The 123312-nt window shown below is 40.1% G+C and overlaps 1 protein-coding gene and 4 long non-coding RNA genes across 7 annotated transcripts; all 5 read right to left on the minus strand.

Annotated features, from left to right (window-relative positions):
* Positions 1-48326: 48326 nt before the first annotated feature.
* Positions 48327-50658, minus strand: LOC146750895 (uncharacterized). Its single transcript, XR_014930077.1, has 2 exons — positions 49941-50658; positions 48327-49564 (listed from the first exon to the last, which is right to left on the minus strand). It is a non-coding gene; the product is annotated as an uncharacterized LOC146750895 (long non-coding RNA).
* Positions 50659-55933: 5275 nt separating this feature from the next.
* Positions 55934-56943, minus strand: LOC146750896 (uncharacterized). Its single transcript, XR_014928830.1, has 2 exons — positions 56797-56943; positions 55934-56514 (listed from the first exon to the last, which is right to left on the minus strand). It is a non-coding gene; the product is annotated as an uncharacterized LOC146750896 (long non-coding RNA).
* Positions 56944-58986: 2043 nt separating this feature from the next.
* Positions 58987-59729, minus strand: LOC146750897 (uncharacterized). Its single transcript, XR_014928831.1, has 2 exons — positions 59662-59729; positions 58987-59285 (listed from the first exon to the last, which is right to left on the minus strand). It is a non-coding gene; the product is annotated as an uncharacterized LOC146750897 (long non-coding RNA).
* Positions 59730-84201: 24472 nt separating this feature from the next.
* Positions 84202-88594, minus strand: LOC146750898 (uncharacterized). Of its 2 annotated transcripts, XR_014930079.1 has the most exons (3): positions 88251-88527; positions 87603-87757; positions 84202-85734 (listed from the first exon to the last, which is right to left on the minus strand). It is a non-coding gene; the product is annotated as an uncharacterized LOC146750898 (long non-coding RNA). The 2 variants fall into 2 exon arrangements; XR_014930078.1 differs by having other exon boundaries at positions 84202-87757; positions 88251-88594.
* Positions 88595-89281: 687 nt separating this feature from the next.
* Positions 89282-119727, minus strand: LOC144360964 (uncharacterized). 2 transcript variants are annotated; one of them, XM_085496438.1, is made up of 7 exons: positions 119619-119727; positions 100125-100194; positions 99935-99988; positions 98667-98723; positions 98314-98461; positions 91291-91457; positions 89282-90784 (listed from the first exon to the last, which is right to left on the minus strand). In XM_085496438.1, the coding sequence occupies exons 2-7, from the start codon at positions 100179-100181 to the stop codon at positions 90491-90493; spliced, it is 777 nt and encodes a 258-aa protein (XP_085352564.1). In that variant the 5' UTR covers positions 100182-100194; positions 119619-119727; the 3' UTR covers positions 89282-90490. The 2 variants fall into 2 exon arrangements, with proteins under 2 accessions (XP_085352564.1, XP_085352563.1); XM_085496437.1 differs by lacking the exon at positions 119619-119727 and having other exon boundaries at positions 100125-100544.
* Between the last annotated feature and the right edge of the window lie 3585 nt (positions 119728-123312).

A 123312-nucleotide genomic window follows, 5' to 3' on the forward strand; every position in this document is an offset into this window, starting at 1 on the left:
ACTGTATCATTGTCGTCATTGTGACTGTATCATTGCCGTTATTGTGAATGCATCATTGCCGTCATTGTGACTGCATCATTGCCGTCATTGTGACTGCATCATTGCCGTCACTGTGACTGTATCATTGCCGTCACTGTGAATGCGTCATTGCCGTCATTGTGACTGCATCATTGCTGTCATTGTGACTGCATCATTGCCGTCATTGTGACTGTATCATTGCCGTTATTGTGAATGCGTCATTGCCGTCATTGTGACTGCATCATTGCCGTCATTGTGACTGCATCATTGCCGTCATTGTGACTGCATCATTGCTGTCATTGTGACTGCATCATTGCCGTCATTGTGACTGCATCATTGCGACTGCATCATTGCCGTCATTGTGACTGCATCATTGCCGTCATTGTGAATGCATCATTGCCGTCATTGTGACTGCATCATTGCCGTCATTGTGAATGCATCATTGCCGTCATTGTGACTGCCTCATTGCCGTCATTGTGACTGCCTCATTGCCGTCATTGTGACTGCCTCATTGCCGTCATTGTGACTGCCTCATTGCCGTCATTGTGACTGCATCATTGCCGTCATTGTGACTGCATCATTGCCGTCATTGTGACAGCATCATTGCCGTCATTGTCACTGCATCATTGCCGTCATTGTCACTGCATCATTGCCGTCATTGTCACTGCATCATTGCCGTCATTGTCACTGTATCATTGCCGTTATTGTGAATGCACCATTGCCGTCATTGTGACTGCATCTTTGCCGTCATTGTGACTGCATCTTTGCCGTCACTGTGACTGCATCATTGCCGTCATTGTGAATGCGTCATTGTGACTGCATCATTGCCGTCATTGTGAATGCGTCATTGCTGTCATTGTGACTGCATCATTGCTGTCATTGTGACTGCATCATTGCCGTCATTGTGACTGTATCATTGCCGTCATTGTGACTGTATCATTGCCGTCATTGTGAATGCGTCATTGCTGTCATTGTGACTGCATCATTGCTGTCATTGTGACTGCATCATTGCTGTCATTGTGACTGCATCATTGCCGTCATTGTGACTGTATCATTGCCGTCATTGTGAATGCGCCATTGCTGTCATTGTGACTGCGCCATTGCTGTCATTGTGGCTGCGCCATTGCTGTCATTGTGACTGCATCATTGCTGTCATTGTGACTGCATCATTGCCGTCATTGTGACTGCATCATTGCCGTCATTGTCACTGCATCATTGCCGTCATTGTCACTGCATCATTGCCGTCATTGTCACTGCATCATTGCCGTCATTGTGACTGTATCATTGCCGTTATTGTGAATGCATCATTGCCGTCATTGTGACTGCATCTTTGCCGTCACTGTGACTGCATCTTTGCCGTCACTGTGACTGCATCTTTGCCGTCACTGTGACTGCATCATTGCCGTCATTTTGACTGCATCATTGCCGTCATTGTCACTGCATCATTGCCGTCATTGTCACTGCATCATTGCCGTCATTGTCACTGCATCATTGCCGTCATTGTGACTGCATCATTGCCGTCATTGTGACTGCATCATTGCCGTCATTGTGACTGCATCATTGCCGTCATTGTGACTGCATCATTGCCGTCATTGTGACTGCATCATTGCCGTCATTGTGACTGCATCATTGCCGTCATTGTGAATGCATCATTGCCGTCATTGTGACTGCATCATTGCCGTCATTGTGAATGCATCATTGCCGTCATTGTGACTGCCTCATTGCCGTCATTGTGACTGCCTCATTGCCGTCATTGTGACTGCCTCATTGCCGTCATTGTGACTGCATCATTGCCGTCATTGTGACAGCATCATTGCCGTCATTGTCACTGCATCATTGCCGTCATTGTCACTGCATCATTGCCGTCATTGTCACTGCATCATTGCCGTCATTGTCACTGTATCATTGCCGTTATTGTGAATGCACCATTGCCGTCATTGTGACTGCATCTTTGCCGTCATTGTGACTGCATCTTTGCCGTCACTGTGACTGCATCATTGCCGTCATTGTGAATGCGTCATTGTGACTGCATCATTGCCGTCATTGTGAATGCGTCATTGCTGTCATTGTGACTGCATCATTGCTGTCATTGTGACTGCATCATTGCCGTCATTGTGACTGTATCATTGCCGTCATTGTGACTGTATCATTGCCGTCATTGTGAATGCGTCATTGCTGTCATTGTGACTGCATCATTGCTGTCATTGTGACTGCATCATTGCTGTCATTGTGACTGCATCATTGCCGTCATTGTGACTGTATCATTGCCGTCATTGTGAATGCGCCATTGCTGTCATTGTGACTGCGCCATTGCTGTCATTGTGACTGCATCATTGCTGTCATTGTGACTGCATCATTGCTGTCATTGTGACTGCATCATTTCTGTCATTGTGACTGCATCATTGCCGTCATTGTGACTGTATCATTGCCGTCATTGTGAATGCGTCATTGCCGTCATTGTGACTGCATCATTGCTGTCATTGTGACTGCAGCATTGCTGTCATTGTGACTGCATCATTGCTGTCATTGTGACTGTATCATTGCCGTCATTGTGACTGCATCATTGCCGTCATTGTGACTGCATCATTGCCGTCATTGTGAATGCATCATTGCCGTCATTGTGACTGCATCATTGCCGTCATTGTGACTGCATCATTGCCGTCATTGTGACTGCATCATTGCCGTCATTGTGACTGCATCATTGCCGTCATTGTGACTGCATCATTGCCGTCATTGTGACTGCATCATTGCCGTCATTGTGACTGCATCTTTGCCGTCATTGTGACTGCATCTTTGCCGTCACTGTGACTGCATCATTGCCGTCATTGTGAATGCGTCATTGTGACTGCATCATTGCCGTCATTGTGAATGCGTCATTGCTGTCATTGTGACTGCATCATTGCTGTCATTGTGACTGCATCATTGCCGTCATTGTGACTGTATCATTGCCGTCATTGTGAATGCGTAATTGCTGTCATTGTGACTGCATCATTGCTGTCATTGTGACTGCATCATTGCTGTCATTGTGACTGCATCATTGCCGTCATTGTGACTGCATCATTGCCGTCATTGTGACTGTATCATTGCCGTCATTGTGAATGCGCCATTGCTGTCATTGTGACTGCATCATTGCTGTCATTGTGACTGCATCATTGCTGTCATTGTGACTGCATCATTGCCGTCATTGTGACTGTATCATTGCCGTCATTGTGACTGTATCATTGCCGTCATTGTGAATGCGTCATTGCCGTCATTGTGACTGCATCATTGCTGTCATTGTGACTGCAGCATTGCTGTCATTGTGACTGCGTCATTGCTGTCATTGTGAATGCGTCATTGCCGTCATTGTGACTGCATCATTGCCGTCATTGTGACTGCATCATTGCCGTCATTGTGAATGCGTCATTGCTGTCATTGTGACTGCATCATTGCTGTCATTGTGACTGTATCATTGCCGTCATTGTGACTGTGTCATTGCTGTCATTGTGACTGCATCATTGCTGTCATTGTGACTGCATCATTGCTGTCATTGTGACTGCATCATTGCCGTCATTGTGACTGTATCATTGCCGTCATTGTGAATGCGCCATTGCTGTCATTGTGACTGCATCATTGCTGTCATTGTGACTGCATCATTGCTGTCATTGTGACTACATCATTGCTGTCATTGTGACTACATCATTGCCGTCATTGTGACTGTATCATTGCCGTCATTGTGAATGCGTCATTGCCGTCATTGTGACTGCATCATTGCTGTCATTGTGACTGCAGCATTGCTGTCATTGTGACTGCATCATTGCCGTCATTGTGACTGTATCATTGCCGTCATTGTGAATGCATCTTTGCCGTCATTGTGACTGTATCATTGCCGTCATTGTGAATGCATCATTGCCGTCATTGTGACTGTATCATTGTCGTCATTGTGACTGCATCATTGCCGTCATTGTGAATGCATTATTGCCGTCATTGTGACTGCATCATTGCCGTCATTGTGAATGCATCATTGCCGTCACTGTGACTGTATCATTGCCGTCACTGTGAATGCGTCATTGCTGTCATTGTGACTGCATCATTGCCGTCATTGTGACTGTATCATTGCCGTCATTGTGAATGCATCTTTGCCGTCATTGTGACTGTATCATTGCCGTCATTGTGAATGCATCATTGCCGTCATTGTGACTGTATCATTGTCGTCATTGTGACTGTATCATTGCCGTTATTGTGAATGCATCATTGCCGTCATTGTGACTGCATCATTGCCGTCATTGTGAATGCATCATTGCCGTCACTGTGACTGTATCATTGCCGTCACTGTGAATGCGTCATTGCCGTCATTGTGACTGCATCATTGCTGTCATTGTGACTGCATCATTGCCGTCATTGTGACTGTATCATTGCCGTTATTGTGAATGCGTCATTGCCGTCATTGTGACTGCATCATTGCCGTCATTGTGACTGCATCATTGCCGTCATTGTGACTGCATCATTGCTGTCATTGTGACTGCATCATTGCCGTCATTGTGACTGCATCATTGCGACTGCATCATTGCCGTCATTGTGACTGCATCATTGCCGTCATTGTGAATGCATCATTGCCGTCATTGTGACTGCATCATTGCCGTCATTGTGAATGCATCATTGCCGTCATTGTGACTGCCTCATTGCCGTCATTGTGACTGCCTCATTGCCGTCATTGTGACTGCCTCATTGCCGTCATTGTGACTGCCTCATTGCCGTCATTGTGACTGCATCATTGCCGTCATTGTGACTGCATCATTGCCGTCATTGTGACAGCATCATTGCCGTCATTGTCACTGCATCATTGCCGTCATTGTCACTGCATCATTGCCGTCATTGTCACTGCATCATTGCCGTCATTGTCACTGTATCATTGCCGTTATTGTGAATGCACCATTGCCGTCATTGTGACTGCATCTTTGCCGTCATTGTGACTGCATCTTTGCCGTCACTGTGACTGCATCATTGCCGTCATTGTGAATGCGTCATTGTGACTGCATCATTGCCGTCATTGTGAATGCGTCATTGCTGTCATTGTGACTGCATCATTGCTGTCATTGTGACTGCATCATTGCCGTCATTGTGACTGTATCATTGCCGTCATTGTGACTGTATCATTGCCGTCATTGTGAATGCGTCATTGCTGTCATTGTGACTGCATCATTGCTGTCATTGTGACTGCATCATTGCTGTCATTGTGACTGCATCATTGCCGTCATTGTGACTGTATCATTGCCGTCATTGTGAATGCGCCATTGCTGTCATTGTGACTGCGCCATTGCTGTCATTGTGGCTGCGCCATTGCTGTCATTGTGACTGCATCATTGCTGTCATTGTGACTGCATCATTTCTGTCATTGTGACTGCATCATTGCCGTCATTGTGACTGTATCATTGCCGTCATTGTGAATGCGTCATTGCCGTCATTGTGACTGCATCATTGCTGTCATTGTGACTGCAGCATTGCTGTCATTGTGACTGCATCATTGCTGTCATTGTGACTGTATCATTGCCGTCATTGTGACTGTATCATTGTCGTAATTGTGACTGCATCATTGCCGTCATTGTGAATGCATCATTGCCGTCATTGTGACTGCATCATTGCCGTCATTGTGACTGCATCATTGCCGTCATTGTGACTGCATCATTGCCGTCATTGTGACTGCATCATTGCCGTCATTGTGACTGCATCATTGCCGTCATTGTGACTGCATCATTGCCGTCATTGTGACTGCATCTTTGCCGTCATTGTGACTGCATCTTTGCCGTCACTGTGACTGCATCATTGCCGTCATTGTGAATGCGTCATTGTGACTGCATCATTGCCGTCATTGTGAATGCGTCATTGCTGTCATTGTGACTGCATCATTGCTGTCATTGTGACTGCATCATTGCCGTCATTGTGACTGTATCATTGCCGTCATTGTGAATGCGTAATTGCTGTCATTGTGACTGCATCATTGCTGTCATTGTGACTGCATCATTGCTGTCATTGTGACTGCATCATTGCTGTCATTGTGACTGCATCATTGCCGTCATTGTGACTGTATCATTGCCGTCATTGTGAATGCGCCATTGCTGTCATTGTGACTGCATCATTGCTGTCATTGTGACTGCATCATTGCTGTCATTGTGACTGCATCATTGCCGTTATTGTGACTGTATCATTGCCGTCATTGTGACTGTATCATTGCCGTCATTGTGACTGTATCATTGCCGTCATTGTGAATGCGTCATTGCCGTCATTGTGACTGCATCATTGCTGTCATTGTGACTGCAGCATTGCTGTCATTGTAACTGCGTCATTGCTGTCATTGTGAATGCGTCATTGCCGTCATTGTGACTGCATCATTGCCGTCATTGTGACTGCATCATTGCCGTCATTGTGAATGCGTCATTGCTGTCATTGTGACTGCATCATTGCTGTCATTGTGACTGTATCATTGCCGTCATTGTGACTGTGTCATTGCTGTCATTGTGACTGCATCGTTGCTGTTATTGTGACTGCATCATTGCTGTCATTGTGACTGCATCATTGCCGTCATTGTGACTGTATCATTGCCGTCATTGTGAATGCGCCATTGCTGTCATTGTGACTGCATCATTGCTGTCATTGTGACTGCATCATTGCTGTCATTGTGACTACATCATTGCTGTCATTGTGACTACATCATTGCTGTCATTGTGACTACATCATTGCCGTCATTGTGACTGTATCATTGCCGTCATTGTGAATGCGTCATTGCCGTCATTGTGACTGCATCATTGCTGTCATTGTGACTGCAGCATTGCTGTCATTGTGACTGCATCATTGCCGTCATTGTGACTGTATCATTGCCGTCATTGTGAATGCATTTTTGCCGTCATTGTGACTGTATCATTGCCGTCATTGTGAATGCATCATTGCCGTCATTGTGACTGTATCATTGTCGTCATTGTGACTGCATCATTGCCGTCATTGTGAATGCATTATTGCCGTCATTGTGACTGCATCATTGCCGTCATTGTGAATGCATCATTGCCGTCATTGTGACTGCATCATTGCTGTCATTGTGACTGCAGCATTGCTGTCATTGTGACTGCATCATTGCCGTCATTGTGACTGTATCATTGCCGTCACTGTGAATGCGTCATTGCTGTCATTGTGACTGCATCATTGCTGTCATTGTGACTGTATCATTGCCGTCATTGTGAATGCATCTTTGCCGTCATTGTGACTGTATCATTGCCGTCATTGTGAATGCATCATTGCCGTCATTGTGACTGTATCATTGTCGTCATTGTGACTGTATCATTGCCGTTATTGTGAATGCATCATTGCCGTCATTGTGACTGCATCATTGCCGTCATTGTGACTGCATCATTGCCGTCATTGTGACTGTATCATTGCCGTCATTGTGACTGTATCATTGCCGGCATTGTGACTGTATCATTGTCGTCATTGTGACTGTATCATTGCCGTTATTGTGAATGCATCATTGCCGTCATTGTGACTGCATCATTGCCGTCATTGTGACTGCATCATTGCCGTCATTGTGACTGTATCATTGCCGTCATTGTGACTGTATCATTGCCGTCATTGTGACTGCATCATTGCCGTCATTGTGACTGTATCATTGCCGTCATTGTGACTGCATCATTGCCGTCATTGTGAATGCATCATTGCCGTCATTGTGACTGTATCATTGCCGTCATTGTGACTGCATCATTGCCGTCATTGTGACTGTATCATTGCCGTCATTGTGACTGTATCATTGCCGTCATTGTGACTGCATCATTGCCGTCATTGTGACTGTATCATTGCCGTCATTGTGAATGCATCATTGCCGTCATTGTGACTGCATCATTGCTGTCATTGTGACTGCAGCATTGCTGTCATTGTGACTGCATCATTGCCGTCATTGTGACTGCATCATTGCCGTCATTGTGACTGCATCATTGCCGTCATTGTGACTGTATCATTGCCGTCACTGTGAATGCGTCATTGCTGTCATTGTGACTGCATCATTGCTGTCATTGTGACTGTATCATTGCCGTCATTGTGAATGCATCTTTGCCGTCATTGTGACTGTATCATTGCCGTCATTGTGAATGCATCATTGCCGTCATTGTGACTGTATCATTGTCGTCATTGTGACTGTATCATTGCCGTTATTGTGAATGCATCATTGCCGTCATTGTGACTGCATCATTGCCGTCATTGTGACTGCATCATTGCCGTCATTGTGACTGTATCATTGCCGTCATTGTGACTGTATCATTGCCGTCATTGTGACTGTATCATTGTCGTCATTGTGACTGTATCATTGCCGTTATTGTGAATGCATCATTGCCGTCATTGTGACTGCATCATTGCCGTCATTGTGACTGCATCATTGCCGTCATTGTGACTGTATCATTGCCGTCATTGTGACTGTATCATTGCCGTCATTGTGACTGCATCATTGCCGTCATTGTGACTGTATCATTGCCGTCATTGTGACTGCATCATTGCCGTCATTGTGAATGCATCATTGCCGTCATTGTGACTGTATCATTGCCGTCATTGTGACTGCATCATTGCCGTCATTGTGACTGTATCATTGCCGTCATTGTGACTGTATCATTGCCGTCATTGTGACTGCATCATTGCCGTCATTGTGACTGTATCATTGCCGTCATTGTGACTGTATCATTGCCGTCATTGTGAATGCATCTTTGCCGTCATTGTGACTGTATCATTGCCGTCATTGTGAATGCATCATTGCCGTCATTGTGACTGTATCATTGTCGTCATTGTGACTGCATCATTGCCGTCATTGTGAATGCATTATTGCCGTCATTGTGACTGCATCATTGCCGTCATTGTGAATGCATCATTGCCGTCATTGTGAATGCATCATTGCCGTCATTGTGACTGCATCATTGCTGTCATTGTGACTGCAGCATTGCTGTCATTGTGACTGCATCATTGCCGTCATTGTGACTGTATCATTGCCGTCACTGTGAATGCGTCATTGCTGTCATTGTGACTGCATCATTGCTGTCATTGTGACTGTATCATTGCCGTCATTGTGAATGCATCTTTGCCGTCATTGTGACTGTATCATTGCCGTCATTGTGAATGCATCATTGCCGTCATTGTGACTGTATCATTGTCGTCATTGTGACTGTATCATTGCCGTTATTGTGAATGCATCATTGCCGTCATTGTGACTGCATCATTGCCGTCATTGTGACTGCATCATTGCCGTCATTGTGACTGTATCATTGCCGTCATTGTGACTGTATCATTGCCGTCATTGTGACTGTATCATTGTCGTCATTGTGACTGTATCATTGCCGTTATTGTGAATGCATCATTGCCGTCATTGTGACTGCATCATTGCCGTCATTGTGACTGCATCATTGCCGTCATTGTGACTGTATCATTGCCGTCATTGTGACTGTATCATTGCCGTCATTGTGAATGCATCTTTGCCGTCATTGTGACTGTATCATTGCCGTCATTGTGAATGCATCATTGCCGTCATTGTGACTGTATCATTGTCGTCATTGTGACTGTATCATTGCCGTTATTGTGAATGCATCATTGCCGTCATTGTGACTGCATCATTGCCGTCATTGTGAATGCATCATTGCCGTCACTGTGACTGTATCATTGCCGTCACTGTGAATGCGTCATTGCCGTCATTGTGACTGCATCATTGCTGTCATTGTGACTGCATCATTGCCGTCATTGTGACTGTATCATTGCCGTTATTGTGAATGCGTCATTGCCGTCATTGTGACTGCATCATTGCCGTCATTGTGACTGCATCATTGCCGTCATTGTGACTGCATCATTGCTGTCATTGTGACTGCATCATTGCCGTCATTGTGACTGCATCATTGCGACTGCATCATTGCCGTCATTGTGACTGCATCATTGCCGTCATTGTGAATGCATCATTGCCGTCATTGTGACTGCATCATTGCCGTCATTGTGAATGCATCATTGCCGTCATTGTGACTGCCTCATTGCCGTCATTGTGACTGCCTCATTGCCGTCATTGTGACTGCCTCATTGCCGTCATTGTGACTGCCTCATTGCCGTCATTGTGACTGCATCATTGCCGTCATTGTGACTGCATCATTGCCGTCATTGTGACAGCATCATTGCCGTCATTGTCACTGCATCATTGCCGTCATTGTCACTGCATCATTGCCGTCATTGTCACTGCATCATTGCCGTCATTGTCACTGTATCATTGCCGTTATTGTGAATGCACCATTGCCGTCATTGTGACTGCATCTTTGCCGTCATTGTGACTGCATCTTTGCCGTCACTGTGACTGCATCATTGCCGTCATTGTGAATGCGTCATTGTGACTGCATCATTGCCGTCATTGTGAATGCGTCATTGCTGTCATTGTGACTGCATCATTGCTGTCATTGTGACTGCATCATTGCCGTCATTGTGACTGTATCATTGCCGTCATTGTGACTGTATCATTGCCGTCATTGTGAATGCGTCATTGCTGTCATTGTGACTGCATCATTGCTGTCATTGTGACTGCATCATTGCTGTCATTGTGACTGCATCATTGCCGTCATTGTGACTGTATCATTGCCGTCATTGTGAATGCGCCATTGCTGTCATTGTGACTGCGCCATTGCTGTCATTGTGGCTGCGCCATTGCTGTCATTGTGACTGCATCATTGCTGTCATTGTGACTGCATCATTGCCGTCATTGTGACTGCATCATTGCCGTCATTGTCACTGCATCATTGCCGTCATTGTCACTGCATCATTGCCGTCATTGTCACTGCATCATTGCCGTCATTGTGACTGTATCATTGCCGTTATTGTGAATGCATCATTGCCGTCATTGTGACTGCATCTTTGCCGTCACTGTGACTGCATCTTTGCCGTCACTGTGACTGCATCTTTGCCGTCACTGTGACTGCATCATTGCCGTCATTTTGACTGCATCATTGCCGTCATTGTCACTGCATCATTGCCGTCATTGTCACTGCATCATTGCCGTCATTGTCACTGCATCATTGCCGTCATTGTGACTGCATCATTGCCGTCATTGTGACTGCATCATTGCCGTCATTGTGACTGCATCATTGCCGTCATTGTGACTGCATCATTGCCGTCATTGTGACTGCATCATTGCCGTCATTGTGACTGCATCATTGCCGTCATTGTGAATGCATCATTGCCGTCATTGTGACTGCATCATTGCCGTCATTGTGAATGCATCATTGCCGTCATTGTGACTGCCTCATTGCCGTCATTGTGACTGCCTCATTGCCGTCATTGTGACTGCCTCATTGCCGTCATTGTGACTGCATCATTGCCGTCATTGTGACAGCATCATTGCCGTCATTGTCACTGCATCATTGCCGTCATTGTCACTGCATCATTGCCGTCATTGTCACTGCATCATTGCCGTCATTGTCACTGTATCATTGCCGTTATTGTGAATGCACCATTGCCGTCATTGTGACTGCATCTTTGCCGTCATTGTGACTGCATCTTTGCCGTCACTGTGACTGCATCATTGCCGTCATTGTGAATGCGTCATTGTGACTGCATCATTGCCGTCATTGTGAATGCGTCATTGCTGTCATTGTGACTGCATCATTGCTGTCATTGTGACTGCATCATTGCCGTCATTGTGACTGTATCATTGCCGTCATTGTGACTGTATCATTGCCGTCATTGTGAATGCGTCATTGCTGTCATTGTGACTGCATCATTGCTGTCATTGTGACTGCATCATTGCTGTCATTGTGACTGCATCATTGCCGTCATTGTGACTGTATCATTGCCGTCATTGTGAATGCGCCATTGCTGTCATTGTGACTGCGCCATTGCTGTCATTGTGACTGCATCATTGCTGTCATTGTGACTGCATCATTGCTGTCATTGTGACTGCATCATTTCTGTCATTGTGACTGCATCATTGCCGTCATTGTGACTGTATCATTGCCGTCATTGTGAATGCGTCATTGCCGTCATTGTGACTGCATCATTGCTGTCATTGTGACTGCAGCATTGCTGTCATTGTGACTGCATCATTGCTGTCATTGTGACTGTATCATTGCCGTCATTGTGACTGCATCATTGCCGTCATTGTGACTGCATCATTGCCGTCATTGTGAATGCATCATTTGCCGTCATTGTGACTGCATCATTGCCGTCATTGTGACTGCATCATTGCCGTCATTGTGACTGCATCATTGCCGTCATTGTGACTGCATCATTGCCGTCATTGTGACTGCATCATTGCCGTCATTGTGACTGCATCATTGCCGTCATTGTGACTGCATCTTTGCCGTCATTGTGACTGCATCTTTGCCGTCACTGTGACTGCATCATTGCCGTCATTGTGAATGCGTCATTGTGACTGCATCATTGCCGTCATTGTGAATGCGTCATTGCTGTCATTGTGACTGCATCATTGCTGTCATTGTGACTGCATCATTGCCGTCATTGTGACTGTATCATTGCCGTCATTGTGAATGCGTAATTGCTGTCATTGTGACTGCATCATTGCTGTCATTGTGACTGCATCATTGCTGTCATTGTGACTGCATCATTGCCGTCATTGTGACTGCATCATTGCCGTCATTGTGACTGTATCATTGCCGTCATTGTGAATGCGCCATTGCTGTCATTGTGACTGCATCATTGCTGTCATTGTGACTGCATCATTGCTGTCATTGTGACTGCATCATTGCCGTCATTGTGACTGTATCATTGCCGTCATTGTGACTGTATCATTGCCGTCATTGTGAATGCGTCATTGCCGTCATTGTGACTGCATCATTGCTGTCATTGTGACTGCAGCATTGCTGTCATTGTGACTGCGTCATTGCTGTCATTGTGAATGCGTCATTGCCGTCATTGTGACTGCATCATTGCCGTCATTGTGACTGCATCATTGCCGTCATTGTGAATGCGTCATTGCTGTCATTGTGACTGCATCATTGCTGTCATTGTGACTGTATCATTGCCGTCATTGTGACTGTGTCATTGCTGTCATTGTGACTGCATCATTGCTGTCATTGTGACTGCATCATTGCTGTCATTGTGACTGCATCATTGCCGTCATTGTGACTGTATCATTGCCGTCATTGTGAATGCGCCATTGCTGTCATTGTGACTGCATCATTGCTGTCATTGTGACTGCATCATTGCTGTCATTGTGACTACATCATTGCTGTCATTGTGACTACATCATTGCCGTCATTGTGACTGTATCATTGCCGTCATTGTGAATGCGTCATTGCCGTCATTGTGACTGCATCATTGCTGTCATTGTGACTGCAGCATTGCTGTCATTGTGACTGCATCATTGCCGTCATTGTGACTGTATCATTGCCGTCATTGTGAATGCATCTTTGCCGTCATTGTGACTGTATCATTGCCGTCATTGTGAATGCATCATTGCCGTCATTGTGACTGTATCATTGTCGTCATTGTGACTGCATCATTGCCGTCATTGTGAATGCATTATTGCCGTCATTGTGACTGCATCATTGCCGTCATTGTGAATGCATCATTGCCGTCACTGTGACTGTATCATTGCCGTCACTGTGAATGCGTCATTGCTGTCATTGTGACTGCATCATTGCCGTCATTGTGACTGTATCATTGCCGTCATTGTGAATGCATCTTTGCCGTCATTGTGACTGTATCATTGCCGTCATTGTGAATGCATCATTGCCGTCATTGTGACTGTATCATTGTCGTCATTGTGACTGTATCATTGCCGTTATTGTGAATGCATCATTGCCGTCATTGTGACTGCATCATTGCCGTCATTGTGAATGCATCATTGCCGTCACTGTGACTGTATCATTGCCGTCACTGTGAATGCGTCATTGCCGTCATTGTGACTGCATCATTGCTGTCATTGTGACTGCATCATTGCCGTCATTGTGACTGTATCATTGCCGTTATTGTGAATGCGTCATTGCCGTCATTGTGACTGCATCATTGCCGTCATTGTGACTGCATCATTGCCGTCATTGTGACTGCATCATTGCTGTCATTGTGACTGCATCATTGCCGTCATTGTGACTGCATCATTGCGACTGCATCATTGCCGTCATTGTGACTGCATCATTGCCGTCATTGTGAATGCATCATTGCCGTCATTGTGACTGCATCATTGCCGTCATTGTGAATGCATCATTGCCGTCATTGTGACTGCCTCATTGCCGTCATTGTGACTGCCTCATTGCCGTCATTGTGACTGCCTCATTGCCGTCATTGTGACTGCCTCATTGCCGTCATTGTGACTGCATCATTGCCGTCATTGTGACTGCATCATTGCCGTCATTGTGACAGCATCATTGCCGTCATTGTCACTGCATCATTGCCGTCATTGTCACTGCATCATTGCCGTCATTGTCACTGCATCATTGCCGTCATTGTCACTGTATCATTGCCGTTATTGTGAATGCACCATTGCCGTCATTGTGACTGCATCTTTGCCGTCATTGTGACTGCATCTTTGCCGTCACTGTGACTGCATCATTGCCGTCATTGTGAATGCGTCATTGTGACTGCATCATTGCCGTCATTGTGAATGCGTCATTGCTGTCATTGTGACTGCATCATTGCTGTCATTGTGACTGCATCATTGCCGTCATTGTGACTGTATCATTGCCGTCATTGTGACTGTATCATTGCCGTCATTGTGAATGCGTCATTGCTGTCATTGTGACTGCATCATTGCTGTCATTGTGACTGCATCATTGCTGTCATTGTGACTGCATCATTGCCGTCATTGTGACTGTATCATTGCCGTCATTGTGAATGCGCCATTGCTGTCATTGTGACTGCGCCATTGCTGTCATTGTGGCTGCGCCATTGCTGTCATTGTGACTGCATCATTGCTGTCATTGTGACTGCATCATTTCTGTCATTGTGACTGCATCATTGCCGTCATTGTGACTGTATCATTGCCGTCATTGTGAATGCGTCATTGCCGTCATTGTGACTGCATCATTGCTGTCATTGTGACTGCAGCATTGCTGTCATTGTGACTGCATCATTGCTGTCATTGTGACTGTATCATTGCCGTCATTGTGACTGTATCATTGTCGTAATTGTGACTGCATCATTGCCGTCATTGTGAATGCATCATTGCCGTCATTGTGACTGCATCATTGCCGTCATTGTGACTGCATCATTGCCGTCATTGTGACTGCATCATTGCCGTCATTGTGACTGCATCATTGCCGTCATTGTGACTGCATCATTGCCGTCATTGTGACTGCATCATTGCCGTCATTGTGACTGCATCTTTGCCGTCATTGTGACTGCATCTTTGCCGTCACTGTGACTGCATCATTGCCGTCATTGTGAATGCGTCATTGTGACTGCATCATTGCCGTCATTGTGAATGCGTCATTGCTGTCATTGTGACTGCATCATTGCTGTCATTGTGACTGCATCATTGCCGTCATTGTGACTGTATCATTGCCGTCATTGTGAATGCGTAATTGCTGTCATTGTGACTGCATCATTGCTGTCATTGTGACTGCATCATTGCTGTCATTGTGACTGCATCATTGCTGTCATTGTGACTGCATCATTGCCGTCATTGTGACTGTATCATTGCCGTCATTGTGAATGCGCCATTGCTGTCATTGTGACTGCATCATTGCTGTCATTGTGACTGCATCATTGCTGTCATTGTGACTGCATCATTGCCGTTATTGTGACTGTATCATTGCCGTCATTGTGACTGTATCATTGCCGTCATTGTGACTGTATCATTGCCGTCATTGTGAATGCGTCATTGCCGTCATTGTGACTGCATCATTGCTGTCATTGTGACTGCAGCATTGCTGTCATTGTAACTGCGTCATTGCTGTCATTGTGAATGCGTCATTGCCGTCATTGTGACTGCATCATTGCCGTCATTGTGACTGCATCATTGCCGTCATTGTGAATGCGTCATTGCTGTCATTGTGACTGCATCATTGCTGTCATTGTGACTGTATCATTGCCGTCATTGTGACTGTGTCATTGCTGTCATTGTGACTGCATCGTTGCTGTTATTGTGACTGCATCATTGCTGTCATTGTGACTGCATCATTGCCGTCATTGTGACTGTATCATTGCCGTCATTGTGAATGCGCCATTGCTGTCATTGTGACTGCATCATTGCTGTCATTGTGACTGCATCATTGCTGTCATTGTGACTACATCATTGCTGTCATTGTGACTACATCATTGCTGTCATTGTGACTACATCATTGCCGTCATTGTGACTGTATCATTGCCGTCATTGTGAATGCGTCATTGCCGTCATTGTGACTGCATCATTGCTGTCATTGTGACTGCAGCATTGCTGTCATTGTGACTGCATCATTGCCGTCATTGTGACTGTATCATTGCCGTCATTGTGAATGCATTTTTGCCGTCATTGTGACTGTATCATTGCCGTCATTGTGAATGCATCATTGCCGTCATTGTGACTGTATCATTGTCGTCATTGTGACTGCATCATTGCCGTCATTGTGAATGCATTATTGCCGTCATTGTGACTGCATCATTGCCGTCATTGTGAATGCATCATTGCCGTCATTGTGACTGCATCATTGCTGTCATTGTGACTGCAGCATTGCTGTCATTGTGACTGCATCATTGCCGTCATTGTGACTGTATCATTGCCGTCACTGTGAATGCGTCATTGCTGTCATTGTGACTGCATCATTGCTGTCATTGTGACTGTATCATTGCCGTCATTGTGAATGCATCTTTGCCGTCATTGTGACTGTATCATTGCCGTCATTGTGAATGCATCATTGCCGTCATTGTGACTGTATCATTGTCGTCATTGTGACTGTATCATTGCCGTTATTGTGAATGCATCATTGCCGTCATTGTGACTGCATCATTGCCGTCATTGTGACTGCATCATTGCCGTCATTGTGACTGTATCATTGCCGTCATTGTGACTGTATCATTGCCGGCATTGTGACTGTATCATTGTCGTCATTGTGACTGTATCATTGCCGTTATTGTGAATGCATCATTGCCGTCATTGTGACTGCATCATTGCCGTCATTGTGACTGCATCATTGCCGTCATTGTGACTGTATCATTGCCGTCATTGTGACTGTATCATTGCCGTCATTGTGACTGCATCATTGCCGTCATTGTGACTGTATCATTGCCGTCATTGTGACTGCATCATTGCCGTCATTGTGAATGCATCATTGCCGTCATTGTGACTGTATCATTGCCGTCATTGTGACTGCATCATTGCCGTCATTGTGACTGTATCATTGCCGTCATTGTGACTGTATCATTGCCGTCATTGTGACTGCATCATTGCCGTCATTGTGACTGTATCATTGCCGTCATTGTGAATGCATCATTGCCGTCATTGTGACTGCATCATTGCTGTCATTGTGACTGCAGCATTGCTGTCATTGTGACTGCATCATTGCCGTCATTGTGACTGCATCATTGCCGTCATTGTGACTGCATCATTGCCGTCATTGTGACTGTATCATTGCCGTCACTGTGAATGCGTCATTGCTGTCATTGTGACTGCATCATTGCTGTCATTGTGACTGTATCATTGCCGTCATTGTGAATGCATCTTTGCCGTCATTGTGACTGTATCATTGCCGTCATTGTGAATGCATCATTGCCGTCATTGTGACTGTATCATTGTCGTCATTGTGACTGTATCATTGCCGTTATTGTGAATGCATCATTGCCGTCATTGTGACTGCATCATTGCCGTCATTGTGACTGCATCATTGCCGTCATTGTGACTGTATCATTGCCGTCATTGTGACTGTATCATTGCCGTCATTGTGACTGTATCATTGTCGTCATTGTGACTGTATCATTGCCGTTATTGTGAATGCATCATTGCCGTCATTGTGACTGCATCATTGCCGTCATTGTGACTGCATCATTGCCGTCATTGTGACTGTATCATTGCCGTCATTGTGACTGTATCATTGCCGTCATTGTGACTGCATCATTGCCGTCATTGTGACTGTATCATTGCCGTCATTGTGACTGCATCATTGCCGTCATTGTGAATGCATCATTGCCGTCATTGTGACTGTATCATTGCCGTCATTGTGACTGCATCATTGCCGTCATTGTGACTGTATCATTGCCGTCATTGTGACTGTATCATTGCCGTCATTGTGACTGCATCATTGCCGTCATTGTGACTGTATCATTGCCGTCATTGTGACTGTATCATTGCCGTCATTGTGAATGCATCTTTGCCGTCATTGTGACTGTATCATTGCCGTCATTGTGAATGCATCATTGCCGTCATTGTGACTGTATCATTGTCGTCATTGTGACTGCATCATTGCCGTCATTGTGAATGCATTATTGCCGTCATTGTGACTGCATCATTGCCGTCATTGTGAATGCATCATTGCCGTCATTGTGAATGCATCATTGCCGTCATTGTGACTGCATCATTGCTGTCATTGTGACTGCAGCATTGCTGTCATTGTGACTGCATCATTGCCGTCATTGTGACTGTATCATTGCCGTCACTGTGAATGCGTCATTGCTGTCATTGTGACTGCATCATTGCTGTCATTGTGACTGTATCATTGCCGTCATTGTGAATGCATCTTTGCCGTCATTGTGACTGTATCATTGCCGTCATTGTGAATGCATCATTGCCGTCATTGTGACTGTATCATTGTCGTCATTGTGACTGTATCATTGCCGTTATTGTGAATGCATCATTGCCGTCATTGTGACTGCATCATTGCCGTCATTGTGACTGCATCATTGCCGTCATTGTGACTGTATCATTGCCGTCATTGTGACTGTATCATTGCCGTCATTGTGACTGTATCATTGTCGTCATTGTGACTGTATCATTGCCGTTATTGTGAATGCATCATTGCCGTCATTGTGACTGCATCATTGCCGTCATTGTGACTGCATCATTGCCGTCATTGTGACTGTATCATTGCCGTCATTGTGACTGTATCATTGCCGTCATTGTGACTGCATCATTGCCGTCATTGTGACTGTATCATTGCCGTCATTGTGACTGCATCATTGCCGTCATTGTGAATGCATCATTGCCGTCATTGTGACTGTATCATTGCCGTCATTGTGACTGCATCATTGCCGTCATTGTGACTGTATCATTGCCGTCATTGTGACTGTATCATTGCCGTCATTGTGACTGCATCATTGCCGTCATTGTGACTGTATCATTGCCGTCATTGTGAATGCATCATTGCCGTCATTGTGACTGCATCATTGCTGTCATTGTGACTGCAGCATTGCTGTCATTGTGACTGCATCATTGCCGTCATTGTGACTGTATCATTGCCGTCACTGTGAATGCGTCATTGCTGTCATTGTGACTGCATCATTGCTGTCATTGTGACTGTATCATTGCCGTCATTGTGAATGCATCTTTGCCGTCATTGTGACTGTATCATTGCCGTCATTGTGAATGCATCATTGCCGTCATTGTGACTGTATCATTGTCGTCATTGTGACTGTATCATTGCCGTTATTGTGAATGCATCATTGCCGTCATTGTGACTGCATCATTGCCGTCATTGTGACTGCATCATTGCCGTCATTGTGACTGTATCATTGCCGTCATTGTGACTGTATCATTGCCGTCATTGTGACTGTATCATTGTCGTCATTGTGACTGTATCATTGCCGTTATTGTGAATGCATCATTGCCGTCATTGTGACTGCATCATTGCCGTCATTGTGACTGCATCATTGCCGTCATTGTGACTGTATCATTGCCGTCATTGTGACTGTATCATTGCCGTCATTGTGACTGCATCATTGCCGTCATTGTGACTGTATCATTGCCGTCATTGTGACTGCATCATTGCCGTCATTGTGAATGCATCATTGCCGTCATTGTGACTGTATCATTGCCGTCATTGTGACTGCATCATTGCCGTCATTGTGACTGTATCATTGCCGTCATTGTGACTGTATCATTGCCGTCATTGTGACTGCATCATTGCCGTCATTGTGACTGTATCATTGCCGTCATTGTGACTGCATCATTGCCGTCATTGTGACTGCATCATTGCCGTCATTGTGACTGTATCATTGCCGTCATTGTGACTGCATCATTGCCGTCATTGTGACTGCATCATTGCCGTCATTGTGACTGCATCATTGCCGTCACACCATCATTTGCAATAAATATGCGTTGTACAGTTTAATAAATTGTTATTTGGTATCAAGAAAGCTTGAGTCAGTTTACCTTAATATCTTTCTATACCTAACAATATTGTGAAATAATTTTTACTGCAAAATGTTTAATAATTTTCAGTTATCTATATTTTACTAAGTTTAGCAACTTTGTGTGAATTCTGCCATCTGTGATGTTTTCAAACTAAAAGTTTAGATCACCAAGGTCACACATCCAGTTGTAAGTTACAAAATGTAGAATTATACATAACATGTTTTATTGGGTAACAGTGACTAGCTGTCTTGTCATTTTTTTATTCCTTGTTAATACTGTTACTATTACAAAGTGATGTAAATCATGTCATGAATAAACATTGGATTATTTAATGTTATACACTTAAATATGAGTGATCGAATACAGAGATATAAATCATGTCATCTATAAACATTGGATTATTTAATGTTATACACTAAAATATGAGTGAGCGAATACAGAGATGTAAATCATGTCATGAATAAACATTGGATTATTTAATGTTATACACTAAAATATGAGTGAGCGAATACAGAGATATAAATCATGTCATCTATAAACATTGGATTATTTAATGTTATACTCTAAAATATGAGTGAGCGAATACAGAGATATAAATCATGTCATCTATAAACATTAGATTAATGTTATACACTAAAATATGACTGAGCGAATACAGAGATATAAATCATGTCATCTATAAACATTGGATTACTTAATGTTCTACACTAAAATATGAGTGAGCGAATACAGAGATATAAATCATGTCATCTATAAACATTGGATTATTTAATGTTATACTCTAAAATATGAGTGAGCGAATACAGAGATATACATCATGTCATCTATAAACATTGGATTATTTAATGTTATACACTAAAATATGAGTGAGCGAATACAGAGATATAAATCATGTCATCTATAAACATTGGATTACTTAATGTTCTACACTAAAATATGAGTGAGCGAATACAGAGATATAAATCATGTCATGAATAAACATTGGATTATTTAATGTCATACACTAAAATATGAGTGAGCGAATACAGAGATATAAACCAGGTCATCTCTAAACATTGGATTATTTAATGTTGTATATTAACTATAACTATGACAGAATTAGAGGTGTATTTGACCGTTTTCGAGTTCCTTAAATGTTGCATTCAACTATTTGGAGCATGCGTACATGTGGGATCAAAATCAATATGGCAGCTACATTGATGTATGCAAATTAATTGAATACATCACTGCTTAAAATCTCGCTCATCTAAAACATTTTGCACAAAGTAGTCTAAGCTAAACGTGTACAGTGGTCTTGCTATCACATTTTGTGAAATATTTGACATTGAAAAATATAGTGCAAATATGACGTGTTAACAGGCATTAACATTCATGTTAGTTAAAATTCCAAATTTCGCCGCTCTTCAAATGTGGATGATAAAGTCACTGTGTTTTGATTATTTGATTTGTAATAATAACCTTTACATTAAAAGAAAAATTGTTACTTGTTTACTAAATATTGTTCTCAGAGTATGTACAAGAATATATATGCAACGATGAGTAAACAGCCCAAAAAACAGCTAAAAAACAGCCCATTTAAATACATATTTTTGAGAGAAATAAAATAATTTACAGTACTGCGGCACTGAAATATGTTGATGCACCTCTCAGTTTGTAAACTATGAGAAATAAATCAAATTGATTTGACAGGTGAATGTAATACAAAAATAACAGAAGAAATTTGAAAATGAAAATGTAAATTATTGTATATTACTATTCAACAAAGTACCTTTCTCTACATCATAAGAATAGTGACCCCACCATGTGTGCCCACTTACAGTGGAAATTGAATAACTTTCTTCTTTACTAAGAACTCGGAAATCGTCATTTGGTTTGGTACTGGATATAAGACCTGCATGTCTGGAAAAAATTAGTATATATGGCAGAAGATAATGTGTTTAGTGGTGATTTATGTAATTGACAGGCCTGGTGAGTGGCAAAAATAGACACGCCAGTAATGTTTCATGTTCATATTCATATATATATATATGTATATATTCACAGCATTCTTAGCAATAATAATTCATATTAGTACTTGTTTTAATCAGTTGATCATTGGCCAAAATCACTATGAGCAGTGCTCATAGTCACAGGATCTAATACAGTTTATTCAATTTTTGGGCAGAATCACAGGTCTTCTAGTACCAGATACAAGACCTTGCTTTTGCCAATCAGATGGCTAGAGCTACAAATGTAGCAACCATCTTATATCACAGCAATATACATCACGCCATCATTGATTATTGGTTCATTATAATGTATACACTGAAGCATACTGACCAGTTCCACTGTAATATAAATTATGTTATTATACCATTGGTCATGACAGCCAATCAGATTTGCATACATATTCCTTTATCCATGATTTATCACTAATGACATGGAAATATAATGCAATGATTAGTTTCCTAAGTATACTGTAGGGAGCTGGGTTGACTTGAGCTTTGTCTCAATGACTAGATTTGAAGGTGCGAACTGTTCTTGCACACAGCAATCTCCCAAAGAGGGGCAAACAGATCAATGATTGGTTCTGGGCAATGGAATCTTCCTTTCTGTATCATTGAACCTGTGTTGGCAGTGGTTTTGAGATTCTTCCTTTCTGTATCATTGAACCTGTGTTGACAGTGGTGTTGAGAATCTTCCTTTCTGTATCATTGAATTTGTGTTGGCAGTGGTGCTGAGAATCTTCCTCTCTGTATCATTGAACCTGTGTTGACAGTGGTGTTGAGAATATTCCTTTCTGTATCATTGAACCTGTGTTGGCAGTGGTTTTGAGAATCTTCCTCTCTGTATCATTGAACCTGTGTTGACAGTGGTGTTGAGAATCTTCCTTTCTGTATCATTGAACCTGTGTTGGCAGTGGTGCTGAGAATCTTCCTCTCTGTATCATTGAACCTGTGTTGACAGTGGTGTTGAGAATCTTCCTTTCTGTATCATTGAACCTGTGTTGACAGTGGTGTTGAGAATCTTCCTTTCTGTATCATTGAACCTGTGTTGACAGTGGTGTTGAGAATCTTCCTCTCTGTATCATTGAACCTGTGTTGACAGTGGTGTTGTGAATCTTCCGCTCTGTATCACTGAACCTGTGTTGACAGTGGTGTTGAGAATCTTCCTCTCTGTATCATTGAACCTGTGTCGGCAGTGGTGTTGAGAATCTTCCTCTCTGTATCATTGAACCATTGTTGGCAGTGGTGTTGAGAATCTTCCTTTCTGTATCATTGAACCTGTGTTGGCAGTGGTTTTGAGAATCTTCCTCTCTCTATCATTGAACCTGTGTTGACAGTGGTGTTGAGAATCTTCCTCTCTGTATCATTGAACCTGTGTTGGCAGTTTGGTTGAGAATCTTCCTTTTTGTATCATTGAACCTGTGTTGACAGTGGTGTTGAGAATCTTCCTCTCTGTATCATTGAACCTGTGTTGGCAGTTTGGTTGAGAATATTCCTTTCTGTATCATTGAACCTGTGTTGCCAGTGGTGTTGAGAATCTTCCTCTCTGTATCATTGAACCTGTATTGGCAGTTTGGTTGAGAATCTTCTTCTCTGCATCATTGAACCTGTGTTGGCAGTGGTGTTGAGAAACTTTCTTTCTGTATCATTGAACCTGTGTTGGCAGTGGTGTTGAGAATCTTCCTCTCTGTATCATTGAACCTGTGTTGGCAGTTTGGTTGAGAATCTTCCTCTCTGTATCATTGAACCAGTGTTGGCAGTGGGGATGAGAATCTTTTTTTCTGTACCATTGAACCTGTGTTGCCAGTGGTGTTGAGAATCTTCCTTTCTGTATCATTGAACTTGTGTTGGCAGTGGTGTTGATAATCTTCCTCTCTGTATCATTGAACCTGTGTTTACAGTGGTGTTGAGAATCTCCCTTTCTGTATCATTGAACCTGTGTTGACAGTGGGGTTGAGAATCTTCCTTTCTGTATCATTGAACCTGTGTTGGCAGTGGTTTTGAGAATCTTTCTCTCTCTATCATTGAACCTGTGTTGACAGTGGTGTTGAGAATCTTCCTCTCTGTATCATTGAACCTGTGTTGGCAGTGGTTTTGAGAATCTTCCTCTCTCTATCATTGAACCTGTGTTGACAGTGGTGTTGAGAATCTTCCTCTCTGTATCATTGAACCTGTGTTGGCAGTTTGGTTGAGAATCTTCCTTTTCGTATCATTGAACCTGTGTTGACAGTGGTGTTGAGAATCTTCCTCTCTGTATCATTGAACCTGTATTGGCAGTTTGGTTGAGAATATTCTTCTCTGCATCATTGAACCTGTGTTGGCAGTGGTGTTGAGAAACTTCCTTTCTGTATCATTGAACCTGTGTTGGCAGTGGTGTTGAGAATCTTCCTCTCTGTATCATTGAACCTGTGTTGGCAGTTTGGTTGAGAATCTTCCTTTCTGTATCATTGAACCTGTGTTGACAGTGGTGTTGAGAATCTTCCTCTCTGTATCATTGAACCACTGTTGGCAGTGGGGATGAGAATCTTTTTTTCTGTATCATTGAACCTGTGTTGCCAGTGGTGTTGAGAATCTTCCTTTCTGTATCATTGAACTTGTGTTGGCAGTGGTGTTGATAATCTTCCTCTCTGTATCATTGAACCTGTGTTTACAGTGGTGTTGAGAATCTCCCTTTCTGTATCATTGAACCTGTGTTGACAGTGGGGTTGAGAATCTTCCTTTCTGTATCATTGAACCTGTGTTGGCAGTGGTTTTGAGAATCTTTCTCTCTCTATCATTGAACCTGTGTTGACAGTGGTGTTGAGAATCTTCCTCTCTGTATCATTGAACCTGTGCTGGCAGTTTGGTTGAGAATATTCCTTTCTGTATCATTGAACCCGTGTTGACAGTGGTGTTGAGAATCTTCCTTTCTGTATCATTGAACCTGTGTTGACAGTGGGGTTGAGAATCTTCCTCTATGTGTCATTGAACCTGTGTTGGCAGTGGTGTTGATAATCTTCCTCTCTGTATCATTGAATCTGTGTTGGCAGTTTGGTTGAGAATCTTCCTCTCTGTATCATTGAACCCGTGTTGACAGTGGTGTTGAGAATCTTCCTTTCTGTATCATTGAACCTTTGTTGACAGTGGGGTTGAGAATCTTCCTCTCTGTGTCATTGAACCTGTGTTGGCAGGGGTGTTGAGAAACTTCCTCTCAGTATCATTCAACTTGTGTTGACAGTGGTGTTGAGAATCTTCCTTTCTGTATCATTGAACCTGTGTTGACAGTGGTGTTGAGAATCTTTCTTTCTGTATCATTGAACCTGTGTTGACAGTGGTGTTGAGAATCTTCCTCACTGTATCGTTGAACCTGTGTTGACAGTGGTGTTGAGAATCTTCCTCTCTGTATCATGGAACCAGTGTTGGCAGTGGTGCTGAGAATCTTCCTCTTTGTATCATTCAACCTGTGTTGGCAGTGGTGTTGATAATCTTCCTCTCTGTATCATTGAACCTGTGTTGACAGTGGTGTTGAGAATCTTCCTTTCTGTATCATTGAACCTGTGTTGGCAGTGGTGTTGAGAATCTTCCTCTCTGTATCATTGAACCTATGTTGATAGTGGTGTTGTGAATCTTCCTCTCTGTATCATTGAACCTGTGTTGACAGTGGTGTTGAGAATCTTCCTCTCTGTATCATTGAACCTGTGTTGGCAGTGGTGTTGAGAATCTTCCTCTCTGTATCATTGAACCTGTGTTGACAGTGGTGTTGTGAATCTTCCGCTCTGTATCACTGAACCTGTGTTGACAGTGGTGTTGAGAATCTTCCTCTCTGTATCATTGAACCTGTGTCGTCAGTGGTGTTGAGAATCTTCCTCTCTGTATCATTGAACCATTGTTGGCAGTGGTGTTGAGAATCTTCCTTTCTGTATCATTGAACCTGTGTTGGCAGTGGTTTTGAGAATCTTCCTCTCTCTATCATTGAACCTGTGTTGACAGTGGTGTTGAGAATCTTCCTCTCTGTATCATTGAACCTGTGTTGGCAGTTTGTTTGAGAATCTTCCTTTTCGTATCATTGAACCTGTGTTGACAGTGGTGTTGAGAATCTTCCTCTCTGTATCATTGAACCTGTGTTGGCAGTTTGGTTGAGAATCTTCCTTTCTGTATCATTGAACTTGTGTTGCCAGTGGTGTTGAGAATCTTCCTCTCTGTATCATTGAACCTGTATTGGCAGTTTGGTTGAGAATCTTCCTTTCTGTATCATTGAACCTGTGTTGACAGTGGTGTTGAGAATCTCCCTTTCTGTATCATTGAACCTGTGCTGGCAGTTTGGTTGAGAATCTTCCTTTCTGTATCATTGAACCCGTGTTGACAGTGGTGTTGAGAATCTTCCTTTCTGTATCATTGAACCTGTGTTGACAGTGGGGTTGAGAATCTTCCTCTCTGTGTCATTGAACCTGTGTTGGCAGTGGTGTTGATAATCTCCCTCTCTGTATCATTGAACCTGTGTTGGCAGTTTGGTTGAGAATATTCCTTTCTGTATCATTGAACCTGTGTTGCCAGTGGTGTTGAGAATCTTCCTCTCTGTATCATTGAACCTGTATTGGCATTTTGGTTGAGAATCTTCTTCTCTGCATCATTGAACCTGTGTTGGCAGTGGTGTTGAGAAACTTCCTTTCTGTATCATTGAACCTGTGTTGTCAGTGGTGTTGAGAATCTTCCTCTCTGTATCATTGAACCTGTGTTGGCAGTTTGGTTGAGAATCTTCCTCTCTGTATCATTGAACCAGTGTTGGCAGTGGGGATGAGAATCTTTTTTTCTGTATCATTGAACCTGTGTTGCCAGTGGTGTTGAGAATCTTCCTTTCTGTATCATTGAACTTGTGTTGGCAGTGGTGTTGATAATCTTCCTCTCTGTATCATTGAACCTGTGTTTACAGTGGTGTTGAGAATCTCCCTTTCTGTATCATTGAACCTGTGTTGACAGTGGGGTTGAGAATCTTCCTTTCTGTATCATTGAACCTGTGTTGGCAGCGGTTTTGAGAATCTTTCTCTCTCTATCATTGAACCTGTGTTGACAGTGGTGTTGAGAATCGTCCTCTCTGTATCATTGAACCTGTGTTGGCAGTGGTTTTGAGAATCTTCCTCTCTCTATCATTGAACCTGTGTTGACAGTGGTGTTGAGAATCTTCCTCTCTGTATCATTGAACCTGTGTTGGCAGTTTGGTTGAGAATCTTCCTTTTCGTATCATTGAACCTGTGTTGACAGTGGTGTTGAGAATCTTCCTCTCTGTATCATTGAACCTGTATTGGCAGTTTGGTTGAGAATCTTCTTCTCTGCATCATTGAACCTGTGTTGGCAGTGGTGTTGAGAAACTTCCTTTCTGTATCATTGAACCTGTGTTGGCAGTGGTGTTGAGAATCTTCCTCTCTGTATCATTGAACCTGTGTTGGCAGTTTGGTTGAGAATCTTCCTTTCTGTATCATTGAACCTGTGTTGACAGTGGTGTTGAGAATCTTCCTCTCTGTATCATTGAACCACTGTTGGCAGTGGGGATGAGAATCTTTTTTTCTGTATCATTGAACCTGTGTTGACAGTGGGGTTGAGAATCTTCCTTTCTGTATCATTGAACCTGTGTTGGCAGTGGTTTTGAGAATCTTTCTCTCTCTATCATTGAACCTGTGTTGACAGTGGTGTTGAGAATCTTCCTCTCTGTATCATTGAACCTGTGCTGGCAGTTTGGTTGAGAATCTTCCTTTCTGTATCATTGAACCCGTGTTGACAGTGGTGTTGAGAATCTTCCTTTCTGTATCATTGAACCTGTGTTGACAGTGGGGTTGAGAATCTTCCTCTCTGTGTCATTGAACCTGTGTTGGCAGTGGTGTTGATAATCTCCCTCTCTGTATCATTGAACCTGTGTTGGCAGTTTGGTTGAGAATATTCCTTTCTGTATCATTGAACCTGTGTTGCCAGTGGTGTTGAGAATCTTCCTCTCTGTATCATTGAACCTGTATTGGCAGTTTGGTTGAGAATCTTCTTCTCTGCATCATTGAACCTGTGTTGGCAGTGGTGTTGAGAAACTTCCTTTCTGTATCATTGAACCTGTGTTGGCAGTGGTGTTGAGAATCTTCCTCTCTGTATCATTGAACCTGTGTTGGCAGTTTGGTTGAGAATCTTCCTCTCTGTATCATTGAACCAGTGTTGGCAGTGGGGATGAGAATCTTTTTTTCTGTATCATTGAACCTGTGTTGCCAGTGGTGTTGAGAATCTTCCTTTCTGTATCATTGAACTTGTGTTGGCAGTGGTGTTGATAATCTTCCTCTCTGTATCATTGAACCTGTGTTTACAGTGGTGTTGAGAATCTCCCTTTCTGTATCATTGAACCTGTGTTGACAGTGGGGTTGAGAATCTTCCTTTCTGTATCATTGAACCTGTGTTGGCAGTGGTTTTGAGAATCTTTCTCTCTCTATCATTGATCCTGTGTTGACAGTGGTGTTGAGAATCTTCCTCTCTGTATCATTGAACCTGTGTTGGCAGTGGTTTTGAGAATCTTCCTCTCTCTATCATTGAACCTGTGTTGACAGTGGTGTTGAGAATCTTCCTCTCTGTATCATTGAACCTGTGTTGGCAGTTTGGTTGAGAATCTTCCTTTTCGTATCATTGAACCTGTGTTGACAGTGGTGTTGAGAATCTTCCTCTCTGTATCATTGAACCTGTATTGGCAGTTTGGTTGAGAATCTTCTTCTCTGCATCATTGAACCTGTGTTGGCAGTGGTGTTGAGAAACTTCCTTTCTGTATCATTGAACCTGTGTTGGCAGTGGTGTTGAGAATCTTCCTCTCTGTATCATTGAACCTGTGTTGGCAGTTTGGTTGAGAATCTTCCTTTCTGTATCATTGAACCTGTGTTGACAGTGGTGTTGAGAATCTTCCTCTCTGTATCATTGAACCACTGTTGGCAGTGGGGATGAGAATCTTTTTTTCTGTATCATTGAACCTGTGTTGCCAGTGGTGTTGAGAATCTTCCTTTCTGTATCATTGAACTTGTGTTGGCAGTGGTGTTGATAATCTTCCTCTCTGTATCATTGAACCTGTGTTTACAGTGGTGTTGAGAATCTCCCTTTCTGTATCATTGAACCTGTGTTGACAGTGGGGTTGAGAATCGTCCTTTCTGTATCATTGAACCTGTGTTGGCAGTGGTTTTGAGAATCTTTCTCTCTCTATCATTGAACCTGTGTTGACAGTGGTGTTGAGAATCTTCCTCTCTGTATCATTGAACCTGTGCTGGCAGTTTGGTTGAGAATCTTCCTTTCTTTATCATTGAACCCGTGTTGACAGTGGTGTTGAGAATCTTCCTTTCTGTATCATTGAACCTGTGTTGACAGTGGGGTTGAGAATCTTCCTCTCTGTGTCATTGAACCTGTGTTGGCAGTGGTGTTGATAATCTTCCTCTCTGTATCATTGAATCTGTGTTGGCAGTTTGGTTGAGAATCTTCCTCTCTGAATCATTGAACCCGTGTTGACAGTGGTGTTGAGAATCTTCCTTTCTGTATCATTGAACCTTTGTTGACAGTGGGGTTGAGAATCTTCCTCTCTGTGTCATTGAAACTGTGTTGGCAGGGGTGTTGAGAATCTTCCTCTCAGTATCATTCAACTTGTGTTGACAGTGGTGTTGAGAATCTTCCTTTCTGTATCATTGAACCTGTGTTGACAGTGGTGTTGAGAATCTTTCTTTCTGTATCATTGAACCTGTGTTGACAGTGGTGTTGAGAATCTTCCTCACTGTATCGTTGAACCTGTGTTGACAGTGGTGTTGAGAATCTTCCTCTCTGTATCATAGAACCAGTGTTGGCAGTGGTGCTGAGAATCTTCCTCTTTGTATCATTCAACCTGTGTTGGCAGTGGTGTTGATAATCTTCCTCTCTGTATCATTGAACCTGTGTTGACAGTGGTGTTGAGAATCTTCCTTTCTGTATCATTGAACCTGTGTTGGCAGTGGTGTTGAGAATCTTCCTCTCTGTATCATTGAAACTATGTTGATAGTGGTGTTGTGAATCTTCCTCTCTGTATCATTGAACCTGTGTTGACAGTGGTGTTGAGAATCTTCCTCTCTGTATCATTGAACCTGTGTTGGCAGTGGTGTTGAGAATCTTCCTCTCTGTATCATTGAACCTGTGTTGACAGTGGTGTTGTGAATCTTCCGCTCTGTATCACTGAACCTGTGTTGACAGTGGTGTTGAGAATCTTCCTCTCTGTATCATTGAACCTGTGTCGTCAGTGGTGTTGAGAATCTTCCTCTCTGTATCATTGAGCCATTGTTGGCAGTGGTGTTGAGAATCTTCCTCTCTGTATCATTGAACCTGTATTGGCAGTTTGGTTGAGAATCTTCTTCTCTGCATCATTGAACCTGTGTTGGCAGTGGTGTTGAGAAACTTCCTTTCTGTATCATTGAACCTGTGTTGGCAGTGGTGTTGAGAATCTTCCTCTCTGTATCATTGAACCTGTGTTGGCAGTTTGGTTGAGAATCTTCCTCTCTGTATCATTGAACCAGTGTTGGCAGTGGGGATGAGAATCTTTTTTTCTGTATCATTGAACCTGTGTTGCCAGTGGTGTTGAGAATCTTCCTTTCTGTATCATTGAACTTGTGTTGGCAGTGGTGTTGATAATCTTCCTCTCTGTATCATTGAACCTGTGTTTACAGTGGTGTTGAGAATCTCCCTTTCTGTATCATTGAACCTGTGTTGACAGTGGGGTTGAGAATCTTCCTTTCTGTATCATTGAACCTGTGTTGGCAGTGGTTTTGAGAATCTTTCTCTCTCTATCATTGATCCTGTGTTGACAGTGGTGTTGAGAATCTTCCTCTCTGTATCATTGAACCTGTGTTGGCAGTGGTTTTGAGAATCTTCCTCTCTCTATCATTGAACCTGTGTTGACAGTGGTGTTGAGAATCTTCCTCTCTGTATCATTGAACCTGTGTTGGCAGTTTGGTTGAGAATCTTCCTTTTCGTATCATTGAACCTGTGTTGACAGTGGTGTTGAGAATCTTCCTCTCTGTATCATTGAACCTGTATTGGCAGTTTGGTTGAGAATCTTCTTCTCTGCATCATTGAACCTGTGTTGGCAGTGGTGTTGAGAAACTTCCTTTCTGTATCATTGAACCTGTGTTGGCAGTGGTGTTGAGAATCTTCCTCTCTGTATCATTGAACCTGTGTTGGCAGTTTGGTTGAGAATCTTCCTTTCTGTATCATTGAACCTGTGTTGACAGTGGTGTTGAGAATCTTCCTCTCTGTATCATTGAACCACTGTTGGCAGTGGGGATGAGAATCATTTTTTCTGTATCATTGAACCTGTGTTGCCAGTGGTGTTGAGAATCTTCCTTTCTGTATCATTGAACTTGTGTTGGCAGTGGTGTTGATAATCTTCCTCTCTGTATCATTGAACCTGTGTTTACAGTGGTGTTGAGAATCTCCCTTTCTGTATCATTGAACCTGTGTTGACAGTGGGGTTGAGAATCTTCCTTTCTGTATCATTGAACCTGTGTTGGCAGTGGTTTTGAGAATCTCTCTCTCTCTATCATTGAACCTGTGTTGACAGTGGTGTTGAGAATCTTCCTCTCTGTATCATTGAACCTGTGCTGGCAGTTTGGTTGAGAATCTTCCTTTCTGTATCATTGAACCCGTGTTGACAGTGGTGTTGAGAATCTTCCTTTCTGTATCATTGAACCTGTGTTGACAGTGGGGTTGAGAATCTTCCTCTCTGTGTCATTGAACCTGTGTTGGCAGTGGTGTTGATAATCTTCCTCTCTGTATCATTGAATCTGTGTTGGCAGTTTGGTTGAGAATCTTCCTCTCTGAATCATTGAACCCGTGTTGACAGTGGTGTTGAGAATCTTCCTTTCTGTATCATTGAACCTTTGTTGACAGTGGGGTTGAGAATCTTCATCTCTGTGTCATTGAACCTGTGTTGGCAGGGGTGTTGAGAATCTTCCTCTCAGTATCATTCAACTTGTGTTGACAGTGGTGTTGAGAATCTTCCTTTCTGTATCATTGAACCTGTGTTGACAGTGGTGTTGAGAATCTTTCTTTCTGTATCATTGAACCTGTGTTGACAGTGGTGTTGAGAATCTTCCTCACTGTATCGTTGAACCTGTGTTGACAGTGGTGTTGAGAATCTTCCTCTCTGTATCATTGAACCAGTGTTGGCAGTGGTGCTGAGAATCTTCCTCTTTGTATCATTCAACCTGTGTTGGCAGTGGTGTTGATAATCTTCCTCTCTGTATCATTGAACCTGTGTTGACAGTGGTGTTGAGAATCTTCCTTTCTGTATCATTGAACCTGTGTTGGCAGTGGTGTTGAGAATCTTCCTCTCTGTATCATTGAACCTATGTTGATAGTGGTGTTGTGAATCTTCCTCTCTGTATCATTGAACCTGTGTTGACAGTGGTGTTGAGAATCTTCCTCTCTGTATCATTGAACCTGTGTTGGCAGTGGTGTTGAGAATCTTCCTCTCTGTATCATTGAACCTGTGTTGACAGTGGTGTTGTGAATCTTCCGCTCTGTATCACTGAACCTGTGTTGACAGTGGTGTTGAGAATCTTCCTCTCTGTATCATTGAACCTGTGTCGTCAGTGGTGTTGAGAATCTTCCTCTCTGTATCATTGAACCATTGTTGGCAGTGGTGTTGAGAATCTTCCTTTCTGTATCATTGAACCTGTGTTGGCAGTGGTTTTGAGAATCTTCCTCTCTCTATCATTGAACCTGTGTTGACAGTGGTGTTGAGAATCTTCCTCTCTGTATCATTGAACCTGTGTTGGCAGTTTGGTTGAGAATCTTCCTTTTCGTATCATTGAACCTGTGTTGACAGTGGTGTTGAGAATCTTCCTCTCTGTATCATTGAACCTGTGTTGGCAGTTTGGTTGAGAATCTTCCTTTCTGTATCATTGAACTTGTGTTGCCAGTGGTGTTGAGAATCTTCCTCTCAGTATCATTGAACCTGTATTGGCAGTTTGGTTGAGAATCTTCCTTTCTGTATCATTGAACCTGTGTTGACAGTGGTGTTGAGAATCTCCCTTTCTGTATCATTGAACCTGTGTTGACAGTGGGGTTGAGAATCTTCCTTTCTGTATCATTGAACCCGTGTTGACAGTGGTGTTGAGAATCTTCCTTTCTGTATCATTGAACCTTTGTTGACAGTGGGGTTGAGAATCTTCCTCTCTGTGTCATTGAACCTGTGTTGGCAGGGGTGTTGAGAATCTTCCTCTCAGTATCATTCAACTTGTGTTGACAGTGGTGCTGAGAATCTTCCTTTCTGTATCATTGAACCTGTGTTGACAGTGGTGTTGAGAATCTTCCTTTCTGTATCATTGAACCTGTGTTGACAGTGGTGTTGAGAATCTCCCTCACTGTATCGTTGAACCTGTGTTGACAGTGGTGTTGAGAATCTTCCTCTTTGTATCATTCAACCTGTGTTGGCAGTGGTGTTGATAATCTTCCTCTCTGTATCATTGAACCTGTGTTGACAGTGGTGTTGAGAATCTTCCTTTCTGTATCATTGAACCTGTGTTGGCAGTGGTGTTGAGAATCTTCCTCTCTGTATCATTGAACCTATGTTGATAGTGGTGTTGTGAATCTTCCTCTCTGTATCATTGAACCTGTGTTGACAGTGGTGTTGAGAATCTTCCTCTCTGTATCATTGAACCTGTGTTGGCAGTGGTATTGAGAACCTTCCTCTCTGTATCATTGAACCATTGTTGGCAGTGGTGTTGAGAATCTTCCTTTCTGTATCATTGAACCTGTGTTGGAAGTCGTTTTGAGAATCTTCCTCTCTCTATCATTGAACCTGTGTTGGCAGTGGATTTGAGAATCTTCCTCCCTGTATCATTGAACTTGTGTTGACAGTGGTGTTGAGAATCTTCCTTTCTGTATCATTGAACCTGTGTTGACAGTGGTGTTGAGAATTTGAACCTGTGTTGGCAGTGATGTTGCAAATCTTCCTCTCTGTGTCATTGAACCTGTGTTGACAGTGCTGTTGAGAATCTTCCTTTCTGTATCATTGAACATGTGTTGACAGTGGTGTTGAGAATCTTCCTTTCTGCATCATTGAACCTGTGTTGGCAGTGGTGTTGAGAATCTTCCTTTCTGTATCATTGAACCTGTGTTGACAGTGGTGTTGAGAATCTTCCTTTCTGTATCATTGAACCTGTGTTGACAGTGGTGTTGAGAATCTTCCTCACTGTATCGTTGAACCTGTGTTGACAGTGGTGTTGAGAATCTTCCTCTCTGTATCATTGAACTAGTGTTGGCAGTGGGGTTGAGAATCTTTTTTTCTGTGTCATTGAACCTGTGTTGCCAGTGGTGTTGAGAAACTTCCTTTCTGTATCATTGAACTTGTGTTGGCAGTGGTGATGAGAATCTTCCTTTCTGTATCATTGAACCTGTGTTGACAGTGGGGTTGAGAATCTTCCTCTCTGTGTCATTGAACCTGTGTTGGCAGTGGTGTTGAGAATCTTCCTCTCTGTATCATTGAACCTGTGTTGGCAGTTTGGTTGAGAATCTTCCTTTCTGTATCATTAAACCTGTGTTGGCAGTGGTGTTGAGAATCCTCCTCTCTGTATCATTGAACCTGTGTTGACAGTGGTGTTGGGAATCTTCCTCTCTTTATCATTGAACCTGTGTTGGCAGTTTGGTTGAGAATCTTCCTCTCTGTATCATTGAACCCGTGTTGACAGTGGTGTTGAGAATCTTCCTTTCTGTATCATTAGACCTGTGTTGACAGTGGGGTTGAGAATCTTCCTCTCTGTGTCATTGAAACTGTGTTGGCAGTTTGGTTGAGAATCTTCCTTTCTGTATCATTGAACCTGTGTTGACAGTGGTGTTGAGAATCTTCCTCTCTGTATCATTGAACCTGTGTTGGCAGTTTGGTTGAGAATCTTCCTTTCTGTATCATTGAACCTGTGTTGACAGTGGTGTTGAGAATCTTCCTTTCTATATCATTGAACCTGTGTTGACAGTGGTGTTGAGAATCTTCCTCTCTGCATCATTGAACCTGTGTTGGCAGTGGTGTTGAGAATCTTCCATTCTGTATCATTGAACCTGTGTTGGCAGTTTGGTTGAGAATCTTCTTCTCTGCATCATTGAACCTGTGTTGGCAGTGGTGTTGAGAAACTTCCTTTCTGTATCATTGAACCTGTGTTGGCAGTGGTGTTGAGAATCTTCCTCTCTGTATCATTGAACCTGTGTTGGCAGTTTGGTTGAGAATCTTCCTTTCTGTATCATTAAACCATTGTTGGCAGTGGTGTTGAGAATCTTCCTTTCTGTATCATTGAACCTGTGTTGGCAGTGGTGTTGAGAATCTTCCTCTCTGTAGCATTGAACCTGTGTTGGCAGTTTGGTTGAGAATCTTCCTTTCTGCATCATTGAACCTGTGTTGGAAGTGGTATTGAGAATTTGAACCTGTGTTGGCAGTGGTGTTGCAAATCTTCCTCTCTGTGTCATTGAACCTGTGTTGACAGTGGTGTTGAGAATCTTCCATTCTGTATCATTGAACCCTTGTTGACAGTGGTGTTGAGAATTTGAACCTGTGTTGGCAGTGGTGTTGCAAATCTTCCTCTCTGTGTCATTGAACCTGTGTTGACAGTGCTGTTGAGAATCTTCCTTTCTGTATCATTGAACATGTGTTGACAGTGGTGTTGAGAATCTTCCTTTCTGCATCACTGAACCTGTGTTGGCAGTGGTGTTGAGAATCTTCCTTTCTGTATCATTGAACCTGTGTTGACAGTGGTGTTGAGAATCTTCCTTTCTGTATCATTGAACCTGTGTTGGCAGTGGATTTGAGAATCTTCCTCTCTGTATCATTGAACTTGTGTTGACAGTGGTGTTGAGAATCTTCCTTTCTGTATCATTGAACCTGTGTTGACAGTGGTGTTGAGAATTTGAACCTGTGTTGGCAGTGATGTTGCAAATCTTCCTCTCTGTGTCATTGAACCTGTGTTGACAGTGCTGTTGAGAATCTTCCTTTCTGTATCATTGAACATGTATTGACAGTGGTGTTGAGAATCTTCCTTTCTGCATCATTGAACCTGTGTTGGCAGTGGTGTTGAGAATCTTCCTTTCTGTATCATTGAACCTGTGTTGACAGTGGTGTTGAGAATCTTCCTTTCTGTATCGTTGAACCTGTGTTGACAGTGGTGTTGAGAATCTTCCTCTCTGTATCATTGAACTAGTGTTGGCAGTGGGGTTGAGAATCTTTTTTTCTGTATCATTGAACCTGTGTTGCCAGTGGTGTTGAGAAACTTCCTTTCTGTATCATTGAACTTGTGTTGGCAGTGGTGATGAGAATCTTCCTCTCTGTATCATTGAACCTGTGTTGGCAGTTTGGTTGAGAATCTTCCTTTCTATATCATTGAACCTGTGTTGACAGTGGTGTTGAGAATCTTCCTCTCTGCATCATTGAACCTGTGTTGGCAGTGGTGTTGAGAATCTTCCATTCTGTATCATTGAACCTGTGTTGGCAGTTTGGTTGAGAATCTTCTTCTCTGCATCATTGAACCTGTGTTGGCAGTGGTGTTGAGAAACTTCCTTTCTGTATCATTGAACCTGTGTTGGCAGTGGTGTTGAGAATCTTCCTCTCTGTATCATTGAACCTGTGTTGGCAGTTTGGTTGAGAATCTTCCTTTCTGTATCATTAAACCATTGTTGGCAGTGGTGTTGAGAATCTTCCTTTCTGTATCATTGAACCTGTGTTGGCAGTGGTGTTGAGAATCTTCCTCTCTGTAGCATTGAACCTGTGTTGGCAGTTTGGTTGAGAATCTTCCTTTCTGCATCATTGAACCTGTGTTGGAAGTGGTATTGAGAATTTGAACCTGTGTTGGCAGTGGTGTTGCAAATCTTCCTCTCTGTGTCATTGAACCTGTGTTGACAGTGGTGTTGAGAATCTTCCATTCTGTATCATTGAACCCTTGTTGACAGTGGTGTTGAGAATTTGAACCTGTGTTGGCAGTGGTGTTGCAAATCTTCCTCTCTGTGTCATTGAACCTGTGTTGACAGTGCTGTTGAGAATCTTCCTTTCTGTATCATTGAACATGTGTTGACAGTGGTGTTGAGAATCTTCCTTTCTGCATCACTGAACCTGTGTTGGCAGTGGTGTTGAGAATCTTCCTTTCTGTATCATTGAACCTGTGTTGACAGTGGTGTTGAGAATCTTCCTTTCTGTATCATTGAACCTGTGTTGGCAGTGGATTTGAGAATCTTCCTCTCTGTATCATTGAACTTGTGTTGACAGTGGTGTTGAGAATCTTCCTTTCTGTATCATTGAACCTGTGTTGACAGTGGTGTTGAGAATTTGAACCTGTGTTGGCAGTGATGTTGCAAATCTTCCTCTCTGTGTCATTGAACCTGTGTTGACAGTGCTGTTGAGAATCTTCCTTTCTGTATCATTGAACATGTATTGACAGTGGTGTTGAGAATCTTCCTTTCTGCATCATTGAACCTGTGTTGGCAGTGGTGTTGAGAATCTTCCTTTCTGTATCATTGAACCTGTGTTGACAGTGGTGTTGAGAATCTTCCTTTCTGTATCGTTGAACCTGTGTTGACAGTGGTGTTGAGAATCTTCCTCTCTGTATCATTGAACTAGTGTTGGCAGTGGGGTTGAGAATCTTTTTTTCTGTATCATTGAACCTGTGTTGCCAGTGGTGTTGAGAAACTTCCTTTCTGTATCATTGAACTTGTGTTGGCAGTGGTGATGAGAATCTTCCTTTCTGTATCATTGAACCTGTGTTGACAGTGGGGTTGAGAATCTTCCTCTCTGTGTAATTGAACCTGTTTTGGCAGTGGTGTTGAGAATCTTCCTCTCTGTATCATTGAACCTGTGTTGGCAGTTTGGTTGAGAATCTTCCTTTCTGTATCATTAAACCTGTGTTGGCAGTGGTGTTGAGAATCCTCCTCTCTGTATCATTGAACCTGTGTTGACAGTGGTGTTGTGAATCTTCCTCTCTGTATCATTGAACCTGTGTTGGCAGTGGTGTTGAGAACCTTGCTCTCTGTATCATTGAACCATTGTTGGCAGTGGTGTTGAGAATCTTCCTTTCTGTATCATTGAATCTGTGTTGGCAGTGGTTTTGAGAATCTTCCTCTCTCTATCATTGAACCTGTGTTGACAGTGGTGTTGAGAATCTTCCTCTCTGTATCATTGAACCTGTGTTGGCAGTTTGGTTGAGAATCTTCCTTTTCGTATCATTGAACCTGTGTTGACAGTGGTGTTGAGAATCTTCCTCTCTGTATCATTGAACCTGTGTTGGCAGTTTGGTTGAGAATCTTCCTTTTCGTATCATTGAACCTGTGTTGACAGTGGTGTTGAGAATCTTCCTCTCTGTATCATTGAACCTGTGTTGGCAGTTTGGTTGAGAATCTTCCTCTCTGTATCATTGAACAGTGTTGACAGTGGTGTTGAGAATCTTCCTTTCTGTATCATTGAACCTGTGTTGACAGTGGGGTTGAGAATCTTCCTCTCTGTGTCATTGAACCTGTGCTGGCAGTGGTGTTGAGAATCTTCCTCTCTGTATTATTGAACCTGTGTTGGCAGTTTGGTTGAGAATCTTCCTTTCTGTATCATTGAACCTCTGTTGACAGTGGTGTTGAGAATCTTCCTTTCTGTATCATTGAACCTGTGTTGGCAGTGGTGTTGAGAATCTTCCTCTCTGTATCATTGAACCTGTGTTGGCAGTTTGGTTGAGAATCTTCCTTTCTGTATCATTGAACTTGTGTTGACAGAGGTGTTGAGAATCTTCCTTTCTGTATCATTGAACCTGTGTTGACAGTGGGGTTGAGAATCTTCCTCTCTGTGTCATTGAACCTGTGCTGGCAGTGGTGTTGAGAATCTTCCTCTCTGTATTATTGAACCTGTGTTGGCAGTTTGGTTGAGAATCTTCCTTTCTGTATCATTGAAATTGTGTTGACAGAGGTGTTGAGAATCTTCCTTTCTGTATCATTGAACCTGTGTTGACAGTGGTGTTGAGAATCTTCCTTTCTGTATCATTGAACCTGTGTTGACAGTGGTGTTGAGAATCTTCCTCACTGTATCGTTGAACCTGTGTTGACAGTGGTGTTGAGAATCTTCCTCTCTGTATCATTGAACCAGTGTTGGCAGTGGGGATGAGAATCTTTTTTTCTGTATCATTGAACCTGTGTTGCCAGTGGTGTTGAGAATCTTCTTTTCTGTATCATTGAACTTGTGTTGGCAGTGGTGCTGAGAATCTTCCTTTCTGCATCATTGAACCTGTGTTGGCAGTGGTGTTGATAATCTTCCTCTCTGTATCATTGAACCTGTGTTTACAGTGGTGTTGAGAATCTTCCTTCTGTATCATTGAACCTGTGTTGGCAGTGGTGTTGAGAATCTTCCTCTTTGTATCATTGAACCATTGTTGGCAGTGGTGTTGAGAATCTTCCTTTCTGCATCATTGAACCTGTGTTGGCAGTGGTGTTGATAATCTTCCTCTCTGTATCATTGAACCTGTGTTGACAGTGGTGTTGTGAATCTTCCTCTCTGTATCATTGAACCTGTGTTGGCAGTGGTGTTGAGAACCTTCCTCTCTGTATCATTGAACCTGTGTTGGCAGTTTGGTTGAGAATCTTCCTTTTCGTATCATTGAACCTGTGTTGACAGTGGTGTTGAGAATCTTCCTCTCTGTATCATTGAACCTGTGTTGGCAGTTTGGTTGAGAATCTTCCTCTCTGTATCATTGAACAGTGTTGACAGTGGTGTTGAGAATCTTCTTTCTGTATCATTGAACCTGTGTTGACAGTGGGGTTGAGAATCTTCCTCTCTGTGTCATTGAACCTGTGCTGGCAGTGGTGTTGAGAATCTTCCTCTCTGTATTATTGAACCTGTGTTGGCAGTTTGGTTGAGAATCTTCCTTTCTGTATCATTGAACCTCTGTTGACAGTGGTGTTGAGAATCTTCCTTTCTGTATCATTGAACCTGTGTTGGCAGTGGTGTTGAGAATCTTCCTCTCTGTATCATTGAACCTGTGTTGGCAGTTTGGTTGAGAATCTTCCTTTCTGTATCATTGAACTTGTGTTGACAGAGGTGTTGAGAATCTTCCTTTCTGTATCATTGAACCTGTGTTGACAGTGGGGTTGAGAATCTTCCTCTCTGTGTCATTGAACCTGTGCTGGCAGTGGTGTTGAGAATCTTCCTCTCTGTATTATTGAACCTGTGTTGGCAGTTTGGTTGAGAATCTTCCTTTCTGTATCATTGAACTTGAGTTGACAGAGGTGTTGAGAATCTTCCTTTCTGTATCATTGAACCTGTGTTGACAGTGGTGTTGAGAATCTTCCTTTCTGTATCATTGAACCTGTGTTGACAGTGGTGTTGAGAATCTTCCTCACTGTATCGTTGAACCTGTGTTGACAGTGGTGTTGAGTATCTTCCTCTCTGTATCATTGAACCAGTGTTGGCAGTGGGGATGAGAATCTTTTTTTCTGTATCATTGAACCTGTGTTGCCAGTGGTGTTGAGAATCTTCCTTTCTGTATTATTGAACTTGTGTTGGCAGTGGTGCTGAGAATCTTCCTTTCTGCATCATTGAACCTGTGTTGGCAGTGGTGTTGATAATCTTCCTCTCTGTATCATTGAACCTGTGTTTACAGTGGTGTTGAGAATCTTCCTTTCTGTATCATTGAACCTGTGTTGGCAGTGGTGTTGAGAATCTTCCTCTTTGTATCATTGAACCATTGTTGGCAGTGGTGTTGAGAATCTTCCTTTCTGCATCATTGAACCTGTGTTGGCAGTGGTGTTGATAATCTTCCTCTCTGTATCATTGAACCTGTGTTGACAGTGGTGTTGTGAATCTTCCTCTCTGTATCATTGAACCTGTGTTGGCAGTGGTGTTGAGAACCTTCCTCTCTGTATCATTGAACCTGTGTTGGCAGTTTGGTTGAGAATCTTCCTTTTCGTATCATTGAACCTGTGTTGACAGTGGTGTTGAGAATCTTCCTCTCTGTATCATTGAACCTGTGTTGGCAGTTTGGTTGAGAATCTTCCTCTCTGTATCATTGAACAGTGTTGACAGTGGTGTTGAGAATCTTCCTTTCTGTATCATTGAACCTGTGTTGACAGTGGGGTTGAGAATCTTCCTCTCTGTGTCATTGAACCTGTGCTGGCAGTGGTGTTGAGAATCTTCCTCTCTGTATTATTGAACCTGTGTTGGCAGTTTGGTTGAGAATCTTCCTTTCTGTATCATTGAACCTCTGTTGACAGTGGTGTTGAGAATCTTCCTTTCTGTATCATTGAACCTGTGTTGGCAGTGGTGTTGAGAATCTTCCTTTCTGTATCATTGAACCTGTGTTGGCAGTTTGGTTGAGAATCTTCCTTTCTGTATCATTGAACTTGTGTTGACAGAGGTGTTGAGAATCTTCCTTTCTGTATCATTGAACCTGTGTTGACAGTGGGGTTGAGAATCTTCCTCTCTGTGTCATTGAACCTGTGCTGGCAGTGGTGTTGAGAATCTTCCTCTCTGTATTATTGAACCTGTGTTGGCAGTTTGGTTGAGAATCTTCCTTTCTGTATCATTGAACTTGTGTTGACAGAGGTGTTGAGAATCTTCCTTTCTGTATCATTGAACCTGTGTTGACAGTGGTGTTGAGAATCTTCCTTTCTGTATCATTGAACCTGTGTTGACAGTGGTGTTGAGAATCTTCCTCACTGTATCGTTGAACCTGTGTTGACAGTGGTGTTGAGAATCTTCCTCTCTGTATCATTGAACCAGTGTTGGCAGTGGGGATGAGAATCTTTTTTTCTGTATCATTGAACCTGTGTTGCCAGTGGTGTTGAGAATCTTCCTTTCTGTATCATTGAACTTGTGTTGGCAGTGGTGCTGAGAATCTTCCTTTCTGCATCATTGAACCTGTGTTGGCAGTGGTGTTGATAATCTTCCTCTCTGTATCATTGAACCTGTGTTTACAGTGGTGTTGAGAATCTTCATTTCTGTATCATTGAACCTGTGTTGGCAGTGGTGTTGAGAATCTTCCTCTTTGTATCATTGAACCATTGTTGGCAGTGGTGTTGAGAATCTTCCTTTCTGCATCATTGAACCTGTGTTGGCAGTGGTGTTGATAATCTTCCTCTCTGTATCATTGAACCTGTGTTGACAGTGGTGTTGTGAATCTTCCTCTCTGTATCATTGAACCTGTGTTGGCAGTGGTGTTGAGAACCTTCCTCTCTGTATCATTGAACCTGTGTTGGCAGTTTGGTTGAGAATCTTCCTCCCTGTATCATTGAACAGTGTTGACAGTGGTGTTGAGAATCTTCCTTTCTGTATCATTGAACCTGTGTTGACAGTGGGGTTGAGAATCTTCCTCTCTGTGTCATTGAACCTGTGTTGGCAGTGGTGTTGAGAATCTTCCTCTCTGTATCATTGAACCTGTGTTGGCAGTTTGGTTGCGAATCTTCCTTTCTGTATCATTGAACCTCTGTTGACAGTGGTGTTGAGAATCTTCCTTTCCGTATCATTGAACCTGTGTTGGCAGTGGTGTTGAGAATCTTCCTCTCTGTATCATTGAACCTGTGTTGGCAGTTTGGTTGAGAATCTTCCTTTCTGTATCATTGAACCTGTGTTGACAGTGGTGTTGAGAATCTTCCTCACTGTATCGTTGAACCTGTGTTGACAGTGGTGTTGAGAATCTTCCTCTCTGCAGCATTGAACCTGTGTTGGCAGTGGTGTTGAGAATCTTCCTCTCTGTATCATTGAACCTGTGTTGACAGTGGTGTTGAGAATCTTCCTTTCTGTATCATTGAACCTGTGTTGGCAGTGGTGATGAGAATCTTCCTTTCTGTATCATTGAACCTGTGTTGACAGTGGGGTTGAGAATCTTCCTCTCTGTGTCATTGAACCTGTGTTGGCAGTGGTGTTGAGAATCTTCCTCTCTGTATCATTGAACCTGTGTTGGCAGGTTGGTTGAGAATCTTCCTTTCTGTATCATTAATCCTGTGTTGGCAGTGGTGTTGATAATCTTCCTCTCTGTATCATTGAACCTGTGTTGGCAGTGGTGTTAAGAATCTTCCTTTCTGTATCATTGAACCTGTGTTGGCAGTGGTGTTGAGAATCCTCCTCTCTGTATCATTGAACCTGTGTTGACAGTGGTGTTGTGAATCTTCCTCTCTGTATCATTGAACCTGTGTTGGCAGTGGTGTTGAGAACCTTGCTCTCTGTATCATTGAACCATTGTTGGCAGTGGTGTTGAGAATCTTCCTTTCTGTATCATTGAATCTGTGTTGGCAGTGGTGTTGAGAATCTTCCTCTCTCTATCATTGAACCTGTGTTGACAGTGGTGTTGAGAATCTTCCTCTCTGTATCATTGAACCTGTGTTGGCAGTTTGGTTGAGAATCTTCCTTTTCGTATCATTGAACCTGTGTTGACAGTGGTGTTGAGAATCTTCCTCTCTGTATCATTGAACCTGTGTTGGCAGTTTGGTTGAGAATCTTCCTTTTCGTATCATTGAACCTGTGTTGACAGTGGTGTTGAGAATCTTCCTCTCTGTATCATTGAACCTGTGTTGGCAGTTTGGTTGAGAATCTTCCGCTCTGTATCATTGAACAGTGTTGACAGTGGTGTTGAGAATCTTCCTTTCTGTATCATTGAACCTGTGTTGACAGTGGGGTTGAGAATCTTCCTCTCTGTGTCATTGAACCTGTGCTGGCAGTGGTGTTGAGAATCTTCCTCTCTGTATTATTGAACCTGTGTTGGCAGTTTGGTTGAGAATCTTCCTTTCTGTATCATAGAACCTGTGTTGACAGTGGTGTTGAGAATCTTCCTTTCTGTATCATTGAACATGTGTTGACAGTGGTGTTGAGAATCTTCCTTTCTGCATCACTGAACCTGTGTTGGCAGTGGTGTTGAGAATCTTCCTTTCTGTATCATTGAACCTGTGTTGACAGTGGTGTTGAGAATCTTCCTTTCTGTATCATTGAACCTGTGTTGGCAGTGGATTTGAGAATCTTCCTCTCTGTATCATTGAACTTGTGTTGACAGTGGTGTTGAGAATCTTCCTTTCTGTATCATTGAACCTGTGTTGACAGTGGTGTTGAGAATTTGAACCTGTGTTGGCAGTGATGTTGCAAATCTTCCTCTCTGTGTCATTGAACCTGTGTTGACAGTGCTGTTGAGAATCTTCCTTTCTGTATCATTGAACATGTATTGACAGTGGTGTTGAGAAACTTCCTTTCTGCATCATTGAACCTGTGTTGGCAGTGGTGTTGAGAATCTTCCTTTCTGTATCATTGAACCTGTGTTGACAGTGGTGTTGAGAATCTTCCTTTCTGTATCATTGAACCTGTGTTGACAGTGGTGTTGAGAATCTTCCTCACTGTATCGTTGAACCTGTGTTGACAGTGGTGTTGAGAATCTTCCTCTCTGTATCATTGAACTAGTGTTGGCAGTGGGGTTGAGAATCTTTTTTTCTGTATCATTGAACCTGTGTTGCCAGTGGTGTTGAGAAACTTCCTTTCTGTATCATTGAACTTGTGTTGGCAGTGGTGATGAGAATCTTCCTTTCTGTATCATTGAACCTGTGTTGACAGTGGGGTTGAGAATCTTCCTCTCTGTGTCATTGAACCTGTTTTGGCAGTGGTGTTGAGAATCTTCCTCTCTGTATCATTGAACCTGTGTTGGCAGTTTGGTTGAGAATCTTCCTTTCTGTATCATTAAACCTGTGTTGGCAGTGGTGTTGAGAATCCTCCTCTCTGTATCATTGAACCTGTGTTGACAGTGGTGTTGTGAATCTTCCTCTCTGTATCATTGAACCTGTGTTCGCAGTGGTGTTGAGAACCTTGCTCTCTGTATCATTGAACCATTGTTGGCAGTGGTGTTGAGAATCTTCCTTTCTGTATCATTGAATCTGTGTTGGCAGTGGTTTTGAGAATCTTCCTCTCTCTATCATTGAACCTGTGTTGACAGTGGTGTTGAGAATCTTCCTCTCTGTATCATTGAACCTGTGTTGGCAGTTTGGTTGAGAATCTTCCTTTTCGTATCATTGAACCTGTGTTGACAGTGGTGTTGAGAATCTTCCTCTCTGTATCATTGAACCTGTGTTGGCAGTTTGGTTGAGAATCTTCCTTTTCGTATCATTGAACCTGTGTTGACAGTGGTGTTGAGAATCTTCCTCTCTGTATCATTGAACCTGTGTTGGCAGTTTGGTTGAGAATCTTCCTCTCTGTATCATTGAACAGTGTTGACAGTGGTGTTGAGAATCTTCCTTTCTGTATCATTGAACCTGTGTTGACAGTGGGGTTGAGAATCTTCCTCTCTGTGTCATTGAACCTGTGCTGGCAGTGGTGTTGAGAATCTTCCTCTCTGTATTATTGAACCTGTGTTGGCAGTTTGGTTGAGAATCTTCCTTTCTGTATCATTGAACCTCTGTTGACAGTGGTGTTGAGAATCTTCCTTTCTGTATCATTGAACCTGTGTTGGCAGTGGTGTTGAGAATCTTCCTCTCTGTATCATTGAACCTGTGTTGGCAGTTTGGTTGAGAATCTTCCTTTCTGTATCATTGAACTTGTGTTGACAGAGGTGTTGAGAATCTTCCTTTCTGTATCATTGAACCTGTGTTGACAGTGGGGTTGAGAATCTTCCTCTCTGTGTCATTGAACCTGTGCTGGCAGTGGTGTTGAGAATCTTCCTCTCTGTATTATTGAACCTGTGTTGGCAGTTTGGTTGAGAATCTTCCTTTCTGTATCATTGAACTTGTGTTGACAGAGGTGTTGAGAATCTTCCTTTCTGTATCATTGAACCTGTGTTGACAGTGGTGTTGAGAATCTTCCTCACTGTATCGTTGAACCTGTGTTGACAGTGGTGTTGAGAATCTTCCTCTCTGTATCATTGAACCAGTGTTGGCAGTGGGGATGAGAATCTTTTTTTCTGTATCATTGAACCTGTGTTGCCAGTGGTGTTGAGAATCTTCTTTTCTGTATCATTGAACTTGTGTTGGCAGTGGTGCTGAGAATCTTCCTTTCTGCATCATTGAACCTGTGTTGGCAGTGGTGTTGATAATCTTCCTCTCTGTATCATTGAACCTGTGTTTACAGTGGTGTTGAGAATCTTCCTTCTGTATCATTGAACCTGTGTTGGCAGTGGTGTTGAGAATCTTCCTCTTTGTATCATTGAACCATTGTTGGCAGTGGTGTTGAGAATCTTCCTTTCTGCATCATTGAACCTGTGTTGGCAGTGGTGTTGATAATCTTCCTCTCTGTATCATTGAACCTGTGTTGACAGTGGTGTTGTGAATCTTCCTCTCTGTATCATTGAACCTGTGTTGGCAGTGGTGTTGAGAACCTTCCTCTCTGTATCATTGAACCTGTGTTGGCAGTTTGGTTGAGAATCTTCCTTTTCGTATCATTGAACCTGTGTTGACAGTGGTGTTGAGAATCTTCCTCTCTGTATCATTGAACCTGTGTTGGCAGTTTGGTTGAGAATCTTCCTCTCTGTATCATTGAACAGTGTTGACAGTGGTGTTGAGAATCTTCTTTCTGTATCATTGAACCTGTGTTGACAGTGGGGTTGAGAATCTTCCTCTCTGTGTCATTGAACCTGTGCTGGCAGTGGTGTTGAGAATCTTCCTCTCTGTATTATTGAACCTGTGTTGGCAGTTTGGTTGAGAATCTTCCTTTCTGTATCATTGAACCTCTGTTGACAGTGGTGTTGAGAATCTTCCTTTCTGTATCATTGAACCTGTGTTGGCAGTGGTGTTGAGAATCTTCCTCTCTGTATCATTGAACCTGTGTTGGCAGTTTGGTTGAGAATCTTCCTTTCTGTATCATTGAACTTGTGTTGACAGAGGTGTTGAGAATCTTCCTTTCTGTATCATTGAACCTGTGTTGACAGTGGGGTTGAGAATCTTCCTCTCTGTGTCATTGAACCTGTGCTGGCAGTGGTGTTGAGAATCTTCCTCTCTGTATTATTGAACCTGTGTTGGCAGTTTGGTTGAGAATCTTCCTTTCTGTATCATTGAACTTGTGTTGACAGAGGTGTTGAGAATCTTCCTTTCTGTATCATTGAACCTGTGTTGACAGTGGTGTTGAGAATCTTCCTTTCTGTATCATTGAACCTGTGTTGACAGTGGTGTTGAGAATCTTCCTCACTGTATCGTTGAACCTGTGTTGACAGTGGTGTTGAGAATCTTCCTCTCTGTATCATTGAACCAGTGTTGGCAGTGGGGATGAGAATCTTTTTTTCTGTATCATTGAACCTGTGTTGCCAGTGGTGTTGAGAATCTTCCTTTCTGTATTATTGAACTTGTGTTGGCAGTGGTGCTGAGAATCTTCCTTTCTGCATCATTGAACCTGTGTTGGCAGTGGTGTTGATAATCTTCCTCTCTGTATCATTGAACCTGTGTTTACAGTGGTGTTGAGAATCTTCCTTTCTGTATCATTGAACCTGTGTTGGCAGTGGTGTTGAGAATCTTCCTCTTTGTATCATTGAACCATTGTTGGCAGTGGTGTTGAGAATCTTCCTTTCTGCATCATTGAACCTGTGTTGGCAGTGGTGTTGATAATCTTCCTCTCTGTATCATTGAACCTGTGTTGACAGTGGTGTTGTGAATCTTCCTCTCTGTATCATTGAACCTGTGTTGGCAGTGGTGTTGAGAACCTTCCTCTCTGTATCATTGAACCTGTGTTGGCAGTTTGGTTGAGAATCTTCCTTTTCGTATCATTGAACCTGTGTTGACAGTGGTGTTGAGAATCTTCCTCTCTGTATCATTGAACCTGTGTTGGCAGTTTGGTTGAGAATCTTCCTCTCTGTATCATTGAACAGTGTTGACAGTGGTGTTGAGAATCTTCCTTTCTGTATCATTGAACCTGTGTTGACAGTGGGGTTGAGAATCTTCCTCTCTGTGTCATTGAACCTGTGCTGGCAGTGGTGTTGAGAATCTTCCTCTCTGTATTATTGAACCTGTGTTGGCAGTTTGGTTGAGAATCTTCCTTTCTGTATCATTGAACCTCTGTTGACAGTGGTGTTGAGAATCATCCTTTCTGTATCATTGAACCTTTGTTGGCAGTGGTGTTGAGAATCTTCCTTTCTGTATCATTGAACCTGTGTTGGCAGTTTGGTTGAGAATCTTCCTTTCTGTATCATTGAACTTGTGTTGACAGAGGTGTTGAGAATCTTCCTTTCTGTATCATTGAACCTGTGTTGACAGTGGGGTTGAGAATCTTCCTCTCTGTGTCATTGAACCTGTGCTGGCAGTGGTGTTGAGAATCTTCCTCTCTGTATTATTGAACCTGTGTTGGCAGTTTGGTTGAGAATCTTCCTTTCTGTATCATTGAACTTGTGTTGACAGAGGTGTTGAGAATCTTCCTTTCTGTATCATTGAACCTGTGTTGACAGTGGTGTTGAGAATCTTCCTTTCTGTATCATTGAACCTGTGTTGACAGTGGTGTTGAGAATCTTCCTCACTGTATCGTTGAACCTGTGTTGACAGTGGTGTTGAGAATCTTCCTCTCTGTATCATTGAACCAGTGTTGGCAGTGGGGATGAGAATCTTTTTTTCTGTATCATTGAACCTGTGTTGCCAGTGGTGTTGAGAATCTTCATTTCTGTATCATTGAACCTGTGTTGGCAGTGGTGTTGAGAATCTTCCTCTTTGTATCATTGAACCATTGTTGGCAGTGGTGTTGAGAATCTTCCTTTCTGCATCATTGAACCTGTGTTGGCAGTGGTGTTGATAATCTTCCTCTCTGTATCATTGAACCTGTGTTGACAGTGGTGTTGTGAATCTTCCTCTCTGTATCATTGAACCTGTGTTGGCAGTGGTGTTGAGAACCTTCCTCTCTGTATCATTGAACCTGTGTTGGCAGTTTGGTTGAGAATCTTCCTCTCTGTATCATTGAACAGTGTTGACAGTGGTGTTGAGAATCTTCCTTTCTGTATCATTGAACCTGTGTTGACAGTGGGGTTGAGAATCTTCCTCTCTGTGTCATTGAACCTGTGTTGGCAGTGGTGTTGAGAATCTTCCTCTCTGTATCATTGAACCTGTGTTGGCAGTTTGGTTGCGAATCTTCCTTTCTGTATCATTGAACCTCTGTTGACAGTGGTGTTGAGAATCTTCCTTTCTGTATCATTGAACCTGTGTTGGCAGTGGTGTTGAGAATCTTCCTCTCTGTATCATTGAACCTGTGTTGGCAGTTTGGTTGAGAATCTTCCTTTCTGTATCATTGAACCTGTGTTGACAGTGGTGTTGAGAATCTTCCTCACTGTATCGTTGAACCTGTGTTGACAGTGGTGTTGAGAATCTTCCTCTCTGCAGCATTGAACCTGTGTTGGCAGTGGTGTTGATAATCTTCCTCTCTGTATCATTGAACCTGTGTTGACAGTGGTGTTGAGAATCTTCCTTTCTGTATCATTGAACCTGTGTTGGCAGTGGTGATGAGAATCTTCCTTTCTGTATCATTGAACCTGTGTTGACAGTGGGGTTGAGAATCTTCCTCTCTGTGTCATTGAACCTGTGTTGGCAGTGGTGTTGAGAATCTTCCTCTCTGTATCATTGAACCTGTGTTGGCAGGTTGGTTGAGAATCTTCCTTTCTGTATCATTAATCCTGTGTTGGCAGTGGTGTTGATAATCTTCCTCTCTGTATCATTGAACCTGTGTTGGCAGTGGTGTTAAGAATCTTCCTTTCTGTATCATTGAAACTGTGTTGGCAGTGGTGTTGAGAATCCTCCTCTCTGTATCATTGAACCTGTGTTGACAGTGGTGTTGTGAATCTTCCTCTCTGTATCATTGAACCTGTGTTGGCAGTGGTGTTGAGAACCTTGCTCTCTGTATCATTGAACCATTGTTGGCAGTGGTGTTGAGAATCTTCCTTTCTGTATCATTGAATCTGTGTTGGCAGTGGTGTTGAGAATCTTCCTCTCTCTATCATTGAACCTGTGTTGACAGTGGTGTTGAGAATCTTCCTCTCTGTATCATTGAACCTGTGTTGGCAGTTTGGTTGAGAATCTTCCTTTTCGTATCATTGAACCTGTGTTGACAGTGGTGTTGAGAATCTTCCTCTCTGTATCATTGAACCTGTGTTGGCAGTTTGGTTGAGAATCTTCCTTTTCGTATCATTGAACCTGTGTTGACAGTGGTGTTGAGAATCTTCCTCTCTGTATCATTGAACCTGTGTTGGCAGTTTGGTTGAGAATCTTCCGCTCTGTATCATTGAACAGTGTTGACAGTGGTGTTGAGAATCTTCCTTTCTGTATCATTGAACCTGTGTTGACAGTGGGGTTGAGAATCTTCCTCTCTGTGTCATTGAACCTGTGCTGGCAGTGGTGTTGAGAATCTTCCTCTCTGTATTATTGAACCTGTGTTGGCAGTTTGGTTGAGAATCTTCCTTTCTGTATCATAGAACCTCTGTTGACAGTGGTGTTGAGAATCTTCCTTTCTGTATCATTGAACCTGTGTTGGCAGTGGTGTTGAGAATCTTCCTCTCTGTATTATTGAACCTGTGTTGGCAGTTTGGTTGAGAATCTTCCTTTCTGTATCATAGAACCTGTGTTGACAGTGGTGTTGAGAATCTTTCTCACTGTATCATTGAACCTGTGTTGACAGTGGTGTTGAGAATCTTCCTCTCTGTATCATTGAACCAGTGTTGGCAGTGGGGATGAGAATCTTTTTTTCTGTATCATTGAACCTGTGTTGCCAGTGGTGTTGAGAATCTTCCTTTCTGTATCATTGAACTTGTGTTGGCAGTGGTGCTGAGAATCTTCCTTTCTGCATCATTGAACCTGTGTTGGCAGTGGTGTTGATAATCTTCCTCTCTGTATCATTGAACCTGTGTTTACAGTGGTGTTAAGAATCTTCCTTTCTGTATCATTGAACCTGTGTTGTCAGTGGTGTTGAGAATCTTCCTCTTTGTATCATTCAATCTGTGTTGGCAGAGGTGTCGATAATCTTCCTCTCTGTATCATTGAACCTGTGTTGGCAGTGGTGTTGAGAATCTTCCTTTCTGTATCATTGAACCTGTGTTGGCAGTGGTGTTGAGAATCCTCCTCTCTGTATCATTGAACCTGTGTTGACAGTGGTGTTGTGAATCTTCCTCTCTGTATCATTGAACCTGTGTTGGCAGTGGTGTTGAGAACCTTGTTCTCTGTATCATTGAACCATTGTTGGCAGTGGTGTTGAGAATCTTCCTTTCTGTATCATTGAATCTGTGTTGGCAGTGGTTTTGAGAATCTTCCTCTCTCTATCATTGAACCTGTGTTGACAGTGGTGTTGAGAATCTTCCTCTCTGTATCATTGAACCTGTGTTGGCAGTTTGGTTGAGAATCTTCCTTTTCGTATCATTGAACCTGTGTTGACAGTGGTGTTGAGAATCTTCCTCTCTGTATCATTGAACCTGTGTTGGCAGTTTGGTTGAGAATCTTCCTTTTCGTATCATTGAACCTGTGTTGACAGTGGTGTTGAGAATCTTCCTCTCTGTATCATTGAACCTGTGTTGGCAGTTTGGTTGAGAATCTTCCTCTCTGTATCATTGAACAGTGTTGACAGTGGTGTTGAGAATCTTCCTTTCTGTATCATTGAACCTGTGTTGACAGTGGGGTTGAGAATCTTCCTCTCTGTGTCATTGAACCTGTGCTGGCAGTGGTGTTGAGAATCTTCCTCTCTGTATTATTGAACCTGTGTTGGCAGTTTGGTTGAGAATCTTCCTTTCTGTATCATTGAACCTCTGTTGACAGTGGTGTTGAGAATCTTCCTTTCTGTATCATTGAACCTGTGTTGGCAGTGGTGTTAAGAATCTTCCTCTCTGTATCATTGAACCTGTGTTGGCAGTTTGGTTGAGAATCTTCCTTTCTGTATCATTGAACTTGTGTTGACAGAGGTGTTGAGAATCTTCCTTTCTGTATCATAGAACCTGTGTTGACAGTGGGGTTGAGAATCTTCCTCTCTGTGTCATTGAACCTGTGCTGGCAGTGGTGTTGAGAATCTTCCTCTCTGTATTATTGAACCTGTGTTGGCAGTTTGGTTGAGAATCTTCCTTTCTGTATCATTGAACTTGTGTTGACAGAGGTGTTGAGAATCTTCCTTTCTGTATCATTGAACCTGTGTTGACAGTGGTGTTGAGAATCTTCCTTTCTGTATCATTGAACCTGTGTTGACAGTGGTGTTGAGAATCTTCCTCACTGTATCGTTGAACCTGTGTTGACAGTGGTGTTGAGAATCTTCCTCTCTGTATCATTGAACCAGTGTTGGCAGTGGGGATGAGAATCTTTTTTTCTGTATCATTGAACCTGTGTTGCCAGTGGTGTTGAGAATCTTCCTTTCTGTATCATTGAACTTGTGTTGGCAGTGGTGCTGAGAATCTTCCTTTCTGCATCATTGAACCTGTGTTGGCAGTGGTGTTGATAATCTTCCTCTCTGTATCATTGAACCTGTGTTTACAGTGGTGTTGAGAATCTTCCTCTTTGTATCATTGAACCATTGTTGGCAGTGGTGTTGAGAATCTTCCTTTCTGCATCATTGAACCTGTGTTGGCAGTGGTGTTGATAATCTTCCTCTCTGTATCATTGAACCTGTGTTGACAGTGGTGTTGTGAATCTTCCTCTCTGTATCATTGAACCTGTGTTGGCAGTGGTGTTGAGAACCTTCCTCTCTGTATCATTGAACCTGTGTTGGCAGTTTGGTTGAGAATCTTCCTTTTCGTATCATTGAACCTGTGTTGACAGTGGTGTTGAGAATCTTCCTCTCTGTATCATTGAACCTGTGTTGGCAGTTTGGTTGAGAATCTTCCTCTCTGTATCATTGAACAGTGTTGACAGTGGTGTTGAGAATCTTCCTTTCTGTATCATTGAACCTGTGTTGACAGTGGGGTTGAGAATCTTCCTCTCTGTGTCATTGAACCTGTGCTGGCAGTGGTGTTGAGAATCTTCCTCTCTGTATTATTGAACCTGTGTTGGCAGTTTGGTTGAGAATCTTCCTTTCTGTATCATTGAACCTCTGTTGACAGTGGTGTTGAGAATCTTCCTTTCTGTATCATTGAACCTGTGTTGGCAGTGGTGTTGAGAATCTTCCTCTCTGTACCATTGAACCTGTGTTGGCAGTTTGGTTGAGAATCTTCCTTTCTGTATCATTGAACTTGTGTTGACAGAGGTGTTGAGAATCTTCCTTTCTGTATCATTGAACCTGTGTTGACAGTGGGGTTGAGAATCTTCCTCTCTGTGTCATTGAACCTGTGCTGGCAGTGGTGTTGAGAATCTTCCTCTCTGTATTATTGAACCTGTGTTGGCAGTTTGGTTGAGAATCTTCCTTTCTGTATCATTGAACTTGTGTTGACAGAGGTGTTGAGAATCTTCCTTTCTGTATCATTGAACCTGTGTTGACAGTGGTGTTGAGAATCTTCCTTTCTGTATCATTGAACCTGTGTTGACAGTGGTGTTGAGAATCTTCCTCACTGTATCGTTGAACCTGTGTTGACAGTGGTGTTGAGAATCTTCCTCTCTGTATCATTGAACCAGTGTTGGCAGTGGGGATGAGAATCTTTTTTTCTGTATCATTGAACCTGTGTTGCCAGTGGTGTTGAGAATCTTCCTTTCTGTATTATTGAACTTGTGTTGGCAGTGGTGCTGAGAATCTTCCTTTCTGCATCATTGAACCTGTGTTGGCAGTGGTGTTGATAATCTTCCTCTCTGTATCATTGAACCTGTGTTTACAGTGGTGTTGAGAATCTTCCTTTCTGTATCATTGAACCTGTGTTGGCAGTGGTGTTGAGAATTTTCCTCTTTGTATCATTGAACCATTGTTGGCAGTGGTGTTGAGAATCTTCCTTTCTGCATCATTGAACCTGTGTTGGCAGTGGTGTTGATAATCTTCCTCTCTGTATCATTGAACCTGTGTTGACAGTGGTGTTGTGAATCTTCCTCTCTGTATCATTGAACCTGTGTTGGCAGTGGTGTTGAGAACCTTCCTCTCTGTATCATTGAACCTGTGTTGGCAGTTTGGTTGAGAATCTTCCTTTTCGTATCATTGAACCTGTGTTGACAGTGGTGTTGAGAATCTTCCTCTCTGTATCATTGAACCTGTGTTGGCAGTTTGGTTGAGAATCTTCCTCTCTGTATCATTGAACAGTGTTGACAGTGGTGTTGAGAATCTTCCTTTCTGTATCATTGAACCTGTGTTGACAGTGGGGTTGAGAATCTTCCTCTCTGTGTCATTGAACCTGTGCTGGCAGTGGTGTTGAGAATCTTCCTCTCTGTATTATTGAACCTGTGTTGGCAGTTTGGTTGAGAATCTTCCTTTCTGTATCATTGAACCTCTGTTGACAGTGGTGTTGAGAATCTTCCTTTCTGTATCATTGAACCTGTGTTGGCAGTGGTGTTGAGAATCTTCCTTTCTGTATCATTGAACCTGTGTTGGCAGTTTGGTTGAGAATCTTCCTTTCTGTATCATTGAACTTGTGTTGACAGAGGTGTTGAGAATCTTCCTTTCTGTATCATTGAACCTGTGTTGACAGTGGGGTTGAGAATCTTCCTCTCTGTGTCATTGAACCTGTGCTGGCAGTGGTGTTGAGAATCTTCCTCTCTGTATTATTGAACCTGTGTTGGCAGTTTGGTTGAGAATCTTCCTTTCTGTATCATTGAACTTGTGTTGACAGAGGTGTTGAGAATCTTCCTTTCTGTATCATTGAACCTGTGTTGACAGTGGTGTTGAGAATCTTCCTTTCTGTATCATTGAACCTGTGTTGACAGTGGTGTTGAGAATCTTCCTCCCTGTATCATTGAACAGTGTTGACAGTGGTGTTGAGAATCTTCCTTTCTGTATCATTGAACCAGTGTTGGCAGTGGGGATGAGAATCTTTTTTTCTGTATCATTGAACCTGTGTTGCCAGTGGTGTTGATAATCTTCCTCTCTGTATCATTGAACCTGTGTTGACAGTGGTGTTGTGAATCTTCCTCTCTGTATCATTGAACCTGTGTTGGCAGTGGTGTTGAGAACCTTCCTCTCTGTATCATTGAACCTGTGTTGGCAGTTTGGTTGAGAATCTTCCTCCCTGTATCATTGAACAGTGTTGACAGTGGTGTTGAGAATCTTCCTTTCTGTATCATTGAACCTGTGTTGACAGTGGGGTTGAGAATCTTCCTCTCTGTGTCATTGAACCTGTGTTGGCAGTGGTGTTGAGAATCTTCCTCTCTGTATCATTGAACCTGTGTTGGCAGTTTGGTTGCGAATCTTCCTTTCTGTATCATTGAACCTCTGTTGACAGTGGTGTTGAGAATCTTCCTTTCTGTATCATTGAACCTGTGTTGGCAGTGGTGTTGAGAATCTTCCTCTCTGTATCATTGAACCTGTGTTGGCAGTTTGGTTGAGAATCTTCCTTTCTGTATCATTGAACCTGTGTTGACAGTGGTGTTGAGAATCTTCCTCACTGTATCGTTGAACCTGTGTTGACAGTGGTGTTGAGAATCTTCCTCTCTGCAGCATTGAACCTGTGTTGGCAGTGGTGTTGATAATCTTCCTCTCTGTATCATTGAACCTGTGTTGACAGTGGTGTTGAGAATCTTCCTTTCTGTATCATTGAACCTGTGTTGGCAGTGGTGATGAGAATCTTCCTTTCTGTATCATTGAACCTGTGTTGACAGTGAGGTTGAGAATCTTCCTCTCTGTGTCATTGAACCTGTGTTGGCAGTGGTGTTGAGAATCTTCCTCTCTGTATCATTGAACCTGTGTTGGCAGGTTGGTTGAGAATCTTCCTTTCTGTATCATTAATCCTGTGTTGGCAGTGGTGTTGATAATCTTCCTCTCTGTATCATTGAACCTGTGTTGGCAGTGGTGTTAAGAATCTTCCTTTCTGTATCATTGAACCTGTGTTGGCAGTGGTGTTGAGAATCCTCCTCTCTGTATCATTGAACCTGTGTTGACAGTGGTGTTGTGAATCTTCCTCTCTGTATCATTGAACCTGTGTTGGCAGTGGTGTTGAGAACCTTGCTCTCTGTATCATTGAACCATTGTTGGCAGTGGTGTTGAGAATCTTCCTTTCTGTATCATTGAATCTGTGTTGGCAGTGGTGTTGAGAATCTTCCTCTCTCTATCATTGAACCTGTGTTGACAGTGGTGTTGAGAATCTTCCTCTCTGTATCATTGAACCTGTGTTGGCAGTTTGGTTGAGAATCTTCCTTTTCGTATCATTGAACCTGTGTTGACAGTGGTGTTGAGAATCTTCCTCACTGTATCGTTGAACCTGTGTTGACAGTGGTGTTGAGAATCTTCCTCTCTGCAGCATTGAACCTGTGTTGGCAGTGGTGTTGATAATCTTCCTCTCTGTATCATTGAACCTGTGTTGACAGTGGGGTTGAGAATCTTCCTCTCTGTGTCATTGAACCTGTGTTGGCAGTGGTGTTGAGAATCTTCCTCTCTGTATCATTGAACCTGTGTTGGCAGGTTGGTTGAGAATCTTCCTTTCTGTATCATTAATCCTGTGTTGGCAGTGGTGTTGATAATCTTCCTCTCTGTATCATTGAACCTGTGTTGGCAGTGGTGTTAAGAATCTTCCTTTCTGTATCATTGAACCTGTGTTGGCAGTGGTGTTGAGAATCCTCCTCTCTGTATCATTGAACCTGTGTTGACAGTGGTGTTGTGAATCTTCCTCTCTGTATCATTGAACCTGTGTTGGCAGTGGTGTTGAGAACCTTGCTCTCTGTATCATTGAACCATTGTTGGCAGTGGTGTTGAGAATCTTCCTTTCTGTATCATTGAATCTGTTTTGGCAGTGGTATTGAGAATCTTCCTCTCTCTATCATTGAACCTGTGTTGACAGTGGTGTTGAGAATCTTCCTCTCTGTATCATTGAACCTGTGTTGGCAGTGGTGTTGAGTATCTTCCTTTTCGTATCATTGAACCTGTGTTGACAGTGGTGTTGAGAATCTTCCTCTCTGTATCATTGAACCTGTGTTGGCAGTTTGGTTGAGAATCTTCCTTTTCGTATCATTGAACCTGTGTTGACAGTGGTGTTGAGAATCTTCCTCTCTGTATCATTGAACCTGTGTTGGCAGTTTGGTTGAGAATCTTCCGCTCTGTATCATTGAACAGTGTTGACAGTGGTGTTGAGAATCTTCCTTTCTGTATCATTGAACCTGTGTTGACAGTGGGGTTGAGAATCTTCCTCTCTGTGTCATTGAACCTGTGTTGGCAGTGGTGTTGAGAATCTTCCTCTCTGTATCATTGAACCTGTGTTGGCAGGTTGGTTGAGAATCTTCCTTTCTGTATCATTAATCCTGTGTTGGCAGTGGTGTTGATAATCTTCCTCTCTGTATCATTGAACCTGTGTTGGCAGTGGTGTTAAGAATCTTCCTTTCTGTATCATTGAACCTGTGTTGGCAGTGGTGTTGAGAATCCTCCTCTCTGTATCATTGAACCTGTGTTGACAGTGGTGTTGTGAATCTTCCTCTCTGTATCATTGAACCTGTGTTGGCAGTGGTGTTGAGAACCTTGCTCTCTGTAACATTGAACCATTGTTGGCAGTGGTGTTGAGAATCTTCCTTTCTGTATCATTGAATCTGTGTTGGCAGTGGTGTTGAGAATCTTCCTCTCTCTATCATTGAACCTGTGTTGACAGTGGTGTTGAGAATCTTCCTCTCTGTATCATTGAACCTGTGTTGGCAGTTTGGTTGAGAATCTTCCTTTTCGTATCATTGAACCTGTGTTGACAGTGGTGTTGAGAATCTTCCTCACTGTATCGTTGAACCTGTGTTGACAGTGGTGTTGAGAATCTTCCTCTCTGCAGCATTGAACCTGTGTTGGCAGTTTGGTTGAGAATCTTCCTTTCTGTATCATAGAACCTGTGTTGACAGTGGTGTTGAGAATCTTTCTCACTGTATCGTTGAACCTGTGTTGACAGTGGTGTTGAGAATCTTCCTCTCTGTATCATTGAACCAGTGTTGGCAGTGGGGATGAGAATCTTTTTTTCTGTATCATTGAACCTGTGTTGCCAGTGGTGTTGAGAATCTTCCTTTCTGTATCATTGAACTTGTGTTGGCAGTGGTGCTGAGAATCTTCCTTTCTGCATCATTGAACCTGTGTTGGCAGTGGTGTTGATAATCTTCCTCTCTGTATCATTGAACCTGTGTTTACAGTGGTGTTAAGAATCTTCCTTTCTGTATCATTGAACCTGTGTTGTCAGTGGTGTTGAGAATCTTCCCCTTTGTATCATTCAATCTGTGTTGGCAGAGGTGTCGATAATCTTCCTCTCTGTATCATTGAACCTGTGTTGGCAGTGGTGTTGATAATCTTCCTCTCTGTATCATTGAACCTGTGTTTACAGTGGTGTTGAGAATCTTCATTTCTGTATCATTGAACCTGTGTTGGCAGTGGTGTTGAGAATCTTCCTCTTTGTATCATTGAACCATTGTTGGCAGTGGTGTTGAGAATCTTCCTTTCTGCATCATTGAACCTGTGTTGGCAGTGGTGTTGATAATCTTCCTCTCTGTATCATTGAACCTGTGTTGACAGTGGTGTTGTGAATCTTCCTCTCTGTATCATTGAACCTGTGTTGGCAGTGGTGTTGAGAACCTTCCTCTCTGTATCATTGAACCTGTGTTGGCAGTTTGGTTGAGAATCTTCCTCCCTGTATCATTGAACAGTGTTGACAGTGGTGTTGTTAATCTTCCTTTCTGTATCATTGAACCTGTGTTGACAGTGGGGTTGAGAATCTTCCTCTCTGTGTCATTGAACCTGTGTTGGCAGTGGTGTTGAGAATCTTCCTCTCTGTATCATTGAACCTGTGTTGGCAGTTTGGTTGCGAATCTTCCTTTCTGTATCATTGAACCTCTGTTGACAGTGGTGTTGAGAATCTTCCTTTCTGTATCATTGAACCTGTGTTGGCAGTGGTGTTGAGAATCTTCCTCTCTGTATCATTGAACCTGTGTTGGCAGTTTGGTTGAGAATCTTCCTTTCTGTATCATTGAACCTGTGTTGACAGTGGTGTTGAGAATCTTCCTCACTGTATCGTTGAACCTGTGTTGACAGTGGTGTTGAGAATCTTCCTCTCTGCAGCATTGAACCTGTGTTGGCAGTGGTGTTGATAATCTTCCTCTCTGTATCATTGAACCTGTGTTGACAGTGGTGTTGAGAATCTTCCTTTCTGTATCATTGAACCTGTGTTGGCAGTGGTGATGAGAATCTTCCTTTCTGATTCATTGAACCTGTGTTGACAGTGGGGTTGAGAATCTTCCTCTCTGTGTCATTGAACCTGTGTTGGCAGTGGTGTTGAGAATCTTCCTCTCTGTATCATTGAACCTGTGTTGGCAGGTTGGTTGAGAATCTTCCTTTCTGTATCATTAATCCTGTGTTGGCAGTGGTGTTGATAATCTTCCTCTCTGTATCATTGAACCTGTGTTGGCAGTGGTGTTAAGAATCTTCCTTTCTGTATCATTGAACCTGTGTTGGCAGTGGTGTTGAGAATCCTCCTCTCTGTATCATTGAACCTGTGTTGACAGTGGTGTTGTGAATCTTCCTCTCTGTATCATTGAACCTGTGTTGGCAGTGGTGTTGAGAACCTTGCTCTCTGTATCATTGAACCATTGTTGACAGTGGTGTTGAGAATCTTCCTTTCTGTATCATTGAATCTGTGTTGACAGTGGTGTTGAGAATCTTCCTTTCTGCATCATTGAACCTGTGTTGGCAGTGGTGTTGATAATCTTCCTCTCTGTATCATTGAACCTGTGTTTACAGTGGTGTTGAGAATCTTCATTTCTGTATCATTGAACCTGTGTTGGCAGTGGTGTTGAGAATCTTCCTCTTTGTATCATTGAACCATTGCTGGCAGTGGTGTTGAGAATCTTCCTTTCTGCATCATTGAACCTGTGTTGGCAGTGGTGTTGATAATCTTCCTCTCTGTATCATTGAACCTGTGTTGACAGTGGTGTTGTGAATCTTCCTCTCTGTATCATTGAACCTGTGTTGGCAGTGGTGTTGAGAACCTTCCTCTCTGTATCATTGAACCTGTGTTGGCAGTTTGGTTGAGAATCTTCCTCCCTGTATCATTGAACAGTGTTGACAGTGGTGATGAGAATCTTCCTTTCTGTATCATTGAACCTGTGTTGACAGTGGGGTTGAGAATCTTCCTCTCTGTGTCATTGAACCTGTGTTGGCAGTGGTGTTGAGAATCTTCCTCTCTGTATCATTGAACCTGTGTTGGCAGGTTGGTTGAGAATCTTCCTTTCTGTATCATTAATCCTGTGTTGGCAGTGGTGTTGATAATCTTCCTCTCTGTATCATTGAACCTGTGTTGGCAGTGGTGTTAAGAATCTTCCTTTCTGTATCATTGAACCTGTGTTGGCAGTGGTGTTGAGAATCCTCCTCTCTGTATCATTGAACCTGTGTTGACAGTGGTGTTGTGAATCTTCCTCTCTGTATCATTGAACCTGTGTTGGCAGTGGTGTTGAGAACCTTGCTCTCTGTATCATTGAACCATTGTTGGCAGTGGTGTTGAGAATCTTCCTTTCTGTATCATTGAATCTGTGTTGGCAGTGGTGTTGAGAATCTTCCTCTCTCTATCATTGAACCTGTGTTGACAGTGGTGTTGAGAATCTTCCTCTCTGTATCATTGAACCTGTGTTGGCAGTTTGGTTGAGAATCTTCCTTTTCGTATCATTGAACCTGTGTTGACAGTGGTGTTGAGAATCTTCCTCTCTGTATCATTGAACCTGTGTTGGCAGTTTGGTTGAGAATCTTCCTTTTCGTATCATTGAACCTGTGTTGACAGTGGTGTTGAGAATCTTCCTCTCTGTATCATTGAACCTGTGTTGGCAGTTTGGTTGAGAATCTTCCGCTCTGTATCATTGAACAGTGTTGACAGTGGTGTTGAGAATCTTTCTTTCTGTATCATTGAACCTGTGTTGACAGTGGGGTTGAGAATCTTCCTCTCTGTGTCATTGAACCTGTGCTGGCAGTGGTGTTGAGAATCTTCCTCTCTGTATTATTGAACCTGTGTTGGCAGTTTGGTTGAGAATCTTCCTTTCTGTATCATAGAACCTCTGTTGACAGTGGTGTTGAGAATCTTCCTTTCTGTATAATTGAACTTGTGTTGGCAGTGGTGTTGATAATCTTCCTCTCTGTATCATTGAACCTGTGTTTACAGTGGTGTTGAGAATCTTCCTTTCTGTATCATTGAAAGTGTGTTGGCAGTGGTGTTGAGAATCTTCCTCTTTGTATCATTCAACCTGTGTTGGCAGTGGTGTTGATAATCTTCCTCTCTGTATCATTGAACCTGTGTTGACAGTGGTGGTGAGAATCTTCCTTTCTGTATCATTGAACCTGTGTTGGCAGTGGTGTTGAGAATCTTCCTCTCTGTATCATTGAACCTGTGTTGACAGTGGGGTTGTGAATCTTCCTCTCTGTATCATTGAACCTGTGTTGACAGTGGTGTTGAGAATCTTCCTCTCTGTATCATTGAACCTGTGTTGGCAGTGGTGTTGAGAACCTTCCTCTCTGTATCATTGAACCATTGTTGGCAGTGGTGTTGAGAATCTTCCTCTCTGTATCATTGAACCTGTGTTGGCAGTTTGGTTGAGAATCTTCCTTTTCATATCATTGAACCTGTGTTGGCAGTTTGGTTGAGAATCTTCCTCTCTGTATCATTGAACCCGTGTTGACAGTGGTGTTGAGAATCTTCCTTTCTGTATCATTGAACCTGTGTTGACAGTGGGGTTGAGAATCTTCCTCTCTGTGTCATTGAACCTGTGTTGGCAGTGGTGTTGAGAATTTTCCTCTCTGTATCATTGAACCTGTGTTGGCAGTTTGGTTGAGAATCATCCTTTCAGTATCATTGAACCTGTGTTGACAGTGGTGTTGAGAATCTTCCTTTCTGTATCATTGAACCTGAGTTGGCAATGGTGTTGAGAATCTTCCACTCTGTATCATTGAACCTGTGTTGGCATTTTGGTTGAGAATCTTCTTTTCTGTATCATTGAACCTGTGTTGACAGTGGTGTTGAGAATCTTCCTTTCTGTATCATTGAACCTGTGTTGACAGTGGGGTTGAGAATCTTCCTCTCTGTGTCATTGAACCTGTGCTGGCAGTGGTGTTGAGAATCTTCCTCTCTGTATTATTGAACCTGTGTTGGCAGTTTGGTTGAGAATCTTCCTTTCTGTATCATAGAACCTCTGTTGACAGTGGTGTTGAGAATCTTCCTTTCTGTATCATTGAACCTGTGTTGGCAGTGGTGTTGAGAATCTTCCTCTCTGTATTATTGAACCTGTGTTGGCAGTTTGGTTGAGAATCTTCCTTTCTGTATCATAGAACCTGTGTTGACAGTGGTGTTGAGAATCTTCCTTTCTGTATCATTGAAAGTGTGTTGGCAGTGGTGTTGAGAATCTTCCTCTTTGTATCATTCAACCTGTGTTGGCAGTGGTGTTGATAATCTTCCTCTCTGTATCATTGAACCTGTGTTGACAGTGGTGGTGAGAATCTTCCTTTCTGTATCATTGAACCTGTGTTGGCAGTGGTGTTGAGAATCTTCCTCTCTGTATCATTGAACCTGTGTTGACAGTGGGGTTGTGAATCTTCCTCTCTGTATCATTGAACCTGTGTTGACAGTGGTGTTGAGAATCTTCCTCTCTGTATCATTGAACCTGTGTTGGCAGTGGTGTTGAGAACCTTCCTCTCTGTATCATTGAACCATTGTTGGCAGTGGTGTTGAGAATCTTCCTCTCTGTATCATTGAACCTGTGTTGGCAGTTTGGTTGAGAATCTTCCTTTTCATATCATTGAACCTGTGTTGGCAGTTTGGTTGAGAATCTTCCTCTCTGTATCATTGAACCCGTGTTGACAGTGGTGTTGAGAATCTTCCTTTCTGTATCATTGAACCTGTGTTGACAGTGGGGTTGAGAATCTTCCTCTCTGTGTCATTGAACCTGTGTTGGCAGTGGTGTTGAGAATTTTCCTCTCTGTATCATTGAACCTATGTTGGCAGTTTGGTTGAGAATCATCCTTTCTGTATCATTGAACCTGTGTTGACAGTGGTGTTGAGAATCTTCCTTTCTGTATCATTGAACCTGAGTTGGCAATGGTGTTGAGAATCTTCCACTCTGTATCATTGAACCTGTGTTGGCATTTTGGTTGAGAATCTTCTTTTCTGTATCATTGAACCTGTGTTGACAGTGGTGTTGAGAATCTTCCTTTCTGTATCATTGAACCTGTGTTGACAGTGGGGTTGAGAATCTTCCTCTCTGTATCATTGAACCTGTGCTGGCAGTGGTGTTGAGAATCTTCCTCTCTGTATTATTGAACCTGTGTTGGCAGTTTGGTTGAGAATCTTCCTTTCTGTATCATAGAACCTCTGTTGACAGTGGTGTTGAGAATCTTCCTTTCTGTATCATTGAACCTGTGTTGGCAGTGGTGTTGAGAATCTTCCTCTCTGTATTATTGAACCTGTGTTGGCAGTTTGGTTGAGAATCTTCCTTTCTGTATCATAGAACCTGTGTTGACAGTGGTGTTGAGAATCTTTCTCACTGTATCGTTGAACCTGTGTTGACAGTGGTGTTGAGAATCTTCCTCTCTGTATCATTGAACCAGTGTTGGCAGTGGGGATGAGAATCTTTTTTTCTGTATCATTGAACCTGTGTTGCCAGTGGTGTTGAGAATCTTCCTTTCTGTATCATTGAACTTGTGTTGGCAGTGGTGCTGAGAATCTTCCTTTCTGCATCATTGAACCTGTGTTGGCAGTGGTGTTGATAATCTTCCTCTCTGTATCATTGAACCTGTGTTTACAGTGGTGTTAAGAATCTTCCTTTCTGTATCATTGAACCTGTGTTGTCAGTGGTGTTGACAATCTTCCTCTTTGTATCATTCAACCTGTGTTGGCAGTGGTGTCGATAATCTTCCTCTCTGTATCATTGAACCTGTGTTGGCAGTGGTGTTGAGAATCTTCCTTTCTGTATCATTGAACCTGTGTTGGCAGTGGTGTTGAGAATCCTCCTCTCTGTATCATTGAACCTGTGTTGACAGTGGTGTTGTGAATCTTCCTCTCTGTATCATTGAACCTGTGTTGGCAGTGGTGTTGAGAACCTTCCTCTCTGTATCATTGAACCAATGTTGGCAGTGGTGTTGAGAATCTTCCTTTCTGTATCATTGAATCTGTGTTGGCAGTGGTTTTGAGAATCTTCCTCTCTCTATCATTGAACCTGTGTTGACAGTGGTGTTGAGAATCTTCCTCTCTGTATCATTGAACCTGTGTTGGCAGTTTGGTTGAGAATCTTCCTTTTCGTATCATTGAACCTGTGTTTACAGTGGTGTTGAGAATCTTCCTCTCTGTATCATTGAACCTGTGTGGGCAGTTTGGTTGAGAATCTTCCTCCCTGTATCATTGAACAGTGTTGACAGTGGTGTTGAGAATCTTCCTTTCTGTATCATTGAACCTGTGTTGACAGTGGGGTTGAGAATCTTCCTCTCTGTGTCGTTGAACCTGTGTTGGCAGTGGTGTTGATAATCTTCCTCTCTGTATCATTGAACCTGTGTTGGCAGTTTGGTTGAGAATCTTCCTTTCTGTATCATTGAACCTCTGTTGACAGTGGTGTTGAGAATCTTCCTTTCTGTATCATTGAACCTGTGTTGGCAGTGGTGTTGAGAATCTTCCTCTCTGTATCATTGAACCTGTGTTGGCAGTTTGGTTGAGAATCTTCCTTTCTGTATCATTGAACCTGTGTTGACAGTGGTGTTGAGAATCTTCCTCACTGTATCGTTGAACCTGTGTTGACAGTGGTGTTGAGAATCTTCCTCTCTGTATCATTGAACCAGTGTTGGCAGTGGGGATGAGAATCTTTTTTTCTGTATCATTGAACCTGTGTTGCCAGTGGTGTTGAGAATCTTCCTTTCTGTATAATTGAACTTGTGTTGGCAGTGGTGTTGATAACCTTCCTCTCTGTATCATTGAACCTGTGTTTACAGTGGTGTTGAGAATCTTCCTTTCTGTATCATTGAAAGTGTGTTGGCAGTGGTGTTGAGAATCTTCCTCTTTGTATCATTCAACCTGTGTTGGCAGTGGTGTTGACAATCTTCCTCTCTGTATCATTGAACCTGTGTTGACAGTGGTGGTGAGAATCTTTCTTTCTGTATCATTGAACCTGTGTTGGCAGTGGTGTTGAGAATCTTCCTCTCTGTATCATTGAACCTGTGTTGACAGTGGGGTTGTGAATCTTCCTCTCTGTATCATTGAACCTGTGTTGGCAGTGGTGTTGAGAACCTTCCTCTCTGTATCATTGAACCATTGTTGGCAGTGGTGTTGAGAATCTTCCTCTCTGTATCATTGAACCTGTGTTGGCAGTTTGGTTGAGAATCTTCCTTTTCGTATCATTGAACCTGTGTTGGCAGTTTGGTTGAGAATCTTCCTCTCTGTATCATTGAACCCGTGTTGACAGTGGTGTTGAGAATCTTCCTTTCTGTATCATTGAACCTGTGTTGACAGTGGGGTTGAGAATCTTCCTCTCTGTGTCATTGAACCTGTGTTGGCAGTGGTGTTGAGAATTTTCCTCTCTGTATCATTGAACCTGTGTTGGCAGTTTGGTTGAGAATCATCCTTTCTGTATCATTGAACCTGTGTTGACAGTGGTGTTGAGAATCTTCCTTTCTGTATCATTGAACCTGAGTTGGCAGTGGTGTTGAGAATCTTCCACTCTGTATCATTGAACCTGTGTTGGCATTTTGGTTGAGAATCTTCTTTTCTGTATCATTGAACCTGTGTTGACAGTGGTGTTGAGAATCTTTCTCACTGTATCGTTGAACCTGTGTTGACAGTGGTGTTGAGAATCTTCCTCTCTGTATCATTGAACCAGTGTTGGCAGTGGGGATGAGAATCTTTTTTTCTGTATCATTGAACCTGTGTTGCCAGTGGTGTTGAGAATCTTCCTTTCTGTATCATTGAACTTGTGTTGGCAGTGGTGCTGAGAATCTTCCTTTCTGCATCATTGAACCTGTGTTGGCAGTGGTGTTGATAATCTTCCTCTCTGTATCATTGAACCTGTGTTTACAGTGGTGTTAAGAATCTTCCTTTCTGTATCATTGAACCTGTGTTGTCAGTGGTGTTGACAATCTTCCTCTTTGTATCATTCAACCTGTGTTGGCAGTGGTGTCGATAATCTTCCTCTCTGTATCATTGAACCTGTGTTGGCAGTGGTGTTGAGAATCTTCCTTTCTGTATCATTGAACCTGTGTTGGCAGTGGTGTTGAGAATCCTCCTCTCTGTATCATTGAACCTGTGTTGACAGTGGTGTTGTGAATCTTCCTCTCTGTATCATTGAACCTGTGTTGGCAGTGGTGTTGAGAACCTTCCTCTCTGTATCATTGAACCAATGTTGGCAGTGGTGTTGAGAATCTTCCTTTCTGTATCATTGAATCTGTGTTGGCAGTGGTTTTGAGAATCTTCCTCTCTCTATCATTGAACCTGTGTTGACAGTGGTGTTGAGAATCTTCCTCTCTGTATCATTGAACCTGTGTTGGCAGTTTGGTTGAGAATCTTCCTTTTCGTATCATTGAACCTGTGTTTACAGTGGTGTTGAGAATCTTCCTCTCTGTATCATTGAACCTGTGTGGGCAGTTTGGTTGAGAATCTTCCTCCCTGTATCATTGAACAGTGTTGACAGTGGTGTTGAGAATCTTCCTTTCTGTATCATTGAACCTGTGTTGACAGTGGGGTTGAGAATCTTCCTCTCTGTGTCGTTGAACCTGTGTTGGCAGTGGTGTTGATAATCTTCCTCTCTGTATCATTGAACCTGTGTTGGCAGTTTGGTTGAGAATCTTCCTTTCTGTATCATTGAACCTCTGTTGACAGTGGTGTTGAGAATCTTCCTTTCTGTATCATTGAACCTGTGTTGGCAGTGGTGTTGAGAATCTTCCTCTCTGTATCATTGAACCTGTGTTGGCAGTTTGGTTGAGAATCTTCCTTTCTGTATCATTGAACCTGTGTTGACAGTGGTGTTGAGAATCTTCCTCACTGTATCGTTGAACCTGTGTTGACAGTGGTGTTGAGAATCTTCCTCTCTGTATCATTGAACCAGTGTTGGCAGTGGGGATGAGAATCTTTTTTTCTGTATCATTGAACCTGTGTTGCCAGTGGTGTTGAGAATCTTCCTTTCTGTATAATTGAACTTGTGTTGGCAGTGGTGTTGATAACCTTCCTCTCTGTATCATTGAACCTGTGTTTACAGTGGTGTTGAGAATCTTCCTTTCTGTATCATTGAAAGTGTGTTGGCAGTGGTGTTGAGAATCTTCCTCTTTGTATCATTCAACCTGTGTTGGCAGTGGTGTTGACAATCTTCCTCTCTGTATCATTGAACCTGTGTTGACAGTGGTGGTGAGAATCTTTCTTTCTGTATCATTGAACCTGTGTTGGCAGTGGTGTTGAGAATCTTCCTCTCTGTATCATTGAACCTGTGTTGACAGTGGGGTTGTGAATCTTCCTCTCTGTATCATTGAACCTGTGTTGGCAGTGGTGTTGAGAACCTTCCTCTCTGTATCATTGAACCATTGTTGGCAGTGGTGTTGAGAATCTTCCTCTCTGTATCATTGAACCTGTGTTGGCAGTTTGGTTGAGAATCTTCCTTTTCGTATCATTGAACCTGTGTTGGCAGTTTGGTTGAGAATCTTCCTCTCTGTATCATTGAACCCGTGTTGACAGTGGTGTTGAGAATCTTCCTTTCTGTATCATTGAACCTGTGTTGACAGTGGGGTTGAGAATCTTCCTCTCTGTGTCATTGAACCTGTGTTGGCAGTGGTGTTGAGAATTTTCCTCTCTGTATCATTGAACCTGTGTTGGCAGTTTGGTTGAGAATCATCCTTTCTGTATCATTGAACCTGTGTTGACAGTGGTGTTGAGAATCTTCCTTTCTGTATCATTGAACCTGAGTTGGCAGTGGTGTTGAGAATCTTCCACTCTGTATCATTGAACCTGTGTTGGCATTTTGGTTGAGAATCTTCTTTTCTGTATCATTGAACCTGTGTTGACAGTGGTGTTGAGAATCTTCCTTTCTATATCATTGAACCTGTGTTGACAGTGGTGTTGAGAATCTTCCTCTCTGCATCATTGAACCTGGGTTGGCAGTGGTGTTGAGAATCTTCCTTTCTGTATCATTGAACCTGTGTTGGCAGTTTGGTTGAGAATCTTTTTCTTTGCATCATTGAACCTGTGTTGGCAGTAATATTGAGAATCGTCCTTTCTGTATCATTGAACCTGTGTTGGCAGTTTGTTTGAGAATCTTCCTTTCTGTATCATTGAACCTGTGTTGACAGTGGTGTTGAGAATCTTCCTTTCTGTATCATTGAACCTGTGTTGGCAGTGGTGTTGAGAATCTTCCTCTCTGTATCATTGAACCTGTGTTGGCAGTATGGTTGAGAATCTTCCTTTCTGCATCATTGAACCTGTGTTGGCAGTGGTGTTGAGAATTTGAACCTGTGTTGGCAGTGGTGTTGCAAATCTTCCTCTCTGTGTCATTGAACCTGTGTTAACAGTGGTGTTGAGAATCTTCCTTTCTGTATCATTGAACCCTTGTTGACAGTGGTGTTGAGAATTTGAACCTGTGTTGGCAGTGGTGTTGCAAATCTTCCTTTCTGCATCATTGAACCTGTGTTGGCAGTGGTGTTAAGAATCTGCCTTTCTGTATCATTGAACCTGTGTTGACAGTGGTGTTGAGAATCTTCCTTTCTGTATCATTGAACCTGTGTTGGCAGTGGATTTGAGAATCTTCCTCTCTGTATCATTGAACTTGTGTTGACAGTGGTGTTGAGAATCTTCCTTTCTGTATCATTGAACCTGTGTTGACAGTGGTGTTGAGAATCTTCCTTTCTGTATCATTGAACCTGTGTTGACAGTGGTGTTGAGAATCTTCCTCACTGTATCGTTGAACCTGTGTTGACAGTGGTGTTGAGAATCTTCCTCTCTGTATCATTGAACCAGTGTTGGCAGTGGGGTTGAGAATCTTTTTTTCTGTATCATTGAACCTGTGTTGCCAGTGGTGTTGAGAATCTTCCTTTCTGTATCATTGAACTTGTGTTGGCAGTGGTGCTGAGAATCTTCCTCTATGCATCATTGAACCTGTGTTGGCAGTGGTGTTGATAATCTTCCTCTCTGTATCATTGAACCTGTGTTGACAGTGGTGTTGAGAATCTTCGTTTCTGTATCATTGAACCTGTGTTGGCAGTGGTGTTGAGAATCTTCCTTTCTGTATCATTGAACCTGTGTTGACAGTGGGGTTGAGAATCTTCCTCTCCGTGTCATTGAACCTGTGTTGGCAGTGGTGTTGAGAATTTTCCTCTCTGTATCATTGAACCTGTGTTGGCAGTTTGGTTGAGAATCTTCCTTTCTGTATCATTGAACCTGTGTTGACAGTGGTGTTGAGAATCTTCCTTTCTGTATCATTGAACCTGTGTTGGCAGTGGTGTTGGGAATCTTCCTCTCTGTATCATTGAACCTGTGTTGGCAGTTTGGTTGAGAATCTTCCTTTCTGTATCATTGAACCTGTGTTGACAGTGTTGTTGAGAATCTTCCTCTCTGCATCATTAACCTGTGTTGGCAGTGGGGTTGAGAATCTTCCTTTCTGTATCATTGAACCTGTGTTGACAGTGGTGTTGAGAATCTTCTTTTCTGTATCATTGAACCTGTGTTGGCAGTTTGGTTGGGAATCTTTCTTTCTGCATCATTAACCTGTGTTGGCAGTGGGGTTGAGAATCTTCCTTTCTGTATCATTGAACCTGTGTTGACAGTGTTGTTGAGAATCTTCCTCTCTGCATCATTAACCTGTGTTGGCAGTGGGGTTGAGAATCTTCCTTTCTGTATCATTGAACCTGTGTTGACAGTGGTGTTGAGAATCTTCCTCTCTGTATCATTGAACCTGTGTTGGCAGTGGGGTTGTGAATCTTCCTTTCTGTATCATTGAACCTGTGTCGGCAGTTGTGTTGAGAATCTTCCTCTCTGTATCATTGAACCTGTGTTGGCAGTTTGGTTGAGAATCTTCCTTTCTGTATCATTGAACCTGTGTTGACAGTGGTGTTGAGAATCTTCTTTTCTGTATCATTGAACCTGTGTTGGCAGTTTGGTTGAGAATCTTCCTTTCTGCATCATTGAACCTGTGTTGGCAGTGGTGTTGAGAATCTTCCTTTCTGTATCATTGAACCTGTGTTGACAGTGGTGTTGAGAATCTTCCTCTCTGTATTGTTGAACCTGTGTTGACAGTGGTGTTGAGAATCTTCCTCTCTGTATCGTTGAACCTGTGTTGACAGTGGTGTTGAGAATCTTCCTCTCTGTATCGTTGAACCTGTGTTGACAGTGGTGTTGAGAATCTTCCTCTCTGCATCATTGAACCTGTGTTGGCAGTGGTGTTGAGAATCTTCCACTCTGTATCATTGAACCTGTGTTGGCAGTGGTTTTGAGAATCTTCCTCTCTGCATCATTGAACCTGTGTTGACAGTGGCGTTGAGAATCTTCATGATGTATCATTGAACCTTTGTTGGCAGTGGTGTTGAGGATCTTCCTCTCTGTATCATTGAACCTGTGTTGGGAGTGGGGTTGAGAATCTTTCTGGTGTATCTGCACTCTAGCTGAATGATCTTTACTGGTAGGAGAAGGTATGCTACACTGTTCATATCGACTGAATAGATGGCAAAAAATACCCGTTTCTTTCTGTTGATGTGTATGTCAACTTGTGTGAACTCATCTTCCTCAAGTGACCTTGTTAGCTAGAGCATGGTGACTTGGGTCATTTTAACATTGGTCAACATATGATGGTTCGTTACGAACATACAAGCTTGTAAATGCTTTACTGATAGTCTGATTTAATACATGTCAGTGAAGGAATACAAAACTCGAATCCCTAAACCAAACAAAAGAAAGTCCAGTATCAAGTCACTCAGTGTGTCAACCTCTGACCGACAATTATTGAATTCAGTGATAAAGTACAGGAAAGTGGTCTCAGAGATAATGACAAAAATGTGTTGCATGACTACCAGTATTCAAATGTCAGCACATGGACTAATGCTGCATCATCACAAGACACATGGAAGTTAGCTGGATCACTCAGATCATGCATCTTAATTGTATTTTATCCACATTTGAGTATGCAAAGCTGATTATCTGCAGAATCCATCTGTCGCACAACTGACTGGTGACTGCTATTTCCCCTCTGCATGACATGAGCACATTTGAGCCTGAGTGACGCTGCATGCCTGTGCTCGCTTCCCAGAGTGGGCACACCTTGCACAGCTAGGGTTCTCTGTCCCTTGTTGTACTGGGAGTCATAACAGGTATAACTGGATGGTGCTGGATCATAGTACTTATTGGTTCCTCTTGAAAACCTTATGTTGATCTCTGCATGATGATAGACTGTATGTATATGAAACAGCTCCAGCAGTATAGACGTGTTTGATTGGGAAACTGACAGAGCTGTCAGAGAGATGGTCGATGGTTCTGGTCAAAGATTGTTCCACAGAAATCTGATGAGAGATATCCGACTCCATGCCCAAATATTTAGTCTAAGTCCACAATAGTGCATTGACTGTGGTTTTGTGGATCCCCTGATGTGCTTGCACTCTAGGGTAATGCCATGCATTGTTCACATGTCAATAATATCAACTGTTAAACTGTTCAAGAATCATGTCCTTTTTGATCTGGTACATCACCGTCAAGATGTTACAGCAACTCACCAATACCAGTCTGTCGCTGACACAGGTAGAAAGGTCCAAGAAAACCACCTTCAACTTCTTCCAGTAGATGTGTATGTTAAACTCAGTAGTGTTCTTCTATCTATGCATAAGTCTGGACTGAGTTGTCAGCATAAAGCACTCTTTTGTTATGGTGCACAATGTGGCCCCAGGAACCAGAGCCAACCACCATTATTTTCCTAAGTGTGGTCATTAACTGAGAAAACATACAGGGTATGCCCACCCCAATTCTGTTGTGGCATTTGACAGAGGGCGGAATACACACAACCCCAAGTGAAGGGTCATCTTCGGACAGAACTTGGGAAACCACTGTTGTGATATCTGCAAGTGCCCATCTTTGTTGAACCAAAGGCACCTTCTTCATAATAGACTTGTCACAGGATTATGATAACCAATGTCACGTAGATGGGTATGAATCAGGCGATGCATATCCTAGCAACTTGAGCACGATTACAGGTGAGTTTTTCTTCATCCAATTCTCTAGCTCTGCAATGATGATTGTCATCAGATTTCCTATTAACCACTGGACAAATGTTCACGCACACGCCCACAGACATGACACGTGATACATAGGATGTAGATCTTCATTACATAGATATCATTGACATGGTATCTTCGGTGATGTCATTGCTGGGATATCCAACCTTTTTCGACCACCAAAACTGGTGTGTCAGCCATCTTGAAATGAACACTCAACCAATGCAAACGGGTAATAAATCTCCTTGAAACTCGCGAATGCATGCACAGCTACACAATTTCCTAATAGCTAAACTTATGGTACACTAATGAAAAAGTTAACTAAACTGGCTTGGCCTTTCAGCCTGTACTATCTTGTGGAAAAGTGCTAAAGTAAATAATCTACAGGTATTACTCATAATTCGCTAAAGAGCTATGCACCTGGTGACTGATACCATTACCAGTGCGGGGTTCAACTGGCTGGCTGTAATAAACTGCTGTGTGTGTTATGTGGGTACAAATCCATGACCAGGTGCAAAATTGCGTGTAGCCTTAGAAGGAGGTGTACGTGAAAGCCACTCTTATTGGGACTCCGGGGAGCAGTCTATATGCCAGTTCGAGTGTACATACAATTCGTTAACTGATTATGCAATAGCCTGAAGTTAGGATATAAGAAGATAAACTTGCCAAGACCATTAACAACCATTTAAGATGACTCATCTGAGTAAAGTTATTGATGTCACATTCAGGAATGGACGGATTCACAGATAGCGTGTATCCTTGGAGGTTATTATCAGAAAGTATCTATCAGTGAGGTCTGCTGGTTACATCTCCAAACCTACTAATTGCCAGAAGCATGTGATGTTGTTGTTTTTTTGGGAGGATAGATAATAAAATATGTAGGAATGTGAATTACGCCGAATGAAAAGACAAATTTAACAAATACAGAAGCCTTATCATTTCTCTAATTTGAAGCACTTACTGACATAATATAGATCATTTTATAATGACTGCAAGACACTTTGAAAATAAAATAATGTTATTCGGTTATTTTGAGTTCCCATATGAACGAAATACTTTTAGACCGCACAATGTGATAATATACATGTACATAATAAAATTACCCCGGCCTTTTGTTGTTCAATACTGCAGACGTGCTTATTTCATCACGCCCTCAAGCGTCCAACGTAGTTTTTGATATCTACGCTGGTTTAAGAAGAAGTAAACGTCCCAATCAGTGGTGCTGTAGTATTGGAAACTCAGCATTTTTGCCAAGCCATCTAAAGACCAGCTGAATGTACCAAGTATACCATCAAGTGTACAAATCAAATCATAGTAGCACTCATTTGTACCTTTATTATTCACTTACTACTAAACACTGATTTCTTCATTTAGAATAGTATTAAATGGGGGCGCTCTCCTTTGCAATCGTGAATTACATACATTGTATATTTGAACACCGTCTCTCAACACGGTGAGGGACGGTGATTTGAACAATATTTCCATATTTCGTCGTGTTATCAGTTTATGTCTAGAATATATATTTCGGTGATACTAAAAATAGAATAGAATACAAACATGTTCTACATTGTGTTAAATTTGTTTTCAGTATAAATTTGGTTAATTGCTGCACATATATAGATTTACCTTTTCAGTTTTCTCTGTCGTAGCCACCAGTATATAGCGCCACGTAGTGGCAGCAGATTCTCAGTCTGCTTGAAACTTTTAGTTTTGCTGTTTGATACTGCATAATGACAGATATATTATCTGTATTGTCAGAGAAATGATTTCAAATTAAAATCATTTACATGTTGTCACAATCTGATTAAAATCTGATGTAGTGTACGGGCTTTAATTATTTTGGCTATAAACTTATTTTAATTTTATTTTTTATTACTTTTGTTATTAATGCCTTTTTATTTTATTATTTTACTTTGATTTTGATTTTTTTTAATTCCGCCCTACATACATCTGATCCGACGCCTACGTAAGTCCCGTTCAAATCTCGCGTAAGTAACAGCCAATCACAGGCCCCCTTTTATAGAGGCTGTCGGTTGCTTACTTTTCAGTGTAGCGATACTCTACGGGCAATCTTTCTGTACATTATATTTTGCCCACTTGAATAAACCATTAATAGAAAATTGCTAGTATATTTTTATTTACAAAAGAAATTCCACAGCATTTTCCAATTGTTGTCATTACATTGAATATTTTGTTCACTTCCAACAAATGTGTACACTTCCTGATACATCTTCGCCAGCCATAGCTGTGGAATCATAGCCCCCTGAGGGCCGTTTTTGGTCGTCGGTATCTGGCTGGCCCGCAGTGGGCTATGGAGCCGACGTATCTGAAATGTGGTTAAAATCCACGGTCCAAATCTGGTCGTCGCAAATAATAAGTTCTAAGTCATTCTTTCAACATTGGTGTCTTTGATAGTTATTCCGAAGACATTTCAACCTACCTAAGCATTGATATTGCAATCAGAATTTACGTAAATAACTTTAAAAGTTGATGTAGCTGTTCGCCTTGAAAAAACACTGGAAGCAGCCATTTTTCTGCCCCACAATGCACTGCGATTCACGCGAGATCCTGTGATTAAGCGTCACGTGACCCATAGTCAAGTTTACGACTTTTTCCCAGTGAATTAATGGTTTTAAAATATGATTTGCGTTTGTATATATTTTTTATATTATTAAATAAATATTTTATGAATACATAAATATAAATGTACATAATTTATTCTCATAAAAGAATGGGAAATCACATAGTGTGAATTAACATGTACATAAGGGGTCCATCATTACTTTTCTCCAATCATGGCTCTGCTAAAGCATTTCACCACAATTAAAAGCAAACTTAATTTACCATACAATCTTAAAGATAAACAGAAAGAAATTATCAATGCAATATTGGAAGGGAGAAATTCCTTTGGCATTTTGCCAACAGGGTATGGTAAAAGTTTATGTTTTGTAATCCCTCCATTGATTTTGAATGAGGAGTCACCTAGGACACAACATATTTCTTTAGTGGTTACACCACTGAAGAGCTTAATGGTGAGCCAGTGCAATGCTCTGAAAAATATTGGTGTGCAGTCTGTATGTTTGATGATGAAGTCAGAAATGACCGAACAAATGTTAAGTGGTAAGTTATAATTTATCTTCTTTATTATTATTATTATTATTATTATTATTATTATTATTAATTATTATTATTATTATTATTATATTATTTAAGATGTGAAGAATGGAATTTTTAGTGTTGTTTTTCTCTGTCCTGAGAGCATTGACTCATGGAGTGATATACTGAGATCTCCAATATATAGAAAGAATGTCTGCCTTGTGGCTATAGATGAGGCACATATTCTTGATACATGGTAAGTAGTTACTAGTATCCTCAAAAAAGGGTCATATGCATCACCAAGAATTATTTATCAAAATTAAAATCAATATTTGAATATATTTTTATTGCTTTATTTCACAGGGGCCAAACATTTAGACCCCATTATAAGAAATTGGTGGATTTCCGAAGTATGTATGGTGGCAGACCATTTCTTATACTCACGGCAACAGCAACAAATGATATTGTTAATAGGATTTTAGTGCATTTGCACTTTAAAAGATCAGCCATGGAGGTTGTTGCAGTTGTGCCTGATAGGTAATAAATTAAAAACATGTCCAATTATCATTTTCATCATCATATTAGTACATGTAGTTGCAGTTGTAGTGTCATTTTATTACTATTGTAGACCAAACATATTTTTGGAGTATGTCAATGGTGGAAAAGAAATAGAAATTGAAATGGACTATTACATAAAACAACTAAAAGATAAAAGAGTCAAGGCTGACAAAACAATAATTTATGTCAGGTAAATATAAATAAATAAATAAATAAATAAACAAATAAATAAATAAATAAATAAATAAATAAATAAATAAATAAATAAATAAATATTGTGTGTATATATATGTCTATATAATTGTATAATAATAATTTTTCTCCACAGGTCCATTGCCCAATGTGGTGCAGTGTATGCTGCTTTGTGTAATGTAGTCGGGAGCGATAACTTTGTGCAGGGAAAGAGATTAATTGAAATGTTTCACGCAGGATTAGTTGATGAAGACAAAGAGAGAATCGTGAAAGAATTTGTGAAGGTTGATAGTGTCATAAGATGTGTGATAGCAACTGTGGCATTTGGTATGGGTGTAGATGTTAGTGATGTGAGATGTGTGATTCATTGGGGTGTGTGTACGAGTGTGTTAGAGTATTGGCAGGAGGTTGGGAGAGCTGGGAGAGATGGAGAGTTTTCTAGAGGGGTGATGTATAACAGTGGTCGTAGTTTGCTGTATAAATGTGAGGATGATATGAAAGAATTGTGTAAAAATGTGTGTGGAGAGAATGCACTGTGTATAAGGGTAGCAATTTTGAATACATTGTTTGTGGATGGGATGGATACAAGTTATTTGGCAGCTTTGAAGAGTAGGGAGATGTGCATGTGTGAGCTTGGAAGTGAGTGTAAGTGTGTAATGTGTGTGTGTTGTTTTGTGTGCAAGGGTAGGTGTGCATGTAGGATAGGCAGTAGATAAGCATTCATTATTTTTTCATGCATTCTCATTATTTTTTCACTCACTCATTCATTCACTCATTCATTTTTTTCTTTCATTCATTCATTCATTCATTTTCATTTATTCTCTCATTATTTTTTCATTCATTCATTCACTCACACACACACACTCACTCACTCACTCACTCACCCACTCATTCATTTATCATTCATTCATTTATTCTTTTTTCATTTATTCTCATTATTTTTTCATTCATTCATTCATTCATTCATTCATTCATTCATTCATTCATTCATTCATTATTATTCTCTCATTATTTTTTCATTCATTCATTCACTCACACACTCACTCACTCACCCACTCACTCATTCATTTATCATTCATTCATTTATTCTTTTTTCATTTATTCTCATTATTTTTTCATTCATTCATTCACTCACTCATTCGTTTTTCATTCATTCATTCATTATTTTTTCATTCATTCATTTGTTCATTCATTCATTCATTCATTCTTTTTTCAATTATTCTCTCATTATTTGTTCATTCATTCATTCATTCACTCACTCATTCATTTTTCTTTCATTCATTCATTATTTGTTTTCATTCACTCACTCACCTGCTCACTCACTCACTCATTCATCATTCATTCATTCTGTTAAGTAATACATTTGTATTGGATTTATAAATTTAATTTATTAAGTAACTTAGGGGGTCCTTTAATTTCTCTTTTATGTTGTGTCATCATGGCATGCATAAATTGTGGTTTGGCTCTGAAAAAAAATGAAAAATTTAGTGTAAAACGTCAACTAAAACATTCCAAAGGTTCTGTTGTTGAGGCACTTGAAAAACTGGTCAAATGTGAACTGACTCCATGCAAGCCATCTTTGGAGGAAGACAGGTATATGTGTGGTAAATGTTATGTGAGTCTGAGTAAGTCCTACAGACAATCACTGGAAAGTCATGCATCAACACAATTATTTGAGAAGAGAGAGAAAGAGGGTACATACATTTCAAAGAAGAGGAAAAGAATAACATTATCCTCACCAATTAAAAGAACACCAACTAAAAGCCCTAGTCTAAAGAGGGTTAAGGCACAGAGGGTGAGTGGATTCTGCCATTTCATTACAATGTTTATAAATTATGAATATTTTTAATAAGGGGTCGTTCATTAAAAAAATGTTTTTTTCCAGTGTTGATTTTTTTTCTGTGTAGGATTTATTTTTTATTTCAAATGGTGAACTCTTCTTATTTACAACATTGTGTTGTGGAATACTTTTTTAGTTGCATATTAAAGGGGAATGTTTTTAATTGGATTTACCTTGAAGTAAATATGGCCAAGAGACAACATTTACAATAGAAAACAAAAGACCACCACTCACAGGCAAATAATCATCAAAGGCAATCACCAGGAGTATAATGTTCTCCTTCAACCCTCTCACTGCCACCATTTTCCCACCCAAATTTGTATTTAAAAATGATTGTATTTTATAATTGTTCAGTTTATTTTGGAAAAAATTGGAATTGTTTGTTGTATACAAGTATACATACAAATTTGTGAGAAATTAGGTAGATTTTATACAAATCTATTTCGTGAAAAGTGACAAAAGTTGACAATGGCAGTGAAAGGTTAACCTTTATGTAAATTTATTTGCAGGTTCCTGTGCATGATGGCTTTATCTCCATGGCCATAAAAGCATTAGCAAATTACAAATATGGTACCACATTCAGAATTCTTGTTCAGCATAGCCAGAATGCTAAAAAGGAGTTTTTAGCAGTTGTTATCTCTGAATGTAGAAAACAGATGGCATCCTATTTGAAGAAATCCACCAAATCATCACCGGCAATATCATGTGAAAGTATTAGTGCCTTTAAATGGGGATCTATACTAGATGAGACCAAAGAAAACCTTCCAATGCTGCATACAGTGTTGGAATCCAGTTTAACAAGCTCAAGAACAACTGACAAATTAGCAATGTAAATACCCATACTTTAAATTTTGTTTTCTTAAGGGATTCAGTAATTCTATATAAAATATTTCATAGTACATGTATTAATTTGTGCTACTGTAAGTCAATTTCTCATTGATATTTTCCTATTGCATCTCTGTTAATTTCCTGCTATATGATACAGTATAATAAATTATGCCATATTTCCTCTATTAGAAGTGCATGTGATTATATGTAATTTGAAAAAATGTGTTTGTAACAGAAATAAATATTATTTTGGGGTTACATGTGCTTTTATTGGAGGTGTGCTTCTAATAGAGGAAATAAAATTGGTAATAGTATGTAAAAGTGCAACAATGATTCAAAAAGTACTGTATCTGTAATGCTTTAACTTTTTTATCAATATGGCAGTGAAAAGGATGGCAAACTTGGACCTTTAACTCCTGGACTGGGATACATCATGGGAAATATCTTGCATTTGCGCAAAAGAAGTCGCTTCAAATATCTGCAAAGTATAAACTCAATACAGATGTATAGAAGTGGGTGTAGCCAGAAGGTAAATTATTTAGCAGGATACATTCTGTGCCACTTTAATGAGTCATGGTTTTAAAATTAAGCAAACAAAGCAGTGACAACTAATATGTTATATTTGGTTTACATTTCAGTTGCTTACTTGGTATAATAAAGTTGGTATATGTTTAGGTGTGAAGGGAACAAGAATGGTCATAGACAAGCTGAGAAAAGAATTTGACACTAAGATTATTGATTGGAAACATAAAGTAGAGGTAATAAACATTTGTTTATCTTAACAAGTGTATCTTGCTGGCAGGGTATGTTGATAACCATTCTGGATACCTCATGGTGCCACCACTTATACGTAAGTGGTTCAAGATGCTCCAAACATGTAGTGTTGGTGAATTATTCAGACCTGGTGACTTAAATATGTTTGTCTGGTGCAAAGCTACCCAATGGATTTGTTGTGATTTATGGTATACTATTGTTTATTTTTATAAGTTGAAAGGTTAAACCATAATCTTCTGTGCAATATTTGGATGTCCTTTAGTGCTAGGTTATTTAGCCATATGGATAGATATATATAAGAACAGACAATGGAAGTGTGGGTGGATTGGTGGCAGGCTTCTTGTTTTCTGTGATTGGCACAAAGCAATATATGCATGTATGAGTGCTTAGAGCTCAAGGGAATGGTCATAATTAAAGCATGTATGTCATCCCTAAACCTATACTTACAATTTAAATGTGTAGTACGGTATAGTGGGCTTTGACCAGCATTATTGTTACTAACTTACAATAGGATGGTTATACTTCTGGAACTGCTGTCGAACCTCTTAGAGATGTGGCTTCTCCAAACACTGATATATTTTCCAGTGACTCTGATGATTCACCATCAGATCTAGATCAGAGTACAAGTGATGATTCTATTGAGACCAGTGATGAAATTGAAAGAACTGACTCTGACAGTAGCAGTGTCATTTCTGGTGTTAGGGAACTAAACCCTGAAATGTTACATTATACGGATGATGATATTGGTGATCATGGAGATGATATTGATGCATCCATTCAAGAGAGCAAGCGTAAGTTTTCTTATAATACCGTGCTTATAATAATTGTAATCCATGCTTTAATTAAAATCGCCTGCGTAAAATACCTTTTCTGTTTCGTTATCTTAAATGGAAAAAATTATAAATCTTCTAGTCCAGTGAGGTTTTCAAAATGTAACTATTAAATTAATACAAATATTTCATGACATCTTTGGAGACTACAGTTAACTCAAACACAAAACTTTAATTATATTAATCTCATTTGTATGATTATAAAGGTGTGGATATATTGATCATTGTATTCCCACAGATCCTGGGTTTTCATTGTGTTGGGATAACGTGCAAAAGCTCAGTGAAGTGAGGCATCAGTCTCAGTCAAAAGCTAATAAGATGATGATATGAGCCCTGGCTTATGGTGTGGAAAACAGAATTAATTTTCGAGATTTAGATGACGATACTGTTAAAGATGCAAAGGATATACCCCTGAGGACATATCTGCCAAATGACAATGATTGGGAATTTTTGAAAAACAGAATGAAATCCATGGTGGAGAGAATTATAGTTAAGCACTTACAATGTCTCCATGATTTCAGTGATGTTGTCAGTCAACACATTTCCCACAGATATAGTGATGCTTCCAAGATGAAAAGCAATATTGTGAGTATACATAATATGAGCAAATGTAAGTGCTAAAGCACATACACATGCAGTTCAGATTTAAAAGTGGAACCTATTTTTTGCTGCTCTGTTGCTAAATATTTTACATCTTAAAGTCATTTGTTGGATTTGGTTGAGGTGCATGGATGTGATCAGTGGTTTTTGTGGAAATCTTTTTTTCTTTCTGGAAAATATTTGTTACTGACACTTTTGGATAATTTTCAATAAGTAAAAAAATTTAAATTCTGTTTGTCTTGTACTCCAGCCATTGTGCTTTCATTAGTATATTTCTTTTAATTAGGACCAGTACTACTAGATTAATAAAGTTACTCATTTATTGTGAGAACCCATTGTTCTAATAAAGTAAACAATCTATTTTATGGCAGGGTATATCTATTGGATCAATAAAGTTTTCACGGTCATTTAAAATAAATATAAAGGCAGGTGAGGCCATCAGGGGGTAGTATAATGACTTAATAATTTTTGGCAATTGTGACCGGAGACAACAAGTGGATTGAAGTTCAACATTTGTTATTGCATACTATTGTGGTGATTGGGGTACTATTGCTGCTTCTCTTATCTCTTAAATCCACCAATGCTGGAACATATTCTCGTTTAATTGTGAAAGTTATTTTTATAGGTTAATTTGGGCGTTATTCCAGAAAATCCTGCATCAGGGAGAGGTGTGATTGAAATAATGAAGAAGCTGTCTGTATATGTTCCTGTAGTAAATAACAAGCCACATGTAACACTAGTGCACGGAGATCAACTATCTGTAGAGCGAATGGTTGAATGTAAGGTTGCAATGTCGACAAGTAGTGATGTGACAAACAGATTCACAGGTCAAGAACCACGAGCACAAGAGTTTCACAAGCGGTGTATTTTACTGCAAGTAAGTATACAACTATTTTATTTTGAAACATGATAAATGGGATCATGCATTCATGTATCCCATGTAAAATCACCTCCTGACCATCCTTGGGGAAGGGTTGGCTGGAAGATTACCTTGCTGTACCATTTTTGTTTTTTAGAAGTGCTTATTGTGCCAGCCCCACCCCCACCCTACCCATGATTTCAAATTGTCACCTTCTTTACTCCCAAGAACCCAAATTTACATTAATATCCATCTACACTAGCATGCATCTGACCATGCATCTTTCATCATCATCCATCCATTCTTCTTTCCACTGACTGAGTACAGATTCTACTATTGATCTGACCTATATCCATCCCATCCCAAATCTACCTTTACATAACATCCAACTGCAGCTCAAAAGTTATACACATTTATCAATTAATTAATTGCCTGATTTTGTCTGATTGCTACACATACAGGATACTATGAGTGACTACTTTTATGCACCAAATATAGATGAAAGGGGAACTTTATTTAATGTGAAGAGCCTGTTTGGTCATCGACAGGTAAAGAAGAATGTCATGGATTGTGTAAACCACGTAACTGATTTCCTTGACTTTTATACAGAGGGAATGGTATGTTTGTTGGCTTTGAAATTTCTAAATATAAAGTCACTGGATGAAATTCCTAATGATCATCCTAAGGACCCCAACAGAGAGATGAAGAAAACATACATAGATAAAATAGCATCAGATGTTGTCCTTCATATATGGCCACATGTGAGCAAAGATGACATATCAGAGGTGATAGGTGATGGTGATGGTGATGATGTGACAGTAGAAGATGAGGATGAAGAAGATTATTGTATTTGTAATGGGGAAGGTGAGTACATTATGTAGTTGTACACTCAACAGCATAATGTTAAGTTTGGTGGCCAAACTCATCAACTTAATTTATTAACAGTATATTCACTCATATTTAGAAGTTAGAAGTGTCATATGATGTTATGTGATTCAGCATATACCAGTATAAACAATTCCAGCCAGGTAGTCCGTAATTTGTACAGTTTTTCTGCAGGTACCTTGCAATATTCCATGTTAAACACATAGCTTTTATTTATTGCAAATTATTTATGCATTGTCCTGGATAAAAGTTATGATCAAAACAAGTTAAATAAATGATTTGTCTTTTTAAGGAGGGCTGAATGGTAACTGGATAGAATGTTCAGCAGGTATAAATTGTAGTGGCAAACACTGGTATCACTTTGAATGCATGGGAGTGGATGAGCAGGATGCCAAACAAGATTGGTGGTGTGATGATAATTGTAAGCAGTGGTCAATATTCTGCTGTAAAAGAAATGTAGAAGATACGTGGATTGGTTGTGAGAATGGAGCCATGTGTCAAAATGGAGAATGGTTCCATCTACAATGTAGAGGTTTAACTGAACTGCCAGGTAATAATTACAACAAAATTTTAGGGAAAAATATTAACCCAGTTTTCAATATTAGCCTTCAATTTGTTAACATGTTTGAGGAATTACATCTATTTACAACATATTCTACCAAAATAGAATAGGACTAGGCAATTGACAATAGCTAGTTGTTCATTACAGATGAAGCCTGGTATTGCTGCGCTGAATGTGAACGGGTCCATGATCCAAATGTTGATTCAATAAATGAATACAGTAGTGCTGTCACGTGGCGTGGTTTATACCACATGGTCAACAAAGATTGTGAAAGGGAAAATGATGGTGATGGAATGCTTAGTAACTGGAAAATCAACATGTTAGATTTTTGGAAACAAAACCACAACAAGTACTTGATACTTGGTCACAGATTGATATCTTGTAAGTAGATGGGTGGGTGGTGCGAGTACCTCAGCAGGTATTTTTTTTGCTCGGGTTGTTTCATGCAGAAATTATATTTCATAAAATTTCTTTGCATCAGTTGTTTTCTCTATTCTCCTGCCAAAGACCCCCCCCCCCTGAGTATGTAATGATCTACCCCTAAATTGCTTTTTGCAGTGGTCATTTACTGGGAAATTATGGACCAATGAATTATAACCTCATACCAGTTTTAACTTTTGACCATTGCTAGCTGATAAAACTTAAAACTTTAAGAATGTAAACTAATATTTTACAGGTGCTTCAGGGTTTGTAACCAAACGTGTAGCTGCAGATATGATCTGGAACAGCACGGCAAATATGGTAGGAGGGAAAGGGCACAACCTTGCACTGGACCTCATCAACGAATTCTTAAATAATGAATTCAAAAGTAAGCAAAAGTAATCTTGCATTGTATATCATTCATTACAATTTATTTGAATTACAACTGCATGGATGTTCATACAGATACTCTGTAGATCTGCTCCCAAAGTTTCCAATGGTCTACCCTAATGCAGTCAAACCTACATTTGTGTACCTTGAGTATTACTCATGGGTATTCCACTCAAGCTGTTTTGCAAGTTGCATGATGCCTAAAATTGTATCTATAATCCTTTATATTGTCATACATGAGAATATAATATTTATTGCTACGATAAAGAAAAATGTTTTCTTATTACAAAATATTAATGGAAACCTAGCTGATATGGAATAGAAAAGTTTCTTAAATTAAAAATATTAATTTCTCCATGTTTCCTTTTGCCTAATCCCATGTTCTCAAACCTCAGGCTAGCATGATAATACAATAACCAAACTAATTTATTTCATCTTCTTTCATACAATTTAGAGAATCTTAAAAACAGCCATGGGCAGTACACAGATCTACAAATTGCTAGATGCAGCCAAATTGTTGGAAATGTTGGAAAGGACCTTGATAAGATCTTTGCTGCAGATATTATTGACAAGTTTGCAAATACATCAAAGACATCAAAAGGATCCTATAAGAAGGACATAGACAAATTTGTTAAGGAATACAAGGCAGATCATTTATTTGATAAAGTTGGGCAAAGATATCATACTGGATTCAAAGGATTAAGGCATGAGATCCTAATAAAAAAACCAACCAAATTAAAGGCTCGACTGCAAAAGTACTCCCATATATTGGACACACACAGGCGTATATGTGAAACACAGCCATAAGTCGAACATCCCCATACTTGGCAAGTTTGTTTATTATTCATGACAAAATATTGAATCCTCTATTATTGGTGAATATTTTTGTGATTCTTGGTCGAAAATTTATTATTTTTTTATGAACTATATGTTTCATTGCTTTGAAAATTGGCAAAATTTGTAATCCAATGACATCATATGCAAGGGTCTATTTTTAGTGAATTTGTTGGTGTATTTTACTCATTTTTACATATTTTTAATTCTTCTATGAAACCTTCAGCCAGATTGCTTTGAGATTCAGACACATGATATGAAAAGGTCCTCTCTCTCAAAGATATCTTTTTGTGCAAGTTATTTTTTTTGACTTATTTATTTTCCCATACATTATAGAACATTGTACGTACCTTTTGAATGTACATTGTCTTGAAAACTTAACTGCATGGGCCTATACGTTTTCCAAAAATGTTCAAGTTCGAGTCGAGATTTACAAAGATCCCCCCCCCCACATACAAATCTTCAAGGTCATTTCATGGTCACATCTTTATTGCTTAGAAAGAGACATTGTCACAATTGTTAGATGTTAGATGGCTTTACCACCTTATGGTCCCACTCTGGACAAAAGCTCCAAATTTATGTAATGTTCTTATTTAGGTCTATCTCTTTCACTTTCTTCCCTGTCTGATCAATTGGTGCATTCTGGGTATTATGCATATTAGTATCATATGAATCACTGTTTTCTTTCATAAAATGAGAATGTTGATTCTGAAAAGAAAAGAATATTGTATTACGTAATGTTGAGGAACATAGCACCTGTTAACAAATAGATTATGGTACATTGAATTTTGTCAAAGAATTTGTATGGAAGTGTTTTGTGGTTATGTTGTATCAAATTAAAGTTTTCATTCTGTGCTACAAGGCAAATAACATTAGTTCTCTATCAGAATCCCTGTTGTCAAGGTATTTAAAAAGGAGATTTTTTACATGTAAACTACCCACAATGCACTTTGGAGCCAGACAAAAATTAAAGGCAAGAGTCTCAGAAGGAAATACACATGTATATGCTTTTGTTCAAAGTGTAACAATCTTTAAATTAAGTGACCTCACTGCCAGTGTATGAATGAAATGAAGGTATATGTTAAATAAAGATACACTTAGGTAATTTATTTTAAAAAATCAGCAATAACACATCCCTGTATCAGCAGAGTACTGGTACAATGTTGATAACTGTAAGAACTTGTGTATTACTATTATATTCTCCAGTGCTAATATTAAAATTTATTAAACAACATGACTACATTGTATACTGTAGCGAACAGTCTTGGTAAGAAACATTTTTCTGTAACTTGTACTTTTTTTGCATTTTAGACTGATTTGAATTGTCCACATTGTTAAATACATCTGTTGATTGATTGTCAATACATGTATTTATTTAACTCTGAAATAGAAAAAATAATTTTCAGGAAATTAGTTGCATTCTTATTTTTGTTGATCTATATCCCACTTTGAAATACAAGTACCAGTATATGTACTGTGTTTCCTATATTAGAAGCACATCCATGGATGTTCCAAACTTTTACAATAAAACAGTATATTTTGTCATTACAATACAAATAAATGGTTTAATTGGTTTACATGTTTTTCTTTTTGAAGGTGTGCTTCTAATAGAGGAAATGTGGTGGAAAATCATATGCTAATTTAAAGCTTGGTACATTCAATCTAATATGCATAATATAAATGTTACATACTATTGCTTAGTTTGAACACTCCGCTCATGTACTGAGGCCATGAAAATATGTATACTACAGCATTGCTATTTTATCTTCACATAGTTACAAGTTCTATACTGATATGGTTAATATCTCCAGAATAAATATTTTTCATGTAACTGTTCCTTTAATTTAGGTGTTTGTTATTGCAGTTCATTGACACAACGTAATCCAAAATAGCCACTAAAATTTAAAAATGAATCGGTCAAATTTCAGGATGAATTTCTGTATTATAAAATATATAAAATTGAAAAAAAATATATATAAATGACAAAACATTATTTAGAACAATTAATAAAGTGAGCCAGCAAGTGAATGAGTTAGTCGGTAAAGAAGTGATATGTGAATTAAGAAATATTTCTGTGAGGTTTTAAAACATGTAAAAGTCTTAAATAAATTCCAAGGGAAATAACCATTATTATTTTTTTTAAAATAATTAAAGAAATATATTAATTCCATAATAAAAATAGTTACTATACAATTTTGTTTAATTTATTAATTTTCTTTAACGATTAAAAAAATTCACGGCGATATTCTTTTCAGTCAAAGTTGATCACGTGATCCCCAAACGAGATTTCGTTCTATTGGCGTAAAGCATTCTGGGATATCAATGGCGGCGAAGAAGGTCGAGAAAACGACGTTTTTGTCGCAAAACGACTGAATTCTTCGATACAAATGGTTATTACAACATAAAACTTGACTCGTTGTGTTTTCTAATTATTATACAAAAGACCAAACGACAATAAAGGTGAGCTATGTCACCATTCTCGACAATAACAGCGATTGTTTGGATATGGTGCTTCACGAACACACAGTTTCCCGAGTTCGGATGGGACAGATCCCGTAGCTCTATATTCGACTTACAATACAAAATTTGAAAAGAAGACGTCCAAGTAATAAAGAAAAAGGTAAAACAGTTGTCAGTCGCAAGATAGAGCTACGGATCCGCAGCTACGCCAGCCAAGGTTCGTTTATTCAGTCATCGCTTCAATTTTACATCAAACACTGAGCATAATTATCTAGAATGGAAGCAAAAAAATAAGTAAATCGTAATGATTAGAACACTGTAAACAGCTATAGTAAACAATGCAAATTTTAAATTGTATAACGGTCACCGGCCCACGGCATCGACGCAGAAAATTGGAGCAATAAAATATTTCCTGATCAATTGCGATGTGTTCCAAATAAAAAATATTTTATTCCAGTCCAAATCAGCTCAATTACTTTAATAAAGAGTTATTGTATAATGTACAAAATGTTGATACATTTTGATGAATATTTACAGCTACGGCTTCAATACCGTAGACGGTTTTGACCCGATCGTCAACAAAACATCACCCGTCTCCAGGGCAAGCGACTGGAAAAAGACACCGGTGTTCGGTCGAACCGGTGGAAACAAAATCGTCACTCGCAGAATAACTACGCAAAGTAACGATCTAAACTCGAACCATTCGAGCCACAATATAAACATAAAAAAATGACTTTCGTTGCATTTGACAATGATAAACTTACCGAAAAGCCGTGTTCTTCTCGGTCCTAACGTCGGTATAATCCGCCATTTTATGTTTGAGTGTGTTTGCCACCTGACTCTGCCCAGTGACGTCATCATGTGCGCTATAGAAGAAGGTCTGTGATTCGTTGACTAAAATCGTCGACAGTGGGTCTCGTTGAAATCTCGTTACATAGGCATCGGCTCAGATGTATGTAGGGCGGAATTTTAAAAAAATCACAAAATCAAAATCAAAGTAAAATAATAAAATAAAAAGGCATTAATAACAAAAGTAATAAAACATAAAATTAAAATAAGTTTATAGCCAAAATAATTAAAGCCCGTACACTACATCAGATTTTAATCAGATTGATGTTGTCAAATCCATGTATAATGTTAGAGCCACGTTCCTGAGAATTTTGAGATTTTGTTCAAAGACATGTTCAATGTTTTTAGCCATAAATACAACGTTGTCTCCACTTCAGTTATATTGGCACGGCACGTGACCATTAATCATTTTTAGTTTCTCGTACTCAATCCTGCCAATGTAATATATTACAATAGTTGATTGCAGTCACTGTCCTAAATTTGAAGTAGAAACCACCGCCAGGCTGACTGGTGACACTCGAAGTAGAATTTTAACAGCATGATATGTAGCACAGCGTGTCTGAGTTTTCTCGCTTGTCATAGAGAAATAAAAACGTACATTAAAACTAGCTCAAATGTATGTCCAGTTAGTAATGAAAAAATTACACTTACGTAATTATTTTATAAGACCAATGTCCAGTGGTATCGCGTTGAATTCGTATATTTTGCCACCAAATTTGCATCATTGAATGGTCAAGTTAGGGGTCATATCGACATCAGTAACATTGCCACATTTGAAATTGTGTCTGAATTATGAAGATTCAATCGGCTTATACGGGAATTAGAAAGTCTGCTTTGTCCTGTGTTTCTTGGCTGTTGTGTATTTGTTTACCAAATCAGTCACGTTGGTTCTATCACTATATTCGGTTATTTATTTAAATTATCAATTGCAATTCACTGCAGTCAATTATAAAAAATAAACATTTATTCACCAATTGTGTATATAAATATTTAAAACTCTCCTACTTTCATCTAGTCTAATTACAATCAATACTGCCGCGATACAATAATAGCATCATTAAAAAACATCTCAAATAAAATAAACAATTGAATTATAACTCATTAAATATTTAAAAAATATTATTTTGACATCAATAACATTCAATAATAGTTCAATGTGTGTAATTCATAGAAATGACATTCACATAATACTTTAATAAATATATAAGTACATACTCCAAATACCACTAAAACTAATGGCTATAATAATTCAACTAATTAATTATTCATGCTATTATTGGGAGACTGTAACACTACGATAAATACAATATTATTTAAGATAAATTAACAAAACACAACGGAACACATTTTACGATTGAATTGCCAAAACGTAATTGTTGACATTAAATGCTGAATTACACCGGAGTATAACTAAAGTTAGCTAATTTTAAATTGTACGATATTTCAATTGATTACCCATGTAGAAAACTATCTCACAGTAGGGACTATGAAAAAGATTTCACTTATAATGATAATACTAGTGTTATATTACTATAAAAACCACGAGTTCATTAAATAGTATTTATCGCACCATGACAACACATGAATGTACTATGGGATACTCACTTTCTGTCTTGGACGTATTTAAATATACAGAAGAATTCAATGAAACTGACTGAGATTGAGTGAAGTGTTACTGACTTGAGATACAAACACTAAGTGTACATAGACCATATCATTCTATTTTTTTATAGAATTTGTCTGTTTCCTTCACTATTAGAATTTCACGATATTCCCTTACTTTTCAAAAGATCACATATTTCTCAATAAATCCAAGGTCAACATAATCAACATAATAAACCTTTTCCTTGAAAATAGAAATCAAATCAAAGAACAAACATGAATCTTCTAATTATTCACTGCTGCCAGCAATTTGATGTTGATTCAAATCGTATACTATCAATAAAGTCAATGGACATGCCATCATGGTCGTTGTCATAAATTGAAAGATAATGAAAGATAACTCGCCACTGGGTATTTAAGAGTGACCAGCGAATAGTAACGCTACTCGAACCCGAACAACCGTATTCAATACATTTTTTGAACATACAGTTAATGGTTATTAGACATTTGCTTTTATCAGTGTATGGAAGCACGTCAGCTGAACCTCAATGAACTATTCCCCATCAATAAGATCATCGTCACTCCCAAGATGCACCAGGCTGAATTGCATGCCAGGATTGCTATATTCATCTCTGTCCACGTGACGATTACGTTTTACTCTTGTAATTTTACCATCACCATTCACTTTGATGTAATAGTATCTTGTCGTGAAGTCGTCGTCCATCCATGTATCAGTGTCACGAATAGCGAAGTTACCCCCTCCTTCGTATTCAAGCAAAAACTGTAAACTGCTAAGGTCATCAGTTGGTATAATCGGTAGTAAGTCTGTTGAGGGTTTGTCATAACTCTGGAAAAACAAAAACAATGCGTTGTAATACTAACATAGAAATTAAATAAATACTTTACTTCCTCATAGACAATATAACTCATATACCTCATATATATATATATATATATATATATATATATATATATATATATATATATATATATATATATATATATATATATATATATATATATATATATATATATATATATATATATATATTGGAATATATTATAAGTATAATATTATTATCATTATGAGTAGAAAATGAGAACCAAACGTGGATGGATACTTTGAGTGTTACCATATTAGATGAATATTCTTCTACTAGAAAATTCGGGTGAGGGGGTAGTTTTTTAAAATAATAAATGTATTTGCAAAAACAAATTCTCTGTCTCGTTTCTCGTCTCGGTATCGGTTAGGAAATATCGCGGTCGTTTGATCGCACAGCTTGATACACCCAAATGTCATGACATAATAATGAAAAATTAATATCATGATAGAAAGTCTAATAAAGCATTTACCTTGGCTACAATTGTCTTTTTGCCATCTTTAATCGCAGTTTTCAATAAAAACACTTTATTTGCGCTTCTATCAACTCTTTCCCCTGGAATTCCAATCAACACCCACATTTCATCGCGTGCAGAAAACGATCGGGTCATTGAAGGCAAATGAAACACTTTGAACAGACCTGTGTAGTAGAAATCACCGACAAAACAGCTTGTAACAGAAACGTGAAATATGTTATTCAACTGTACCTAATACTCAAATATACATGGTAAGAAATTGTTACATGCGCTAAAAATGTATTTCGTGGCTGGTTGCGTACTGTCAATCAATACATAATGTGAGAGTGGCTGGTTGTGTACTGTCAATCAATACATAATGTGAGAGTGGCTGGCTGCATACTGTCAATCAATACATAATGTGAGAGTCGCTGGCTGCATACTGTCAATCAATACATAATGTGAGAGTGGCTGGCTACGTACTGTCAATCAATACATAATGTGAGAGTGGCTGGCTGCGTACTGTCAATCAATACATAATGTGAGAGTGGCTGGATGTGTACTGTCAATCAATACATAACGTGAGAGTGGCTGGATGTGTACTGTCAATCAATACATAATGTGAGAGTGGCTGGATGTGTACTGTCAATCAATACATAATGTGAGAGTGGCTGGATGTGTACTGTCAATCAATACATAATGTGAGAGTGGCTGACTGCGAACTGTCAATCAATACATAATGTGAGAGTGGCTGGATGTGTACTGTCAATCAATACATAATGTGAGAGTGGCTGGCTGCGTACTGTCAATCAATACATAATGTGAGAGTGGCTGGCTGTGTACTGTCAATCAATACATAATATGAGAGTGGCTGGCTGTGTACTGTCAATCAATACATAATGTGAGAGTGGCTGGATATGTACTGTCAATCAATACATAATGTGAGAGTGGCTGGCTGTGTACTGTCAATCAATACATAATGTGAGAGTGGCTGGCTGCGTACTGTCAATCAATACATAATGTGAGAGTGGCTGGTTGCGTACTGTCAATCAATACATAATGTGAGAGTGGCTGGCTGCGTACTGTCAATCAATACATAATGTGAGAGTGGCTGGTTGCGTACTGTCAATCAATACATAATGTGAGAGTGGCTGGCTGCGTACTGTCAATCAATACATAATGTGAGTGTGGCTGGCTGCGTACTGTCAATCAGTACATAATGTGAGAGTGGCTGGCTGCGTACTGTCAATCAATACATAATGTGAGAGTGGCTGGCTGCGTACTGTCAATCAATACATAATGTGAGAGTGGCTGGCTGCGTACTGTCAATCAATACATAATGTGAGAGTGGCTGGCTGCGTACTGTCAATCAATACATAATGTGAGAGTGGCTGGCTGCGTACTGTCAATCAATACATAATGTGAGAGTGGCTGGCTGTGTACTGTCAGTCAATACATAATGTGAGAGTGGCTGGCTGCGTACTGTCAATCAGTACATAATGTGAGAGTGGCTGGTTGCGTACTGTCAATCAATACATAATGTGAGAGTGGCTGGCTGAGTACTGTCAATCAATACATAATGTGAGAGTGGCTGGCTGCGTACTGTCAATCAATACATAATGTGAGAGTGGCTGGCTGTGTACTGTCAATCAATACATAATGTGAGAGTGGCTGGCTGCGTACTGTCAATCAATACATAATGTGAGAGTGGCTGGTTGCGTACTGTCAATCAATACATAATGTGAGAGTAGCTGGCTGCGTACTGTCAATCAATACATAATGTGAGAGTGGCTGGCTGCGTACTGTCGATCAATACATAATGTGAGAGTAGCTGGCTGCGTACTGTCAATCAATACATAATGTGAGAGTGGCTGGCTACGTACTGTCAATCAATACATAATGTGAGAGTGGCTGGCTGCGTACTGTCAATCAATACATAATGTGAGAGTGGCTGGCTGCGTACTGTCAATCAATACATAATGTGAGAGTGGGTGGCTACGTACTGTCAATCAATACATAATGTGAGAGTGGCTGGCTGCGTACTGTCAATCAGTACATAATGTGATAGTGGCTGGCTGCGTACTGTCAATCAATACATAATGTGAGAGTGGCTGGATGTGTACTGTCAAACAATACATAATGTGAGAGTGACTGGATGTGTACTGTCAATCAATACATAATGTGAGAGTGGCTGGCTGCGTTCTGTCAATCAATACATAATGTGAGAGTGGCTGGCTGCGTACTGTCAATCAATACATAATGTGAGAGTGGCTGGATGTGTACTGTCAAACAATACATAATGTGAGAGTGACTGGATGTGTACTGTCAATCAATACATAATGTGAGAGTGGCTGGCTGCGTTCTGTCAATCAATACATAATGTGAGAGTGGCTGGCTGCGTACTGTCAATCAATACATAATGTGAGAGTGGCTGGATGTGTACTGTCAAACAATACATAATGTGAGAGTGGCTGGATGTGTACTGTCAGTCAATACATAATGTGAGAGTGGCTGGCTGCGTTCTGTCAATCAATACATAATGTGAGAGTGGCTGGCTGCGTACTGTCAATCAATACATAATGTGAGAGTGGCTGGATGTGTACTGTCAAACAATACATAATGTGAGAGTGACTGGATGTGTACTGTCAATCAATACATAATGTGAGAGTGGCTGGCTGCGTACTGTCAATCAATACATAATGTGAGACTGGCTGGCTGCGTACTGTCAATCAATACATAATGTGAGAGTGGCTGGATGTGTACTGTCAAACAATACATAATGTGAGAGTGACTGGATGTGTACTGTCAATCAATACATAATGTGAGAGTGGCTGGCTGCGTACTGTCAATCAATACATAATGTGAGACTGGCTGGCTGCGTACTGTCAATCAATACATAATGTGAGAGTGGCTGGCTGCATACTGTCAATCAATACATAATGTGAGAGTGGCTGGCTGCGTATTGTCAATCAGTACATAATGTGAGAGTGGCTGGATGTGTACTGTCAATCAATACATAATGTGAGAGTGGCTGGCTGTGTACTGTCAATCAATACATAATGTGAGAGTGACTGGATGTGTACTGTCAATCAATACATAATGTGAGAGTGGCTGGATGTGTACTGTCAATCAATACATAATGTGAGAGTGGCTGGCTGCGTACTGTCAATCAATACATAACGTGAGAGTGGCTGGCTGCGTACTGTCAATCAATACATAATGTGAGAGTGGCTGGATGCGTACTGTCAATCAATACATAATGTGAGAGTGGCTGGCTGTGTACTGTCAATCAATACATAATGTGAGAGTGGCTGGATGTGTACTGTCAATCAATACATAATGTGAGAGTGGCTGGATGTGTACTGTCAATCAATACATAATGTGAGAGTCGCTGGCTGCGTACTGTCAATCAATACATAATGTGAGAGTGGCTGGCTGCGTACTGTCAATCAATACATAATGTGAGAGTGGCTGGCTGCGTACTGTCAATCAATACATAACGTGAGAGTGGCTGGCTGCGTACTGTCAATCAATACATAATGTGAGAGTGGCTGGATGCGTACTGTCAATCAATACATAATGTGAGAGTGGCTGGCTGCATACCGTCAATCAATACATAATGTGAGAGTGGCTGGCTGCGTACTGTCAATCAATACATAATGTGAGAGTGGCTGGCTGCGTACTCTCAATCAATACATAATGTGAGAGTGGCTGGCTGCATACTGTCAATCAATACATAATGTTAGAGTGGCTGGCTGCGTACTGTCAATCAATACATAATGTGAGAGTGGCTGGTTGCGTACTGTCAAGCAATACATAATGTGAGAGTGGCTGGATGCGTACTGTCAATCAGTAAATAATGTGAGAGTGGCTGGATGTGTACTGTCAATCAATACATAATGTGAGAGTGGCTGGTTGCGTACTGTCAAGCAATACATAATGTGAGAGTGGCTGGATGCGTACTGTCAATCAGTACATAATGTGAGAGTGGCTGGATGTGTACTGTCAATCAATACATAATGTGAGAGTGGCTGGATGTGTACTGTCAATCAATACATAATGTGAGAGTGGCTGGCTGCGTACTGTCAATCAATACATAACGTGAGAGTGGCTGGCTGCGTACTGTCAATCAATACATAATGTGAGAGTGGCTGGATGCGTACTGTCAATCAATACATAATGTGAGAGTGGCTGGCTGCATACCGTCAATCAATACATAATGTGAGAGTGGCTGGCTGCGTACTGTCAATCAATACATAATGTGAGAGTGGCTGGCTGCGTACTCTCAATCAATACATAATGTGAGAGTGGCTGGCTGCATACTGTCAATCAATACATAATGTTAGAGTGGCTGGCTGCGTACTGTCAATCAATACATAATGTGAGAGTGGCTGGTTGCGTACTGTCAAGCAATACATAATGTGAGAGTGGCTGGATGCGTACTGTCAATCAGTAAATAATGTGAGAGTGGCTGGATGTGTACTGTCAATCAATACATAATGTGAGAGTGGCTGGTTGCGTACTGTCAAGCAATACATAATGTGAGAGTGGCTGGATGCGTACTGTCAATCAGTACATAATGTGAGAGTGGCTGGATGTGTACTGTCAATCAATACATAATGTGAGAGTGGCTGGATGTGTACTGTCAATCAATACATAATGTGAGAGTGGCTGGCTGCGTACTGTCAATCAATACATAACGTGAGAGTGGCTGGCTGCGTACTGTCAATCAATACATAATGTGAGAGTGGCTGGATGCGTACTGTCAATCAATACATAATGTGAGAGTGGCTGGCTGTGTACTGTCAATCAATACATAATGTGAGAGTGGCTGGATGTGTACTGTCAATCAATACATAATGTGAGAGTGGCTGGATGTGTACTGTCAAACAATACATAATGTGAGAGTGACTGGATGTGTACTGTCAATCAATACATAATGTGAGAGTCGCTGGCTGCGTACTGTCAATCAATACATAATGTGAGAGTGGCTGGCTGCGTACTGTCAATCAATACATAATGTGAGAGTGGCTGGCTGCATACTGTCAATCAATACATAATGTGAGAGTGGCTGGCTGCGTACTGTCAATCAATACATAATGTGAGAGTGGCTGGCTGCGTACTCTCAATCAATACATAATGTGAGAGTGGCTGGCTGCATACTGTCAATCAATACATAATGTGAGAGTGGCTGGATGCGTACTGTCAATCAGTACATAATGTGAGAGTGGCTGGATGTGTACTGTCAAGCAATACATAATGTGAGAGTGGCTGGCTGCGTACTGTCAATCAATACATAATGTGAGAGTGGCTGGCTGCATACTGTCAATCAATACATAATGTGAGAGTGGCTGGCTGCGTACTGTCAATCAATACATAATGTGAGAGTGGCTGGCTGCGTACTCTCAATCAATACATAATGTGAGAGTGGCTGGCTGCGTACTGTCAATCAATACATAATGTGAGAGTGGCTGGATGTGTACTGTCAATCAATACATCATGTGAGAGTGGCTGCCACAAAAGAGCTACTGTGAATATTGATTTGTCATCACCTTCATGAATATGACGTTTGCAAATTAAAAACATAGTTGAACTCTGGTGACCTTGCCTTTTGTTATATAATATTATTCCCTTTATCATAGTTTGTTTCAATATGAATATGTATTGTCATAATTAATTTTGAATACAAACATGTTTTGGGGTTGAACCAACAGTGGGGAATCAGTCTACCGAATGTCCTTGATAGATGTAAATATCTTAAAAAAACATTGGTACCTAATTTGTTTAATTATTTTAAGGGACATAATTTCCAGCTTTATTCAAAGTAATTCAGATATTTTAGTATAAAAACAAATGCTTCATCACAGAAAAAAGTGCTGCATTTGGACGTAAATAGATTCATAAAACATGCAAGATAACAGAAAATCTTAGCTGGCTTTTGTCCAAGTATTTTGTACAGGTGTCTGTCAAAATTTAATGATTCACTGTGTGACTACTGTATTATATGGAAAGTAAAAAAAACACCCTCTATTAATAGCTATCATGCTACGTATGCAAATCAACTTAAATAGTGTGATGGTGTTCAGAGTAGAGAAAAGTCAACTGTACTGTTGCCTTCTGAGAATCTACATCTTCAAATACTGCAATCTTTGTTTTTGAAGTGCGTTTTTAAATTAGTATTAAACAGGTATATCATTCTGTTCTAATAGCTGAAACAAATTCCTGTGAATTTCCATTTGTCGAATGAACTATTTGTCAAATACAGAATACATATATTTTAGTACAATGATTCTTTTCAAAATGGGGATGCAACGTTTTGCTTTTTATGTATTTTTTATGTATTGTTTTTGATTTGATAACTATGAACTAAACAGATTTTCTATTAGCTTCAGATCTTGATCAAAGTTTGGCACCCAGTTCATAGGAGTGCTTATATTGATTTTCTGACATCTTGTTTTCTGTAAAGATTTTATTGGTAGGTTTGCAAATGTGTATCAGACTGTGCAAAAAATCTCTCCATGAGTTGGTTTTGAAACCCAGTACAGTATTCCCATGGGATTTGGGAGATACATTACAATGGATATTATTACAAGATAAATGATTTGCTTCATTGAACACATACAACAATGCATATTTCTACTGAGATCAGTGACCTTTGATGTGTATCACCAGTGATCAGTCAAGTAGAAACAGTCAAAATATTTTATTAGATTTTCTCAATTTTGCATGATATTTTCATGCAGGACATCTGTTGTTCAAACTCAAGAAATAGTTTATACTGATGAATAAGGGGACCAAGTTTGATAAAGTTTGGAATGGAACTAGTAAAGTTATTGTGCATACAATAACAATTATTAACGATGCCGACAACGCCGGACAAAAATGTTCCCCTTAATATACCTTTCCTTCCATCTTTGATGGTACGGGAAATGTACAAATGACATTTGTTGTTGTTGCAAAACCAATAATGCGCTAGTACGTACTATCAACATACTAATATACCAGTGTTAGAGTTTGACACTAATAATATAGTATACTTACTATTTGTTTTGTCCATGGACCCTTTAGCATCAACCAGTAATGGATTCCTAGAGTTATCTTTTTTTACTCGTAAAAACCCGTCTCGCTCACGACTTAGCCGAGAAGCTATTCGCAGGTTATCTCCATTTCGAGGCCACAATACTTCACTCTGTGAGACACGTATGTGTTAAATCTTTTAATAAAGTATTATTTTAAGCGTTGCGTATTTCTAATATCCTTGTTATTTATCAGCAAGGGCCGCTGTGATATATCTATCTCGCATTGAGCAGTGTGATATTGCCTTAGGACCAGAACGGGTACAATTAGAAGAGCTACGGTAATTAAGCCAGATACTACATGATTATACAACTTACCGGTATTCCGAGACTTGATCGACTAGCATGGTCAAGACTTCTACTTCCCTCTGACAGCTAACAATACAATATATACAGTATGAACATACTTATTATACATGAACATGTAGGCTGTCGGAACTTTTACCGAAAAACAAATTTATAATTGCGATGGAACTGGTTTATTTTGGAAGCTGTTACCGTCGAAGTCGCAAGCAACAGCAAACAACCCACATAATATCAGACACAAACAAAATAATCAACGCATCACTGCAATGTTTACAGCAAACATAATCATGATCGATTCTTTTTTGAATACTACCTGACACATGGGATGATACAACATACAATTTGTTTATAACCTTTTAAATAACTTGTGTACGTTTATCAATCGTGATTGTGATGTGTTTTAATGAAGAAGACACACTATAAATAATCCCATGGGTGTATATGTGCTTTTTATATGTTTTCAATGCCCGCCCCATTTCACGAGGCCCCTCGGTAAATCGCGACCATTAATAAGTCGCGGTTTTTGCTTGGATCCCGACACCCGCGACTTAGCGAGGGGCCACTGTAATTGATTTGAAATATTGGTTGTTGTTTTCACAGTGTCTTGGTGTTTCTGTAACATTAATTCATTGACAATGATTCAAATTGTATGATAACGTCTAAAGCATTTGCTAAATACATATGCAGGCCTTACATCTCATATTTATGTTAGGTTGCGTTGTGTGGCGTTGCTTTCGGTAGTTTAAGTAATTATAACACTGGCAGTCTGTGTACAGATTTCTAGTATACCAGTTTAGGTAACGTTATAATGTACAGAAGTTTAAGTGATGTTTTAAACGTTTATATAGAGATTTAAAAGAAAGGTGTACTTTAGTGTATGTATTTATTCAAATTAGGTCAAGAGCTCACCATTAATGCGTGTACATGCTCATTCAAGTGACATCTACGATTGCCCACATATTTACATATTTCAAATTAAAGCGCTTAATTGTATGATGATGATGATGATGATGATGATGATGATGATGATGATGATGATGATGATGATGAACTGACTCATTAATATAAATTAAAACTAACGATGATGTCATAACACCGTTCCTTGATTGGAAAATTTGAATCTAATGGTCATTTCGATTTATATAAATATATATATATTTATAAAATGTTTTAAAAAGCGACCCAATGTTTCTGTCATTCATATATATTATTACTGTCAATGATATGCGGATTGGATAGTATTTGCTTACTGGGTTGAATGTTTATACATTAATACATACCGACTTATTTGAATCTTCAACTTCAACCTCTCCAAAATAAAGCTGCTTGAGTTCCTACGGACACGATAATATAATATTACAGGATTAAAATAGACTGAATTTATTTTGATGTGATATTGGGATATACTTCACACTACTGATACGATATCATTACATAAATCGCCGAAGTAACGTGAATTCGAAATCTTACCGTTAAATCGGGATACAGTAATTGGACATTTTTGTGAGAATCCATCATTGAGAACATACACGTGAAAAATCTAACAAGAAAACACAAATTCATATGTATAATTTCACCTTATGACTAAACTACTCATAAAGACTAAGGAAGTACCTACACTACATATTAAGGTTGAGGAAACCGACTAAACTATGTATAATGGTTGGGGAAACCCACTAAACTACATATAAAGGCTAAAGAAACCCTTTAAACAAATTACATTGACTACGGAAGCCCCTGAACCACATATTAAGGTTGAGGAAAGCGACTAAACTACGTATAATGGTTGGGGAAACCCTACACTACATATAAAGGCTAAAGAAACCCTTTAAATTAATTATAATGACTACGGAAACCCCTACACTACATATTAAGGTTGAGAAAACCGACTAAACTACGTATAAACGCTGAGGAAACCCCTACACTACATATTAAGTTTGAGGAAACCGACTAAACTACGTATAAAGGCTGAGGAAACCCCTACACTACATATTAAGTTTGAGGAAACCGACTAAACTACGTATAAAGGCTGAGGAAACCCCTACACTACATATTAAGTTTGAGGAAACCGACTAAACTACGTATAAAGGCTGTGGAAACCCCTACACTACATATTAAGGTTGAGGAAACCGACTAAACTACGAATAAAGGCTAAGGAATCCCTACACTACATATTAAGGTTGAGGAAACCAACTAAACTACTTATAAAGGCTAAGGAAACCCCTACACTACATATTAAGGTTGAGGAAACCCATAAAACTACTTATAAAGGCCAAGGAAACCCCTACACTACATATTAAGGTTGAGGCAACCCACAAAACTACTTATAAAGGCTAAGGAAACCCCTACACTACATATTAAGGTTGAGGCAACCCACAAAACTACTTATAAAGGCTAAGGAAACCCCTACACTACATATTAAGGTTGAGGAAACCGACTAAACTACGTATAAAGGCTGAGGAAACACCTACACTACATGTTAAGGTTGGTGAGGAAACCCACTAAACTACGTATAAAGGCTGAGGAAACCCCTACACTACATGTTAAGGTTGATGAGGAAACCCACAAAACTACGTATAAAGGCTGAGGAAACCCCTACACTACATGTTAAGGTTGATGAGGAAACCCACAAAACTACGTATAAAGGCTGTGGAAACCCCTACACTACATATTAAGGTTGAGGAAACCGACTAAACTACGTATAAAGGCTGAGGAAACCCCTACACTACATATTAAGGTTGAGGAAACCAGCTAAACTACTTAAAAAGACTAAGGAAACCCCCACACTACATATTAAGGTTGAGGAAACCCACAAAACTACTTATAAAGGCTAAGGAAACCCCTACACAACATATTAAGGTTGAGGAAACCCACAAAACTACTTATAAAGGCTACAGAAACCCCTACACTACATATTAGGGTTGAGGAAACCCACAAAACTACTTATAAAGGCTAAGGAAACCCCTACACTAAATATTAAGGTTGAGGAAACCGACTAAACTACGTATAAAGGCTGAGGAAACCCATACACTACATATTAAGGTTGAGGAAACCAGCTAAACTACTTAAAAAGACTAAGGAAACCCCCACACTACATATTAAGGTTGAGGAAACCCACAAAACTACTTATAAAGGCTAAGGAAACCCCCACACTACATATTAAGGTTGAGGAAACCCACAAAACTACTTATAAAGGCTAAGGAAACCCCTACACAACATATTAAGGTTGAGGAAACCCACAAAACTACTTATAAAGGCTACAGAAACCCCTACACTACATATTAGGGTTGAGGAAACCCACAAAACTACTTATAAAGGCTAAGGAAACCCCTCCACTAAATATTAAGGTTGATGAGGAAACCCACAAAACTACATATAAAGGCTGAGGAAACCCCTACACTACATATTAAGGTTGAGGAAACCAACTAAACTACGTATAAAGGCTAAGGAAACCCCTACACTACATATTAAGGTTGAGGAAACCCACAAAACTACTTATAAAGGCTAAGGAAACCCCTACACTACATATTAAGGTTGAGGAAACCCACAAAACTACTTATAAAGGCTAAGGAAACCCCTACACTACATATTAAGGTTGAGGAAACCCACAAAACTACTTATAAAGGCTACGGAAACCCCTACACTACATATTAAGGTTGAGGAAACCCACAAAACTACTTATAAAGTCTACAGAAACCCCTACACTACATATTAAGGTTGAGGAAACCCACAAAACTACTTATAAAGGCTAAGGAAATCCGTACACTACATATTAAGGTTGATGAGGAAACCGACTAAACTACGTATAAAGGCTAAGGAAACCCCTACAAGACATATTAAGGTTCAGGAAACCAACTAAACTACTTATAAAGGCTAAGGAAACCCCTACACTACATATTAAGGTTGAGGAAACCCACAAAACTACTTATAAAGGCTAAGGAAACCCCATACACTACATATTAAGGTTGAGGAAACCCACAAAACTACTTATAAAGGCTAAGGAAACCCCTACACTACATATTAAGGTTGAGGAAACCCACAAAACTACTTATAAAGGCTAAGGAAATCCGTACACTACATATTAAGGTTGAGGAAACCCACAAAACTACTTATAAAGGCCGAGGAAACCCCTACACTACATATTAAGCTTGAGGAAACCCACTAAACTACGAATAAAAACTGAGGAAACCCCTACACTACATAATAAGTTTGAGGAAACCGACTAAACTACGTATAAAGGCTGAGGAAACACCTACACTACATGTTAAGGTTGAGGAAACCCACAAAACTACTTATAAAGGCTAAGGAAACCCCTACACTACATATTAAGGTTGGGGAAACCCACAAAACTACTTATAAAGGCTGAGGAAACTCCTACACTACATGTTAAGGTTGAGGAAACCCACAAAACTACTTATAAAGGCTAAGGAAACCTCTACACTACATATTAAGGTTGAGAAAACCCACAAAACTACTTATAAAGGCTAAGGAAACCCCTACACTACATATTAAGGTTGAGAAAACCCACAAAACTACTTATAAAGGATAAGGAAACCCCTACACTACATATTAAGGTTGAGGAAACCCACAAAACTACTTATAAAGGCTAAGGAAACCCCTACACTACATATTAAGGTTGATGAGGAAACCCACAAAACTACTTATAAAGGCTAAGGAAACCCATACACTACATATTAAGGTTGAGGAAACCCACAAAACTACTTATAAAGGCTAAGGAAATCCGTACACTACATATTAAGGTTGATGAGGAAACCCACAAAACTACTTATAAAGGCTGAGGAAACTCCTACACTACATATTAAGGTTGAGGAAACCCACTAAACTACTTATAAAGGCTGAGGAAACCCCTACACTACATGTTAAGGTTGGGGAAACCGACTAAACTACGTATAAAGGCTAAGGAAACCCCTACACTACATATTAAGGTTGAGGAAACCAACTAAACTACTTATAAAGGCTAAGGAAACCCCTACACTACATATTAAGGTTGAGGAAACCCATAAAACTACTTATAAAGGCCAAGGAAACCCCTACACTACATATTAAGGTTGAGGCAACCCACAAAACTACTTATAAAGGCTAAGGAAACCCCTACACTACATATTAAGGTTGAGGCAACCCACAAAACTACTTATAAAGGCTAAGGAAACCCCTACACTACATATTAAGGTTGAGGAAACCGACTAAACTACGTATAAAGGCTGAGGAAACACCTACACTACATGTTAAGGTTGATGAGGAAACCCACTAAACTACGTATAAAGGCTGAGGAAACCCCTACACTACATGTTAAGGTTGATGAGGAAACCCACAAAACTACGTATAAAGGCTGAGGAAACCCCTACACTACATGTTAAGGTTGAGGAAACCCACAAAACTACGTATAAAGGCTGTGGAAACCCCTACACTACATATTAAGGTTGAGGAAACCGACTAAACTACGTATAAAGGCTGAGGAAACCCCTACACTACATATTAAGGTTGAGGAAACCAGCTAAACTACTTAAAAAGACTAAGGAAACCCCCACACTACATATTAAGGTTGAGGAAACCCACAAAACTACTTATAAAGGCTAAGGAAACCCCTACACAACATATTAAGGTTGAGGAAACCCACAAAACTACTTATAAAGGCTACAGAAACCCCTACACTACATATTAGGGTTGAGGAAACCCACAAAACTACTTATAAAGGCTAAGGAAACCCCTACACTAAATATTAAGGTTGAGGAAACCGACTAAACTACGTATAAAGGCTGAGGAAACCCCTACACTACATATTAAGGTTGAGGAAACCAGCTAAACTACTTAAAAAGACTAAGGAAACCCCCACACTACATATTAAGGTTGAGGAAACCCACAAAACTACTTATAAAGGCTAAGGAAACCCCTACACTACATATTAAGGTTGAGGAAACCCACAAAACTACTTATAAAGGCTAAGGAAACCCCTCCACTAAATATTAAGGTTGATGAGGAAACCCACAAAACTACATATAAAGGCTGAGGAAACCCCTACACTACATATTAAGGTTGAGGAAACCAACTAAACTACGTATAAAGGCTAAGGAAACCCCTACACTACATATTAAGGTTGAGGAAACCCACAAAACTACTTATAAAGGCTAAGGAAACCCCTACACTACATATTAAGGTTGAGGAAACCCACAAAACTACTTATAAAGGCTAAGGAAACCCCTACACTACATATTAAGGTTGAGGAAACCCACAAAACTACTTATAAAGGCTACGGAAACCCCTACACTACATATTAAGGTTGAGGAAACCCACAAAACTACTTATAAAGTCTACGGAAACCCCTACACTACATATTAAGGTTGAGGAAACCCACAAAACTACTTATAAAGGCTAAGGAAATCCGTACACTACATATTAAGGTTGATGAGGAAACCGACTAAACTACGTATAAAGGCTAAGGAAACCCCTACAAGACATATTAAGGTTCAGGAAACCAACTAAACTACTTATAAAGGCTAAGGAAACCCCTACACTACATATTAAGGTTGAGGAAACCCACAAAACTACTTATAAAGGCTAAGGAAACCCCATACACTACATATTAAGGTTGAGGAAACCCACAAAACTACTTATAAAGGCTAAGGAAACCCCTACACTACATATTAAGGTTGAGGAAACCCACAAAACTACTTATAAAGGCTAAGGAAATCCGTATACTACATATTAAGGTTGAGGAAACCCACAAAACTACTTATAAAGGCCGAGGAAACCCCTACACTACATATTAAGCTTGAGGAAACCCACTAAACTACGAATAAAAACTGAGGAAACCCCTACACTACATAATAAGTTTGAGGAAACCGACTAAACTACGTATAAAGGCTGAGGAAACACCTACACTACATGTTAAGGTTGAGGAAACCCACAAAACTACTTATAAAGGCTAAGGAAACCCCTACACTACATATTAAGGTTGGGGAAACCCACAAAACTACTTATAAAGGCTGAGGAAACTCCTACACTACATGTTAAGGTTGAGGAAACCCACAAAACTACTTATAAAGGCTAAGGAAACCTCTACACTACATATTAAGGTTGAGAAAACCCACAAAACTACTTATAAAGGCTAAGGAAACCCCTACACTACATATTAAGGTTGAGAAAACCCACAAAACTACTTATAAAGGATAAGGAAACCCCTACACTACATATTAAGGTTGAGGAAACCCACAAAACTACTTATAAAGGCTAAGGAAACCCCTACACTACATATTAAGGTTGATGAGGAAACCCACAAAACTACTTATAAAGGCTAAGGAAACCCATACACTACATATTAAGGTTGAGGAAACCCACAAAACTACTTATAAAGGCTAAGGAAATCCGTACACTACATATTAAGGTTGATGAGGAAACCCACAAAACTACTTATAAAGGCTGAGGAAACTCCTACACTACATATTAAGGTTGAGGAAACCCACTAAACTACTTATAAAGGCTGAGGAAACCCCTACACTACATGTTAAGGTTGGGGAAACCGACTAAACTACGTATAAAGGCTAAGGAAACCCCTACACTACATATTAAGGTTGAGGAAACCAACTAAACTACTTATAAAGGCTAAGGAAACCCCTACACTACATATTAAGGTTGAGGAAACCCATAAAACTACTTATAAAGGCCAAGGAAACCCCTACACTACATATTAAGGTTGAGGCAACCCACAAAACTACTTATAAAGGCTAAGGAAACCCCTACACTACATATTAAGGTTGAGGCAACCCACAAAACTACTTATAAAGGCTAAGGAAACCCCTACACTACATATTAAGGTTGAGGAAACCGACTAAACTACGTATAAAGGCTGAGGAAACACCTACACTACATGTTAAGGTTGATGAGGAAACCCACTAAACTACGTATAAAGGCTGAGGAAACCCCTACACTACATGTTAAGGTTGATGAGGAAACCCACAAAACTACGTATAAAGGCTGAGGAAACCCCTACACTACATGTTAAGGTTGAGGAAACCCACAAAACTACGTATAAAGGCTGTGGAAACCCCTACACTACATATTAAGGTTGAGGAAACCGACTAAACTACGTATAAAGGCTGAGGAAACCCCTACACTACATATTAAGGTTGAGGAAACCAGCTAAACTACTTAAAAAGACTAAGGAAACCCCCACACTACATATTAAGGTTGAGGAAACCCACAAAACTACTTATAAAGGCTAAGGAAACCCCTACACAACATATTAAGGTTGAGGAAACCCACAAAACTACTTATAAAGGCTACAGAAACCCCTACACTACATATTAGGGTTGAGGAAACCCACAAAACTACTTATAAAGGCTAAGGAAACCCCTACACTAAATATTAAGGTTGAGGAAACCGACTAAACTACGTATAAAGGCTGAGGAAACCCCTACACTACATATTAAGGTTGAGGAAACCAGCTAAACTACTTAAAAAGACTAAGGAAACCCCCACACTACATATTAAGGTTGAGGAAACCCACAAAACTACTTATAAAGGCTAAGGAAACCCCTACACTACATATTAAGGTTGAGGAAACCCACAAAACTACTTATAAAGGCTAAGGAAACCCCTCCACTAAATATTAAGGTTGATGAGGAAACCCACAAAACTACATATAAAGGCTGAGGAAACCCCTACACTACATATTAAGGTTGAGGAAACCAACTAAACTACGTATAAAGGCTAAGGAAACCCCTACACTACATATTAAGGTTGAGGAAACCCACAAAACTACTTATAAAGGCTAAGGAAACCCCTACACTACATATTAAGGTTGAGGAAACCCACAAAACTACTTATAAAGGCTAAGGAAACCCCTACACTACATATTAAGGTTGAGGAAACCCACAAAACTACTTATAAAGGCTACGGAAACCCCTACACTACATATTAAGGTTGAGGAAACCCACAAAACTACTTATAAAGTCTACGGAAACCCCTACACTACATATTAAGGTTGAGGAAACCCACAAAACTACTTATAAAGGCTAAGGAAATCCGTACACTACATATTAAGGTTGATGAGGAAACCGACTAAACTACGTATAAAGGCTAAGGAAACCCCTACAAGACATATTAAGGTTCAGGAAACCAACTAAACTACTTATAAAGGCTAAGGAAACCCATACACTACATATTAAGGTTGAGGAAACCCACAAAACTACTTATAAAGGCTAAGGAAACCCCATACACTACATATTAAGGTTGAGGAAACCCACAAAACTACTTATAAAGGCTAAGGAAACCCCTACACTACATATTAAGGTTGAGGAAACCCACAAAACTACTTATAAAGGCTAAGGAAATCCGTACACTACATATTAAGGTTGAGGAAACCCACAAAACTACTTATAAAGGCCGAGGAAACCCCTACACTACATATTAAGCTTGAGGAAACCCACTAAACTACGAATAAAAACTGAGGAAACCCCTACACTACATAATAAGTTTGAGGAAACCGACTAAACTACGTATAAAGGCTGAGGAAACACCTACACTACATGTTAAGGTTGAGGAAACCCACAAAACTACTTATAAAGGCTAAGGAAACCCCTACACTACATATTAAGGTTGGGGAAACCCACAAAACTACTTATAAAGGCTGAGGAAACTCCTACACTACATGTTAAGGTTGAGGAAACCCACAAAACTACTTATAAAGGCTAAGGAAACCCCTACACTACATATTAAGGTTGAGAAAACCCACAAAACTACTTATAAAGGCTAAGGAAACCCCTACACTACATATTAAGGTTGAGAAAACCCACAAAACTACTTATAAAGGATAAGGAAACCCCTACACTACATATTAAGGTTGAGGAAACCCACAAAACTACTTATAAAGGCTAAGGAAACCCCTACACTACATATTAAGGTTGATGAGGAAACCCACAAAACTACTTATAAAGGCTAAGGAAACCCATACACTACATATTAAGGTTGAGGAAACCCACAAAACTACTTATAAAGGCTAAGGAAATCCGTACACTACATATTAAGGTTGATGAGGAAACCCACAAAACTACTTATAAAGGCTGAGGAAACTCCTACACTACATATTAAGGTTGAGGAAACCCACTAAACTACTTATAAAGGCTGAGGAAACCCCTACACTACATGTTAAGGTTGGGGAAACCGACTAAACTACGTATAAAGGCTAAGGAAACCCCTACACTACATATTAAGGTTGAGGAAACCCACAAAACTACTTATAAAGGCTAAGGAAACCCCTACACTACATGTTAAGGTTGGGGAAACCGACTAAACTACGTATAAAGGCTAAGGAAACCCCTACACTACATATTAAGGTTGAGGAAACCCACAAAACTACTTATAAAGGCTAAGGAAACCCCTACACTACATATTAAGGTTGAGAAAACCCACAAAACTACTTAAAAGGCTAAGGAAACCCCTACACTACATATTAAGGTTGAAGAAACCCACAAAACTACTTATAAAGGCTAAGGAAACCCCTACACTACATATTAAGGTTGAGGAAACCCACAAAACTACTTATAAAGGCTAAGGAAACCCCTACACTACATATTAAGGTTGAGGAAACCCACAAAACTACTTATAAAGGCTAAGGAAACCCCTACACTAAATATTAAGGTTGATGAGGAAACCCACAAAACTACATATAAAGGCTGAGGAAACCCCTACACTACATATTAAGGTTGAGGAAACCAACTAAACTACGTATAAAGGCTAAGGAAACCCCTACACTACATATTAAGGTTGAGGAAACCCACAAAACTACTTATAAAGGCTAAGGAAACCCCTACACTACATATTAAGGTTGAGGAAACCCACAAAACTACTTATAAAGGCTAAGGAAACCCCTACACTACATATTAAGGTTGAGGAAACCCACAAAACTACTTATAAAGGCTACAGAAACCCCTACACTACATATTAGGGTTGAGGAAACCCACAAAACTACTTATAAAGGCTAAGGAAACCCCTACACTAAATATTAAGGTTGAGGAAACCGACTAAACTACGTATAAAGGCTGAGGAAACCCCTACACTACATATTAAGGTTGAGGAAACCAGCTAAACTACTTAAAAAGACTAAGGAAACCCCCACACTACATATTAAGGTTGAGGAAACCCACAAAACTACTTATAAAGGCTAAGGAAACCCCTACACTACATATTAAGGTTGAGGAAACCCACAAAACTACTTATAAAGGCTAAGGAAACCCCTACACTAAATATTAAGGTTGATGAGGAAACCCACAAAACTACATATAAAGGCTGAGGAAACCCCTACACTACATATTAAGGTTGAGGAAACCAACTAAACTACGTATAAAGGCTAAGGAAACCCCTACACTACATATTAAGGTTGAGGAAACCCACAAAACTACTTATAAAGGCTAAGGAAACCCCTACACTACATATTAAGGTTGAGGAAACCCACAAAACTACTTATAAAGGCTAAGGAAACCCCTACACTACATATTAAGGTTGAGGAAACCCACAAAACTACTTATAAAGGCTACGGAAACCCCTACACTACATATTAAGGTTGAGGAAACCCACAAAACTACTTATAAAGGCTAAGGAAATCCGTACACTACATATTAAGGTTGATGAGGAAACCGACTAAACTACGTATAAAGGCTAAGGAAACCCCTACAAGACATATTAAGGTTCAGGAAACCAACTAAACTACTTATAAAGGCTAAGGAAACCCCTACACTACATATTAAGGTTGAGGAAACCCACAAAACTACTTATAAAGGCTAAGGAAACCCCATACACTACATATTAAGGTTGAGGAAACCCACAAAACTACTTATAAAGGCTAAGGAAACCCCTACACTACATATTAAGGTTGAGGAAACCCACAAAACTACTTATAAAGGCTAAGGAAATCCGTACACTACATATTAAGGTTGAGGAAACCCACAAAACTACTTATAAAGGCCGAGGAAACCCCTACACTACATATTAAGCTTGAGGAAACCCACTAAACTACGAATAAAAGCTGAGGAAACCCCTACACTACATAATAAGTTTGAGGAAACCGACTAAACTACGTATAAAGGCTGAGGAAACACCTACACTACATGTTAAGGTTGAGGAAACCCACAAAACTACTTATAAAGGCTAAGGAAACCCCTACACTACATATTAAGGTTGGGGAAACCCACAAAACTACTTATAAAGGCTGAGGAAACTCCTACACTACATGTTAAGGTTGAGGAAACCCACAAAACTACTTATAAAGGCTAAGGAAACCCCTACACTACATATTAAGGTTGAGAAAACCCACAAAACTACTTATAAAGGCTAAGGAAACCCCTACACTACATATTAAGGTTGAGAAAACCCACAAAACTACTTATAAAGGATAAGGAAACCTCTACACTACATATTAAGGTTGAGGAAACCCACAAAACTACTTATAAAGGCTAAGGAAACCCCTACACTACATATTAAGGTTGATGAGGAAACCCACAAAACTACTTATAAAGGCTAAGGAAACCCATACACTACATATTAAGGTTGAGGAAACCCACAAAACTACTTATAAAGGCTAAGGAAATCCGTACACTACATATTAAGGTTGATGAGGAAACCCACAAAACTACTTATAAAGGCTGAGGAAACTCCTACACTACATATTAAGGTTGAGGAAACCCACTAAACTACTTATAAAGGCTGAGGAAACCCCTACACTACATGTTAAGATTGGGGAAACCGACTAAACTACGTATAAAGGCTAAGGAAACCCCTACACTACATATTAAGGTTGAGGAAACCCACAAAACTACTTATAAAGGCTAAGGAAACCCCTACACTACATATTAAGGTTGGGGAAACCCACAAAACTACTTATAAAGGCTAAGAAAACCCCTACACTACATATTAAGGTTGAGGAAACCCACAAAACTACTTATAAAGGCTAAGGAAACCCGTACACTAAATATTAAGGTTGAGGAAACCCACAACACTATTTATAAAGGCTAAGGAAACCCCTACACTACATATTAAGGTTGAGAAAACCCACAAAACTACTTATAAAGGCTAAGGAAACCCCTACACTACATATTAAGGTTGAAGAAACCCACAAAACTACTTATAAAGGCTAAGGAAACCCCTACACTACATATTAAGGTTGAGGAAACCCACAAAACTACTTATAAAGGCTAAGGAAACCCCTACACTACATATTAAGGTTGAGAAAACCCACAAAATTACTTATAAAGGCTAAGGAAATCCCTACACTACATATTTAGGTTGTGGAAACCCACAAAACTACTTATAAAGGCTAAGGAAACCCCTACACTAAATATTAAGGTTGAGGAAACCCACAAAACTACTTATAAAGGCTAAGGAAACCCCTACACTACATATTAAGGTTGAGAAAACCCACAAAATTACTTATAAAGGCTAAGGAAATCCATACACTACATATTTAGGTTGTGGAAACCCACAAAACTACTTATAAAGGCTAAGGAAACCCCTACACTACATATTAAGGTTGAGGAAACCCACAAAACTACTTATAAAGGCTAAGGAAACCCCTACACTACATATTAAGGTTGAGAAAACCCACAAAATTACTTATAAAGGCTAAGGAAATCCCTACACTACATATTTAGGTTGTGGAAACCCACAAAACTACTTATAAAGGCTAAGGAAACCCCTACACTACATATTTAGGTTGAGGAAACCCACAAAACTACTTATAAAGGCTAAGGAAACCCCTACACTACATATTAAGGTTGATGAGGAAACCCACAAAACTACTTATAAAGGCTAAGGAAACCCATACACTACATATTAAGGTTGAGGAAACCCACAAAACTACTTATAAAGGCTAAGGAAATCCGTACACTACATATTAAGGTTGATGAGGAAACCCACAAAACTACTTATAAAGGCTGAGGAAACTCCTACACTACATATTAAGGTTGAGGAAACCCACTAAACTACTTATAAAGGCTGAGGAAACCCCTACACTACATGTTAAGATTGGGGAAACCGACTAAACTACGTATAAAGGCTAAGGAAACCCCTACACTACATATTAAGGTTGAGGAAACCCACAAAACTACTTATAAAGGCTAAGGAAACCCCTACACTACATATTAAGGTTGGGGAAACCCACAAAACTACTTATAAAGGCTAAGAAAACCCCTACACTACATATTAAGGTTGAGGAAACCCACAAAACTACTTATAAAGGCTAAGGAAACCCGTACACTAAATATTAAGGTTGAGGAAACCCACAACACTATTTATAAAGGCTAAGGAAACCCCTACACTACATATTAAGGTTGAGAAAACCCACAAAACTACTTATAAAGGCTAAGGAAACCCCTACACTACATATTAAGGTTGAAGAAACCCACAAAACTACTTATAAAGGCTAAGGAAACCCCTACACTACATATTAAGGTTGAGGAAACCCACAAAACTACTTATAAAGGCTAAGGAAACCCCTACACTACATATTAAGGTTGAGAAAACCCACAAAATTACTTATAAAGGCTAAGGAAATCCCTACACTACATATTTAGGTTGTGGAAACCCACAAAACTACTTATAAAGGCTAAGGAAACCCCTACACTAAATATTAAGGTTGAGGAAACCCACAAAACTACTTATAAAGGCTAAGGAAACCCCTACACTACATATTAAGGTTGAGAAAACCCACAAAATTACTTATAAAGGCTAAGGAAATCCCTACACTACATATTTAGGTTGTGGAAACCCACAAAACTACTTATAAAGGCTAAGGAAACCCCTACACTACATATTAAGGTTGAGGAAACCCACAAAACTACTTATAAAGGCTAAGGAAACCCCTACACTACATATTAAGGTTGAGAAAACCCACAAAATTACTTATAAAGGCTAAGGAAATCCCTACACTACATATTTAGGTTGTGGAAACCCACAAAACTACTTATAAAGGCTAAGGAAACCCCTACACTACATATTTAGGTTGAGGAAACCCACAAAACTACTTATAAAGGCTAAGGAAACCCCTACACTACATATTAAGGTTGAGGAAACCCACAAAACTACTTATAAAGGCTAAGGAAACCCCTACACTACATATTAAGGTTGAGGCAACCCACAAAACTACTTATAAAGGCTACGGAAACCCCTACACTACATATTAAGGTTGAGGAAACCCACAAAACTACTTATAAAGGCTAAGGAAACCCCTACACTACATATTAAGGTTGATGAGGAAACCCACAAAACTACTTATAATGGCTAAGGAAACCCCTTCACTACATATTAAGGTTGAGGAAACCCACAAAACTACTTATAAAGGCTAAGGAAACCCCTTCACTACATATTAAGGTTGAGGAAACCCACAAAACTACTTATAAAGGCTAAGGAAACCCCTACACTATATATTAAGGTTGATGAGGAAACCCACAAAACTACTTATAAAGGCTAAGGAAACCCCTACACTACATATTAAGGTTGAGGAAACCCACAAAACTACTTATAAAGGCTAAGGAAACCACTACACTACATATTAAGGTTGAGGAAACCCACAAAACTACTTATAAAGGCTAAGGAAACCCCTACACTATATATTAAGGTTGATGAGGAAACCCACAAAACTACTTATAAAGGCTAAGGAAACCACTACACTACATATTAAGGTTGAGGAAACCCACAAAACTACTTATAAAGGCTAAGGAAACCCCTACACTACATATTAAGGTTGATGAGGAAACCCACAAAACTACTTATAAAGGCTAAGGAAACCCCTACACTACATATTAAGGTTGATGAGGAAACCCACAAAACTACTTATAAAGGCTAAGGAAACCCCTACACTACATATTAAGGTTGATGAGGAAACCCGCAAAACTACTTATAATGGCTAAGGAAACTCCTACACTACATATTAAGGTTGAGGAAACCCACAAAACTACTTATAAAGGCTAAGGAAACCCCTACACTACATATTTAGGTTGAGGAAACCCACAAAACTACTTATAAAGGCTAAGGAAACCCTTATACTACATATTAAGGTTGATGAGGAAACCCACAAAACTACTTATAAAGGCTAAGGAAACCCCTACACTACATATTAAGGTTGAGGAAACCCACAAAACTACTTATAAAGGCTAAGGAAACCCTTATACTACATATTAAGGTTGATGAGGAAACCCACAAAACTAATTATAAAGGCTAAGGAAACCCCTACACTACATATTAAGGTTGAGGAAACCCACAAAACTACGTATAAAGGCTAAGGAAACCACGACACTACATATTAAAGTTGATGAGGAAACCACAAAACTACGTATAAAAGCTGTGGAAACCCCTACACTACATATTAAGGTTGATGAGGAAACCCACAAAACTAATTATAAAGGCTAAGGAAACCCCTACACTACATATTTAGGTTGAGGAAACCCACAAAACTACTTATAAAGGCTAAGGAAACCCTTATACTACATATTAAGGTTGATGAGGAAACCCACAAAACTACGTATAAAGGCTAAGGAAACCCTACACTACATATTAAGGTTGAGGAAACCCACAAAACTACTTATAAAGGCTAAGGAAACCCCTACACTATATATTAAGGTTGATGAGGAAACCCACAAAACTACTTATAAAGGCTAAGGAAACCCCTACACTACATATTTAGGTTGAGGAAACCCACAAAACTACTTATAAAGGCTAAGGAAACCCTTATACTACATATTAAGGTTGATGAGGAAACCCACAAAACTACTTATAAAGGCTAAGGAAACCCCTACACTACATATTTAGGTTGAGGAAACCCACAAAACTACTTATAAAGGCTAAGGAAACCCTTATACTACATATTAAGGTTGATGAGGAAACCCACAAAACTACTTATAAAGGCTAAGGAAACCCCTACACTATATATTAAGGTTGATGAGGAAACCCACAAAACTACTTATAAAGGCTAAGGAAACCCCTACACTACATATTTAGGTTGAGGAAACCCACAAAACTACTTATAAAGGCTAAGGAAACCCTTATACTACATATTAAGGTTGATGAGGAAACCCACAAAACTACTTATAAAGGCTAAGGAAACCCCTACACTACATATTAAGGTTGAGGAAACCGACTAAACTACTTATAAAGGCTAAGGAAACCCCTACACTACATATTAAGGTTGATGAGGAAACCCACAAAACTACGTATAAAAGCTGTGGAAACCCCTACACTACATATTAAGGTTGATGAGGAAACCCACTAAACTACGAATAAAAGCTGAGGAAACCCCTACACTACATATTAAGGTTGATTAGGAAACCCACTAAACTACGTATAAAAGCTGTGGAAACCCCTACACTATATATTAAGGTTGATGAGGAAACCCACAAAACTACTTGTAAAGGCTAAGGAAACCCCTACACTACATATTAAGGTTGATGAGGAAACCCACAAAACTACGTATAAAAGCTGTGGAAACCCCTACACTACATATTAAGGTTGATGAGGAAACCCACTAAACTACGAATAAAAGCTGAGGAAACCCCTACACTACATATTAAGGTTGATGAGGAAACCCACTAAACTACGAATAAAGGCTAAGGAAACCCCTACACTACATATTAAGTTTGAGGAAACCGACTAAACTACGTATAAAGACTGTGGAAACCCCTACACTACATATTAAGGTTGAGGAAACCGACCAAACTACGTATAAAGGCTAAGGAAACCCCTACACTACATATTAAGTTTGAGGAAACCGACTAAACTACGTATAAAGACTGTGGAAACCCCTACACTACATATTAAGGTTGAGGAAACCCACTAAACTACGAATAAAGGCTAAGGAAACCCCTACACTACATATTAAGGTTGAGGAAACCGACCAAACTACGTATAAAGGCTAAGGAAACCCCTACACTACATATTAAGTTTGAGGAAACCGACTAAACTACGTATAAAGACTGTGGAAACCCCTACACTACATATTAAGTTTGAGGAAACCGACTAAACTACGTATAAAGGCTGTGGAAACCCCTACACTACATATTAAGGTTGAGGAAACCGACTAAACTACGTATAAAGGCTAAGGAAACCCTACACTACATATTAAGTTTGAGGAATCCGACTAAACTACGTATAAAGACTGTGGAAACCCCTACACTACATATTAAGTTTGAGGAAACCGACTAAACTACGTATAAAGGCTGTGGAAACCCCTACACTACATATTAAGTTTGAGGAAACCGACTAAACTACGTATAAAGGCTAAGGAAACCCTACACTACATATTAAGTTTGAGGAAACCGACTAAACTACGTATAAAGGCTAAGGAAACCCCTACACAACATATTAAGGTTGAGGAAAGCGACTAAACTACGTATAAAGGCTGTGAAAACCCCTACACTACATATTAAGGTTGAGGAAACCGACTAAACTACGTATAAAGGCTAAGGAAACCCCTACACTACATATTAAGGTTGGGGAAACCGACTAAACTACTTATAAAGGCTAAGGAAACCCCTACACTACATATTAAGGTTGAGGAAAGCGACTAAACTACGTATAAAGGCTAAGGAAACCCCTACACTACATATTAAGGTTGGGGAAACCGACTAAACTACTTATAAAGGCTAAGGAAACCCCTACACAACATATTAAGGTTGAGGAATCCGACTAAACTACGTATAAAGACTGTGGAAACCCCTACACTACATATTAAGTTTGAGGAAACCGACTAAACTACGTATAAAGGCTGTGGAAACCCCTACACTACATATTAAGTTTGAGGAAACCGACTAAACTACTTGTAAAGGCTAAGGAAACCCTACACTACATATTAAGGTTGAGGAAAGCGACTAAACTACGTATAAAGGCTAAGGAAACCCCTACACTAAATATTAAGGTTGAGGAAACCGACTAAACTACGTATAAAGGCTGTGGAAACCCCTACACTACATATTAAGGTTGAGGAATCCGACTAAACTACGTATAAAGACTGTGGAAACCCCTACACTACATATTAAGTTTGAGGAAACCGACTAAACTACGTATAAAGGCTGTGGAAACCCCTACACTACATATTAAGTTTGAGGAAACCGACTAAACTACGTATAAAGGCTAAGGAAACCCTACACTACATATTAAGTTTGAGGAAACCGACTAAACTACGTATAAAGGCTAAGGAAACCCCTACACAACATATTAAGGTTGAGGAAAGCGACTAAACTACGTATAAAGGCTGTGAAAACCCCTACACTACATATTAAGGTTGAGGAAAGCGACTAAACTACGTATAAAGGCTAAGGAAACCCCTACACTACATATTAAGGTTGAGGAAACCGACTAAACTACGTATAAAGGCTGTGAAAACCCCTACACTACATATTAAGGTTGAGGAAAGCGACTAAACTACGTATAAAGGCTAAGGAAACCCCTACACTACATATTAAGGTTGGGGAAACCGACTAAACTACGTATAAAGGCTAAGGAAACCCTACACTACATATTAAGGTTGAGGAAACCGACTAAACTACGTATAAAGGCTAAGGAAACCCTACACTACATATTAAGGTTGAGGAAACCGACTAAACTACTTATAAAGGCTAAGGAAACCCCTACACTACATATTAAGGTTGAGGAAAGCGACTAAACTACGTATAAAGGCTAAGGAAACCCTACACTACATATTAAGGTTGAGGAAACCGACTAAACTACGTATAAAGGCTGTGGAAACCCCTACACTACATATTAAGGTTGAGGAAAGCGACTAAACTACGTATAAAGGCTAAGGAAACCCCTACACTAAATATTAAGGTTGAGGAAACCGACTAAACTACGTATAAAGGCTGAGGAAACCCCTACACTACATATTAAGGTTGAGGAAACCCACAAAACTACGTATAAAGACTGTGGAAACCCCTACACTACATATTAAGTTTGAGGAAACCGACTAAACTACGTATAAAGGCTGTGGAAACCCCTACACTACATATTAAGTTTGAGGAAACCGACTAAACTACGTATAAAGGCTAAGGAAACCCCTACACTACATATTAAGGTTGGGGAAACCGACTAAACTACTTGTAAAGGCTAAGGAAACCCCTACACTACATATTAAGGTTGAGGAAACCGACTAAACTACGTATAAAGGCTAAGGAAACCCTACACTACATATTAAGGTTGAGGAAACCGACCAAACTACGTATAAAGGCTGTGGAAACCCCCTAAGCTACACATAAAGGTGTGCGTAAACACATTCGTTACAATTGACGTCACTAAGCTTAAATCATGTATTAGATTATTCATGAGAACGAATGATTTGCACAAACGTATATATAATATATGTGGCGTTGAAATAATTTCTCAAAGGTTTTGGCCAGGCAATATAACGAAAGTTTTAGCACAATTTATATATTTGATCTATTTCACGCGATGTATCGCTTCCTATGTTTACGTCAGTTCGTTTTTCAGTGAGACCTCGTGACATAGATACCACAACAAGTTTGTCTAAACGTTAAAACATTCAACTTTGAAACAAATGTAATTCGGCCATAGACCATATTTATAGTGTGTATGATCTGACTTAAACTCTACTAAATACTCACGGGAATAGAAATTATGACAAATGTGCTCATTTGTTTTCATGTAGGTCGATTTGACGTCCAAAATAGCTGAACATATATTGCCAACTACTTGCTAAGTATATGTATTATAACGCGTTAGTAATTCCCCAATGTAATACAATTTAGCTACGTTTACATTACGGAATCTCCCGCTAAAAAAAAATTAGTGGCAAGTTAATGATTATTTTATAGTCATGTTTACATTACATTCACTGACTGTTAGCACTGACTGTTAGCACTGTTTCGCCCATCACTAAATCTAACAATTCACTTGTCAAATGCTTCAAGCTTGTCAAGAAAGTCATGTTCCATGAAAACAGACACTTACCTCCTTCACGACAGAGTGTATTTACTGACAACTAGGATATTGACTCCCATGAGTTTTACTCCATGTAGTTAAAAATAGAAAGTCTGAAATCCCCGCTGACGTGTGTATGTTGATCGTGTTGTATGTATGTTTCATAACACGCCCATAAAGTATAATACAAATGTGTGACGTGGCCCATTTCATATGATCATTTTGTTTATTGTTACCGGGTTTAACAGTCTAAATAGTATGAGTAGAGGGTGGTATGTTTTCATCGGATAAGAGAGCGTCGTGACTCTAACTATTCCCCGTGTGCGTAAAAGCATTTGTTGATCGGAATTCTATAACACGCCCATGAAGTACTATTGTAATACAAATGTGTGACTTGGCCCATTTCATATGATCATTACCAAACGTTTCAGCGTGGTATTAAGATTTTGTTTTCAGGCTTGGGTGGTACCAAGGTGGAAAATGGTTGCACATATGGGGGTAATTCCTGGAATTGCAATGGAGAGGGTTCAGGCCGAAATACATATATATAGTGTTTTCATGTTTCGTCTGATATTTCTGTAGTATTCTGCTGCTGTAAATAATGCAAGAATTGTTCCGAAATTCAGTGTGTTGTGTGCACTCCAGGGTTATTCTTTTTTTGCTCAAAACACCCCTATTTTTTAATGGCAGAGTCGAATAGTCTCACTCCCACTGGGAAATCTGCATTGTTACTTGAATGAGAGCTAACTAAACACATTTTCCAGACCGGCGAAAGTGTATGCAACAGCCAATTTTAACAGCTTGTCACGTGATTTTAGTCTGAATGTCAATATCAAAAGAGGCTAATCCATTTACGCAGGTATAACTGGGAATAGAATATGTGAGGGATTGTATCAACAGAGATGTGTATAATGAAAAGTAACATCTATCCTTCTTTTGCATCGCTGAGCATTTCTGTTTTAGTATACTGGTTTGAAAATGTTTAATTTGCATGATTTGCAATGTGTTTTTTTACTGAAACTCCCCTATTGATCGAATCCCGGGTTTGAAAGAGAACGGCACACCACGTGATTCGTTTGAATACAATGGTGAAGGCACGCAAGCATGACTTACGTTGTCAGCAGTAGTCGCTGAGCTTCACGCTACAACTTCAGTTGTGATGTTGCTTGTTAGCCGTGGATTGAATTAATCTTGATTACCGGTTAAAATGTTGCTTATTTGGCGTTGGTGATCTTTATTTGGAACTGGGTAACGTCGCCAGCAGAAACCTCCTGGGATTTTGATGTTGATGGTTGCGCCTCCATGGCAATGGCTAATTTTACTGCGGGTGGATCTTCCAAGAGCCCTTCGGGGTTTATAAAACTCATTCAACATACATAAAGTTCTCTCAATCGTAGTAGTCCATGTGATGTACACCTAATATGCCAAACATGTTGCTGGACGATTTTGCCAATGAAAACAAGCCGGTTGGCGATCCACTCCACTAAAAAAAAACTAGCAATATGTTTTCGGCTGTTGCCATGGTAGGACATGAACGTGAAGCTAACATCGGTTTATAACTAAAACCGGGCACCGTATACAAAGTTCGCAAAAAAAACATTCAGTCCTTAGAAGTCATTTTATTTTATTGCTAGGACGTATGCTGTTGTTAGGGATTGGTCAGTTACTTCGGCCTGGGGTGGATCAGTAGGGGGGTTACCCTGTTTTTGATTTTGCGAATGGGGGGGGGTCACCCTGTTTTCCACAATTCACACACGCGCTTATGCATATATTTTTTTAAATTTTATTTCGGAACAATAGATTAAAAAGTTAATCGTACAAATGTGTTCTTAATAATAACTATTACCCATATTGCCTATAAATTTGTTGATGCAAAAAATGTTATAGGCTAAATATTTTGGGGTTGAAGTTGACAAATAACTAACAGATTATGCAATGCGGCAGAGCCCCATGCAATTATACAGTTAAGTTTTGAACACATCCCAAGTCAATGTGATATCAGATTATTTTATTTAAAGTCTGAAGTCACCATTGTATAAGATATTTACTGGATTTATCCAATTGTAGCTGGAGACGGAAAAACACAGCAATTAGTACAAAGAGCAGTGACAGTTTTTGTTCAGCAAATCAAAAAAGTTAAATGGATTCATGTATATAAATAAATAGTTTTTTTGTTTTTTTAACTTTTAAATATGCATATTTTGCTCTGTAAAATACCAAAATCCAACACAAATTTATACGAAAATCAAAGTGTCCTTTGTTTTCATAAGCACAGACTGTGCTTCAGGTGTAAAGCTTTCCTGGTCTATAAGATATGAAAGATATATTAAATCCAAATTAGTTTTCAAACCACCTAGATTCAAATCCTCTTTTCCTATCTTATAAGGGCGTTTATCAAGTGAGTACTCCACAGCTTTGTTTTTATTTACTATCTTTAGCAGCATAGATTTCCCTACTTCCTGCAGCCTTTTCTGTAGTCGTTTTTTGGCTTTATGCTTCCCCTCCCCTCCTAAGGTGACTGGTCTATTAAATGCAAACACTAAAAATTACGGCAAACCACGATATTTTCAATGCACATCATACATTTTGTAATCATGTCAGAGCCAAAACTGTTAATGTTTCTTTGTTTTTCGGGGGGGGGGGGTCGGCATGTTTTAAAATATAATGTTAGGGGTCGCCCACTTTGTTTTGTTGATAGGGGTGGGTCAACTGAGATTTACAGCTGACAAAATGGAATCTGCCGACCCCCCCCCCCGGCCAGAGTAACTGAACAATCCCTTAAATTTATTATTTCCAACCGATAGTATTTTCTAGATTGCAGGCAGCATTTACAGTTCATTCAAAGTTCAAAGTTGCGTCGGGATTACGTTGATACAGTGTAACAATGTCGGCGTCGGTGATCTCTTACCGGTGTGCAACGTAGCCAAAATAAAAGGCATGAATACAAGACTAGTGGGAGGTAATAAATTTGGGGTCGAAAGTATTAAAAAAACAGTGTTTGGCTGTGGCCATGGTAGCTGTGGACCAGGATTGTTTTGCCAATTAGTGACGGTACGACCTGCCTGTCAATTATAAACAAAATTAGCAAATCCAAAAAAAATCTCAGTAAATTGTTGCCCACACTCAAGCGGATTAGAATGAGCTACGTCCATGCTTTTTAATCATAGAAATGTAGGGTGTGATACATTTGGCGTGAAGGTATTAAAAAATTCAGTTGTGCCCACACCCAAGCTGAGCAAAAAGAGCTATGTCTGAGGTGTTGTATCCAAAATTTGTAGGAGATACATTTCCTGATAACTAGGGTGAAGGTGTGACCTACCTGCTAAGTTTGAGCGAAATCGGCCAAGCCAAACAAATCACAGAAGAATTAATACGGGAAAACACTAGAAATCACACACAGATACACAAAATTAAAGTGATTTTAAGGGCAATCCAAGTGGAGCGAATCGCCAATACCATGTTCATTTGCATATTGACCGTGAAAATACCAAAAACATCATTGCATGGGTGATATGCAAATTAGTTTTAGTCAAAATAAGTTACTGCTTAGAAGTACCATTACTGTTGTTCAAATTTCATTTCACTCGGCAAATATATTCATGTACCCAAACGTAAAGTATCGTACTTCTAAATATTGTGTATTTCTGCTATGTTTCGAAAAACGCTACTCTTGAACGGACTACTTTATTCGCTCTCAGACCTCATTTGCATGTGGGGTGTGGAA

Source organism: Saccoglossus kowalevskii, chromosome 1, assembly GCF_978046115.1.
Source record: "Saccoglossus kowalevskii chromosome 1, keSacKowa6.1, whole genome shotgun sequence".
In the NCBI taxonomy this organism is placed as follows: Eukaryota; Metazoa; Hemichordata; class Enteropneusta; family Harrimaniidae; genus Saccoglossus; species Saccoglossus kowalevskii.

Excerpts from the sequence above, each read along its gene's own strand:
- LOC144360964 (XM_085496437.1), bottom strand. The coding sequence starts at position 100,217 with ATGAATTTGTGTTTTCTTGTTAGATTTTTCACGTGTATGTTCTCAATG. Across the intron at positions 98,462-98,666 it reads GATCAAGTCTCGGAATACCG|AGTGAAGTATTGTGGCCTCG; the intron begins GTAAGTTGTATA and ends CGTGTCTCACAG. Across the intron at positions 90,785-91,290 it reads AAAAGACAATTGTAGCCAAG|AGTTATGACAAACCCTCAAC; the intron begins GTAAATGCTTTA and ends TTGTTTTTCCAG.